At 38.0% G+C, this 105169-nt stretch overlaps 2 protein-coding genes and 1 pseudogene across 2 annotated transcripts; 2 read left to right on the top strand and 1 right to left on the bottom strand.

Annotated features, from left to right (window-relative positions):
- Nucleotides 1-9378: 9378 nt before the first annotated feature.
- On the bottom strand, nucleotides 9379-62030 carry LOC104655201 (transcriptional protein SWT1). Its single transcript, XM_030934962.1, has 14 exons — nucleotides 61983-62030; nucleotides 58403-58495; nucleotides 46520-46600; nucleotides 44770-44828; nucleotides 37891-38632; nucleotides 32155-32214; nucleotides 30556-30667; nucleotides 28242-28343; nucleotides 27649-27837; nucleotides 21924-22017; nucleotides 13502-13647; nucleotides 11434-11597; nucleotides 9549-9687; nucleotides 9379-9416 (listed from the first exon to the last, which is right to left on the bottom strand). Exons 2-14 carry the CDS (start codon nucleotides 58484-58486, stop codon nucleotides 9379-9381), a joined length of 2010 nt encoding a protein of 669 aa, XP_030790822.1. The 5' UTR covers nucleotides 58487-58495; nucleotides 61983-62030.
- On the top strand, nucleotides 41310-41688 carry LOC104655200 (annotated as a pseudogene).
- A 273-nt stretch (nucleotides 62031-62303) lies between the features above and the next one.
- Nucleotides 62304-103590, top strand: TRMT1L (tRNA methyltransferase 1 like). Its single transcript, XM_010368959.2, is given in 16 exon segments — nucleotides 62304-62815; nucleotides 67482-67592; nucleotides 68908-69021; nucleotides 73077-73141; nucleotides 74771-74900; nucleotides 76309-76432; nucleotides 76900-76979; nucleotides 80144-80393; nucleotides 80783-80995; nucleotides 82559-82749; nucleotides 92339-92417; nucleotides 96289-96455; nucleotides 97503-97565; nucleotides 101203-101329; nucleotides 101439-101457; nucleotides 101459-103590. Coding segments are annotated over 16 exon segments (2208 nt in total). The 5' UTR covers nucleotides 62304-62574; the 3' UTR covers nucleotides 101693-103590.
- The last annotated feature ends 1579 nt before the right edge of the window (nucleotides 103591-105169 follow it).

The raw sequence follows: 105169 nt of genomic DNA, 5'->3' as shown, positions 1-105169 counted from the left end.
AATAAACGTAAACTGACAATAGATGCTTTAAAAAAAATTAAAAATAAATATTTTATTCACAAGACTATAACCTCCAACAAAGGTCTAATATCCCAACATATAAGGACTTAATTGAGAAAGCAAAGAACAATAATGCCCATTAAAAAATGGGCCAAATCCTGGATAGACACAACAAAAAAAGAGAATTTTACCATATCCCCTGATGAACATCGAGCAAAAAATTCTCAAAGAAAAATACTGGCAACTGATTCATCAGCCATCAAAAAGCTTTTCCACCATGATCAAGTGGGCTCATCCCTGGGATCAAGGCTGGTTCAACATTGCAATCATAAACTAATCCAGCATTAACAGAACCAAGACAATACCCCATGATTATCCAATAGATGCAGAAAATGCCTTTGACCAAAATTCAGCAGCTCTTCATGCTAAAAAAAAAACGCTCAAATAACTTCAGTATTGATGGAACTTACCCTTTTTTACATCGATGTTCATCAGGGATATTGGTCTAAAATTTTCTTTTTTGCTGTGTCTCTGCCAGGCTTTGGTATCAGGATGATGTTGGCCTCATAAAATGTGTTAGGGAGGATTCCTCTTTTCAATTGATTGGAATAGTTTCAGAAGGAATGGTACCAGTCCTCCTTGTACCTCTGGTAGAATTCAGCTGTGAATCCATCTGGTCCTGGACTTTTTTTGGTTGGTAGGCTATTAATTATTGCCTCAATTTCAGGGCCTGCTATTGGTCTATTCAGGGATTCAATTTCTTCCTGGTTTAGTCCTAGAAGAGTGTAAGTGTCCAGGAAATTATCCATTTCTTCTAGATTTTTTAGTTGATTTGCATAGAGGTGTTTATAGTATTCTCTGATGGTAGTTTGTATTTCTGTGGGGTCGGTGGTGATATCCCCTTTGTCATTTTTTATTGTGTCTATTTGATTCTTCTCTCTTTTCTTCTTTATTAGTCTTGCTAGCAGTCTGTCAATTTTGTTATCTTTCAAAAAACCAACTCCTGGATTCATTGATTTTTTTGGAGGGTTTTTTTGTGTCTCTATCTCCTTCAGTTCTGCTCTGATCTTAGTTATTTCTTGCCTTCTGCTAGCTTTTGAATGTGTTTGCTCTGCTTCTCTAGTTCTTTTAATTGTGATGTTAGAGTGTCCATTTTAGATCTTTCCAGCTTTCTCTTGTGGGCATTTAGTGCTATAAATTTCCCTCTACACACTGCTTTAAATGTGTCCCAGAGATTCTGGTATGTTGTATCTTTGTTCTCATTGGTTTCAAAGAACATCTTTATTTCTGCCTTCATTTCGTTATGTACCCAGTAGTCATTCAGGAGCAGGTTGTTCAGTTTCCATGTAGTTGAGCGGTTTTGATTGAGTTTCTTAGTCCTGAGTTCTAGTTTGATTGCACTGTGGTCTGAGAGACAGTTTGTTATAATTTCTGTTCTTGCACATTGGCTGAGGAGTGCTTTACTTCCAATTATGTGGTCAATTTTGGAATAAGTGTGATGTGGTGCTGAGAAGAATGTATATTCTGTTGATTTGGGGTGGAGAGTTCTATAGATGTCTATTAGGTCCACTTGGTGCAGAGATGAGTTCAATTCCTGGATATCCTTGTTAACTTTCTGTCTCGTTGATCTGTCTAATATTGACAGTGGAGTATTGAAGTCTCCCATTATTATTGTATGGGAGTCTAAGTCTCTTTGTAAGTCTCTAAGGACTTGCTTTATGAATCTGGGTGTTCCTGTATTGGGTGCATATATATTTAGGATAGTTAGCTCTTCCTGTTGAATTGATCCCTTTACCATTATGTAATGGCCTTCTTTGTCTCTTTTGATCTTGATGGTTTAAAGTCTGTTTTTATCAGAGACTAGGATTGCAACCCCTGCTTTTTTTTGTTTCCATTTGCTTGGTAGATCTTCCTCCATCCCTTTATTTGGAGCCTATGTATGTCTCTGCATGTGAGATGGGTCTCCTGAATACAGCAGACTGATGGGTCTTGACTCTTTATCCAGTTTGCCAGTCTGTGTCTTTTAACTGGACCATTAAATCCATTTACATTTAAGGTTAATATTGTTATGTGTGAACTTGATCCTGCCATTATGATAATAACCGGTTATTTTGCTCGTTAGTTGATGCAGTTTCTTCCTAGCCTCGATCGTCCTTACATTTTGGCATGTTTTTGCAATGGCTAGTAGTGGTTGTTCCTTTCCATGTTTAGGGCTTCCTTCAGGGTTTCTTGTAAGGCAGGCCTGGTGGTGACAAAATCTCTAAGCATTTGCTTATCTGTAAAGGATTTTATTTCTCCTTCACTTATGAAACTTAGTTTGGCTGGATATGAAATTCTGGGTTTAAAATTCTTTTCTTTAAAAATGTTGAATATTGGCCCCCACTCTCTTCTGGCTTGGAGAGTTTCTGCCGAGAGATCTGCTGTTAGTCTGTTGGGCTTCCCTTTGTGGGTAACCCGACCTTTCTCTCTGGCTGCCCTTAAGATTTTTTCCTTCATTTCAACTTTGGTGAATCTGGCAATTATGTGTCTTGGAGTTGCTCTTCTCGAGGCGTATCTTTGTGGCGTTCTCTGTATTTCCTGAATTTGAATGTTGGCCTGCCCTACTAGGTTTGGGAAGTTCTCCTGGATGATACCCTGAAGAGTGTTTTCCAACTTGGTTCCATTTTCCCCCTCACTTTCAGGCACCCCAATCAGACGTAGATTTGGTCTTTTTACATAATCCCATACTTCTTGCAGGCTTTGTTCATTTCTTTTTCTTCTTTTTTCTTTTGGTTTCTCTTCTCGCTTCATTTCATTCATTTGATCCTCAATCGCTGATACTCTTTCTTCCAGTGGATCGAGTCGGTTACTGAAGCTTGTGCATTTGTCACGTAATTTCTCATGTCATGGTTTTCATCTCTGTCATTTCGTTTATGACCTTCTCTACCTTAATTATTCTAGCTATCAATTCTTCCACTCTTTTTTCAAGATTTTTAGTTCCTTTGCGCTGAGTACGTAATTCCTCCTTTAGCTCTGAGAAGTTTGATGGACTGAAGCCTTCTTCTCTCATCTCATCAAAGTCATTCTCCATCCAGCTTTGATTCGTTGCTGGCGATGAGCTGCGCTCCTTTGCAGGGGGAGATGCATTCTTATTTTTTGAATTTCCAGCTTTTCTGCCCTGCTTCTTCCCCATCTTTGTGGTTTTATCTGCCTCTGGTCTTTGATGATGGTGACGTACTGATGGGGTTTTGGTGTAGGTTTCCTTCCTGTTTGATAGTTTTCCTTCTAACAGTCAGGACCCTCAGCTGTAGGTGTGTTGGAGATTGCTTGAGGTCCACTCCAGACCCTGTTTGCCTCGGTATCAGCAGCAGATGTTGCAGAAGATAGAATATTGCTGAACAGCGAGTGTACCTGTCTGATTCTTACTTTGGAAGCTTCCTCTCAGGGGTGTACTCCACCCTGTGAGGTGTGGGGTGTCAGTCTGCCCCTAGTGGGGGATGTCTCCCAGTTAGGCTACTCAGGGGTCAGGGACCCACTTGAGCAGGCAGTCTGTCTGTTCTCAGATCTCAACCTCCGTGTTGGGAGATCCACTGCTCTCTTCTAAGCGGTCAGACAGAGTCATTTGCATCTGCAGAGGTTGTTGCTGCTTTTGTTGTTGTTGTTGTTGTTGTTGTTGTTTAGCTGTGCCCTGTCCCCAGAGGTGGAGTCTACAGAGACAGGCAGGCTTCCTTAAGCTGCTGTGAGCTCCAACCAGTTTGAGCTTCCCAGCAGCTTTGTTTACCTACTTAAGCCTCAGCAATGGCGGGCGCCCCTCCCCCAGCCTCGCTGCTGCCTTGCGGTTAGATCGCAGACTGTTATGCTAGCAACGAGGGAGGCTATGTGGGCATGGGACCCTCCCGGCCAGGTGTGGGATATAATCTCCTGGTATGCCCGTTTGCTTAAAGCGCAGTATTGAGGTGGGAGTTACCCAATTTTCCAGGTGTTGTGTGTCTCAGTTCCCCTGGCTAGGAAAAGGGATTCCCTTCCCCCTTGCGCTTCCCAGGTGAGGCGATGCCTTGCCCTGCTTCAGCTCTCGCTGGTCGGGCTGCAGCAGCTGACCAGCACCGATTGTCCGGCACTCCCTAGTGAGATGACCCCAGTACCTCAGTTGAAAATGCAGAAATCACCGGTCTTCTGTGTCGCTCACACTGGGAGTTGGAGACTGGAGCTGTTCCTATTCGGCCATCTTGCTCCGCCCTGGAACTTTTTTTTTTTTGAGACAGAGTTTCACTCTTGTTGCCCAGGGTGGAGTGCAATGGCGTGATCTCGGCTCACTGCAACCTCCATCTTCCGGGTTCAAGTGATTCTCCTCCCTCAGCCTCCTGAATACCTGGGATTATAGGCACCCACCACCACACCCAGCTAATTTTTTTGTATTTTTAGTAAAGATAGGGTTTCACCATGTTGGCCAGGCTGGCAATGAACTCCTGGCAAGAGGTACTTTTATAATCCCATGACATATTCTTAGCTCTTTAAACATTAGGCATCAGATTCTTTGAGATCAAAGACCAACAAACTATGCACATAATGATTGCAAAACTGATTTTTCAGCAGAAGATACAGTAATCACATCTTCACTTCTCTCTTTATTGTCAGTTAGAGCTGCCACCTACCACCTCTCAGCTGCATCTAAGAGCAGATCCCCCTGCCAGGAAAAACAGATGGAAGATGGTAACTAGATGCTTCATTTTTTACACTAAACTAACTTTGAGATTACACATAGTTTACAGACTTTCTCTTTTAAAAGATCGACTAAATTATGACCCTGGTAAAAGATATGAAAAAAGGTTCTACATGCTTTATAAAACTGCTTTGGAGAGATGTCCAATATGTGATTCCATGTCCTTCACATACTCATATCACTAATAAGCAACTTCTACAACTAAAGGCAATGACGGGAAAGTGCCGTTCCTTAAAAAACTAGTAACTTATTAAACATAGATATTCAGATGGTTGTAGATGTGTGGTGTTATTTCTGAGGCCTCTGTTCAGTTCCATTGGTCTATATATACTTGTTTTAGTACCAGTACCATGCTGTTTTTGTTACTGTAGCCTTGTAGTACAGTTTGAAGTCAGGTGGTCTGATGCTTCCAGTTTTGTTCTTCTTGCTTAGGATCGTCTTGGCTATGTGGGCTCTTTTCTGGTTCCATATGAAATTTAAAGTAGTTTTTTCCAATTCTGTGAAGAAAGTCAATGGTAGCTTGATGGGGATATCATTGAATCTATAAATTACTTTGGACAGTATGATTATTTTCACAATATTGATTCTTCCCATCCATGAGCATGGAATGTTTTTCCATTTGTTTGTGTCCTCTCTTACTTCCTTGAGCAGTGGTTTGTAGTTCTTGAAGAGTTCTTTCACATCCCTTGTAAGTTGTATTCTTAGGTATTTTATTGTCTGTTTAGCAATTGTGAATGGGATTTCACTCATGATTTGGCTGTTTGTCTGTTCTTGGTTTATTGGAATGCTTGTGATTTTTGCACATTGATTTTGTATCCTGAAACTTTGCTGAAGTTGCTTATCAGCTTAAGGAGATTTGGGGATGAGATGACACGGTTTTCTAAATATCGATCATGTCATCTGCAAACAGAGACGATTTGACTTCCCCTTTTCCTAATTTAATACCCTTTATTTATTTCTCTTGTCTGACTGCCCTGGCCAGAACTTCCAATACTATGTTCAATAGGAGTGGTGAGAGAGGGCATTCTTGTCCTGTGCTGCTTTTCAAAGGGAATGCTTCCATCTTTTGCCTAGTGTGATATTGGCTTTGGGTTTGTCATACACAGCTTAAGAGCTATTTACTTATTTTGAGATATGTTACATCAATACCTAGTTTCTTGAGAGTTTTTAGCTTGAAGGGCTGTTGAATTTTGTCCAAGTAAATGGTGTTAGGAAAACTGGCTAGCCATATGCAGAAAACCGAAACTGGATCCCTTCCTTACACCTTATACAAAAATTAACTCAAGATGAATTAAAGACTTAAACATAACACCTAAAACTATAAAAACCCTAGAAGAAAACCTAGGCAATACCATTCAGGACAGGCATGGGCAAAGACTTCATGACTAAAACACCAAAAGCAATGGCAGCAAAAGCCAAAATTGACAAATGGGATCTATTAAACTAAAGTGCTTTTGCACAGTAAAAGAAACTATCATCGGAGTGAACAGGCAACCTACAGAATGGGAGAAAATTTTTGCAATCTATCCATCTGACAAATGACTAATATCCAGAATATACAAAGAACTTAAATAGATTTACAAGAAAAAAACAACCCCATCAAAAAGTGCGCAAGGGATATGAACAGACATGTCTCAAAAGAAGACATTTATGCAGCCAACAAACACACGAAAGAAAGCTCATCATCATTGGTCATTAGAGAAATGCAAATCAAAAGCACAATGAGATACCATCTCATGCCAGTTAGAATGGCGATCATTAAAAAGTCAAGAAACAACAGATGCTGGTGAGGATGTGGAGAAATAGGAACACTTTTACACTGCTGGTGGGAGTGTTCATTAGTTCAACCATTGCGGAAGACAGTGTGGTGATTCCTCAAGGATCTAGAACTAGAAATACCATTTGACTCAGCAATCCCATTATTGAGTATACACCCAAAGGATTATAAATCATTGTACTATAAAGACACATGTACATGTATGTTTACTGCGGCACTGTTCACAATAGCAAACAGTTGGAACCAACCCAAATGCCCATCAATGACACAGTGGATAAAGAAAATGTGGCACATAAACACCATGGAATACTATGCAGCCATAAAAAAGGATGAATTCATCTCCTTTACAGGTACATGGATGAAGGTGGAAACCATCATTCTCAGCAAACTAACACAAGAACAGAAAACAAAACACCAGATGTTCTCACTCATAAGTGGGAGGTGAACAATGAGAACACATGGACACAGAGGGGAACATCACACACCAGGGCCTGTCGGGGGGTGGGGGACTAGGGGAGGGATAGCATTAGGAGAAATACCTAATGTAGATGATGGGTTGATGGGTGCAGCAAATCACCATGGCACATGTATACCTATGTAACAAACCTGCATGTTCTGCACATGTACCACAGAGCTTAACATCTAATAATAAATAAATAATTGGAGCCAGGATAGCACGAAGGAGGGGAGCTCAAGCTTGCATTTCTGAGATAACAACTGTCTCAAGGATTTTCTTAAAAAAATCCCACAAGAAATTCCTCCACAACCTTCATGTATCTTATGCTTTTCATGATCCATGTCTTTCATGTATGCACATATTTCTAAACCGGGTTTATCACTAGACATTCTTTAGGACTACAGCAGTTCAGATAAGACTCTCTTGAAAAAACATTTGCCCAGTAACAGTATCTACACCAATGAACTAACGCCAACTCTGGCTTTGAGCCTCAGGAACCAATAAACTCTGTTTTTAAGCAGCTTGTATGAACTTCTTTTTGCCAATAAAAGCTTTCCCTTCATCTCTCCTCTTCAGGGGCACCTGTGGCTTGCCATAGCTATGCATCCTAGATTATAATCCTTTTTCCTTACTCCTGAGTAAATTCATCACGTTAGAAGGTCGGAAAAAAAAAAAAAAGATATTCATCGAACATCTACCATGGATGAGACATAAGGAAATGACTAGGTCCTTTAAATCCCCTAGGGGAAATATTTATTTATTGACTTATTTTATTTATGGTTGACACATAATAATTGTACATATTTATGGAGTATGATGTGATGTTTTGACACATATATAAATTGTGTAACAATTAAATCAGGGTAATTAGCATATCTATGACCTTAAGCATTTATCATTTCTTTGTGATAAGAACATTCTCTTATACCTATTTTGAAATATGCAATATGTAACTGTTAATTCTAGTCATCCTGCAATGCAGCAGAACACCAGAACTTATTCCTCCTATCTAACTGTAGCTTTTTATATTGATCAATCTCTTACCATCCCCTACCACTGCACCTTCACCATCCTCTGGTAATCACTATTCTACTTTTTACTCCTCTGAGAACAACTCATTTTCAAAGAGTTTACACTTCAAGGAAAAGACAGAGAATAAGGTACACTGTCGTAGAATATGCATTTTTTTTCCTTTTTGTCCTAGCTTCTATGACGATTTTAAGGTTAAAATCTGGGTTCAAGTGCTGCAATAATTATTTGCATATGATTCATAATTAATCATCTCCTAGTCTTCATTATCTGGCCTTGGTGCCTTTAATAATTTAATTACTTAACAGCCCTCTTGTACTCAAGTACAAGGGTACTAAGGCATCACAGTTATGTTTCAGAAGTAGGCTGGATATAACTAATATATGAAATAATAAACACATTACTTCATGTGAGGAGTTTGAAGAAAGCAAAGTACCAACTGAACCCTTAATAATAATCACACTTTGCTTTTTTATATGTTTTTTGAGACAGGGTCTCATTCTGTTGCCCAGGCTGGAATGCAGTGGCACCATCTTGGCTCACTGCAACCTCCACCTCTCAGGCTCAGATGATCCTCCCACCTCAGCCTCCCAAGTAGCTGGGTCTACAGGCATGCACCACCACACCTGACTAATTTTTGTATTTTTGGTAGAAAGGGAGTTTTGCCATGTTGCCCAGGCTGGCCTTGAACTCCTGGGGTCAAGCAATTCACCCACCTTGGCCTCCCAAAGTGCTGAGATTACAGGCATGAGCCACCATGCCCAGCCTTTGCCTTTTAAAGGCATAACAAGACAAATCTAGTTATTTGATTTTGAAACAAGTCACCTACTGTTTCAAGACTAGTTTCCTCGATCATAAAATACAGGCTTTAATAACATTAGATCAGTTTTTTTCACATTTTTTTCCTCATAGCAGATAAACTTTTTTCCAAGTCCTATATAGAACCTCCATATATAGACATTTTTAAAAGCTGCTCTGGCTAAAGTTGGGGTTAAGGGCCAAAGGCACCACCTACCGGGCTCCCCTTCAATCTATCCATCACCCATCTGTGGCAGCAGAGGCACTTCAAGAAGTCGAAAGTTCTGTTCAATATAATTTAAAAACCAACTAAGTTGTTCACTGTGGTCTCTTCCAGTTCTAAAATTCACTATACACCAAAGCCAAAGGTTTCTTGTTCCTTATTCATATAGTTTAAATAGAAACCTTGACATACTATTTTGAAAATCAGTAAATGAAATGTGCTCAAAGTTTGTGTTACACACTATGAGAAATGAAAAAAGTCTAATGAATTCTATTGGTGTACCTGAATAGACTATAAAACATGGTTTTAAAAGGTTTCAAAGTAAACATCATCAAAAATTATATATTCACAATATCTTGAAATATCAACAACAATACCATTTACAGTCACAAGCTCTATGAGCTGCATCTATTCATCCAGTTTCCACATATACCTTTAGAAATTAGAAGTATAACTAAGAACTACTTAACAAATTCTTCATTAATTTATCTTCATATTCCATGGAATATATCTGCTAGTCTAACTTAATACCACACTGCTAAAGAGAAAAATAAAAGATTCATACCTTTACAGAGATTTTTATATAGGCTCTCAATAGTTAAAAGCAAGTCCTTTTCCATAACTAATCCAAATACAGCCAACCAGTGTTTTTTAAAGCACTGTAGTAAATGTAGTAGAGTCCATGGAGGTTTCAGGTACAGGATCTAAAGAGCATGTAGAAAAAAATTAACATCTCTAGATTTATTATTCCTATTATTAAAAAGTACCTATTCAGGGATTCCTACATATATTTCTAAGCAAAATATAGTTAGTTGGATTCTTTTCAATCATAACAAAATTAAAATGCTAATTCCACTGCAAATTGCTTTTGTAAAATTCATATTAGTATTAATCTTTATTGTTTCAGAAACTGTGTGTGCAAAAAAGAAAACATAGTTCTAATCAGAGGAAACATAGTTTTATCAGCAAAGGTCCTTCAATCTACATGTCAACACAGTCATCTTTATGAGAAAATCTAATTATTTCATATAACTGGGGGATAATCCATATAGAAAAAAGATGTCCAGTGGCTCATGCCTGTAATCCTAGCACTTTGGGAGACCGATGCGGGTGGACCACAAGTTCAGGAGTTCGAGACCAGCCTGGCCAACATGGTGAAACCCCATATCTACTAAAAATACAAAAATTAGCTGGGCGTGGTGGCAGACACCTGTATTCCCAGCTACTTGAGAGGATGAGGCAGGAGAATTACTTGAAACCAGAAGGAGGAGGCTGCAGTGAGCCAAGATCACGCAACTGCACTCCAGCCAAATTCCATCTCAAAAAAAAAAAGAAAAGAAAAGAAAAAAATGTCAGTTATAATTGTCAGTTGCTACACTCTTGCGAAGACATGCCTATTAAAAACATTGATCATTTAATTCTATAAGATGTCAACACTTCCCTTTCTGAATCATTCACATATATACAATTACTTGCCTTATCTCTACTATGAGATATCAACACTCCTAGTATCTTCTGATAATTCATCATCATTTTGGTTCAACTTTGATAATATAATCAAGTAGCAAATACACCGTTCTGGCAAATATTAGAATCTCACTGAATAGCTGGAATAGATACAAGCTATGATTGATGGGAAATCATGTTTCTTCTATCTATAAATGCTCACGCCTGTAATCCCAGCACTTTGGGAGGCTGAGACAGAAGGATCACTTGAGGACAGCAGTTCAAGACCAGCCTGACCAACATGGTGAAACCTCGTCTCTACTAAAAATACAAAAATTAGCTGGGTGTGGTGTCACATGCCTGTAATCCCAGCTGCTTGTGGGGCTAAGGCAGGAGAATCACTTTAATCTGGGAGGCAGAGGTTGCAGTGAGCCAAGATCATGCCATTGTACTCAGGCCTGGGCAATAAGAGCGAGACACCATCTCAAAACAAAACAAACATTGAACTTCTGAAACCATTATTGTTAAATGTGGAGTTTTACTGATTGTTGAAAAGGTGTGAATCCAAAGAAAATTCAGAATATCTTGCTAATACAATCAACTTATACTCTGATGCTTACATTTACACGGCACAAGCAAAAATATATACTTCTTTTTCTGAATACATATTGCTAGGGAGATTCCTTATATTAGACATTTTGACTCAAATTAAATAGATTTTTTTTTTAAATTCAATTTAAGCACCATGGGACAGTGCATCTGACACACAGCAGCTGGAAAATAAATACCTCTTGACTCAAAAAAAAAACAACATATATTCTTAACATTTAAGAAATGTTCATCGTTTAACTGTCAAAAAACTATTTCAAAAACTTGAAGAAAAATGTCACATGACACAGATTATTCAATGAAGCTTGTGCATTTTACACAAGTAATATTTCTTAAAATAACAAATCTTCAGCAATAAAAAAGAAATTTTCAACTAATAGAGTTCAACTAATCACCTCCATCCAAAGGCTTCCAAAAGCAATTTTCATTTCTGTTTCTAATATTGAAGATAAACCTGTTCCAAGAGATTTTTCAAGATCAGATACAATGCTCTCAAGTAGAATGGCCAGTCCAGAATTTAGAGATTCCTCCTTATAGCTCTCTTTCAAGGGTGCTGTTTCTTTAAAACAAACAGTTACAGACTTTATTTAGAATGCTAACAGTAAATATTATACATATAATTGGTATATTGCCATAAACAGTAAACATTTTATGTATATGATATTTGAATTATATATAAAACAAACCAATACTTTATTTTCAAAACAATATTTAGAAACATGTATTTCTACTATAGCTGCTTTAGATGCAACATGAATATATTACTTTAACAAACGTTTTATCTTTTTAACAGGCAAAATAAAATAATATTTTTATTCAAATAAAAATGTAAGAAATTTATGTGATATTTTAACTACAATTTAATTTTATTATATTCCAAAAAGAGTTACAAGAATGCCTTAGATTTATTCACAACAAAAAACCAAGAACTATGGATCAAAATGGGTTTTTTCCCAAAAATGGAATATTTTTCTTTTTTTTTTTTTTCTTTTGAGACAGTCTCGCTCTGTCGCCCAGGCTGGAATGCAGTGGCACGATCTCGGCTCACTGAAACCTCTGTCTCCTGGGTTCAAGCGATTCTCTTGCCTCAGCATCCCGAGTAGCTGGCAAAAATGGAATATTTTTCTAAACTCAGCCTACATCAATAAATTTCCAGCTTAACTACCTTCATGCCCTCCTCTTTTAAAAAGAACTTTTATTATTTTAAGTGCTATCATTTCAATAACATTACTTTTTAGATACTTGAAAACAACTGTAATTTTCTTATGGCAAAATTAAAAATATTAAGTGGCTTATCTCTACAAAGTGGACAAGCTAAAGGCACACTACCCTTGAAAAACTGTAAACTAGAATATCCTGTTATTCCTTCAAAGGCCATTTTGAATATTATGACAAAAACATTATTTCCAAAAAGGGTAAATAAGTAGTACATATGTATATATGACTATTTACACAACTATATGTAAAATGCACATATATTAGCGACTTCAATAATCATTTTCCCCAAAGAGGGAAAAGGTGGGATGTACCTATAAGTAATGTCAGATTTAATATAATATTTCTTCAAATATCAAGCTACAGAACAGATTATTCTGGTGAAAAAAAATGAAATAATAGTATTGCCCTTCTTTTTTTTTTATTTCTGAGACAGAGTTTTGCTCTTGTTGCCCAGGCTGAAGTACAATGGCACAATCTTGGCTCACTGCAACCTCCACCTCCCGGGTTCAAGTGATTCTCCTGCCTCAGCCTCCCGAATAGCTGGGATTGCAGGTGCCCACCACCACACCCAGCAAATCTTTTTGTATTTTTAGTACAGACAGGGTTTCCCTATGTTGGCCAGGCTGCTCTCGAAATCCTCACGTGATCCACTCGCCTCGGCCTCCCAAAGTGCTGGGATTACAGGCGTGAATCAGCATACCCAGCCTGCTACTTCTTAATTATTAGTTTAAAATTTTAAAAAAGAAAACTATTACCAGATTCCAACAAGTTTCTCTATTGTTAGCTGAGTTTTTACCATATTAATAGAAGGCTATAAATAGAAAGCCAACTTAAAAAAGAAACTAAAAAATTATCTCTATGTCAATTAAATATCTCCTATAACTGCTATTAATTTAAAAGGAACTTTGTTTCATCTGAAGAAAATGAAGGTGAAAAATAAAGGTATACTCTCCAAGGTACAAATTAGCATGTACACAGTGATTATAATGTAAAAACGTATGTGAGCATGCAGACAAAAACATCAAATTAATTTGTAAAAGTACATACGGAAGGTAATAATGTTAATTATGTTTTCTTTTGGATTACCATCATAACTTTCATTTATTCAATGATTTACGTGCCAGTAAGTATTCCAAATGATGTTATTTTAAATGTACAAAATAAAAATTTACTACCGATTCTAATGTTATAAATAATCTTAGTGTATAAAATAAGATATATCTCTATTTACAGTAAAAATACTACCTGCTTTCAACTGTTGCTTAGGAATACAAGGCTGATGACACACATCTGTGTTCAGAGATAAGTGTAGTAACTCTGCACTCAATTCTTCTTTACTGAGTGACTTCACACCACTTATTAGGCCTTTGTTTCTTAAGTTTCTATCATCCCTAAGGTTGGGAGGTTGGGATTAGGAGGAAAAAATATTTTTTTATAAGGTAAACCACATGGCAAATCAAAACACATGAGATCTAGTCAGAGGCAGGTGATTCTCAGCCAATACATTAAGAAAGAATAACAGCTTTTTTAAAAAAAATATGAGCTTTGGGTACTAGGCACCATTCTAAAGTGCTTTATATATATATAAAGCTATTTAATCCTCACAACAAACTTCTGAGGTAGGAGTAGTATTAACTTTACTCCCATTCCACAGATGGGGAACTTGTCCGAAGTTATACCCAGTAAGTAGGAGCTGGATTTGAATACAGGAATGTGACTATCCAAAGAGAAACAGAGAGCTATGTATGAGAAATAATTTACAGTGGGCAGACAAGTACAAATTTACTCAGATTAAGCATAAGACAAATAGCACAAACTTGCTGTTTGCTGAAAGAAATCAATATGATTAGAATATAGTGCATGAGACCAGTTTATGAGGTTACAGAGGAAGACAAGGGCATTAAAAAACAGGAAATTTAAGGGCTTCAGTGGGGAAATGACATGATCTTATCTGTGTTTATTAAATTGTTTTAGAGGCCAGTAGGCTTCCAGCTTCTGTTAATGGCAGAGTAGTTTGGTCACACTAACCCTAATATGAATGAGAATTATAAAATCTAAACCAAAAAAAAAATTAACTATTTGAAGGCAACAGAATGTAGGCAGAAGCTGGAGTGGGATCTACCCTGAAGACACAGAAAATGCATAGTGAGAACTACAAGTCTCTTTTTACCTCAGGGCACTTCCCAATTCATCAAGTGTGACAAGTAGTAGTGACTTGAAACGTCAAAGAACCACGTTCAAGGTTGACCAGGGCAGCTGGAAAGTTAAGGGAGAGAGTGCTCTGGATTGGTGGTTGGTAAGACAGCTGAATAGGAACAGCTCCGGTATGCAGCTTCCAGCAAGATCAACGCAGAAGGCAGGTGATTTCTGCATTTCCAACTGAGGTACCCAACTCATCTCACTGGCACTGGGTAGACAAAGGGTGCAGCCCTCGGAGGGCAAGCTGAAGCAGGGTGGGGCGTCCACTCACCCAGGAAGTGCAAGAGGTCAGGGAACTCCCTCCCCTAGCCAAGGGAAGCTGTGAGGGACTGTGCCCTGAGGAACGGTGCACTCCAGCCCAGATACTACACTTTTCCCATGGTCTTCGCAACCCACAGACCAAGAGATTCCCTTAGGTGCCTACATCTCTAGCACCCTGGGTTTCAAGCACAAAACTGGGCGGCCATTTAGGCAGACATTGAGCTAGCTGCAGGAGATTTTTTTCCATACCCCAGTGGCTCCTGGAACACCAGCAAGACAGAACCATTCACTCCCCTGGAATGGGGGCTGAAGCCAGGGAGCCAAGTGGTCTAGCTCAGTAGATCCCAGCCCCACAAAGCCTAGCAAGCTAAGATCCACTGGCTTGAAATTCTCACTGCCAGCACAGCAGTCTGGAGTCGACCTGGGACGCTCAAGCTCAGTGGGGTAGGGACATCTGCCATTACTGAGGCTTGAGTAGGTGGTTTTACCCTAACAGTGTAAACAAAGCACCCAGGAAGTTTAGACTCGGCAGAGTCCACCACAGCACCCCAAAGCTGCTGTAGCCAGATTGACTCTCTAGATTCCTCCTCTCTGGGCAGGGTATCTCTGAAAGAAACGCAGCAGTCCCAATCAGGAACTTGTAGATAAAACTCTCATCTCCCTGGGGCAGAGAACCCTGGGGAAGCAGTGGCTGTGGACACAGCTTCAGCAGACTTAAGCGTTCCTGCCTGCCGGCTCTGAAGAGAGCAGTGGATCTCCCAGCACAGTGCTTGAGCTCTGCTAAGAGACAGAAGAGACAGACTGCCTCCTCATGTGGGTCCTTGACCCTCGTGCCCCCTAAGAGACACCTCGAACAGGGGTCGACAGATCTCTCATACAGGAGAGCTCCGGCTGGCATCTGGTGGGTGCCCCTCTGGGATGAAGTTTCCAGAAGAAGGAACAGGCAGCAATCTTTGCTGCTCTGCAGCCTCTGCTGGTGATACCCAGGCAAACAAGGTCTGGAGTGGACCTCCAGCAAACTTCAGCAGACCTGCAGCAGAGGGGCCTGACTGCTAGAAGGAAAATCAACAAACAGAAATGAATAGCATCAACAGCAACAAAAAGGGCGTCCACACAGAAACCCTATCCGAAGGTCACCAACATCAAAGAACAAACGTAGATAAATCCATGAAGATGAGGAAAAAACAGCCCAAAAAGGCTGAAAATTCCAAAACCAGAACACCTTTTCTCCTCCAAAGGATCACAACTCCTCACTAGCAAGGGAACAAAACTGGACACAGAATGAATTGACGAACTGACAGAAGTAGGCTTCAGAAGGTGGGTAATAACAAACTCCTCCGAGCTAAAGAAGCATGTTCTAACTCAATGCAAGGAAGCTAAGAACCTTGAAAAAAAAAAAAAGGTTAGATGAACTGCTAACTAGAATAACCAGTTTAGAGAAAAAGATAAATGACCTAACGGAGCTGAAAAACACAGCACGAGAACTTCGTAAAGCATACACAAGTATCAATAGCCAAATCGATCAAGCAAAAGAAAGGATATCATAGACTGAAGATCAACCTAATGAAATAAAGCCTGAAGACAAGATTAGAGAAAAAAGAATGAAAAGGAATGAACAAAGCCTCCAAGAAATATGGAACGATGTGAAAAGACCAAACCTACATTTGATTGGTTTATCTGAAAGTGGCAGGGAGAATGGAACCAAGTTGGAAAACACACTTCAGGATATTATCCAGGAGAACATCCCCAACCTAGCAAGAAAGGTCAACATTCAAATTCAGAAAATACAGAGAACATCACAAAGATACTCCTCAAGAAGAGTAACCCCAAGACATATAATCATCACATTCACCAAGATTGAAATGAAGGAAAAAAATGTTAAGGGCAGGCAGAAAGAAAGGTCGGGTTACCCACAAAGGGAAGCCCATCAAACTAACAGCAGATCTCTCGGCAGAAACCCTACAAGCCAGAAGAGAGTGAGGGGCCAATATTTAACAATTTTAAAGAAAAGAATTTTCAACCCAGACTTTCATATTCAGCCAAACTAAGCTTCATAAGGGAAGGAGAAATAAAATCCTTTACAGACAAGCAAATGCTGTGAGATTCTGTCAAAACTACAATGAGATACCATCTCACGCCAGTTAGAATGGCGATCATTAAAAAGTCAAGAAACAACAGATGCTGGAGAGAATGTGGAGAAATAGGAACACTTTTACACCGTCGGTGGGAGTGTAAATTAGTTCACCACTGTGGAAGACAGTGTGGTGATTCCTCACAGATCTAGAACCAGAAATACCATTTAACCTAGCAATCCCATTACTGGGTATATACCCAAAGTATTATAAGCCATGCTGCTATAAAGACACATGCACACGTATGTTTACTGCAGCACTATCCACCATAGCAAAGACTTGGAACCAACCCAAACGTCAATCAATGATAGACTGGATAAGGAAAATGTGGCACATATACACCATCGAAAACTATCCAGCCATAAAAAAGGATGAGTTCATGTCCTTTGCAGGGACATAGATGACACTGGAAGCCATCATCCTCAGCAAACTAACACAGGAACAGAAAACCACACACTGCATGTCCTCACTCATAAGTGGGAGTTGAACAATGAGAACACATGGACACAGGGAGGGGAATACCACACACCAGGGCCTGTTGGGGGATTGAGGGATAGGGGAGGGATAGCATTAGGAGAAATACCTAATGCAGATGACAGGTTGATGGGTGCAGCAAATCACCATGGCACGTGTATACCAATGTAACAAACCTGCACGTTCTGCATATGTATCCCAGAACTTAAAGTCTAATAAAAATAACAATAAAGTTAAGGAGAAACTGAATAAAAGAAACCACAGAGCAAGTGAGCTCAAAAAATCTACATATAAAGTATGCCCAGAGAAAAACAACATACTGCCAAGAGTCAAAGTAATCAACAGAACTAGACTTGGATACAACACAGATACTGAAGCTATCTGACAGCAAATTTAAACTAATTTTCATTAATATGTTAAAGCCTCTAATGGAAAAGGTGGAAGAAGGGAAAATCAAGCAGTTTTGCAGAGATGAAAACCATAAGAATAAAATGGAAATCCTAGCAATAAAAAACACAGTAACAAAAATGAAGAATGCCTTGAACAGGCTTGTCAATAAGACTTGACAAAGGCAAGGAAAGAATCAACAAACCCGAAGGGAAGTCAAAAGAAATTACCCAAACTTAAACAAAAAGATAATAAAAAGATTTAAAAAAAAAATAGTATCCAAGAGCTACAGGACAATATATACAACAGTAATATCCTTATACTACCTGTGAAGCAGTATAATATTTGAAGGTAGGCTTTGATAAGTAAAGATGTATATTGTAAACACTAAAACAACCATAAGAAGTTTTTTCAAAAAAGTATAAATAAGTAAATAATCGAGACAAAATGGTATCATTAAAAATGAACAATTAATCGAAAAGAGAAAAAGGAAAAACCACACAGATGGAACAAAACAAATAGAAAATAATTTGCAAAATGGTAGATTTTAATCCAACAAATTAAATACGTATGGTCTAAACTTAACAGTTAAAAGACAGAAATTGTCAGACTGTTCAAAAAAGAACCAACTACATGATGTCTACAAGAAACTTACTTTAAATATACAGGCATAGATGGGCTAAAAGTAAAATGATACAAAAAGATATATCACATAAATACTAAGCAAAAGAAAGTTGGAATAGTTGCATTAATACTAGACAAAGAAGGCTTTAGAACCAGGAATAATGTCAGAACCAAAAAGGACATTATATAATTATAAAAGAAGCACTTCTCCAAGAACACAAGCATAAAGAATCTTAGATGTATATGCATCTTACTACAAGTTTCTATCTTTTTGCCTGAGGGAATTCTCCAATTCATCAATGGCTTTACCACAACAGAAAGCCATAGCTTTAGTGGCTTTCACAATACATGAAGCAAAACAAATAGAACTGAAAGGAGAAATAGACAAATCCACAATTATAGTTGGAGACTTCAATACTTCTTTCACAATGATCATAGAAAAAGTAGGCAACCAGCCTGGGCAAGGTGGCTAATGCCTGTAATCCAGCACTTAGAGGCTGAGGTGGGACGATCACGAGGTCAGGAGATCAAGATCATCCTGGCCAACATGGTGAAACTCTGTCTCTACTAAAAATACAAAAATTAGCCAGGAGTGGCAGCATGCAACTGTAGTCCCAGCTACTCGGGAGACTGAGGCAGGAGAACTGCTTGAACCTGGGAGGCAGAGGGTGCAGTGAGCCAAGACTGCACCACCGTACTCCAGCCTGGGCGACAGAGTGAGACTCCATGTCAAAAAAGAAAAGTAAAAATAAAAAACAAAAGAAAAGAAAAAGTAGGCCACTAAGGTTACAGAAGACCTGAAGAACACTATCAACCAAATTGACCTAATTGAAATTTATAGAATACTCCACCCATAAGGGCAGAATACACATTCTGTTCAAATACACAGAAAACACTCACTAAAACAGACCATATTCTTGGCCACAAAACAAACTTTAACAAATTTAAAAGAACAGAAACCATGTAAATTATGTTCTCAATTCATAAAGAAATTAAACTACAATTCAGTAAAAAAAAAAAAAAAGTATCTGAAAATTTTGCAAATACTTACAATCAGGCAACAAACGTCTAAATAACCTATGGGTCAGAGAAAGAGTCACAAGGGAAATTATAAAGTATATTGAATAGAATGAAAATGAAAACACAACATATTAAAATTTGTGGGATACAACTGCAGAAGTGCTTAGAGGACATTCACAGCAGTAACAAATAAGTGATCTAAGTTTCCACCTTAAGAAACAAGAAAAAAAAGAGCAAAAAGGGCAAGAGAGTACTTTCTGGGTCGGGTGCGGTGGCTCACACCTATAATTCCAGCACTTTGGGAGGCCAAGGGGGCCGGATCATCTGAGGTCAGGAGTTCGAGACCAGCCTGACCAATATGGTGAAATCCCATCTCTACTAAAAATACAAAAATTAGTCACGTGTGGTGGCACCTACTTGTAATCCCAGCTTCTTGGGAGGCTGAGACAGAAGAATCACTTGAACCTGAGAGGTGGAGACTGCAGTGAGCCAAGATGGCGCCACTGCACTCCATCGTGGGTGACAGAGTGAGACTCTGTCTCAAAAAAAAAAAAAAAAAACACAGGAGTTACAGACATGTTCTATATATTGACAGGATGTGAGCTACACCAGTGCAACAATATATATTGTCAACATTGTATAGTTAAGATTTGTGCATTTCCTCAGCTACTTGGGGGGCTGAGGAAGGAGGATTGCTTGAGCCCAGGAGTTTGACACCAGCCTGGGCAACATAGCAAGACCCTGTTTCTAAAACATAAAATTAAAGAAGACAACACAGAATTGGCTAATTCACTGTATATAGATCATAAAGAAAAGGCAGGCATCAAAATTTACTCCCTGGTTTCTGGCTTTAGCAAATGGGTGGGAGGTGACCGTTTTTATTCAGGTGTAGAAGAGTTGAAAAGAAAACCTCAAGAGTTCATTTACGGAGATGATAGGTTTCAGACGTCCATGAAACATCCAAGAGATATCAAATAAATAGTTGAATATATTAGCCTGGAGTTTAGAAGAGCAATATGAATTGAAGATATTAATTGTGTTGCTGGCCCAGACTTAGGATTGTAAATGCAAGCACTTAGAATGATGCATAGTATATAAGTGTTACAAGAGTTTTTCTGATTACTATCACTATCAATTGACATTATCATCATCCATTTTAAGTAATATAAATATGTCCTCACAATAGTAGGTATGACTTATACAATACACATGATTATCACTATTTAAAGAAAATGCAAACAAACCAACCAAAAAAAGAGAGAGAGAAAAACAGGCTCACCACTTGGAACTATGCCAGAATTAAAAGCAAGGTTGGACTATAAATTTTCAGTCACTAAAAAGTAATATATCTGTTAATCCCAAAAAAACAGTGCATGTATAAATAATGGAGAATCAATAAAGTTTTGTCAATTTAATTTTCACTCTAAGCTGAACTAAAAAAATAATTACACAACAAAGAATTACTTCTCAAATGTATCTCAAATTCAAAATGATTTATATATTATTAATTCTATTTCAGCCTTCAACAAACTCCAAAGTAATATGTCCTAGATCAAAATATAATTTAAAATCTAAAGATAGAAATCTCTAATATTTCCTTTAATAGCAAAAAGAATCACATTATCTTTGAAGATAGCTAAAATAATAACACCGACCAGAATGTTTGCAAGAAGCATCTTAGGGCTGCTGATTTCTGTAATAGCTCCATTTCACAGAAAGAATTTGAGCATGATCATAAGTGAATAAAATACAGATTAAAACTGCAAATTTCAAAGCATGATGTAGACTGATTAAAAAAAAACCAAAAAACTGCAAATTAAAATTGCTCTTCTGTCCATTCCGAACCTTTTCTCATACATGATGAATAAAATTTTGTTTAGTATTATCTTAGTTTTATCTTTGAACTAAGTTATGGAAATATCAGCAGAGAGGGAAGAAGCAGGGGGAAGGGAGAAGGAGGGAGAAAACTCTTACTGAGATCCTGCTATATATTAGGCACTATTCTACATCCTTTACATATATTAACAGATTAAATACTTACAATAATCTCATGAGGCAGGTAATATTATTCTTCCTGTTTATTTCACATGACGAAACTAAGTTAGGCAACTTGTCCAGGGTCACAACGCTGATAAATGATAGATCCAGGACTCCAAGCCAGGCAGTCTAACTCTGTAACAGGCACCCAGCACACAACTCCAACATAAACCACCCTATCTTCACCTCACCAATAGGTAAGTAAATAAATTTCTTATCTCATCCTGTCAGACATCCTGTCAGATTCTGATTTTTAAACTATTTTGGAGGGATATTAAGTGCCTTTTCCCCTGCTTTTTCCAAGTTTTCTGAATTCCATAAAAATTAAATTGAAATGAAACTTCATCTAGTTGAGATCTCATTCCTCTAGAGCTCATACATTATAAGACTATCAGATATAAGTGGGTATGCTTACTGGCAGATTTGGAAAATTATGTATGTTTTTGATCCTTGGTATGCTGGATACAGTATGATTTTTTTTATTATTTGGTTTATTTTTTAAAAATAAAAAGTAAAATGACTATGAAACTCACGTGCACAGAATAACAAAAGAACAAGGGAATAATTCCTGGTGCTGGAGACAGCATTTTAGTACTCGATCATCATTGTTCTCATCACTCAATCCATCTGCAAATTTAGTAAAGGCAACGGTCAATAAGTACCCTAGAAATGTGGGTGCCACAGAAATAATCTAGGCTGTATTTACAAAATGAAAATATCTACGAGATTTAAGGTAGTTAAGGTATGACACTATGATGGTGGACACACGTCATTACACATTTGTCCAAATCCACAGAGTGTACAAAGCCAAGAGTGAACCTAATGTAAACTATGTACTCAGAGTGATAATGATGTCAATGGAGGTTCATCAACTATAACAAAGGTACCACTCCGGCGAAGGATATTGATAATGGGGAAGCTATGCTTGTGTGGGGCAGGAAGTATGTGGGAAATCTTGTTGTCTTTTGTGCAATTTTCCCGTGAAACTAAAACTACTCTCAAAAACTCTATTAATAAATATATCTCAGCTGGGCATGGTGGCTCACGCCTGTAATCCCAGCACTTTGGGACGCCGAGGTGGGCAGATCACTTGAGGTCAGGAGTTCGAGACCAGCCTGGCCAACAAGGTAAAACCCCATCTCTACTAACAATACAAAACTTAGCCAGGCGTTGTGACAGGTGCCTGTAATCCCAGCTACTTGGAATCTGAGGCAGAAGAATCAGTTGAACCCAGGAGGCAGAGGTTGTAGTGAGCTGAGATCGTGCCACTGCACTCCACGCTGGACAACAGAGTGAGACGCCGTCTCAAAAAAAATTTTTTAAGTATATATACATATATGTATAAATATATACATATATAATAAATATATATAAGAAATACATATTTCATATATTTATTTTATATATGCATACAAAAGAAAGAAAACTTTTTAAATAAAAAGACAAGAAAGTAAAATAATTTTTACAAAACTGAATCTAGAATTTACATAGCATATAGTTGTGGACTTAATGTGGTTAGTTCACTATTAAAATGGTCTAGGATATGGCTATTAGCAAACTCAAAGGAAAGAAATGTGATCAGAAGGCTAAATGTCAGACTAGAAACCAAAAACCATGAATTCTATTATCAATTCAGTCACAGATTATAAGTAACTTAACATTTTCTCAGCTTAAGAAGTCTGTGAACTAATAAGCAACTGTTCTACCAGTAACTAAACTAGTTTCCTGTGTGCGCTCTCCCTTAATCTCTAAAGCAACACAATTAGAGATATACAGGAGAAGGAAATATGGGCCCTAGGAAGGTAACACGAAAAGTAATTCTTAACAACTGTTAATCAGTTGCTGACAGGGTACCCTCTGGCATTCTCTAAGCCTCAAAACATGTAGCAAAAATTCAGTTTTTGTAAAAATAATGCAGGCCAGGTGGTCAGTGCCTGCAATCCCAACATTTTGAGAGGCTGAGGCAGAGGGATCGCTTGAAGTCAGCATTTCAAGATCAGCCTGGGCAACATGGCAAGACTCTGCCTCTACAAAAAAACAAGAAAATTAGCCAGGCTCGGTGGCACACTCCTGTAGTCCTGTAGTTCCAGCTACTCAAGAGGCTGAGGAGGGACAATCGCTTGAGCTTAGGAGTTCAAGTCTACAGTGAGCTATGATCATGTCACTGCACTCCAGTCTGGGTGACAGGATGAGACCTTGTCTCTAAAAAAATTAAGAACAAAATAATAATAATAATAATAATGCAATGTGTAGAAATTGGACTAAAGATAATGTTTCCCACAAGTCCATACACTACCTACCTGAGAACTCCCTAGAGTACTTATTAATAATACAGAATACAGAACCACACCCCAAATATATTTCTGGATAAGAATCTTTGAAGCCTGGACCCAGACACTAATTTAAGCTCTTGGCCTGTCTCTTATACATTAAAATTTAAGACATACCAGCCAATTAGTCTCAACCTTTTTCCCAGTTTATAATCATTTTTCTCTCAACTTCTGGCCTATATTACTTAGTCCTTGAATCCTTCAAATTAGAAAACTCATTCATTCATGCAATAAATATTTACATAGGGCTTAATTTGTGCCAGGTTCCCATGCTAACCAGATGGATATGCAAAGAAAAACTATTTAGGAGTTCATATTGGTGAAATCTAGACAGAGCTCAACTATATCAGGACATGAGTATGAGGAAGATATGATTAAATTTCTTGATGACCAGTGAGCCAGACAGAAATATATCACAGTAGCCAATTTCCCTTAAATTCAGAGGGTAAATGCCATGAATAGTGCAAAATGTGTAACTCAAAATCATTAGTTAACTTTAAACAATTCAATTCAGCAGATAAAAGGAGGCTTAAAAGTAACAGTGCACTGTTCTAAAAGTATCAAATTCAAGATTATCAGTAGTGCCACTTTTTCTAAGATATATGGAGCTGAAAAATAAACTGTAAGACTATTCATGAAATATTTAGTTATTCAACAAATACTTTTGAGCACCTGTACATGTACTGTTCAAAAGTGAACAAAATAAAGACTCTGGAAACAGACCAGTCTGGGTATGAATCCTTGTTTTCCCACTTACTAGATATGTATCCTCGGGCGAAGTTTCTAATCATGAGGAGTAAATGAGAACGTATATAAAGTATTTAGTCCAGTGTATGGCAATAGTGAATGCTTAAAAGTACCATGTATTTATTACTTAAGATTCAGCTTGGCCAGGCGCAGTGGCTCACATCTGTAATTCCAGCACTTTGGGAAGCTGAGGCGGACAGATCACTTGAGGTCAGGAGATCGAGACCAGCCTGACCAACATGGTGAAACCCCATCTCTAAAAAAATTTTTTAAAAATTAGCCAGGCATGGTGGCACATGCTTGTAATCCCAGTTACTCAGGAGGCTGAGGCAGGAGAATCGCTCACTTGAACCCGGGAGGCAGAGATTGCAGTGAGCTGAGATTACACCATTGCATTCCAGCCTGGGCAACAAGAGCAAAACTCCATCTCAAAAAAAAAAAAAAAAAAAAAAATTAAAGAGTCAGCTTAAATGGCACCTCAACATCAATGACCTCTACTCACACACAGAATAAAAAATTCAATACCTAATAGAATTTAACCTCCTCAACAACAGGGTTTCTCTTTCTCATTCACTGTTACAGGCCCAACACTTGGAACAGTGTCTGGTACAAATACTTGGCAAACAAATGAATCAATAAAAATACAATGAAAAATATAAAAATACAGACCAAATGTCTGATTGGGGGAGTGGCAGATAACTATTTGTTGCCTTTAATTATTTTTACCTTATTATAAAAAATATATAATTTTATTGGCCGGGCACAGTGGCTCACGCCTGTGAGCCGAGGGAGGATGAGGCAGGTGGATCACCTGAGGTCAGGAGTTCAAGACCAGCTTGGCCAACATGACAAATGCCATCTCTACTAAAAGTACAAAACTCAGCTGGGCGTGGTGGCTCACACCTGTAATCCTAGCTACTCTAGGAGGCTGAGGCATGAGAAGCGCTTGAAGGTGGAGGTAGGAGATGGAGGTTGCAGTGAGCTGAGATCACACCATTGCACTCCAGCCTGGGTGACAAAGCAAGACTCTGTCTTTTAATAAAAAAAAAAAAAAAGCCAGGCATGGTGGCTCATGCCTGTAATCTTAGCACTTTGGGAGGCCAAGGCGGGTGGATCACCGAAGGTCAGGAGTTAGAGACCAGCCTGGCCAACATGGTGAAACTCTGTCTCTACTGAAAATATAAAAATTAGCCAAGCATGGTGGCGCACGCCTGTAATCCCAGCTACTCAGGAGGCTGAGGAAGAATCGTTTGAACCCAGGAGGTGGAGGTTGCAGTGAGCTGAGATCACGCCATTGCACTCCAACCTGTGTGATGGGAGCGAGACTCCATCTCAAAAAAAAACAAAAGTAATTAAAAATCTGGAAAATTCAGAAAACATAAAGAAAATCAAAATAACTGATAAACCCATCAGGTAAATATCACCTCTATTCATCACTAATAAGTATATATACATAATTAAATAAATTTAGAATTATACTTCACATATTTTTTAATCTTATGTTTGTTTTTATTTAAAATTATGTCATTAATGCTTTTCCAAATATAGTGTCCCCTCATATGGCTATAGGAATGTAACTTCTCCAAATGTTATACAGGTTGATGCTACTTTTTTGTTACATAAATAATGCTATAATGAACACTATTTATATAAATCACTGCCTGCATCTCTCACTTTTTTTAGGATACATTTCTAGAAAGACTGTTATTATCCTTAGGCTTATTCAAGCACATTGCTAAATATTGCTCTTCTAGAAAGTTACCAATTCATAGTCTCACAGCAGTGCAGTGCTGTGAATCTTCCTAGCGAGTTGGGAGAGAGTAACTTTCTAAACCTAGAAGAGATAAAAATAAATCAGATATTTTTAAAAAATGAGAGATGAGTCTTATCAATCTGTATGAGCCTTCCATATAATGAGCACAAGAGAATTATCACCTATTCTGACCATAAGCTATTAGGTAGTTTAACATATTAACCAATCTTCATAACCATTTTATGACATGGAATTTATTTCCTTTCATTTCATTTATTCAGTCTCTTCACCTTTAACTTTCCCCAGGTTATGCTATAAACCCAGGTTGATCATATTTCAAATCCTATGTTCCTCTCACTATAGTAGATAAATACTATATCAAATAAATATAATTTTGGAAATAGTTAAGGACAAGGCTAAAATTATAGTCAACTAAAGCTACTCGACATGGACCATCTTCACTCAAAATTCATAAGCATTATATCTGGAACATATTAAGAGCTAATAAATATTTGTTTAGATAATGAATGAATGGTAGAGACCCTTTTTCTTCAAAATTTTTAAGACTAAACAAAAATTTTAGACTAAAGTAATTCATCTTAAGATGAATCTAATCATGTTTTTTAAAGTCTTCTCATAGTTAATATTGGATTGGATTGGATCCATAATTGGATTGGATTGGATTCCTCTTAAGATGGATTCTTTCAAATCTTACAGTGAATATGGGTACAGTGGACAGTACAAATCCATGGTATTTAAAATAATGTAAGTTTACCTAAATAAATAATTCTGAGCTGGGAAGAAATGAATTCTTAAAGAATGAAATAAATCTTCTAAATATATGTATAAACTCCACTGAAATAAGTGTTCCTTTACATATAGATATTTTTCCAGCAAATTATATAAAACATAAAGAACATACTTAACTTCTAAGACTAAAGCAATTTTTAAATGATCTCATAGAAAAAAATTCAATGAGGGGAAAATCTATAAACCTTTACTGTAAAAACACCTCATTCATTATTACCGATTCTGACAAACCACAGGAAAACATCATCATCTCCATGGTACATTAACTGCATATGGTGATATTAACAGACTAGAAACCTAGATCACTTACAGACTGCATCACTCAGCGATAGTATTTTTTAAAAAGGAGTCCGAGATTCTGTGATGTAGACAAGTATGCATACACAACTATATAGTCACTATCTGTGAAATATAGACATAATGTAAGAACGTCTAGGAGAAGCAGAAAAATAAAAATCAAAGACTCCTAAACTAAGCCACAAACCATCACAATGCCCCTTCCATTTCACATTCCAATGGGTTTAAATGTTTTAAAAGTTTTATACCATTTCCCTCCAATAATGAGTCTGCAGCCAAACAAGTATTAATCAGGAGGCACCCTGAAAGAACAATACTTACAATGTTTTTGGGATGCAAGTTGTATTGATTGACCCCATAGCTTTCTATCTTGATTTCTGAGACTCTCATTGATGAAATGAACTGCAGGTATAGCTTTGTGCTGGGCATGTTTTAGTAGTTTTCCTTCCTTCATACGATCTAGCTCTTGCATAACGACCCAGGGAATTATTAACATAAGTTTTTCAAAACCTAAAAAATAAAAAGATTTCTTAGAATTTAACAAACATTTATTGAGCTACTAAATAGAATTGCTGTCCAAGAGGTGAAAGTTTTAAAGCACACAGTCCTCCCTACCTTTGAGAAATTCAGAATGAATTGAGAGACAATATATTAAAAAACAAAAATTAAAAAGAGAATAATGTGTCAAAAGAATGTTAAAAAAATAAGCACTCTTGGAGATCAAAAAAAGGGTGAGTTCAGATTGCTAGTTTAACCTGTAAAGGCTTTTTTTAAACTTATAACACTGAACATGCTTAATATATAGCATATCCAAATGGAGACATATTCATGAGAAAAAAAAGCCACATCACTGTTAATATAAAATATCAACTCAAGGAAGAAAATCAGAATCTTTAAATATGTTCTGTAAATACCTGGTACATCTGTTGCCTTCAGAATTCTAACAAATTTGAGATGATTCATCAGAATATTTGTGTCAATAACAATTAGAAGTTTTCTGTCTGAAGTATTATTTGCTAGAGAAAAAGAGCAAAGATTTCATGATATTTGATAATAGACTTATATAATGTCTAAAATTTTGATATCATAGAAGCATTGAAAATTCAATTGAATTTAAAACGCCTCTTTGTCTTGTTAACTATATCAGAGATTTACACAGTTGGCTAGACTCTCAAGTTGCTATCTATCTGGTCCGTATCTTTGTTGCCAAGTAAATTTCTCCCCAATCAGTTAAGGGTCCTCTGGATAGGAACTGCAACCACTGTTTGGAGAGGGAGTGGGGTGGAGAATCATCTAAGTCAAAGTGGGCAGAGAAGGCAAGGGTTGGCAAAGCAGAAATACACGGGAAACCTGGGGCCAAGACTGAAAAACCAGTCATGGAGAATGTTTTTGATAGCATTCTTAAGAGAAGTCCTTTAGATAATAAAAACAAAATTGCTTTTACTTCAATTCTTAAGAGAAAGAATAGTAATCAATGTTTAATCACCCACCAGCAGAACAGTATAAATTGCTTGTAGGTGGATTTTAAATTATGAACTGACTAGCTTGGGAAGTAATTATGTTTCTAACTTCTGTCATGGATCACTGGTAGCTGTGCACTTAGTAATTATAAGCTAATTTTAACATATCCTGAGTAATTATAATTGAAAGATAAATATGTGTAAAAGAAAATACATGCCAGGTTTGGTGGCTCACGCCTGTAATCTCAGCACTTTGGGACGCCGAGGCGGGCGGATCACCTGAGGTCAGGAGTTCAAGATCAGCCTGGCCAACATAGTGAAACCCCATCTCTACTGAAAATACAAAAATTAGCTAGGCATGGTGGCACACGCCTGTAGTCCCAGCTACTCGGGAGGCTGAGGCAGGAGAATGGCTTGAATGCAGGAGGCACAGGTTGCAGTAAGCAGAGAGAGCTCCGACGCACTTCAGCCTGGGCGACACAGGGAGACTCCGTCTCAAAAAAAACAAAACAAAAACAAAAACACAAACAAACAAAAAAAGAAAATACATAATAATACTAGCATTGTTATTGCATAGGATCATTTTAAGGTTCAGATAAGTTAACACACAGGAAAACACTTGAAAGATGAAAACTGCAATGTGAATGTAAAGGTAGCATTACTTTTTTTTTTTTTTTTTTGAGATGGAGTTTTGCTGTTGGTGCCCAGGCTGGAGTGCAGTAGCTCAATCTTGGCTCACTGCAACCTCTGCTTCCCGGGGTTCAAGCCATTCTCCTGTCTCAGCCTCCTGAGTAGCTGGGAATACAGGCATGGGTCACCATGCCCAGCTAATTTTTTCATATTTTCAGTAGAGATGGGGTTTCACCATGTTGGCCAGACTGGTCTCGAACTCCTGACCTCAGGTGATCCACTCGCCTCAGCCTCCCAAAGTGCTGGGATTACAGGTGTGAGCCAGTGTGCCTGGTCAGCATTACCATTTTTAAAAACAGAATTTGAAATAGTACACTGACAGATTTTGGATAATCTCTATCATTACCTTCTCCCAGTAGCAAAAAAAAAAAAATCAAATTTTTACAACATGAACAAGAAATCAATAAATATAATACCTTCAAGCAATCTGCATTCTTTCTTTTTTTTTTTTTTTTTTTTTTTTTTGAGAGAGGGTCTTGTTCTGTCACCCAGGCTGGAATGCGGTGGCGCAATCTTGGCACACTGCAGCCTCAACCTCCCAGGCTCAAGCAATCCTCCCACCTCAGCCTCCTGAGTAGCTGAGACTACAGGCACATGCCATCATGCCTAGCTAACTTTAATTTCTGTAGACATGAATGAAGTCTCACTATGTCGCCCAGGCTGGCCTTGAACTCCTGGGTTTGGGCAATCCTCCCATCTCAGCCTTCCAAAATGCTGGAATTACAGGCATGAGCAACTGTACCAGCTATTCTGCATTATTTCTGATCAGTGCTTTACATAGCTGAAACCGTTAAAGTTATAACAGCAAGAAAAAAAGACAACTGATAATCCTAATTACTACCTCTTGACAGAAAAAGAGAAAATACATCTAACTATCTAATAATATGAAATATGTAAAACCAATAAGACAAATATTGGATCTAATTCCTGTAGCTAAAAAAATAAACTATTACTTTATCATTCATTTCAAGTGAGCATATTTTAACATTTTTCATCTAAATATTATAAAAACTGAATATTGGCACATTAATTTTTAGGAAAGCATAGGAGAGCATAAACATCAACATATAGGGTATACCAGAGGAAGAATGTACATCATCTTCTAAGTCAATTTCCATACTCATTAACTCTCCAGGTAAATCCACACTTTTTCCCACACGTGCAGCATGAAGCTCTTCTACTATCTGCATCTAAATTGTAAAAGACCCCAGTGAAATATTTTGAGTTACTTTGCAGATTGACAAGAGAAGAAAGCAATTAATTCTTAATTCACTTGAGATGGTTTATGGAAAGAAAAATTTTATAAAACTCTGAAGGCAGCATAGTAAAACAATAAAGATTAATAAACACACACATGGTTTTCAAAATAGTTTTCTTCTTACCTCCGCAACCTTATGCAAACAAATTATTTAACAACTTTGGATCTCAGTTTGTTAATTCACAAAATAGGAATCTTTAATATCTATTTCCTTTAGGATTTTTGTGAGGAACAAATGAAATAAGCTATGTGAAGCTCCTTGCACAGAGTCAAATACCTAGACATTAAAGTAAGTTCATTCTCATTCCAAGTCTCACTTCATTTTAGGAGTCAAAATTTTTTTATCTTGACAGTGAGCATTCTTCTTGAGATTTCTAAGATTATTTATGAATCATCATAAACTGAAATCTAGATCTTAAAACCATTCTCACTTCACAGAAATACTTCTCTGATGTTATTCTGACACAAAGAAATGAAATACAGTCTAGCTTTAGATCAGAGATGAGACATCTTTCTTCTATCAAGGAGCACCTCAAAACAGAAAAATATAATTGACTGTCACAAATAAAAATCAATTAATATAGTTTGAGAGTTTTTTGTTTTGTTTTGTTTTGAGACAGAGTCTTGCTCTGTCACCCAGGCCGAAGTGCAGAGGCACAATCTTGGCTCACTGCAACCTCCATCTCCCAGGCTCAAGTAAGTCTCCTGCCTCAGCCTCTTGAGTAGCTGGGATTATAGGCGTGCACCACCACGCCCAGCTAATTTTTGCATTTTTAGTAGAGACGCGGTTTCGCCATGTTGGCCAGGCTGGTCTCAAACTCCTGACCTCAGGTGATCCTCCCGCTTTGGCCTCCCAAAGTGCTGGGATTACAGGCTTCAGCCACCGTGCCCAGCCTGAAAGTCTTTAAATAGACAATTACAAAGTGTTCCACGAATCTCATCTTAACTTAGGACAAGTGAACATAAAAAGATCAGTCAGGGGACTCTGGTTGGGAAATGAAGCAACCTTTTTAGGTAAACACTCATGTACTCTCATTTTCATTGAATAATGTTTTCATCTTACGATTTTTAAAATGAAGTAAAAACATGTTAATATCCTACTGCATTTTGGCAACCCTAGGCATAAACAGGGAAAGTGTCATAAAATTAAATCAAAATTCAGATTACTTGTGGGCCACTGGTTTCATGCTCTTTGTTCACAACAGATAACCTTACTAGAAACAAAAGTAAAAAGTACTAAAGTATACTTTTCTGAATAGTTTTGCATGACTTCATAAAACCTTACATATTGATTTAAATAGAGACATCATTGTATTTTCATATTATCAAGGTTTCTACAGTCATTATTTTTTATTAAAAGTAGGAACTGTTCGCCTTAATTTCACTAAAAATTTCAAAGTAAATAAGAATATCAGTAACCTCTTGATCTGTATCCTGGATACTTTCAGATGACACTGAAGAACATGGTGCTTCAAAACTCTGAAATGAAAGTAATTTCATTAGCTAAGAATAAAGCGTAACCTAAATAGTGTTTTTCAACCTTGTCACTATTAACCTTGAGGGTCAGATAATTCACTTTAGGGGTTGCCCTGTGCATTGTAGGATGTTTAGCAGCATCAGTGACCTCTATCCTCCAGAATGTCAGCAGTACTACCCACCTACCCCTACTCCCAAACTTTTTTTTTTTAAAGACAGGGTCTCTGTCACCCAAACTGGAGTTCAATGGCATGATTACGGTTCACTGCAGCCTCAACCTCCTGGACTCAAGTGATCCTCCCACCTCAGCCACCTGAGTAGCTGGGACCACAGGCACACCAACACACCTGGCTAATTTTTGTATATTTTGTAAAGATGGGGTTTTGTCATGTTGCCCAGTCTGGTCTCGAAACTCCTGAGCTCAAGTGATCCACCCGCCTCAGCTTCCCAAAGTGCTGGGATTACAGGCCTGAGCCACAGTGCCATCCCCACCCTCAATCTTGACAATCAAAAATGTCTCCTGGCATTGCCAAATGTCTCCTGAGGGGCAAAACTGCCTCCAGATGAGAAAGTGCCCCTAGAACAGAGAAGCCCCATTCTATCAAGTCATGAAACATGGTAGAATTCTTCATATACAGATTCATAAAAATACTATATCCTAAGAATAAAATTACATGCCACCCTTAAAAAAGGGAAATAATGAATGCAAAAGTAAACAAGTTGGCCTTCAGTGGTGAAAAATTTTCATCCAGGAGTAACTAAGCCAATTCTACAAGTGACATGATAAAACAACAGAAGGAACTTGAGGATTAAAATAAGGCTAAAAGGAAAAAGCTGAAAAATGCACAGTTATATTATATGTAATTAGAGCACCAGGGGTTTGTGTTTTATTTTTTGTCTTCAAACATAGTTTGAAAAATCTCTCTCCAAATTCCAATTTTCCACTGGCATTTCTTCCGAGTGGATGAGACCCACCTGACTCTACATACAGGTGACAGGAAGCTCAGCAAAAGAACAATTGAACTAAATAATCTTCTAAGAATTCTCCAAGATAACGCAAAACTAACATGTATTTTATGGAAAGCTATTTCTGCTATGAACTACAAACACTCTTCTTTTCTTTGTTAGAGACAGAGTCTCATTCTGTTGCCCAGGCTGTAGTGGCATGATCTCAGGTCACTACAACCTCCACCTCCTGGGTTCAAGATTCTTCTGCCTCAGCCTCCCAAGTAGCTGGGACTACAGGTGCCTGCCATCACACCCGGCTAATTTTTGTATTTTTAGTAGAGACAGAGTTTCACCATGTTGGCCAAGCTGGTCTCAAACTCCTGACCCCAAGTGATCTGCCCACCTCAGCCTCCCAAAGTGCTGGGATTATAGGCACAAGCCACTGTGCCCACACAAACATACATCATATGTAGAAATGTACATCATATGAGAAATCTCTGCAGCGTGTCGTATAGTTTCTTTTGGTCTCTATGTAGAATTACTACACAAACCAAAAGAGGTACATAGCAAGAATATTAAGTTGTATCATATGTAGAAATGCTTTACCGAGAATTCAGCTTCCACCCTAACTTTCCAGCTAAATGCTTTACTGGGAATTCAGCTTCCACCCAACATCAAACTTCACATGATATAATAACACACACTTCACAGACATAGGCTTATCATAGTTTTACTATTTCATGACCCTGAGATTCAGAATCCCCTTCTCCATATAACTTTAAATCTTACTGATCTTTAAAATTCTCTTTAAGAAGTGCCAAACAGTGCCAGGCGCGGTGGCTCACGCCTGTAATCCCAGCACTTTGGGAGGCCGAGACGGGCAGATCACTAGGTCAGGAGATCGAGACCATCCTCGCTAACACAGTGAAACCCCGTCTCTACTAAAAAAATACAAAAAACTAGCTGGGCGAGGTGGCGGGCGCCTGTAGTCCCAGCTACTCAGGAGGCTGAGGCAGGAGAATGGCGTGAACCCGGGAGGCGGAGCTTGCAGTGAGCTGAGATCTGGCCACTGCACTCCAGCCTGGGTGACAGAGCCAGACTCCATCTTAAAAAAAAAAAAAAAAAAAAAAAAAAAACAAGAAGTGCCAAACAAGCCAGAGATTATTATCAGAACTTCTTGTGGTTTTTGACATTGTACATCTCTTTACTCTCTTCCTTTGGTTACTCTTACCCTTTGCTTTCTCTGTTCATGGGCCACCTACAGTGACTTCAATGAATTTTCTACCACCAAACAATCCAGAAAAGTTCATGCATTTAACTGTTTGCCTCCCCCACCATGCCTTATTAAATACATAGGTTGGGATAAAGCCTTTCCTGAGGATGACAAAAGGGAAAACGGTAACGAAGATAATAATGGTTCTATCTACCAAAGTGATTAGAAATGGAAAACACAATTATATTATTTCCTTGACTGTGGTTCAGTGGCTGTCTTCCATCTACAAGACATGAGATAAAAACCAATCTTTCCCATGATACAAAATCATCCATTGTCTAGAGACCCTGGCTTTCTCTCCCAACTTGCTTTCCTACAGATTCTCTACCCATCTTGACTCTAGTCATACTAACAACCTATGTGCTCATGTACCTTCCTTCCATGCAATTTTACAACTCCGTGCCATTACACACACTGGCCCTCTACCCTAGCTGGACAGCACTTCTAGTCCTCACCTGACATGTCCTTCGAGACGAGGCTTTAGAACCACCACGTTAGTGAGCCCTTCTTTAATTCACCCGCAGATTTGTACTAACATCACACCCAGCTCTTAGGACTCTGATATTTACTTCACTATAGTACAATCATATTTTTGTACTTACTAGTCTGCCTCCCTGGGAACTTCCTGAGGCTAACAATCATCTTACTCATCTCTAAATCCCTAGTACCTAGAAAAATAATAGGTACCTTTAATAGATGTTTGATAAATGAACTCCTACTTTACAGTCTTGTAAGAATTAAATGTGATGTTTTTAAAAGTAGACCATAAACCATAAATCTCTAGGACATTAATTTTCAATGAGGGGGAGGTTTGCAATTTGAGAGGGGTCTGTATCAAAGAACTATAAAACCTAAGAAACAAAAGAAGTTTTTTTTTTCTTTAGAAAGCATAACAGAATTACTAAATCCAGAAAATACAATTATTTTCCTTGTAAAGTACACTCACTATTTTAGGAAAACAATTATCTATTGAGGAATTAGTGGGTAAAACATAAAAACAAACAGGGTATTAAGATGATTATCTGCTGTCAATAATATGCTGAAGATAATATACACAAGATAAGGATAATATTTACTTGCTGTTTCTGTGTCTAAATGACTTTAAGCCTGATAATACTGCTATCAGAGAACAGTTTTTAAAGAGTCTAAATTCCAATAACTGGAAAGTGGTTATGCAAAAACTGCTTCTTCTGCAACTTAATATTCTTGCTATGTACCTCCTTTGGTTTGTGTAGTAACTCTACATAGAGACCAAAAGAAACTACATGACACACTGCAGAGATTTCTCATACTATTCCTTAGATGCATAGCACAACAGGAAAACCAGACAATGACACAATGATGATCACTGAACATACTGGCAACTTCAAGTTCCTTTCTTTCATTCTACTCTAGAGAAATGGTTATAACACAAGAAGAAAAACTGGAGGTTTTTCCTTTAAGAAAGCAGTGAAAACAAACTCAATTCAAACTCAATTCTTGCCCTCTTGGGGCCCCTTCCAGTTCACTTAACCTAAAAATACTCATCCCCAAGCTCTTCTGGCCTCCTTAGTTATAACTCCTCCATTTTTCATAAGAAATAGCTTACCATTGCAATCCACACTTTTTTATTTTTTTTTTTGAGACGGAGTCTTGCTCTGTCACCCAGGCTGGAGTGCAGTGGCGTAATCTCGGCTCACTGCAAGCGCCACCTCCCAGGTTCACGCCATTCTTCTGCCTCAACCTCCCAAGTAGCTGGGACCACAGGCGCCCGCCACCGCACCTGGCTAATTTTTTGTATTTTTAGTAAAGATGGGTTTCACTGTGTTAGCCAGGATGGTCTCAATCTCCTGACCTTGTAATGTGCCCACCTCGGCCTCCCAAAGTGCTAGGATTACAGGCGTGAGCCACCGGGCCTGGCCACAGTCCACAGTCTTAACACCTAAAAGCAGGTAGGCTTACCCATCCCTGTTTATCAGTGGTCTCTACCTATCAGAATTTCTGAAGTTCTAAAGTTCCAAGGTTCCATAGTTCTAAAAGTTCTCTTGAAGATAAGTAACTTTATTTGCCATAGAAACAAAATTATAGAGATTAGGTTCTCAAAGTAGTCCATAAATGCCAATTACATTACATAATTTTAAAGCAAAATAGATGTGCCAAGCTTTCTAGCCTAGATCCCTGCTCATGTAGCTCCCTCTGCCTAAAACATCCCTGCTTCTCCCATTCTACCTCACTTCACCTTCACCTTCACCTGAGTAACTTCTACTCATTCTTTAGGTCTGTTTAAATGTTACTCCCTCTAGCCTCCAGTAAACCTTTTTTTTTTTTTTTTTTTTGAGACAAGGTCTCTTTCTGTCATCTAGGTTGGAGTGCAGTTGCACGATCGGCTCACCATAATCTTGAACTCCTGGGCTCAAGTGATCCTCCCACCTCAGTCACCTGGATAACTGGGACCACAGACTCACACCACCACACCCAGCTAATTTTTATTTTTTTGTAGAGACCCGACTCGGTATGTTGCCCAGGCTGGTCTTGAATTCCCGGCCTCAGACAATCTGCCTGCCTGGGCCTCCCAAAACACTGGAATTACAGGCGTGAGCCACTGTACCCAGTCCCTTCCAGTACACCTTTCTAAACTAATTCTTTCCTGATGTACTAAAGCTATATTAATCCCCTGCTGTGTATTCTCTTAAGTGATAGGTATTTTACTTATCATATTTAAGGAAATTGCTTGTGTCTCTCTTCACTTGAATCAGTCCCTAGAAACAGACTGTGTTATCTCTTACAAGCTATTTTATTGCAGTACCTGGTACATGGTGACACTGAAAAAAATAATCTGTTTAAAGACTATTCAGGATATTGTCCCCTGAGTGTTCTCCAGCATACAATGTTTTCAAAGGACTATCTGTAACTGCTTCTCACCACATTTTTACACAATCCCTTCTATTATGAATCCTTGATACCTGCCAAAATATCTGTCTAAAAAAGTTGGAATTAAAGAGAGTAAAATAAAGGAACCAACATATATCTTCATGAATAAATTTGAATCAGCCATCTATGATTACCATCAGTAATAGAAACAACTAAAAAGGCCATGTGCAGTGGCTCACGTCTGTAATCCCTGCACTTTGGGAGGCTGACAAGGGGTGAACTGCTTCAGCCCAGGAGTTCAAGACCAGCCTAAGCAACATGGTGAAACCTCATCTCTACAAAAAACACCAAAGTTAGCCCAGTGTGGTGATATGTGCCTATCGTCCCAGCTACTAGGGAGGCTGAGGCAGGAGGATTGCTTGAACCCAGGAGGTCAAGGCTGCAATAAGCCAGGATCGTGCCACGGCACTCCAGCTTGGGCAACAGAGTGAGACCCTGTCTCAAAAACAAAAAACAAAAAAAGAAAAAATATAGAAATATAGAAAAAACTTAACTATATAAATAAACTCTCAGTTAAAACCTATATTCTTCATTTTTTACCACCTTACCTGGGTTAGGTTTTCACTAGAATGTGAATCATTACTTTCTTGATGGTCATAATGATGTTTTCGTTTCCACTCATGAACAGTCCGCTTATATGTGAAATCTGAAAGTAAATGTTCAGTTTTCTGCCTAGTTACATTTAATGAAACCTGGGAGCTTTCCAGGTATTCTTTTTCTTCTTGCTTAGTCTTCAACTTGTTAGAATCTAAATTGAAGACATTTTCCTCTACAAGTTTCTGGAGGGTGTCACGAGATTTTATAGGGATTTTGAAACTGATCTTCTGTCTTCTAGATTCCAAGGGTTCCTTCATTATCTTGTTGGAGTTATAATCCTGAGAAAATTGATTTCTCTTCCATTTCTCTAAGACACATTTTTCAGAATTGTCTCTAAATTTATTGTTTCTTTCTTTCTTGAGTTCTTTCATCTTCTCTCTCTGAACAAGTAAATGAGACCATTTATTTTCACTTGCCTGGCCTTCGGCTTTAAGTTTCACATCACTGGCAATCTTAGGACTACTAAGGCTTCTAATTCCATGGTCAAGCTTGCTCCTAGCATTTGTCAATTTGATATCTTTATGTTTAAAGTCTACACATTTATGTATGTCTTTTTTAGTTCCATTTGAAGAAGGACTCTGTGAAATAATTTGATTATCATTTGAATATGATGCTTCTTGGAGTTTAACAGGTCTTTGGGATGAAGAACTGATTTTTGGTCTCCTTCTGAGAGTGTCAATTTCTACACTCAACCTGTAAAGCAGCACAGAAACCTAGGTTAATTATAATTATACATAATGTTACACACTATCATTTTAGTTAGAATAACAGAATTGGGCTGACATTAAGCTTCATAAAAAGTAAGAAATAGCTACATTAAGAATAAAGTGGAAAGGATTACTCGCTTAATGGTGTTAGAATAATTAGTTTGCTATTTGCAAAAAAAAATTACAACTTTAAATAGTATCAAACAACATAAATTCCAAATGGATTAAATATTTAAGTGTAAAATAATTATTATTATCACAATAATTTTGTACTTCATATTAAACCCTTAAAAATCAGTGAGTTAAAACAGAATGTATGTTTGATTTCTTTTTTTTTTTTTTAGACAGGTTCTCACTCTGCTGCCTAGGCTAGAGTGCAGTGATGCAAACATGGCTCACTGCAGCTTCAACCTCCCAGGCTCAGGCAATCCTCCTACCTCCCAGACTACCACGTAACTGGGACTACAGGAGCATGCCACCATGCCTAGCTAATTTTGTAATTTTTTTGTAGCGACAAAGTTTTGCTATGTTGCCCAGGCTGGTCTCGAACTCCTGGGCCCAAGAGATCCACTTGCCTTGGCCTCCCAAGGCGCTGGGATTACAGGTGTGAGCCACTGTACCCCGGCCTATCCGATTTCTCTTTTTCTTTTTTTGAGACAGCATCTCACTTTGTCACCCAGGCTGGAGTGCAGTGGTGCGATCTCGGCTCACTCCAAACTCAACATACCAGGCTCAAGAGATCCTCCCGCCTCAGCCCCCTGAGTAGCTGGGGCTGTACAGGTGAACACTACCACATCTGGCTAATTTTTGTTTTTTTTTTTAATGTAGAGACAGGGTTTTGCCATGTTGCCCAGGCTGGTCGAACTCCTGGGCTCAAGCGATCTGCCCACCTTAGCCTCCCCAGTGTGCTGAGGCTATAGGCATGAGCCACTACGCCCAGCCTGATTTCTTAATAGAGAACTTCCCAAACTTAAAAACAGTGGGAGAAATAACAAAGGAAAACACTGATAATATGTGACTATTTACTTTAAAACCTTAGCATATTAAAAATTAATAAAAATGTTAAGAACTAGAAAATGGTATTTGTTAGATGTACTAACTTCTAGCAAAATAATATGTTAATAAGCTTACTAGCCTTAGTAAATAAAAAGTTTGTCAAAAACTACTAAGATTCTAGAATAGGGCATAAACAGAAAATTAATAAAAGAAAATGGCTAATAAACATTTTTTAAAAGTTTGACTCCTCTAATAATCACAGACATGCTAATAATAACAATAACATACCATTTTCTCCTTCTTTTTTTTTTTTTTTTTTTTTTTTTTGAGACAGAGTCTCACTTTGTCACTAGGCCGGGTGCAGTGGTGCAATCTTGGCTTACCGCAACCTCTGCCTCCCAGGTTCAAGCGATTCCACTGCCTCAGCCTCCCAAGTAGCTGGGACTACAGGCACACACCAACACGCCAGGCTAGTTTTTTGTATTTTAGTAGAGACGGGGTTTCACCATGTTGGCCAGGATGGTCTCGATCTGACCTCGTGATCTGCCTACCTCGGCCTCCCAAAGTGCTTGGATTGGGTGTGAGCCACCACAGCTGGCCCATACCATTGCCTTCTACCAAATTAGCAAAGATCTTATAATAACATCAAATACTGACAAGGGGTTGTAAAATGGACACTCTCACATGTTGCTGGTAGAAATGTAAAACAACGTAAGAGTCCCACAAAGAAATCTGAATATAAACTAAAAATTCCAAAAATGGTCATTTTTTTACGTCTGAAATTCCCATTTTAGAAACTTATACCAAGGTGAAAAAAATCAGAAATGAAAAAAATATTCAGGATTACTTATAACAGCAAAACAATCAGGTACAAAGTAACTGCTAAAATTTTGGAAATGACTTTAAAAAGTGATATATTCGTATGATGGAATACTATAGTTTTTTTAAAAGGATGTTTATGAAAAGTCTTCTGTGACATAAAACATACTGAAAATCAAAAACAAGCAGGATACAAATCTATACATATAATATGGTCTCAACACCTTAAACAAGCGTAGTAAAAACACCAGAGAGAAAGGTGCTAAAATGTTAGAAACAGCAATAGCTAGAGGTGATAATTATGTTTTCCTGCTTAATAAAAGTAGATATTACTTTGTAGTCAGAAAAAAAGGGGAAAAATATCAAACACAATCTATTAATTTATATCAGTAAATCTGTGCCTTTTCAGTGCCATCACTCTGGCAGGCACCCCAGAGGCAGTAGAGGACACAGCAGATAGAGTCTTTACCCTCAATTAGGTTACAGCCCAGTAAGAGTGATACACTTAACAAGTGACTTCTCAAATAATTAATTATGTAAGAGCAAACCATAAACAGGGTTTTTATAAGAGTTTCACCTGAGTTTCCATCATATATGCACGCATGAATGTAAGTATGTCTTTGCTTGTTTGACAGAGTCTCAATCTATCACCCAGGCTGAAGTTCAGTGGTGGCATGCGACTGGGGTCCCAGTTACTTGGGAGGCTGAGGTGGGAGGATCACTTAAGCCCAGGAGTTGGAGGCTGCAGTGAGCCGAGATTGTGCCACTGCACTCCAGCCTAGGCAACAGAGTGAGACCCTGTCTCAAAAAAAAAAAAAAAAAATGCCCTCTCTGCCTTCACTGCCACCATGGCACCCATGAAAAACCTTGTGGTAAAGGGGCGCCAAAAAAAAAAGAAGCAGGTTCCAAAGTTCCCTCTTGATTGCATCCACCCCATGGAAGATGGAATCATGGATGCTGCCAATTTTGAGCAGTTTTTGCAAGAGAGGATCAAAGTGAACAGAAAAGTTAGGAATGTCGGTGGAGGGGCTGTGATCAAAAGGAGCAAGGGCAAGATCACCATGACTTCCGAGATGCCTCTTCCTAAAAGGTATTTGAAATAAGAAATATTTGAAGAAGAACAATCTACGTGATTAGATGTGCGTAACTGCTAACAGCAAAAAGGGTTATGAATTACGTTACTTCCAAATTAACCAGGACGAACAAGAGGAGGAAGATGAGGATTAAAATTCATTTACGTGGAATATTTTATATGAGTTCTTGAATAAAACTTGGGAACCAAAATGGTGGTTCATCCTTGTATCTCTGCAGTATGGATTGAACAAAAAATTAGAAATCACAGTCAAAGGGCTTCATTTGGGCTGCCACACACTCATTTGTAACTAGATTTTTTTGTTTGTTTGAAAATTTCAATTCTCATGGTAATACCAGAATAGAAGGAGATGGTGACTTCAAGGGAACTGACAACCACTGGGCAGGTAGATAAGGGTGTGGAGACGTAGGCTGCAGGTAGTCACTGTTTTATTTTAAAAAGTGTGACTGTCAATTGTCTCTGGTGCTTTTCTCAAAAAAAATGATTCAGGAATACAAGTGGGCTTCTCTCATTACTTAAAAGAAAACAGGTGACATCTGTCTAAGATTCCCTGTGGAAAATGACGGTGTCAATAAAATGCAGGTTTCTGGGCCCTTCATCTTATTTTCATTTTTTTATTACAAATTTGTCTTGATGTACACAATTATGTATACTAATCCTTTTCTTCCTAAAGAAAGAAACTGTGCTCCTTCAGCACTGCTGCATAGTCCATCACCCACCATAAAAGGTTTGGAGAGAGACTGAAAAGTCCCAGGTTCTAAATTAAGTAAATATGTACAAGAATGAATTTACACATAATCTGTTTCTACAAGTCTTTGCAACCAACTGTCACTTTGGTTTCCAGCAGAGGGAGCCAGAGGAATAGAGCTTCCAGATGTGGCCTCCTGTGTGGGGCCCAGAGTTAGGGGCCCTTCAGGCCGAGAGCTCTGGAGGCTCTCCTGAATGGGGTGGCATGAAGAAGTGACTGGGAAACCTCCCATCCCAAGGAGACAGGAGGTGCCCAGGAAACAGTTGCTTCATGCTACTTAGGCCATGACTAGATTTAATGTCAGAAATCATTGTACAAATAGTGGTGTGCCTCAGTGCATGCAGAGGCTAGAGAACCACCAGAGGGAGCTACCAAAGTTAGGAAGACAGAATTGTTGCAGTGAGTGACTTTGAAAGAGACCCTGATGGCTTGTGGTGCCCTTCAGAAATCTGAACGATAACGCAGAAGTGTCTGCTCTGTTTTAGAATTTACGGTGTATAAAATTCATGTTTTTAAAAGAGCTTGCCTACAGTTAGTTTCCACACCTGAAATTGTTGTGCTCTGAGAGTTGCATAGCTGAAAATTCAATGTTCAAATTCTACCTTGGCTCCAATTTAACATTTGGTGCTTTGTGGATTGAGTTGAACATGCTGAGGCTTTACAATTTCACTTGTGGTAACAGCTCTAGCATTTTCTCTTTCTGTGCAAATTTCTTTGAAGCATAATTGCTTGCATATTTCTTCTCTGCCTTCAGAGAAGGCAATTTCTTTTAAACTTCACTGAGGCATCAATAGCTCTTTGGCAATGTTCCCCACCAAGATCATTAACTATAAGTTTGTGCCTTGAGTTTACAAATTTTACTTGTGTGTTGCACTGACGCTCCCATGTAGTAATTTTTAGTTTAGTTGTAAAAAAAAAATTAATCCTGGGCTGAAAAATAAAAAAAGGAAAAAACAATGTGTGTGTGTAGAGATGGGGTCTCACTACATCGCCCAGGCTGGTCTCAAACTCCTGGCCTCAAGTCTTCCTCCCACCTCGGCCTCCCAAAGAGCTGGGAATACAAGTATGACCCACTGTGCCCAGCTTCTTGCACATATATATATATATATATATATATATATATATATATATATATATTTTTTTTTTTTTTTTTTTTTTTTTTTTTTTTTTGAGACGGAGTCTCGCTGTGTCCCCCAGGCTGGAACGCAGTGGCGCAATCTCCGCTCACTGCAAGCACCGCCTTCTTGCTTTTATTTTTATTGCTAATACATTTCTATGTATTCAAACCACGGAACAGGAATTACAGTAATGGTGTGCTGTAACTGCCTTTCTCAATGATAAAATTATCTCTAATTTTTCATCTGTATTATGGCTTTCACTATTTGCACACCAATTTCAGAAACTTCTCTAGAGTTGAATTAACAGGGAGATTTCTACAAAACATTTTATATTTTACCCTCTTACATATCAATATAATATCAAGGGCCAAAAAATGTGCCCTTAAACAAAAGGTAACTAGTTTGAAGTCAAATAGTGTTTTAGAAATTAAAATTTTTAAAAAAGAAGGATATCAGTGTAAAAGGCCTTAAAATAGTTCAAAAAATGTAGCAGGGGATAGTCAACATAATATGAAATTAGTGCAAGAATATACTTCAACAGAGAATAACACAGAAGCAAAGTATCACCAAAAAACAGGAGATGAGTCAGAAGAAAAACTGAAGAAAATAGAGAGGCGAGTTGAATTTTTTTTGTTTTTGTTTTTTGTTTTTAGCAAACACTAACTGAGACTGTTGGGAGGCAGAACTTTTATTTATAATATTTAATGCTATCTTGTTTTCCCTTAACTTCTTATTTTTGGAGAAACCTTGATCTTACCAAGTTTTATCGCACGTTTATAACTTTGTATACTTATTTACCCCTATTAGCAGCAAGTACTTTCTGCACCAAAATTTCACTGAAATTTTTATCCAAAAAGTGCAGAAATTAAAGAATAATAATTTCCATTATTCTGACCATCATTCCCCAACTTCTCTAGCTATAACCACATACTGGTTAATAAACATGGTTTTAAAGCCATATCAATTCTGTAAGATACATACTCTCTTCATGGGTAATATGTGAAAATAATTTATCCAAAATCTCTAAATTAGCCTCATAACTTACTTCACTATCGTATGCAATGAAGTTATGCATCTTATAATCATGTGCCAAAATCAAATCACTTGAGATAAAAAATGTACATTTGAATGTCATTTACACAATAGTTTTCATAGACTTTTATTTCACCCAACTCTTTCTTAAATTTATAGTAATATTAAGAGAATTCTATAATCATAATCAGTGATATAGCTAGAGATATTTGCATGCAAAACAGTCCTCTTCAAAGTAAATTTAAAAATTTTTTAATCTGAATATTTAGTCTCATAATTCTAAACCAAAAGAGTAAAATTAAAAAGAAGAAATTTACCTTTTCTGTTCTTGTCTTCTTTTTGTATTACAGTACAGAACATCTATATGATCTGATTTCTGAAATTTAAAAAAAAGGTCTATCACTTAGGAAACATAAAATGTGTACTGGTACATATTTTTTCCCCACAGTTTATAATAGTGAATAGGCTGACACAATACTTTTAATTAATCCTTCCAATATTTTGTTGAGACAGATATTATCATCATCCTCGTTTCACAAAACTCAAACAGAGGTAGGTATCTTCCTTAAAGTCACAGAGCAAGTCCACAGCAGAGCAGTTATCTGAAACTAGATCTGTCTGACTCTCTCTGCGCTACCATCCTGTCTCTCTACGTACTCTGAGGAAACAGGGCCAAGCACAAGAAAGATAAGAGAGACACAAAATATAATCCATGTCCTAAAGAGCTTAGAGCTTATGGTTTTACATAAAACAATAAAGACAAGAGAAGTCGAACATGTACAAATAACCTACTACAATGATGTAACTAAGTGTCGAAGCAGAAGAGTCAAAAAGAGCTAAAACAGTTCAAAATATCAACCACCTAAAGAGGAAAGGTACCTAGGAAAACAGGTGGACAAAATAACCATAAATAATAAAGCTTGAGAGATGGGTAAAAGAAGAAGGCATTCTACGACACTGAGGATAACTGGTATAAATTCAGCAGAAAGAAAAAAACAGCCTAGAAAAGAGGGGCTCTTTCAAGGAAGAAGGGAAAACAACGACAAAAAAAACTGGATAGTTAAGGTACGAACAAATTTGAGAGAGCAGATTCGAATAGCAAACAGTGAGTAAAGATTTTCAGCAGAGGAGAAATGGGATGAAATCGGTGTTTTAAGAAGGTTAATGCTGCAAAAATAAATAGAAACCCAGCTTAATTATATGAAAACACGTAAACTCTTAAAACACAACTCTGCATCCCTGGAACTTCCACTACCTTATCTTATACCCACCACAACTACGTAGCTAAGCTGGATACGTACGTAACTTCAACTTGAATGTGGTAAGTACATTACCACTAACCTATGAATTAGTTTATTGTGTTTAACCTGCGTCACTGTTTCTAATTATTTGTATGACAGTGGAAAGAACTCTGGACTTGGTTCTGTTGCTGTACACAATTATGTGGCCTTGAAAAAGTCACTTAACCTTCTAGATTTCAGTTTCTGAATCTGAAAATGCAAACAATGTATCAGCCTCGGCTACCTCAAAAGGAGACAAATATAACCTTTTGGAGGCTGAGGCAGGCGGATCACTCAAGGTCAGGAGTTTGAGACCATCCTGGCCAACAAGGTAAAACCCTGTCTCTACTAAAAATACAAAAATTAGATAGGCGTGGCAGTGCACGCCTATAATCCCAGCTATTAAGGAGCCTGAGGCAGGAGAATCGCTTGAACACGGGTGGTAGAGGTTGCAGTGAGCTGAGGTGGCACCACTGCACTCCAGTCCAGGGCAACACAGCAAGACTCTGTCTCAAAAAAAAAAAAAAAAGACAAATATAACCATATATGTGAGAGGACTTAAAAACTGTCTAAATTGATAGCCATGTTGTCTTATCCCACATGGTAGGGCCTAACAGCACAAGAAATAAAAAACTTGACAAATGGTTTGGTGAGAAGAAAGAAAACAACACTGACTTTCTATTGGCTATGAAAAAGTATAGGAGGAATTTATACCACAAATCCCCAACTGTCAATTAAAACTTCACTATAAATAACTTTTACTTAGTTATGGTATCTAAAAACTCACCCGTTTTCTCTTTTCTGATGAAACTGATCTTATAGAAGATGAACTAGTAGAACTTGCTGAGGTTTTTCTCTCTTTCTTGTCCTAAGAATGCCGTAAAGAAAACAAATTTTAAAAAGCACAAAATAAAGCACAGTATACACAGAACTATTTCATCACTAGTATTACGAATCAACATTGACATTCAATAATGAACTTTGGTGGGGAACAATGTTTACAGATACACAAACTTTGGTAAAAGGAAGGGGGATTCAACTAGAAGTCAGAACCCCTAAATGCTCACAAAATAGAGATGAGATAGGATACAGGTGTCAGAGCAGGAAGCCCGTTGACAGCTCAGATAAGGTTGTTGTGAGGTGGCACTGCTATGGTGAGAGTCAGTCTTCCACAACGCAAAACCACACATCCACTTATTTTTCACTGGATTCTGAATTCAACAGACCTAGGACAAACTTGTTTGAAGTACCTACCACATACCAAAGACATTCTAGACAGTGGAGAGAGATGAATGAAAAAATAGTAACAGTTCTTCATGAAGGTCAAAATCTAGTACAGGAATTTACAAATAAACAAGTAATATATTTAGTGTGTCAGGTGATGCTATGGAAAAAAATAAAGCAGAGAAAGGAAACAGAAAGGGCTGGGAGTCAGTAAAGCAGAGAAAGGAAACAGGCAAGGCTGGGAGTCAGGAGTGGGGAAGATACGCCATTTTAAACAGAGTAGTCAAACCCCACTTACGAGTTGACATATGAATGGAGACCTAAATGAAGTGAAGAAACAAACCATTAGAATATTGAGGGAGATCAAGAATCAAGATGGCCGAATAGGAACAACTCCAGTCTCTAACTCCCAGTGCGAGCGACACAGAAGACTGGTGATTTCTGCATTTTCAACTGAGGTACTGGGGTCATCTCACTAGGGAGTGCCGGACAATCGGTGCTGGTCAGCTGCTGCAGCCCGACCAGCGAGAGCTGAAGAAGGGCGAGGCATTGCCTCACCTGGGAAGCGCAAGGGGGAAGGGGAACCCTTTTCCTAGCCAGGGGAACTGAGACACACAACACCTGGAAAATCAGGTAATTCCCACCCCAATACTGCACTTTAAGCAAACGGGCACACCAGGAGATTATACCCACACCTGGCCGGGAGGGTCCCACGGCCACCGAGCCTCCCTCATTGCTAGCACAGCAGTCTGCGATCTAACCGAAAAGGCAGCAGCGAGGCTGGGGGAGGGGTGCCCGCCATTGCTGAGGCTTAAGTAGGTAAACAAAGCCGCTGGGAAGCTCGAACTGGGTGGAGCTCACAGCAGCTCAAGGAAACCTGCCTGTCTCTGTAGATTCCACCTCTGGGGACAGGGCACAGCTAAACAACAATAGGGGAAGCAGAAGAGGCCTGTGCAGACGCGAATGACTCTGTCTGACAGCTTTGAAGAGAGCAGTGGATCTCCCAACATGGAGGTTGAGATCTGAGAATGGACAGACTGCCTGCTCAAGTGGGTCCCTGACCCCTGAGTAGCCTAACTGGGAGACATCCCCCACTAGGGGCAGTCTGACACCCCACACCTCACAGGGTGGAGTACACCCCTGAGAGGAAGCTCCCAAAGTAAGAATCAGACAGGTACACTCGCTGTTCAGCAATATTCTATCTTCTGCAACCTCTGCTGCTGATACCCAGGCAAACAGGGTCTGGAGTGGACCTCAAGCAATCTCCAACACACCTACAGCTGAGGGTCCTGACTATTACAAGGAAAACTATCAAACAGGAAGAACACCTATACCAAAACCCCATCAGTACGTCACCATCATCAAAGACCAGAGGCAGATAAAACCACAAAGATGGGGAAGAAGCAGGGCAGAAAAGCTGGAAATGCAAAAAATAAGAGTGCATCTCTCCCTGCAAAGGAGCACAGCTCATCGCCAGCAACGGATCAAAGCTGGTCAGAGAATGACTTTGACGAGATGAGAGAAGAAGGCTTCAGTCCATCAAACTTCTCAGAGCTAAAGGAGGAATTACGTACCCAGCGCAAAGAAACTAAAAATCTTGAAAAAAGAGTGGAAGAATTGATAGCTAGAAAAATTAATGCAGAGAAGGTCATAAACGAAATGACAGAGATGAAAACCATGACACGAGAAATACGGGACAAATCCACAAGCTTCACTAATTGACTCTATCAACTGGAAGAAAGACTATCAGTGATTGAGGATCAAATGAATGAAATGAAGCGAGAAGAGAAACCAAAAGAAAAAAGAAGAAAAAGAAATGAACAAAGCCTGCAAGAAGTATGGGATTATGTAAAAAGACCAAATCTACGTCTGATTGGGGTGCCTGAAAGTGAGGGGGAAAATGGAACCAAGTTGGAAAACACTCTTCAGGATATCATCCAGGAGAACTTCCCCAACCTTGTAGGGCAGGCCAACATTCAAATTCAGGAAATACAGAGAACACCACAAAGATACTCCTCGAGAAGAGCAACTCCAAGACACATAATTGCCAGATTCACCAAAGTTGAAATGAAGGAAAAAATCTTAAGGGCAGCCAGAGAGAAAGGTCGGGTTACCCACAAAGGGAAGCCCATCAGACTAACAGCAGATCTCTCGGCAGAAACTCTACAAGCCAGAAGAGAGTGGGGGCCAATACTCAACATTCTTAAAGAAAAGAATTTTAAACCCAGAATTTCATATCCAGCCAAACTAAGTTTCATAAGTGAAGGAGAAATAAAATCCTTTACAGATAAGCAAATGCTTAGAGATTTTGTCACCACCAGGCCTGCCTTACAAGAGACCCTGAAGGAAGCCCTAAACATGGAAAGGAACAACAGCTACCAGCCATTGCAAAAACATGCCAAAATGTAAAGACCATCGAGGCTAGGAAGAAACTGCATCGACTAACGAGCAAAATAACCAGTTAATATCATAATGGCAGGATCAAGTTCACACATAACAATATTAACTTTAAACGTTAATGGACTAAATGCTCCAATTAAAAGACACAGACTGGCAAACTGGATAAAGAGTCAAGACCCATCAGTCTGCTGTATTCAGGAGACCCATCTCACACGCAGAGACATACATAGGCTCAAAATAAAGGGATGGAGGAAGATCTACCAAGCAAATGGAGAACAAAAAAAAGCAGGGGTTGCAATCCTAGTCTCTGATAAAATAGACTTTAAACCATCAAAGATCAAAAGAGACAAAGAAGGCCATTACATAATGGTAAAGGGATCAATTCAACAGGAAGAGCTAACTATCCTAAATATATATGCACCCAATACAGGAGCACCCAGATTCATAAAGCAAGTCCTTAGAGACTTACAAAGAGACTTAGACTCCCATACAATAATAATGGGAGACTTCAACACTCCACTGTCAACATCAGACAGATTGACGAGACAGAAAGTTAACAAGGATATCCAGGAATTGAACTCATCTCTGCACCAAGCGGACCTAACAGACATGTATAGAACTCTCCACCCCAAATCAACAGAATATACATTCTTCTCAGCACCACATCGCACTTATTCCAAAATCAACCACATAATTGGAAGTAAAGCACTCCTTAGCAAATGTGCAAGAACAGAAATTATAACAAACTGTCTCTCAGACCACAGTGCAATCAAACTAGAACTCAGGACTAAGAAACTCAATCAAAACCGCTCAACTACATGGAAACTGAACAACCTGCTCCTGAATGACTACTGGGTACATAGCGAAATGAAGGCAGAAATAAAGATGTTCTTTGAAACCATTGAGAACAAAGATACAACATATCAGAATCTCTGGGACACATTTAAAGCAGTGTGTAGAGGGAAATGTATAGGACTAAATGCCCACAAGAGAAAGCAGGAAAGATCTAAAATTGACACTCTAACATCACAATTATAAAAGAACTGGAGAAGCAGGAGCAAACACATTCAAAAGCTAGCAGAAGGCAAGAAATAACTAAGATCAGAGCAGAACTGAAGGAGATAGAGACACAAAAAACCCTCCAAAAAAATCAATGAATCCAGGAGTTGGTTTCTTGAAAAAATCAACAAAATTGACAGACCGCTAGCAAGACTAATAAAGAAGAAAAGAGAGAAGAATCAAATAGACGCAATAAAAAATGATAAAGGGGATATCACCACCGACCCCACAGAAATACAAACTACCATCAGAGAATACTATAAACACCTCTACGCAAATAAACTAGAAAATCCAGAAGAAATGGATAATTCCCTGGACACTTACACTCTTCCAAGACTAAACCAGGAAGAAGTTGAATCCCTGAATAGACCAATAGCAGGCTCTGAAATTCAGGCAATAATTAATGGCCTACCAACCAAAAAAAGTCCAGGACCAGATGGATTCACAGCTGAATTCTACCAGAGGTACAAGGAGGAGCTGGTACCATTCCTTCTGAACCTATTCCAATCAATTGAAAAAGAGGGAATCCTCCCTAACTCATTTTATGAGGCCAACATCATCCTGATACCAAAGACTGGCAGAGACACAACAAAAAAAAGAGAATTTTAGACCAATATCCCTGATGAACATCGATGCAAAAATCCTCAATAAAGTACGGGCAAACCGGATTCAGCAGCACATCAAAAAGCTTATCCACCATGATCAAGTGGGCTTCATCCCTGGGATGCAAGGCTGGTTCAACATTCGCAAATCAATAAACGTAATCCAGCATATAAACAGAACCAAAAACAAGAACCACATGATTATCTCAATAGATGCAGAAAAGGCCTTTGACAAAATTCAGCAGCCCTTCATGCTAAAAACGCTCAATAAATTCAGTATTGATGGAACGTACCTCAAAATAATAAGAGCTATTTATGACAAACCCACAGCCAATATCATACTGAATGGGCAAAAACTGGAAAAATTCCCTTTGAAAAGTGGCACAAGACATGGATGCCCTCTCTCACCACTCCTATTCAACATAGTGTTGGAAGTTCTGGCTAGGGCAATCAGGCAAGAGAAAGAAATCAAGGGTATCCAGTTAGGAAAAGAAGAAGTCAAATTGTCCCTGTTTGCAGATAACATGATTGTATATTTAGAAAACCCCATTGTCTCAGCCCAAAATCTCCTTAAGCTGATAAGCAACTTCAGCAAAGTCTCAGGATACAAAATTAATGTGCAAAAATCACAAGCATTCTTATACACCAGTAACAGATAAACAGAGAGCCAAATCATGAATGAACTTCCATTCACAATTGCTTCAAAGAGAAGAAAATACCTAGGAATCCAACTTACAAGGGATGTAAAGGACCTCTTCAAGGAGAACTACAAATCACTGCTCAGTGAAATCAAAGAGGACACAAACAAATGGAAGAACATACCATGCTCATGGATAGGAAGAATCAATATCGTGAAAATGGCCATACTGCCCAAGGTTATTTATAGATTCAATGCCATCCCCATCAAGCTACCAATGAGTTTCTTCACAGAATTGGAAAAAACTGCTTTAAAGTTCATATGGAACCAAAAAAGAGCCCGCATTGCCAAGACAATCCTAAGTCAAAAGAACAAAGCTGGAGGCATCATGCTACCTGACTTCAAACTATACTACAAGGCTACAGTAACCAAAACAGCATGGTACTGATACCAAAACAGAGATATAGACCAATGGAACAGAACAGAGTCCTCAGAAATAATACCACACATCTACAGCCATCTGATCTTTGACAAACCTGAGAGAAACAAGAAATGGGGAAAGGATTCCCTATTTAATAAATGGTGCTGGGAAAATTGGCTAGCCATAAGTAGAAAGCTGAAACTGGATCCTTTCCTTACTCCTTATAGGAAAATTAATTCAAGATGGATTAGAGACTTAAATGTTAGACCTAATACCATAAAAACCCTAGAAGAAAACCTAGGTAGTACCATTGAGGACATAGGCATGGGCAAGGACTTCATGTCTAAAACACCAAAAGCAATGGCAGCAAAAGCCAAAATTGAACATGGGATCTAATTAAACTAAAGAGCTTCTGCACAGCAAAAGAAACTACCATCAGAGTGAACAGGCAACCTACAGAATGGGAGAAAATTTTTGCAATCTACTCATCTGACAAAGGGCTAATATCCAGAACCTACAAAGAACTCAAACAAATTTACAAGAAGAAAAGAAACAACCCCATCAAAAAGTGGGCAAAGGATATGAACAGACATTTCTCAAAAGAAGACTTTCATACAGCCAACAGACACATGAAAAAATGCTCATCATCACTCGCCATCAGAGAAATGCAAATCAAAACCACAATGAGATACCATCTCACACCAGTTAGAATGGCAATCATTAAAAAGTCAGGAAACAACAGGTGCTGGAGAGGATGTGGAGAAATAGGAACACTTTTACACTGTTGGTGGGATTGTAAACTAGTTCAACCATTATGGAAAACAGTATGGCGATCCCTCAAGGATCTAGAACTAGATGTACCATATGACCCAGCCATCCCACTACTGGGTATATACCCAAAGGATTATAAATCATGCTGCTATAAAGACACATGCACACGTATGTTTATTGCGGCACTATTCACAATAGCAAAGACTTGGAATCAACCCAAATGTCCATCTGTGACAGACTGGATTAAGAAAATGTGGCACATATACACCATGGAATATTATGCAGCCATAAAAAACGATGAGTTTGCGTCCTTTGTAGGGATATGGTTGCAGCTGGAAACCATCATTCTCAGCAAACTATCACAAGAACAGAAAACCAAACACCGCATGTTCTCACTCATAGGTGGGAACTAAACAATGACATCACTTGGACTCGAGAAGGGGAACATCACACATCGGGGCCTATCATGGGGAGGGGGGAGGGGGGAGGGATTCCATTGGGAGTTATACCTGATATAAATGACGAATTGATGGGTGCTGACGAGTTGATGGGTGCAGCACGCCAACATGGCACAAGTATACATATGTAACAAACCTGCACGTTATGCACATGTACCCTAGAACTTAAAGTATAATAATTAAAAAAAAAAAAAGATTAAAAAAAAAAGAATATTGAGGGAAAGAATTTTGCAACTCAAAGGGAATGCCAGCAAGGGCAAAGTCCCAGAGGCAGAAACATGCCTGCCTTGTTGTAACAGCAGCAAGGAGGCCATGGAGCAGAAAAGCAAATTATGTCAGGAGAGTGTCAGGGGGATCGGATGGGGAGAGGAGGCAGCTTTGTCAACCCTGGTAAGGATTTTGGCTTTTATTCTGGATGAAGTGGAAAAACACTGGAAAGTATTTAGCAGAGGAATAACATGATTGGACTTATATTTTAATAGGACCACATCAGCTAGTGTGTCGAGAAGACTATAAAGAAGCAAATGCAGAAGCAGGGAGGTCATTTTGGAAACTATTATAATAATTTAGGAAAACAAGGTGCTTGGATCATAGACATAACAGTAAAGGAGGCAGTCAGACTCTGAACACCAGTATACTTCGTTTTATTGTGCCTTGCTTTATTGTACTTCATAGAAAATTGCATTATTTACAAATTGAAGGTTTGTGGCAAGTCCATTAGCACCATTTCTCCAACAGTATGTGCTCACTTCATGTCTCTGTGTCACACTTCGGTAATTCTCATAATATTTCAAATGTTTTCATTGTTGTTATATTGCTATGGGACCTGTGTTCAACGATCTTTAATGTTATTATAGTTGCTTTGGGGTGCCACAAACTGCCCATACGAGACGGCAAACTTCACTGATAAATGTTGCGTGTGTTCTGTTTCACCAATCACCCATTTGCCAGTCTCTCTCCCTCTCCTCAGGCCTCCTAGTCCCAGAGACACAAGAATATTGAAATTAAGCCTATTAACGACCCAACAATGACCTCTAAGTGTTCAAGTGAAAGGAAGAAGTATAAGTCTCTCACTTTAAATCAAAAGCTAGAACGGATTATGCTGACTGAGGAAGGTATGTCAAAAGCCAACGCAGGCTGAAGGCTAATCTTGTGCCAAACAATTAGACAAGTTATGAATGCAAAGGGAAAGTTATTGAAGGAAATTAAAAGCACTACTCCAGTGAACAAATAAACGATAAGAAAGCAAAACAGCCCTATTACTGATATTGGGCAAGTTTTGAGTGGTTTGGATAGAAAATCAAACCAGCCACAATGTTCCCTTTAACCAAAGCCTAATCCAGAGCTAGGCCCTAACTCTATTCAACACTATGAAGGCTGACAGATGTGAGGAAGCTTCGGAAGAAAAGTTGAAAGCTAGCAGAGGTTGGTTCCTGAGGTTTAAGGAATGAAGTAATCTCCGTAACATAAAAGTACAAGGTGAAACAGCAAGTGCTAATGTAGAAGCTACAGCAAGTTATCAAGAAAACCTAGTTGAGATCATTGATGAAGGTGGTTGCTACACTAAACAGATTTTCAACATAGACAAACAGTCTTATATTGAAAGATGATGCCATTTAGGACTTTCATAGCTAGAGAGATGTCAATGCCTGGCTTCAACGGACAGGCTGACTCTGGTTAGGGGCTAATGCAATTGGTGACTTTCAGTTGAAGCCAATACTCATCATTCAGAAAATCCTAGGTACCTTAAGAATGATGTTAAATCTGCTCTGCCTGTGTTCTAGAAATGAAACAACAAAGCCTGGATGACAGCACATGTATTTACAGCATGATTTACTGAATACCTTAAGCTCACTGTTGAAATCTACTGTTCAGGAAAAAAAAAAAAAAGATTCCTTTCAAAATATTACTGCTCACTGGTAATGCATCTGGTCACCCAAGAGCTCTGACGGAGATGTACAAAGAGATGAATGTTGTTTTCATGCCTGCTAATGCAACATCTATTCTGCAGTCCATATAGATCAAGGAGTAACTTCAACTTTCACATCTTATTATTTAAAAAATACATTTTGTAAGGCTATATAGCTGCCATAGACAGTGATTCCTCTGATGGATCCAGACAAAGTAAATTGAAAACCTTCCAGAAAGGATTCCCCATTCTAGATGTCATTTAGAACACTCAAGATTCATGGCAGTAGGTCAAAATAGCAACATTAACAGGAGTTTGGAAAAGTCGATTCCAAACCTCATGAATGACTTTGAGCAGATTAAGTCTTCAGCGGAGAAAATAACTGCAAGAGAACTAGAATTTGAAGGAGAGGTTGAAAATGTGCCTGAATTGCTACTATCTCATGATAAAACTTTAATGGGGGCCGGGTGAGGACGCTCACGCCTGTAATCTCAGCACTTTGGGAGGCCGAGTTGGGAGGATCACAAGGTCAGGAGTTCAAGACCAGCCTGGCCAAAACAGTGAAACCCCATCTCTACTAAAAATATAAAAAAGTTAGCCAGGCATGGTGGCGGGTGCCTGTAGTCCCATCTACTTGGGAGGCTGAGGCAGGAGAATCGCCTGAACCCAGGAGGCGGAGGTTGCAGTGGGCCAAGATCGCGACACAGTAAGACTCTGTTTGGAAAAAAAAAAAAAAAAAAGCTTTAATGGATTAGGAGTTGCTTCTTATAAATGAGCAATGAAACTGGTTTCTTGAGATTGATTTCTACTCCTGGTGAAGATGCTGTGCACACTGTTGAAATGAGAACAAATGATTAGAATAATATTACATAAACTTAATTGATAAAGCAGTGGTAGGGTTTGAGAGATTAACTCCAATTTTGAAAGTTCTGCTGTGAGTAAAATGTTGTCAAACCAAATTGCATGCTACAGAGAAATCTTTTATGAAAGGAGAGTCAATGTGGCAAACTTCATCCACAGCACCCCATCCTTCAGTAATCACCACTCTGATCAGTCAGCAGCCATCAACATCAAGGCAAGTCCCTCTAGCAGCAAAGATTATAACTCACTGAAGACTCAAATGATCGTTAGCATTTTTTTAGCAATGAAGTATTTTTTAAATTTATTATTACTACTTTTAGAGATGGGCTCTTGCTCTGTTGCTCAGGGTGATGTGCAGTCGCACGATTCTCAGGTAGGAGGATCCCTTGAGCTTCAAACTCTTGGGCTCAAGGGATCCTCCTGCTTGAGCCTATAGTATTTTTAAATTAACATATGCACTTTTTTTAGACATAATGCCATTGTACACTTAATAGACTACAGTACAGTATAAATGTAATTTTTATATGTACTGGGAAAACAAAAAATTCATGTGACTCACTTTACTGCAATATTTGCTTTACTGCACTGGTCTGGAACTGAACCCAAAATATCTCCAAGGTATGCCTATTATAAAAACAAAGCTCATAGAATTTGCTGATAGGTGCAGGTAGAGCACAATCACAAGGATTTCAGCCTAAGCAACTCAAAGAATGGAATCACAATTTAGTAAACTGGGAAAACAAAGCCTGGGTACCTGAAAGATTACAGTTTAATAAGATGAGGAGGAACTAGCAAAGGACACTGAGAAGCAGTCACCAATAAGGAGGAAAATCAGGAGAATATGGTACCTCTAAAGCCAGGTGAATTCCATAGCAGGCAGACTCAGAGAAAAACAAAAAGCTTCATGAAAGTGTTTCGAGGAGAAGGTGTAATCAGCTACATCAAACACTGCTGATATGCCAAGTCAGATGAGATCTTAGAAATGACCGATGGATTTAGCAATACAGAAACCACTGCTATAGGAGTGATAGAAAAAGTCTGACTAGAGTAGGTTTAAGAGGGAATGAGGGGTTAATTGCAAACAGCATGCCAGTTAATAACGGCAAATGGAGATGGGAAGTATATAAATTACACAGAGTACTGTATGGCCATGCTTCAGGGTTACCTTTCCAACTACTGCTATACCTACGAGACCAAATTAGTAATCAGAAAGTTAGTAAGTAAGCAAGGAACAAACACCAAAAAGTACACCATCTGGAACTTCATCCAGGTCATGAAAAAGTCATATGAACTAACCTGCTACCACAGAAATCACTTTTTTTGTGAATATTCACCTTTGCCAGATTAGTCTCTCATCTTGGATGTAACACAGCATCAACACTCTTTAATACTGATGATCAACTGTCCAGACCATTCAGAGAGTATATAATAAAACCGATTACATGGTTTTTTGTTTGTTTTGCACTTTTGCTTCCTGGAGACAATACCCAGCTCATTTAATGAGATATCCTAAATTTCATCTACCAAAACACTACTACTTTTTTTCTTTCTTGAGACAGGATCTCACTCTGTCAGCCAGACTGGAGTGCAGTGGTACGAACATAGCTCACTTCAGCCTTGGTCTCTGTGGCTCAAGCAATCCTCTTCCCACCTCAGCTTCCTGAGTAGCTGAGAACACAGGTGCACACCATCCCGTCTGATTTTTTTTTTTTTTTTTTTTTGAGAGACAGGGTCTCACCCCGTCGCCTAGGCTGGTCTTAAACTCCTGGGCTCAAGTGGTCCTCCTGCCTCCGCCTCCCAAAATCATACAGGTATGATTCACCACACTCAGCCCCAAAACACTTCTTAAGGTAGTTTCTGAGAGACTAAAGACATGGTAAGTATGTCTTCCCCACTATTAGCCTCAGCCACATAGCGCTGACCGTTCTGACTGATGAGAATGCAATCCTAGCCAACGGTGAGGAAACTGAAAAAGGAGAAAACATGGAAAATGGTTCAATGTTGAGTTATTGCTAAGAATGAGGGGGCTTAGAATTGAAGTCAGGAATACCTAAGCAAATTACTTATCTCTATATAACTACTCTCTAAGCCTCAGTTTCTTCATCTGTGTAATTGGAAATAATAGTACCCACCTCATACAGTTGTGAGGAATAAATAAAACAATGCAAGTAAAAAACAGGAAAAGCAAATGACTTTTCCTGGATCAGCCGGGCAGAACAAAATATTTACATAAATCATTATAGTAGTAAGGCGTATTTTTCTTCATTAAACAAAAATAAATTGTTAAAAAAGAAATGTATCTCTAGGTCAGTAAATCAAAATTCTTACTTTTTCACCAAAATTGGGTGATGAAGTGGTGGTATCCTTCCTCTGAGACGTCTCTTTTTTCCCACAGGATTCTTTGCTGGACATCCTGAAAAGCTAACATAAACATTAAAAATACAGTATTTTTTTTGCAATAAAAAAGAAAATAGAAATTTGTCTTCTTTCCGTTACATAAAGATTGGAGTTTTACAAAATGATCACTTTTTTTTTTTTTGAGATGCAGTCTCGCTCTGTCGCCCAGGCTGAAGTGCAGTGGCATGATCTCGGCTCACTGCAACCTCTGCCTACCGGGTTCAAGCAATTCTCCTGCCTCAGTCTCCTGAGTAGCTGAGATTACAGGCATGTGCCCCATGCCCTGCTAATTTTTGTATTTTTAGTAGAGACGAGGTTTCACCATGTTGGTCAGGCTGGTCTCAACCTCCTGACCTTGTGATCCGCCCACCTCCCAAAGTGCTGGGATTACCGGTGTGAGCCACCACTTCCAGCACTATGATTACTATTTTTTAACCATTCCTAAAATGACAAGATTCTCTCACTGTTCCACTTTTCTTCACTTACATTCTCCTTCAAAATTACCCATTCCTCTCCTTCAGCTTCATCTATCACCTTTCCAGGAAGGAGTCTCAAACCATGCCTTGATCCCTGACTTCTCACATAAGCATCAGATCACCATTTTCAACTGACTCCAGGACCGCTGTATTCTGCACCACCTACATTTCAAAGCCAATTAGTCATACGTTTCATTTTCCTGAAACACCTTCAGTCATTCATTGCACAAGACTTTGGCAAATCACACACTTTTTTGAGCCTTGGTGTCATTACTCATAAAATAGATAACCCATTCTACGGGATTTTTGAGGCACTCAAACAATGGATGTAAAATATATCTTGTGGCCGGGCACCTTGGCTCACTGTAATCCCAACACTTTGGGAGGCCAAGACAGGCAGATCACCTGAGGTCAGGAGTTCAACACCAGCATGGCCAACATCATGAAACCTCGTCTTTACTAAAAATACAAAATTAGCCAGGTGTGGTGGTGCATGCCTATAATCAGAGGCTGAGGGAGGTGAATCGCTTGAACCTGGGAGGTGGAGGTTGTAGTGAGTCGAGATCGCACCACTGCACTCCAGCCTGGGTGACAAGTGCAAAACTCCATCTCAAAATTTAAAAAACATAAATATATATATATACATCTTGTATAAGTTGGTACACAGTAAGGTCTACATATATACTTGCTTGTATGATTGTCTTTCTACTAGACCCTGAGCTCCTTGAGTATGCTGTACCAAAAACTTAGGTGCTCATAAATGCCTACTGAGTGAATAAATGAGTGAATTCTTCTTCCTTGGAATATTAACTCTTTCATTCTGAACCACTTCCAATTCACTCACTGTAGTTCCTCTGTTCACTTCCCATCCCAGTCTCATTTTTCCAGCCCTGCTGTGGACCAAGTAAATACTGTCAGTGGATGACAGTATTGTGGGCTATCCCAGAAAAACACTTATGCTTATTCAGACAAATGTTTTATATTTGTACTAGTGTGAAACTCCTACTGATTTTATGCAAATCAAAACATAAACTAAATGAGGGGAGACTTCCTGTGCTGGCCAGTCTCCTGCTGCATGGCTCCTGATGATTCCTGATGCTTGGTAATCACACACTTACGTAATCCCCTACCACAATGAATAGGGGTGACCTGTGTAACCAATAAGATATTGCTACATAGTAGTATGTGGCTCAATCATATAAGACATCATCACTTCTACCTTGTCCTGTCTTGGACTGCTCACTCTAGGGAAAGCCAGAGTGTCATGAGGACACTCAAACAGCCCATGGAAAGGCTCACAAGGGAAGAACTACTGGCCTCTTGCCAACAACCAGAACCAACTAACGTCCAGGCACATGAGTGCACTACCTATGAAGCTGATGATCCTGCACCCCTAATCAAGTGACATGACAGCAACCCTGGCATACACCTTCACTGCAACCTCATGAGACCTAAAGCCAGATCAACCCAGAAAGTCGTTTCTGAGTTCCTGACCCACAGAAACTGTGGAGTAACAAATGTTTATTGTTGTTTTAAGCTACTATGTTTTGGTATAACTTATGCAGCAGCAATAGATGAATAACATTTTTTTTAAATTCTTCAAACATTGAAGATTCCTTCTTCAGGATGTCTTACAAGCAGAGACCATGCTTAGAAATTCTTAACAAAAAATCCCACAGAATCCACATACCAAAATCTAACCCTTTTAATCTGGTTTCCCGCTGGTATCGAATGACATTAACATACTGAATCCAGCTTTCAGTTAACCATCTAGTCATTTAGAAATAAAAAATCATCATGAACGACAGTAAAAAAAAAAGAAAGAAAGAAATGAGAAAAAGAATTATTAGATGATGCACAGATATAGTTAGCATATCCATAAGTTATAGTCAGTGTTATCCCGTTTTTAATTGACTGTTGAGCCATGAGTCAACTATACATTCAGGAATACTAGATAAAAGCTGTGCGGGAAGATCAGTAAAAGGGATTTAGGCCTATAACTCACAGAAGCTTCAAGGGGATAATCTGTTCCCACTAAACTGGGGAGAGGTTAAACGCACACACACACACCCCTCCATATATATACTTCTTAAACCACAGGGGGAGGAGTTAACTTCCAGTTAGTGCTTCCAAGTGCCAAATAATGATGCTCTCTCTTCCCCGGGGTTCTGAAACAAGTAGGTAACAAATAGACCAAGAAGACTGGCGTTTATCAACTTCATTAACTAAGAAAAGCTAACTGCAAGCGCGCGTCTTGTTCTTGAGACTAAATTAAATTGGGCTTCCCTCTCCTGCCCTGCTGCCTAGAAGGTTCGGACCAAGCCCAAGCAGAGAAGCCAGAAAGTTCACGTTTTTCTCTTTCCTGTCCCAGTGGATTTATCGGGGGGACAGAAGAAAGGAACGAGACACCCTCGAATGTCAAGTAGGCACTAAGAGTGAAGCAGAGAGAAGTATGGGGGACAGGGGACTCACTAGCATATGCTTTGGGGATCTGAGACGCATCAAAATCAAATGCCCCGAAGCTCTACCCACTCAGAGCTCTGATTACTAAAAGCCTGAAAACAAGGCAAAATAGAGCAAAATAACTAATTTCTATCCACTGGCCACACCGCAGAACTGCTGATATTGGCAACAGGAAGACTAAAGCAAAAATAAAAACAAAGGAAAACAGCGTACAGGTCACGGTGTAGATGAGGGTGCGAAATGAAAAACAGACCCTAATTCCAAGTCAGCGGGAAGGACAGGCAAGCTCGTCAGCTGCTAGTAAACCGCCGCGGCCCGCGGGCTCCGCACGAACCGACCAGACCCCAACACCGGGCAAGGGGCAGCCCCGGAGGCAAGCCGGACCAGAACCACACCCTCCACGGAGCTGGCTCGTCCGGATCCGCCCACAGAGTCGCCCCGCCCAGGTCCGGGTGACTTCTGAGTGCCCAGCCCGGCCGGCCGCCCACCGGCCAGGATACTTGGGGCGGGGGACGAGCGGGAACCTGCCCAGCAAAACATCAACGCACCCCCCACCCAGGTTACTACCTTACCAGCGCTGGCTGCGGTGCCGACTCCGAAGCCCCAGGCCAAAGGAGAGGGACCCCCACCCCCCACCCGACACACCCCGCCCCACCAACCGTATGCCCGCTGGGAAACGTAGTTCTGCCCCCGGATCCAGACTGCCTACCCACCGCTCCGCAGCTTTTGCTTAGATTTGCATTTACTTCCTGCAAGGCTTGCTCACCGGCCCCGCCCCCAGGCTGCGCAGTGTAATCTGGGTGCTGTAGTCTTTGTTGGGTCTGGTGGTTGGCCGGTGGGAAGGAGACGCACCGTAGAAACTGAACCCTCTTACCCAATTGGACGCCGTCCCCAGTACGCTTCTGCGCAGTTTGTGGTGGCGTCGTAACGCCTCGGGGAAAGGGAAGCGGACGGCATCTGGAGTCGCTGCCTCTGGCTCTCTATTTTCTGCTAACAGGATTTGGTCACTGGTTCTTCATCTTTTGTCTGTTGCACGCATCCCGCCCTCCCCACTTGCTTCCCTACTCCTTGGATCCAGCCCTGTGGGCATTCACGTCAGTTCTCTGACCCCGCCGTGAGCCCCGCTCCGGGTCCCCGGGCGGGCCTGGCACGGAGGCGGTAACTATGGAGAATATGGCGGAGGAGGAGCTGCTACCCCTGGAGAAGGAGGAGGTGGAGGTGGCCCAGGTCCAGGTCCAGGTCCCGACCCCGGCCCGGGACTCGGCTGGGGTCCCAGCTCCGGCCCCGGATTCGGCTCTGGACTCGGCTCCGACTCCGGCCTCGGCTCCAGCCCCAGCCCCTGCCCTGGCCCAGGCTCCGGCCCTGTCCCCGTCCCTAGCCTCTGCCCCTGAGGAGGCTAAAAGCAGTAAGTGCAGGAGGCCCAGATCTTTCTGCCGCAGAAGAGAGAAAGTGCGCCTTGCTGGGAAGTAGGGGAGACCCTTCACCGGGATGGTTTTTATGGGGCAAGGCAGGTTTAGGAAAATGGAGGGGAGGGAAGAGAGGCCCGTGTAGCGGCTAAAGCAAGGGTACAGAGTGGGAGACGGCATCTTCATAAGCCTTGAGGATGTCACGGTGAGGGATATGCGGAGGGCAGGAATGCTGCAGATAGAAGGAAATAATGAGGTTAAGGGCTTTTTCGTAAAAGGGAATCTTTTTAAGGTACAAAAATAGGAAGTTACACATAATTTGGTAGTTTCCCACAGTCCAGTCTACCGTGGTTAAGTAAGTTCTTTCAAATGTGACATAGTAACCGAGGCAACCTGTTTACGGTAGTAGATCCTAGCTGCCAACATTTATAAACCATTACTGTCAACTAGCTTTTCTGCTTCGACATACACAAGGAGATGAGTTTTTCTCACTTCAGTTTTTTTTCCCCCTATGGGCAGCTTGCTTCCGAAGAGATTTTGAGGCTGAGTAGTAGTTTAGGAAAGAATCGACTAAATTTATGGACGTTTTCACCCATACATAAATACCAATTGAGTTTTGTACTCCATTCCATCAGAAATAGACTGTTGAGAATTAATGGCCCATATTATTGTGCTTCTCAATGTGCCTGCATGTTTTCTAAGTGGTGGTTTATTGGACCATATAGGAATTTAAAAGATTGATGAGTAATACTTTCTTAAGGATCTTCTAACATTTTAAAATGTAAGGTCTAAGAAAGACAATGTAAGTTCTTTTAACATTTAGTTTGTGGTCATAAATTGACCTTTATGTGCTTTCTGAATTGGAATTTAAAATAATCTTTAATTCATTATTTTTCCCACTTCTAGGCCAGTTTTGAGTTTAATATTTATAAAACATTGGATATAGATAGGATTATTTTGCAGTTTTGAAACAACATACAAATTGTTATAGATTTCAGAGTAGAGCTAATCACAGGAAAGACAAAAGCCAGGATGCTCCAGGTAAGCCCCTTCTCATAATATAAGATCAGAGCTTGTAGGTACAAAATAAGGCCAGTTGTTTCTTCAACTACAGTGGGTAGGGATAGGGGAGGTATGGGGAGCTGAGGGGGTTCTAGTCTCTAAAGTAGCCTCCTACCTCACTTCCAGGTTGTATTTGTTTACATTAGTCAGAAGTGGTTCAGCAGCTTTAGGAAATGCATGCATTCTCCACATCCCCACCATCAAAAATATATTAAACATAGTAAAGACTTACCTATGTATTCCAAAATTTACAAATATGTAATTTGAGGAATGCATACCGTATGGGAAACTGAAAATGCATTAGTAGGACAAATATGTAATGATTGAGAAGTCTGAAATGCATTAGAACTAATACATATATTAATCACATTTTAAAAAATTATTTTTAGTTGGTCTAATTAGTCCTTTGAAATCAGTCATAACTAGGTAAGATGAAGGTAACCTATCTGAAATAGAATTGAAAATTGAGGAAAAAGTAATAGAAGAAGTTGTAAAAGACCCTCCTCGCATCTTGGAGACATCTAATTTAACAAGAGGTTTGCCTGTTGGCTTCTGGATTAATAGTGTGTTACAAAAAGCAGATTGAGTATTTTGCATATAGATTGTCTGATACGTATTGTCTTAAACCAGAAGGTGATTTCAGAGATGTTTATAGGCATATCATGAATTTTTAAATCTCCAAGAGTTTCTTTGGTAGTGGACCACAGGATTTTTAGTTTTCTAACTTAAACTCCTTTCTCTTATTTTGTGTTATTTAATAGAATAATTTCAATAGGCACGTCTTTATTGATTGCTGTTTATCTTGTTTCACATACTCAGATCTTTGAACTCTGGAACTGAAAGCCTTTATGGTTACAAGTTAGATAGGTTAGTTTGTACACACGGATTCATTTCTGGAATGTTACTGTCTGACCTAGCAAAAGATTTTTATGAAAGATGAAAAAGTTTTACCCGTTTATAGAAATTATATCTCATTATAACTCATTTGACCAGTATCTAATATAAAAAATTAACCAATATTGTTTGTTGCTGCTTTAAAAATAAAGTGAATAACCAGGCACAAGCCTATACCCCCAGATACTCAGGAGGCTGAGGCAGAAGTATTGCTTGAGCCCAGGAATTTGAGGCTGCACTGAGCTATGATTGAGCCACTACATTCCATGGAGGCTGGGTGACAGAGCAAGACACTATCTCTAAATAATAATCATATGAAAAATTGCCCTTTAATAAATTTGAGCAGGAATGTCTGATAGTGCTGAATTGGATTCCAAAATTATTGACACAGTGTGCTACTACATCCAAAAAGTCTTAACGATTTTTTTAACTTCTTGTTTAACAAACTTTAGTGCTGCCTATCTGCAAATTACTGCATTAGGCACTTGGCCATCAGAAAGATGAGCAAGAAATAAGCCTTGTCTTCCTGTTGCTTATTTGTGGGGAAAGCGAACAAGGACACAAATTATACAAATGGGTAAACAAATGAACTGATAGTGAAGCTCAGAGAGAAGTAGGCAAGATGATGCTAATATCAAGAATTGAATTTTAAAGTCTCAAAGTTTTAAATTGTATAACCTAATAACATAATGTTAGAGGGCCCTGTGGTTTATCCCACCATCTCCTGTCTCCTTGGGCTCTTTACCTATCAGTTTCTCCTAATCTTAATATATATTCAGTCCCCACTTTGTAATTGTTCCTTTCCCTTGGAATGCACATATATTCAGGTTCCCCATACTTTAAAAAAAGCAAGTTACAGTCTCATTCATTTCCTTTTTTATACCATCAAACTTCTCAAAAAAAGAAAAACCTAATTTTCTGTATTTCCTTTCCCCTTCCAATTCTGTTTCTACTCCGAAACACCTCACTGAACCTGCTTTCTTAAAGGTCACCAGACTTGCTTTCTTGATCTCTACAACTGTTTGTGATACTTTGTTGAACATTTTGTGTTTATAGACTCTTCTCCCTTGGCTTCTGCGTTATCTTGACTCTTCTTACCATTTATTCTTTCTGAATCTAATTTCCTCATTCCTTCTACTTAATTTTTCTTATAAATATCTACATCTCTCATACCTCACTACCAGATTTTATTTATCTATAATAATCAGTAGCGGGTTCAGCAACATTGAGAAATGTATCCCCTACCCACCCCAATCAGAACGTGTTAAACATATTTTAGACTTATGCATGTTATTCCCAAATTTACAAGCATTTTAATTTGAAGAGTGTGTAATGCTTGAGAAACCTGAAAATGCATTAGTGGGACAAATATGTAATGATTGAGAAATCTGAAATGCATTAGAATTAAAATATAAATCACGTTTTAAAATTAATTTTATATAGCCTAGTTGTTTGAAATCAGTCATAACTGGATAAGATTGGGTCGTGGCTTTTTCTCCTATTTTTCACACTTTTTTTCTTAGGCTTTCTTATTCTCATAGTTTCACCTAACGTGTTACTTACGATTTGTATCTCCAGAATCCCTCCTGAGCTCCAAAAACAAATCGTCAGCTGCCTATTGTACATTATTACTGGAATACTGTTCCAGTAGTACATCAAACACACTATGTCAAAAACTACATTTTCCTTTCTCTTTTCCTCTTCCTTTCTGCCAAAAGAGTTTCTTCTATCTTGTTTGCTTAATAGCACCATTATTCTCAACCACATAAACTCAAAATCTTAGAATCATCTTTGATTTTATCCTTTACCTTTACTTCTCATATCCCAAGTTCTGTTGCTTTTTTTTTTTTTTTTTTTTTTTTTTTAACCTTTTATTCTGTTTCTTCCCATTGCTAATTTTCTCTGTGACTGATCTTTGGTGTTACTGGTGAGATAACCTCCTGAAATTCATTCAGATTGTATAATTCACTTCCTCAAAAACCTGCAGAGACTTGCAATTACCTGAAGAATAAACTTCAAACTAACTTGCATGGAATTTATGCTTTCCTTGGTCTGTACTGCATCTTTGGCTGCACATATTTCTACTGACTCTATCCCCCCAAATATACCACATTCCAACCAAGGGTGGGGTGGCATGGTTGTATGTTTTATACCACATGCATTTGTTCATGAGGTTACTTCAGTTTATGAGGCCAGTTAGCAAATCTCTACTTACTGAAATTCTATTCATACCTGAAGTCTCAGTCAAGTGGCACTTCAATAAAGACATTCTCAGAGTTACTTGTTAAAATTAATTCTTCCTTCTTCTGTATGCCTGCATCATATGACATCTAGTGTTCATTTCATCCTATCTCATATGATAGAAGTTGACATATTGCCTTTTCCCACCTGATTGAAAGTTCTTTGAAGATAGAAAACATGGCTTACGTTTCCTTCTTCAGTATTTTGTATAGGAGAGAAACATTTTTCATAGAATTATTTTGACTAAGTAGATAAAATTTTCAAACTAAATTTATACAGTGGGGTTTCCCCCCAACTTTTCATTCTGAAGCACACTTGTTATTTTATAAACCAAGTTGTGGCAGTATTCCCCATCTAGGTCCATAACACTGTGTTATAAGAAATAAACTTCTATATGACGTGATCAATAAAAATGGAACTAGAATACAAACTGTTAAAGCATAATCTTCTCTTTTTTTTTTTTTTCAGAGAGACACATCTCAATTCAAAGGCAGCTTCCTGATCTAGAGAAGTTAGCTTTTGTAACTGAAGGAAATTTTGACTCTGCCAGCTCATTGGACTCAGATAATCTTGATGCAGGTATTTCCATGTTTGAGTTTTTTTTTTTTTCTTAATTTCTAATAATTTATCATCTTTGCATTCACGAAAATAAGTGTGGTAAGAGTAGACTTGTTTATTCTTACTGAACTAGGACAATGGTAAAATACAGTTTTTTATTTAGGAAATAGTCAGCCGCTTATGTGCAAAGTTGCTATGGAAATAAGTTATTTTACAACTCCTCAAGACAATTACAGTTTCACAGATGTCTAAGGGCTATCTATTCAGCAAGTTAGGAATTGCGTTTGGCTACAAGTAACAGACGCCCCAAAAAACAGTGTCTTGAAAGGTTAATATCCTGCCAGGTAAATGAAGTCCCAAGATAGGCAATTTAGGGCTCATGTGAGAGTCCCGCGTTATCAGTGCCCCACACTGCTCTCTTTCTGCTCTACTCTCCTCAGTGCTTGGTTTGCATCCTCAAGATCACTGACTACTTGGTTTTTCTGAAGTAGGCAGTGTAAAAATAAAAATTGTACATATACTGTATTACACTATATGTGAAAGATATTTGTTGGGTTAAAAATTATTAATATGAGCTGACAGGTATGATAAGAAAAAGATTACTAAATGTGTTGATATTGATGCTTGCTGTATATTTTATTGTTTTAAACCTTAATTTGAAATTTAATTCTTTCATCTATACTATCAAAGTTTTTATTTGAGATACATTATATTTCTAATTAAGACATTTTGATGATACATAATCATTTTGAAAATATGTTAATAAACAAGGAAGAACTTGTAAATTCAGTAATGGATACAGTGACTAACTATGCGCCCAGTCTCAGAACAGCAGTTATATCAGATCCCATCTATTCCTTCCACTTCCTTCTTCCATTTTTCTAACTCCACATATTAACTGTTTTTGTTGCTGCCAGTTTTGTAGAGGAATACCACAGCAGATACTTTTGCTCTTTGTCCAATTCCTGTCCTTTTGGGAGTATAACTGCCGTCCTTTCAGCTGTCCAAAATACAGAGTGATGCTCTCAGTGGCAGAAAATTTGGCCAGAAGGATATCATACAGTTCATCACTTCTTCAACCTCTTTGTTCCCAGTAACAACAAACACATCAGCTAGCCACAGAGAGGAAAATTTTAGGGTGAAAAAACAACCACTGATCATGTGCTACAACAATTACTGTGAACTGTCTCCTGGGTCAAGAGTAATGACTTCTCCCTAAAGTTAACAAAGACTTTAAGAAGTAAGAGGGGGAGACCCCATTAACCTCTTTGTAGCTGAATCCAGGCATTAATAACTAGAATATTCTGTGGTTTACTGATTCTTTTTTCTTTTTAAGGCAACAGACAGGCTTGTCCATTATGCCCTAAGGAAAAATTCAGAGCTTGTAATAGCCATAAGCTTCGTCGTCACCTCCAGAATTTACACTGGAAAGTCTCAGTTGAATTTGAAGGTTAGTATTTTTGTGCTGGCAAAGAAGTAATATATATGAAATTCAACATTTATTACCAGTGTTGGCATTTTATCATGAATATAATCAAATATTTTCAGTTTAAAATGTGAGGGGTTTAATGCCCTCATTTCTAATGTATTTAATAAAACACCATATAGCTTTATAGGCAGTAGAGATCTATATGACACAGTTTAGTTCAACAAACATTTATTATGCATCTGTTGTATACTGAGTACTCTGGCCCTGGGAGTCTATTTTGCTTCTTGAACGATGTTTTAATAAGTTTTCCTTTTATTTTACACATATTTTGGAAGGTATAGTACATAGTAAAACAAGAAAATAAAATAATTTGTATGAATATTGGAAAATACAAGATAATATCTCTTTTTCTGCCGATGGCTTAGAAAAATCTGAGTTAAGAGAATTCAGAATGGTGGTGGGATACAAGATAATTCAGAAATCATAGCCGTTTTCTACTTCAGATAAATGGAAACAAACAAATATATCAGTTATAATAATGATAAAAATGACACAATTTGAGGGAATAAGTTCAACAAGATGACTCATCATGAAAAGAATAAAATCAAAGGACAGAAAATGAGAACTTTTCAAGTTAAAGGGCTTCCTAAGTGAATTATGTGAATTATTATAGCATTTTTGGGAAAAGATCTGACAACATCTTTTAAAATAAAAAATACACATATCCGTCCACCACTCAGTTCCTCTGCTAGGAGTGCCTTAGAAGTAAAAGAATTGAGGTTGGACACAGTGGCTCATACCTGTAATCTGAGCACTTTGCAAGGCTGAGGCAGGAAGATCACTTGCGGCCACAAGTTCAAGACCAGCCTGAGCAACACAGTAAGACCCTGTCTCTATAAAAAGTAAAAAAATTCACCAGGCGAAGTGGCCTGTGCCTGTAGTCCCAACTGCTAGAGAGGCTCAGGTGATAGGGTTGCTTGAGTCCAGAAACTTGAGTCTGCAGTGCCACAATTGTGCCACTGTACTCCAGCCTGGGCAACAGAGTGAGACTCTGTTTCTTAACAAAAAAAAAAGACGAAGAAGTAAAAGAATCAACAGGCATGGATAAATGTAGAAGGATATTCATTGCAATATTAGTAACAAAAACTTAGAATTAAAAGAGATGATGAATAAATTATGGTACATACCATGAAATATTATGTAACCATTGAAATGAGTATATTAGATATATACCAGGTAACTTAGAAGTATTTCCATGGTCAACTACTAATGAAAACAGCAATATATACGGAAGGTGTTATAATATTCCATTTGGATAAAACAAAAAGTCCCACCCTCAAAAGAAACGTAAGTATCAATCTTAAACATATATACGTTTATATTTGTATATGATTATGTGAGCACAGAAATTGTAAAGTATGGTTGGAGTGTCAACCAGCCTTGATAAAGCAGCTAGTAAGCAACACCCAGAAAAGAAGTCAGAACTATGCTGGAACTATTTTGTTAGTAGTACTGCTAAAAAGATTATCACTAGTTATTTAGGGAAAGGGGAATTAGAGCTAATTTGGGGGCCATCCTGTCTTTTAAGTTTAATTCTATATAAGAATGTATGATAAACCGGCCGGGTGCGGTGGCTCAAGCCTATAATCCCAGCACTTTGGGAGGCCGAGACGGGCAGATCACGAGGTCAGGAGATCGAGACCATCCTGGCTAACGCGGTAAAACCCCATCTCTACTAAAAAATACAAAAAACTAGCCGGGCGAGGTGGTGGGCGCCTGTAGTCCCAGCTACGTGGGAGGCTGAGGCAGGAGAATGGCGTAAACCTGGGAGGCGGGGCTTGCAGTGAGCTGAAATCCAGCCACTGCACTCCAGCCTGGGTGACAGAGCAAGACTGTCTCAAAAAAAAAAAGAAAAAGAATGTATGATAAACCATACTGACTTCTTATGAAAAAAAAAAGCTCTCATTTCAATTAAAAGGATCTCTTTCATATTCTTTACTTAGATTATTGTGTTTTTTGTTTGTTTTTTGTGGGTTTTTTTGAGATGGAGTCTCGCTGTGTTGCCCAGGCTGGAGTGCAGTGGTGCAATCTCGACTCACCGCAACCTCCGCCTCCCGGGTTCAAGCGGTTCTCCTGCCTCAGCCTCCTGAGTAACTGGGATTACGGGCATGTGCCACCACACCCGGCTAATTTTTGTATATTTAGTAGAGACGGGGTTTCACCATGTTGGTCAGGCTGGTCTCAAACTCCTGACCTTGTGATCCGCCCACCCCAGCCCCCGAAAGTGCCGGGTTTACAGGCACAAGCCACCGCCCCCAGCCTCACTTAGGTCATTGTTTAGCCTTTAGGTTTGGTCTCCCTCCTCCAAGTTACTTCTTTTCTTAAATAGTTTCTTGTGGTATTTCTTTACTTACTCGTGGATGTGGGTCTCTCATGTACATTAGACTGTTGGGTTCTTTCACATGGTATTGATCTGGTAGATGGTGAAGATATGATAGTTTTTTTGTCTCGGTGAGCAGGTTTCAAAGTAGTTGACAAATAATTGAAGGTAGAAACAACAAGATCTGCTGAAGGAATGGATGTGAGGTGTGAGAGAACGAGCCAAGAATGCTTGGGTTTGGGACTTGAGCAAGTAGAGAAATGGAGTTAGCCTTTACTGAGCTGCAGAAGAGTGCATTAGGATCAAGTGTGGGAAAGAAGGCCAGAACCAGAAATTTTGGAATTTAAAGGATGGGATGCATCTAAGTGGAGATGTCAGGTAGCCCATAGGTTATATGAATCTGGAGTTCAGGAAGAATATGAGGCAAAAGATATGCATTTGGGAGTTGCCAGAAGGCAGATGGTATTTAAAGCCATAAGATCAGATAAGTAACTAAAAGAGTACATATTGATGGAAAAAAGAAGTCATCCAGAACTAAATCTTGGAGCACTTCAGCATATACAAGTAAGAAATGATCTGATCTGAGGTATAAGAAAAAAAGGCAGGCCGGGCACGGTGGCTCAAGCCTGTAATCCCAGCACTTTGGGAGGCCGAGACGGGCGGATCACGAGGTCAGAAGATCGAGACCATCCTGGCTAACACGGTGAAACCCCGTCTCTACTAAAAAATACAAAAAACTAGCCGGGCGAAGGTGGCGGGCGCCTGTAGTCCCAGCTACTCGGGAGGCTGAGGCAGGAGAATGGCATAAACCCGGGAGGTGGAGCTTGCAGTGAGCTGAGATCCGGCCACTGCGCTCCAGCCCGGGCGACAGAACGAGACTCCATCTCAAAAAAAAAAAAAAAAAAAGAAAGAAAAAAGGCATTAGAGATGACTCACAGGCTTTGAGTTAAGAGCAACTGTAAGGCATTGTCGTTTTAAAAAAGTAAAGAGACCTGATGTAAGATAAATTATCAGTTTAGTCTTGACAAGTAGGTTTTGAGATGCTGACTAGATAACCAGTTACATATCCTTAATAGGCAATTGGAAATAGGGATCTGGCTCTTAGGAGTGAATTAGTAACTAGAGCTATAATTTGGGATTCCTTTAATTGGAATCGTGAAAGGAGCTTAAGTTGCCAAGGAAATGAGAAAAAAGTCCCTTAGCCACCCAAGCCTATGGAATATCTACATTTTAGGGCATGAGAGAAGGAAGAGGACCTGTAAAGAAGATGAAGAAAGGTGGGAAGAAAACCAAGATAGTACCATGTCATAGATGAAGAAGGGTCTGTATAATGGCAAATATATCAATAGCATGAGGCAAAGATGAAGCCTAAGAAAAAGTCAAGGTGGAAGAGAATAGGATAAAGCTGATTCCCAGAGACACTAAACGACTAATCAAGATACAACAGATAGTCATGGTGGAACCAGAATTCAAACCTGGATCCCTCTGTATGTGTGTATATAGATACATATATGTAAGTATGTATACATACACATGTATCTCATGCATAACAATTGTATAAACTAAAGCAATCTCATTTGAATAATGACATTACGAATATAAGGTTAGTTCCAATTCTTATAAAACTTGCTTATAATTTTTGATAATTGAATATTTAATGAATAGTGATATGATAACCAGCTGTTCTTTATTCTAGGTTACAGGATGTGCATCTGTCACTTACCTTGTCGACCAGTGAAACCAAACATTATTGGAGAACAGGTGATCAGATATTAGATTGTTTTATTTTTAAATGTAGGCCTTTTTAAAGAAAGCGTAATTTTTACTTACTATGGAACTAAAATGTGTATGTTCAGCAGTGTAGTTTACTCTAAAATTCTGTGTCTGAGTCCTTTCAGATTATCATAATAGGAAAACTATCATAGTGTGAAACTGTCATAGTATGAAAAAAATTGCTATATTGAAGTTCTCATTTTATAATTTTTAGTTTAAGTCAGATAAATTGCTTCTTTGTGTTCAAAATGAAAATTAACTCATTTACTAATTTTGGAATGGAAAATTTAGAGAGTAGTTTTTTCTCTTAAAATTTTGGTCATGGAATAGAAGCTTCAATTTCTGTGATTTAGTAAATATCTTAGTGTGTTTTGATTTCATTCATCTTCCCCAAATCCTTCCTTTTAAGTTCAATCTTAGAGAATCAAGAAACTTTCTGAAATCTTAGTAACTTTTTAAAAAATACATGTGTTTTATTTTTAGGGTAGATTTGACCTAAGGGAAATACAAACTATAAAATTTTTTAGTGACACTATCCTGAATGCATATTCGCGTAATGAGTTCTCATTATTAAATTTTATTTTGAGTCACTAAAAGCAGTATAGTGTTGACAAAAAGGAAAATATTCTGTAAGTAGTAGTCAAAACAGTTTCTGGTCCATCAACCTAGTCCAAGTCCATATTTGAATATGATAATCACAGTACCACAAGGAACCTTGAGTAATGTGCTTGACGGTTTTCTATTTGCTGTAAGGTCCCAAGTAAAAAGGAGGTAGCAGCACTAAGAGTAAAAGGCATCAAAACTAGGAAAGAGCCATTGAAGCAGTCTTTTTGTTCTCAGCTAAAGGAGAAATTATGAAGTGAGAAATTTTTTACTTAGAAAAGTACGCTTCTAAGTATGTCTCTTAACATTCAATGGGGTACTGGAGCTGGCTCAAATTTTCAGAAATCTTTCAAGCTGGTTGTTTAGTATGGCCACCATTAAAAATTAAGTTATATAAACCTAAAAATGAATGAGTTATATTAAAAAACAAAGATAATGAATATTCACCTTTATCATTGTTCTGCATTTTAATATTATCTGTGCACTTACAGTTATTTACATCTATTATGTCTGCTGGGTGGCAGTGCTCTGTAATGGTATAATAATGCACATCTCTTCCTAAATTCACATTCAGTGATGTTACACTGATAACTTAAAATCTATGAGAGTTGTAGCTTGAAATTGGCTATGGCAGAGTATTTATGCCACAGAAATCTGCAAATACTACAAATCGGGGCTTTATTTTCCTGGAGAGCCAGTTAATAAACATTTACCAGCACACCACTCCTAACATTACGCCATTTTTAAATGCAACTTATAGAAAATACAATTATTTTCTGATTGGAATGAATGGGAAAAGCTAGGAAATTAAATTCCTGGCCTATTGTAAAGTAAGGTTTAAAAGTATATATAAATACAGGTAAGGAAATTAAGATCCTTTCAAAGTCACATGGCAAAATTAAAATTATCTTCTATACCATTAAATCCAAGACACTAATATACTTAAATTTGCAAACTTATACTTCTATTTCGTTGTCTTAGTAACTTATTTAAATTAAATACTCTGTTTGATAGATATCCAGTAAAATGGGAGCCCATTATCATTGTATCATTTGTTCAGCAACAATCACCAGAAGAACTGATATGCTAGGACATGTTAGGCGCCATATGAATAAAGGAGAGACTAAATCTAGTTATATTGCAGGTAAGTTGAGCAATCTCATTAACATATTAATATGTAAATCCTTAAATAATGGTCCAGTTATTATTTTCAGACATCAGGCAGATAAAATAATGCTGATTTAACCAAATGATTTAATTCACTAGTCCATTACATCAGATTTTGGTTTCTTTCTGTAAGGTCTCCAAAAACATTTTAACATTCTCAACATATATATTTAATAAATGGTGTAGAAAAAGTAAGTGACACTCAAGTGACTATAGATATTTTAATGAAAGATTATAGAATTGTCTTCCCAGTGACAGCTTTTATACCCTTAACTGTCATGTATGTATTGTTGGAAAACACTAGAAAAAAAGATACAGTGAAATAAAGACTATTAGTGACATGAAATTATTAATAGCTTGTTACTACTTAGAGAGCCCTTCTCAAGAATTAAATTAAGCACTAATGGCCCAAAGCATGTATTATATGTAATGAATAACTTCTCTATGTCTAGAATGGCACTATGTACCATTCCTTTAAGAACTGCAAAAAAAAATAGTCACTGAATTAATTTCTATAAAGCTTGATTTTCTCACAGCACCTAAATCGAGAAAGGCTGATCTTGTGAGATATGCGACATACCTCCTCACTGGGTAGAAAAGGATATGTAACACAGTGCTAGAGAAAGATACTATTATTTGGCATCTTAGAAAGAAATATATAGTTGCCATTTAGTTAACATTCTGACTGTAATGTTATCAAGAAATCCAAACATAAAGGATCTCAACTCTCTGACACATCACATATCTCATTTCTTAAATATTTAAAACATATACGCATATAAACATCAATATTTCATCAGTTTATAGCAAAACGATTCTAACATATTAAATGTAAAATCATTTTTTCATTATAGCCATTTCAATGTAATTTGTGACTTGAAATCATTATGAGAAAATATTCTGAAGTCTCCCATGTTCAGGAAATAGAGTGATTCTTAGTAAGCCTTGCTAGCTAATGGAATGCAGCCATATGGAGATATTCATTTTCTAACAATTATACCATAGTAAAATATATGTAGCAAACAATGTAGTGTTTGATGAAACACAAAGGTGTTTTAGGATTTTGTGCTTTCCTAGGGTGATTTTTCTTAGGTATCAATACAGATGTATTGATGTGCTAGACAGTCAAGATAGTAAATTAACTTTCATTAATGAGATGTTTAACTGAGTGTTACTCTTTTGCAGAGAGTGCTGACTGAATCAGTTCTTTGGTTTTGGTTTTTTTACATCTGCCCAACCGTTTGCATTAACACAAAATAATATAAAGTTATTTTTCAAAATGTATATTGTTTTAGATGTTTAGAATTATTTTGTGTTTTCTTGGAAATCTTTTGTTTGGAATTATTTTGTGTTGCCCTGGAAATCTTTTCTTTTTTCTGTCTTAGCTTCCACTGCTAAACCACCTAAGGAAATTTTAAAAGAGGCAGACACGGATGTACAAGTTTGTCCCAACTATTCTATACCTCAGAAAACAGATTCCTATTTTAATCCCAAAATGAAACTAAATCGGTAAGCTAAATTGAAAATAGGGTTATGGGATGTTTCAAATTATTGTAAATGTACCTTCTCTTAACCTTTATGTTCTAATATGTTAAAATTTAGAACTAGGTGCAGAATAAAAATCATCTATCTTAACATTTTCCACAGAAGGATTGTTTCTTTTTTTCTACCAAGCCAGTGTCTTTATTAGAGAATAAAATAGGCCTAACTTTATATAATTACTGAACAAGCTGGTACTTTTGTGAGCAAGTTTTGTTTATAAATAAATAAATACTTATTAATAGAATCCAACTGGATTCATAGTTTAATTTCACGTATTTTTAGTTCTTATAGTATTAGGAATATGTTTTTAAGTCTCCTTTTGAAATAGTTTGTAAGTAACTAGGGACTTCAATTCACTATTCTTAAATGAAATAAAATCTATGATGGTGAAGCATGGTAAAGTAAAGTTATTTCAGATTATGATTTCCTTCTAGGCAGCTAATATTCTGTACATTGGCTGCTTTGGCTGAGGAACGAAAACCCTTGGAATGTCTAGATGCTTTTGGAGCCACTGGTAAGTGAGGACACTTTTTTAGAACCACATTTTATTTATTCGATTTTACAATATCTTTTCTTCGAAAATGTATATGGGTAGTGATGTAAAAAATTAAAGATCCAAGGCAAAATTTTTAATTTTTTATTGTGAAAAATTTTAAATATAAAAGAGTATAGTAAGTGAGTCCTGTGTATCCATCGCTTACTTCAAAAATCAGTGGTTCATGCTCAGTCGTTTTATCATTGTCTTCATACCTCATGTCATAGTCTTTTGATATCCATTAATTTGAAACAAATAACAGATACATCGTTTCATCTGTATTTCAGTTGAATCTCTAAAAGGTAAAGATTTTTAAAAAATAAAACCACTATACTATCATACTTTAAAAAATTAAGAATAATTCTTTAATATAAATTGTTTAGATATGCCCAATTATCTCATAATATGTTTTAAAAATCAAATCAGAATGCAGACAAAAACTGTATTTCAATTGTTTGATATGTCCAAGTCTCTTTTAAATCTATGGTTCCTTCTGTCATTTTCTGTGTGTGTGATAATTATTTGTTGACTTAACATGTCTTTTGACCTATAGAGTTTCCCGCAGTCTAGATTTTTCCTGATTGTATTGTTATGGTTCATATAACGTGTTCTTCTATCTCCTGTATTTTTGTAAATTGGCCATTTGATTAGATTCAAATACGGTTTTTTGTTTGTTTGTTTTGTTTTGTTTTGTTTTTTGTTTTGCGGTAATACTTGTTTACTGCAATCAGGCAGCACCTGATGTCTGGTTGTGTCTCTTTTTTGTGTTGTGATGGTCACTGCCTAGCCTTTAGACAGTGGAATAAAGTGAAATTTTAAACATTGAGAATATTTTTCTCAAAAGACTTTATAGTAAACAAAAGAAAATAGAAACAGTAGAAAATTTCTAAAAAGCCTCCGTACCCAATCCGAGTCTTTCTTCATAAAGATTATAGGAATACACTTTTGGGGAGTTTGTGCCAAAACAGTGAAAGCATTAGTTAGCTCTCCTTCCTAAACTCTCCTCAGGGAAAAGTAGTGGTTAAAAGCATGGCCTGCAGAACCAGACTGCCTGATTTCAAATCCCAGCTTTATCACTTGATAATTGTATGACCACAGGAAATTGTGCCTCAGTTTGCTCATCTATTGAAAGAGGAGACTCCTGCCGCCACCGTGATGATCAGCATTAGTACTGTCTCAGTATAAATGTGGTAAAAGTGATGAGGTGATTTTTCTGATTATTTCCCAAGTCACTTGGATTTGAAATTTGAATCATGTTTTTACTCCTTGTTTTCCTGTTACTCTTCCCATATCTACTCAGCCACTAGGTCTGTTCTAATTTTTCTTTTCCAATATAACTCACATTTTCCATTCCATATCCACCAATTTAATGATTTCATAGCAAGCCTATTTCAGTAGCCTCTAAATAGTACCCTTGTTTCCAGTCATTTCTGTCCTCCAATTTGTCTTGCCTGTTACTGCTAAACAGCTATTCCTCTGAAGCACCACATTGTTACTTACCAATCAAAAAAGTCATTCATCTTTATTGCCTAGAGTCCAGAGTTCTCAGACTACATTTAATATCTTCCATATCTGATTCTAACCTGCTTGTCCAAATTTATTTCTCAGTATTTTTCACCATATCCTTTTACTTTACTCTTTTGAGACAAGAGTTTCGCTCTGTCACCCAGGCTGGAGTGCAGTGGTGCCATCTATCTTGGCTCGCTGCAACCTCTGCCTCCCAGGTTCAAGCACTTCTCCTGCCTCAGCTTCCCGAGTAGCTGAGATTACAGGCGCCTACCACCACGCCTGGTTGATTTTTGTATTTTTAGTAGAGACAGGACTTCGCCATGTTGGCCAAGCTGGTCTCAAACTCCTGACCTCAGGTGATCCACCTGCCTCAGCCTCCCAAAGTGCTGGGATTATAGGCGTGAGCCACTGCACCCAGCCTCTTTACTCTTTTATAAATCTGAAGTCATTAAAGCTAATATCTAAGGAATATATTTCCAGCCTCTTCTTTTAATGTGCCTTTGTAAACTTAGATCAGGTCTGGAGCAGTCATTGTGCATGTTTTGCCATTCCTAAAATGAGGATGTGAGAACTTACCTCACAAGCGTGTTGTGAAAATATGAAAAATACATATATATGAAGTCCATAACACATGGTATTTTTCCATTTCTGAGACACGTGTATGGAAAAGATGGTCAGTATTTCCAATACATAAGGGGTTTACTAATCTGTGTTGGCTGGGCTTGTGTTGCCATCTCTCATTTTGTAATGAATGTCCCTTATGACTTTAGTAGATAGGGAAAAACTGAAAAGGGGCACTTTTGGTCTTCCTTTTAGATGATTAGAAATTCTTCCTAATCATTTGCTTGCGAATTTGGTTTTTTGGTTTTGTTTTGTTTTTGAGATAGGGTCTCAGCTTTGAGATAGGGTCTTGGCACCATCTCGGCTCACTGCAGTCTGGACCTCCTAGGCTCGGGTGATCTTCCCACCTCATCCTCCAGAAAGCAGCTGGGACCACAAGCGTGCGCCACCATGCCCAGCTAATTTTTGTGTTTTTCTGTAGAGATAGGGTTTTGCTATGTTGCCCACACTGGTCTCAAAATCCTGGACTCAGGTGATCCACCCGCCTCAGCCTCCCAAAGTGCAGAGATTACATGTGTGAGCCATCACACCCGGCCACAATTTTTTTTTTTTTTTTTTTAATTCACAACAGTGTTACGCAGTGTTTGAAAAGTGTTAGTCTAGAAAAGTTTTTCATATTTTGGTCTATGATGGTAAACTTCAGCAGAAGGAATTCCAACTTCTTATCCTTCCTTCAAGCAGAGTAATCCCATTTGTATCAAGTATTCCATGGTCAGAAAAAAAGCAAAAAAGAAAACATTTTCCACTATTCAACAAAATAAAAAAACATACATATTTTATTATACAAGGATCATAAAAAAGGTTTATAAGAAGTATTAGTGAAAATCTGTTAGACATATTTTTAGTTATAACCTTTCTTGAGAAGCTTTGTAGTAAGAAAGAATAAGATTCATGAAAACATTAAATTTTGAAATAATTTGTTACTTATAAAACTGTGTGTTGTCATTATACTGTTTTTATTCTTTAAAATTATTATTATTATAAAACTCATTTTCTTCCCCATTTTTCCTAAGGGATAATGGGATTACAGTGGGCAAAACATCTTGGAAATGCAGTCAAAGTTACAATCAATGACTTGAATGAAAACTCTGTGACATTGATTCAGGAAAACTGTCATTTAAACAAATTGAAAGTGGTGGTGGACAGTAAGGAAAAGGAAAAGAGTGATGATATTCTTGAAGAAGGAGAGAAAAATATTGGTAATATTAAAGTGACCAAAATGGATGCCAATGTACTGATGCATTTGAGATCTTTTGATTTCATGTAAGTAGAAAAAGACTTGCCATGTCACTTTCTAAACTTATCTGGAATTTTGGGGACGAGTGGTAGTTAAAAATTAAGACAGTTTGTTGTTGTTTGTTTATTTAAATTAATGCCATTTTTTGGCCTAAGGTATGCAGTATGAAAATTTTCTAGTATTTGAAATAAAATGCCTGGGCATGTCACTTTTCCTTAACCCAAATTTATTTTTACATGTCTCATACATCATACTATCATTTTATTACTTAATTTCAAAACAGAATTATGTACTTAAAATAGATTTGCAATGTCCTTTTAAATTCATGGAATTTTATAATTAGAAATAATTACAATGGTATAATTTTTGTTACTAATATGACTTTAAAATATATCTATATGCTTTCTGATTTTAGACATCTAGACCCTTTTGGAACATCGGTGAATTATCTAGATTCTGCATTCAGAAATATAAGAAACCTTGGCATAGTGTCAGTGACTTCTACAGATATCAGTTCTTTATATGCCAAGGCACAGCATGTTGCCCGGCGTCACTACGGATGTAACATTGTCCGAACTGAATATTACAAGGAACTAGCAGCCAGAATTGTTGTAGCTGCAGTGGCAAGGTATCAAATCGTCAACGGTGTACTTAGTGTGTTTTAGTATTTGATAAAAAGAGATAATATTACAAGAAGTACTTATTACTCAAAACATGCACAAAATATAAATCCTGTATTCCTTATCTGTAATACTGGTTTCTAATTTTACATGGTATCTGTTGTAATTTTATTTAAAAGCTTATGCCTGAAATATTCAGTTTACTCTCCAATTAAAATGTTATTGAAATAAAGTAGTAAGAAAGAAAAGATTAAAGTGAAAGTTAATTTCCAGTTTATTTGAACAATGTAGGATAAAGGATAGCAATATGAAAGGAAAAGCAAAAATTGTTTTGTTTTGTTTTTTCACCGTGTTGCCCAGGATGAAACAAGCCTCCTGGCCAACATGGTGAAACCTCGTCTCTACTAAAAATACAAAAATTATCTGGGCATGGTGGTACACACCTGTAATCGCAGCTACGATTACAGGTTGAGGCACTAGAATCACTTGAACCCAGGAGCCAGATGCTGCAGTGAGCCAAGGTTGCTCCACTGCACTGCAGCCTGGGCGACAGAGTGAGACTTTGCCTCAGAAAGAAACAGTCATTTCTTTTATATCCATTCTATCTTCTTTATTTATATAGTTTGAATAAAATGATGGCTTACAAACTTGATTCTCCAAAATCATCTTACAAAATGGGAAGTTCTCTCCATTTCTCACCAGGATTTCCAAACAGAATTTGAAAACAGTTATTTTTGAAAGGGTGACTTTTTTGGAGCACTTACTATATGCAGATTATGCTAGAATAATATAATATAAATGGACATTGTGAATATAGATAATGGATGATCAGCTAGCTCACTTGCCAGCCCTAATACTAGTTTCAGAGCATTTAAGTGGAAATTTGTACCTCAGCATAAATACAGATTATTAGACTTCATAGACCTTCAGGGTTGTTTCTAATTACCTGAAAACTGATGTTTACTTTATGCATGCTAAGGACTTACTGCACATTCTTAAAAATGTTTATAATGTAATATCAGCAAATTCAGAGTAATATATATAAATTAAATTTAGTATGTGACTGCAGAGTACATAAATGGTATATAGTCGAGCTTAATCCAAAAAGTCTATAAAATTAATGGTGGAAAGGACTTTGACTATTCTTTTTTCACTCAATTTTCAGTAGCTAGCATACTCTCCTGCATATAGTCATTACTCAATAAATATATACTGTTTTGAAGAAGATTTTATAGGAAATAAAATAGATAAAAAGGAAGAAATGTGGTGGTGATGATAAGAAACAAAGTGAAAATGACTGAAAATCGAAAAATATTGCCCTATTGAGAGGATATCATAAGGGAAAATATCTAGAAACTGAAGACCCTCCCAAGCATCTTTTATTTCCTGTGTTTCAATTTCTGTAAAAGTTACAGTAATGATCTTTTAAAAGCACTGCTAATGAGAATTGAATTTTTCTTGATGTCCCGTAACTTACCCATAGTCTATTGTCCAGATTTATATTTGTCAGTATAATGCCAAACAAGGGAAAATGATAAGCCCACAAAATAACTTTAAAAAATTTATTATAGAGCTGCAGCCCGATGCAACAAAGGCATAGAAGTACTGTTTGCAGTGGCTCTGGAACATTTTGTGTTGGTAGTTGTGAGAGTTTTGAGGGGACCTACTTCAGCAGATGAAACAGCCAAGAAGATTCAGTACCTGATCCATTGTCAGTGGTGTGAAGAGAGAATTTTTCAGAAGGATGGTAATATGGTAGAAGGTAAATTCAAGTTATATATTATGTTTAATTTATAATCCTCCACTGAATAAGCCTTTATCACATCCCTAATTATATATATTATTGTCCTTTGATTTTAAAGATTACAGTGCTAACTTTGTTATTTCCTATACTGGATTTCCTTTCGTCAACAGACAAGACATTCGTGTGAGTTTATTAAAGTTATTTACTCATGCTGTACAATGTATGCTTTCTAGCTCTGCCTTCTATCGAAACATCTAGAAATAACTTAGTTTCCACTCTCAACTAATTTTAGGAACATAAGTCAGATTACCTTTTTTCCAGACTGTTACAAATCATTAATTTTATAAAAATAATTTTTCGGCCGGGCGCGGCGGCTCAAGCCTGTAATCCCAGCACTTTGGGAGGCCGAGACGGGTGGATCACGAGGTCAGCAGATCCAGAGCATCCTGGGTAACACGGTGAAACCTCGTCTCTGCTAAAAATACAAAAAACTAGCCGGGCGAGGTGGCGGGCGCCTGTAGTCCCAGCTACTCGGGAGGCTGAGCCAGGAGAATGGCGTAAACCCCGGAGGCAGAGCTTGCAGTGAGCTGAGATCTGGCCACTGCACTCCAGCCTGGGCGACAGAGCCAGACTCTGTCTCAAAAAAAAAAAAAAAGAAAAAAAAATAATAATTTTTCATGTTTCTGGCTGTGTATAAAAGCCATCAGTTATAAAATGCATTCAATAAACATTTATTGAGCCTCTACTATATGCCAGGCCTGGGGATGGGAAAACAAGGAAAAAGCTGTAGTTTATGCCTTCGTAAAGCTGTTTCTGTCTGTTTCAGTTCTGAGACATGGAAACAGTTGCTCATTGTTTTGTGTTAGGTTCTTGGTATTTTTTAATACGAATTTTTGAGTTTAGCACTTACTAAGTTGCAGGTTTTTTTCTCATTTTGTCAAATTTTTTTTTTAAATCTGTCTTGCAGAAGTTTTTCATTGCTAATTGAATGTTTATATAGTCTGGATTTCGCCTGTAGTTAGAAAGAGCTTTCCTATTCCTAGACTATTCAAAGTAGATTAGGTTGTATTGAATAGTACACCTTTCCTCCACTGATTTGAGAATACCTTCTTTATGTTATACTAAAATTCCACATGTATTTGAGTTTGTTTCTAGATTTTCTATTCTGTTCCAGTGGTTGGATATTTATTCATACACGTCTATCATACTGTTTTGACTACGGAGGCTTTTCAGTGTTGTTTAATATCTGTGATGGCAATCCCTACTCAGAGCTCTTTGTTTTCAGTGTTCCTGTATTGATCTTTTGTTAACCCCTTAAATATAAAAGTAAATAATAACCCAGTTGGCATATTATTTTGATCACATTAAATTGGGGAGAATAGATACTGTGATTTTTGAAGCTTCCTACAAATATAATATGCTTTTCATTTGTTCAAGTACTTTAGTATAATGTTAACTGGTAGTGGTAATAGAGGGCATTCTGTCATGTTCCTTACTTTTGGTTTCCTCTAGTGCTTTTTATTTTTTTTATTTTTTTTCCGATGGAGTCTTGCTCTGTTAATCAGGCTGGAGTTCAGTTGTGCAATCTCGGCCCACTGCAACCTCTGCCTCCCAGGCTCAAGTAGTTCTCCTGCCTCAGCCTCCCAAGTACCTGGGACTACAGGCGTACACCACCACACCCAGCTACTTTTTGCATTTTTAGTAGAGACAGGGTTTCACCATGTTTGCTGGCTGGTCTGAAACTCCTGACCTCTAGTAATCTGCCCACCTCATCCTCCCAAAGTGCTGGGATTATAGGCATGAGCCTCTGCACCCAACCTCTAGTGCTTTCTGATTCAAGCATAATACTGGCTTTTCATCTGCAATACGTATGATTTATCACATTAAGGAAGAATACTTCATTTCCATTTTTATTGTATTTTGTCAAGATGTTGAATTTTGTCATAATGCATTTTCAGCATCTGTGGAGATGATTATATGGTTTTTCTCTTTAGGCTTACTAATTTGATTAATTGTAATAGAAGATTCCAATATAGAACCAAACTGGATTTTGTAGAATAAACTATTGTCAGGTAGTTTTTTTTAATATGTTGCTATATTTTATTTGCTAATTTTTAAAGGATTTTTTGTTTCAGTATGTATAAATGAGATGGTATATAGTTTTGTAGCATAATTTTAGGTGGGCTTTGATCTATCACTTTACACTCCCTTCAAAAATAATTTGGAATGCTTCCCTTTTTTCAATTACTGGAATTGAAAACTGATTTTTTTTAAAAAACTAGTTCTTAAGAACTAGTTTAACTAGTATTGGAATTATGTGTTCCTTAAAGGTTTAGTAATATTCACCTAGCATTTCTGTTTTATTTACATAGGGTTGAGCTAAGTGTTGTCTAATAATTCGTTTTAATCTCCTTAGTTCCTGTGGTCATAGTCCCCTTATATACTTTCATTTATTTATTCTTTCTTCCATTTTTCTTGACTAGATAAGAGGCTAGTTTATATATTTTATTGTAATTGTTTGTTTTCTTTGTTTTTTTTTTTTGTGACAGAGTCTCGTTCTGTCACCCAGGCTGGAGTGCAGTGGCGCGATCTCGGCTCACTGCAACTTCCGTCTCCCGGGTTCAAGCAGTTTTCCTGCCTCAGCCTCCCAAGTAGCTGTGACTACAGGCGCACGGCACCATGCCCGGCTAATTGTTTCTATTTTAGTAGAGACAAGGTTTCACCATGTTGCCCAGGCGGGTCGCGAACTCCTGAGCTTAGGCAATCCGCCCACCTTGGCCTCCCAAAGCGCTAGGATTACAAGCGTGAGCCATCGCGCCCAGCCTGTTTATTTTTCTTAATGTCTACTTTTAGTAGTAAATATGTATATACTTCTGTAATTTGGATTTATCAGTTCTAAGTAATATCCTTTGGCTCCTTGATATCACAAATGATAATTAGCTTCCTGTTTTCCATTTTTCCCTTCCTAATTTTTGTTTGTTATACCATCTCTATGTTATTAGAATGTGTAACACTTAACATTCTGTTTTGCCAGATTAATCTCTACATATAAAAATATTCTGTGTATGTCATCATTCTTTTTGCCGTAATTTCTATAGTCATCTCTTATTTGGTTAAATTTAACTTTCTCAGTTTACTCAATAGAGCTCATGAGAAAATACTACTTTGTTTCCTTCATGTTCAAAGCTTTTCTTTCCCCAAAGCATGTCCAATAGCCTGTATACTTAAAGAGTCTAAAGAATTTGAGTGCCTTATAGTTCTTACAATTTTTCCTTCTTATATATGTGACATTAATCAAACATTTTAAAGAATATTTGACTTGATAAGTGATAACTATAAAGCAATGATTTATTTTTGCATTTTATTTGGAATCATACAGAACTTAGAATAAACAAGTATGTCCTACAAAGAAGTCATCTCATTCAGAATTTTTATCAATTTGTAATACATAGTTTAAAAATTCAAATAGCTGGGTGCAGTGGCTCACGCCTGTAAATCCCAGCACTTTGGGAGGCTAGGGTGGACGGACCACCTGAGGTCAGGAGTTCGAAACTGACCAACATGGTGAAACCCTGTCTCTACTAAAAGTACAAAAATTAGCTGGGCATGGTGGCAGGCACCTGTAATCCCGGCTACTCAGGAGGCTGAGGCAGGAGAATCACCACTTGAACCCAGGAGGCAGAGGTTGCAGTGAGCTGAGATCATGCCACTGCACTCCAGCCTGGGTGACAGAGCAAGACTCCATCTCAAAAAAAGAAAGAAAAGTCAAATAGTTCCATAAGTCTTATTAATAAAAATAATAATCTCTGCCTGACTCCCTAAACAGTTAAAATCTCACAGCTGTTTCTTCTAATGCTTACATTCATATTTCTAAATAACATGTTTATAATGCATCTAACTTCCTTCCATGGAAAAAGAGTATTTGACTTTTTTTTTTTTTTTTTTTTTTTTTTTTTGAGACAGTCTTGCTCTGTCGCCCAGGCTGGAGTGCAGTGGCCGGATCTCAGCTCACTGCAAGCTCCACCTCCCGGGTTCCCGCTATTCTCCTGCCTCAGCCTCCCGAGTAGCTGGGACTACAGGCGCCCGTCACCACACCCGGCTAGATTTTTGTATTTTTTTTTTTTTAGTAGAGACGAGGTTTCACCGTGTTAGCCAGGATGGTCTCGATCTCCTGACCTCGTGATCCGCCCGTCTCGGCCTCCCAAAGTGCTGGGATTACAGGCTTGAGCCACCGCGCCCGGCCGTATTTGACTTTTTAAACCAATCCAGTCACATGCATGCTTTTCCCCTCTCCACTTTGGACTACATCAATATTTAATGTTTGCGTTTTTATAAATAGATAAATATTGTTTGCAAATTTTATTTGCTATCTATTGCTGTGTAACAAATCACTCCAAAATTATTGGCTTTAAACAACATTTACTATCCCATAGTTTCTATGAGTCAAGAAGCTAGGCATGGCTTAGCTGGGTCCATGAGCTTGGGGTCTCTCACAAGGCCACAGATCAAGGTGTTGGTCAGTGGTGTGTGCCCTTAGTCCCAGCTACTTGGGAGGCTGAGGCAGGAGGATCACTTGAACCCAGTAGTTCAGGCTGCAGTGAGCTGTGGTTATACCACTGCACTCCAGCCTGGGTGACAGACCAAGATGCCATCTCTTAAAAAAAAAAAAAAAAAAAAAAAAAAGCAAGTCAGAAGAACCAGAGAGTGAGTGAGTGCCAGCAAGATAGAAGAGGTCTTTTGTAACCTAAACTCAAAGTAATACTCCATTACTTTTGCCATATTCTAGTTGTTAGAAATTTGTCTCTAAAACCAGTGGGTACTCAGGGGAAGGGTATTACATAAGGGTATGAATACCAAGAGGCAGGGATTATTGCTGATCATTTTGGAAGGCTGCTACAGCACAGTTAAACCATATGAATCTGAGCATGGTGGCTCATACCTGTAATCCCAGCACTTCAGGAGCCAAGGTAGGATTGCCTGAGGTCAGGAGTTCAAGACCAGCCTGAGCAACATATCAAGACCCTGTCTCTACAAAAATAAAAATAAAAGCTGATTCATATAATATGCTATAATAATGTTTCCTTTCTTATACAATTCTTTTGTAACTCTGGAATTCTTACTATGCCTGTTACCTTTTTTAAAAAAATACTTTTTATAATCCATCCCTAAACTCTTTGCTACATTTTCAATGCTTCTTTCAGCATAGTTAATTAAGCACATTAGGTAATCTTTGGCTATAAATTTCACTCCCCTGGAGACAGCCCTCGTGTTGTAGTTTGGATTGTTTGTTTTCTGTATCTGCTGAAATCTGTTGTCCAAGGGCTTCTATTTAACCATCATCCTGGATATTGTCTTTGACTTTGTTTTTGTGATAAATCTCGTATCACAGATCCTTTGTATTTTCCCACTTTCCTTGTTTACTTCATCATTTTGAGTGGACACTTTTTCCTATAGACTGTGGAGAAGTGTTGCATGGCTAAGTACAGAATTCTAGGATGGAAATCATTTTTTCCTCAAAATGTTCAAGTTATTATTCCATTGTCTTCTAGCTTCCAGTGAGAAGTCTGCTGCTGTTTTTGTCTAGTCTGTTATATTATTTTTTCTCCGAATGCTCTTAAAATATCTCTTCTAAGAAAACCCAATATTCCAAAATAATTTTGAGATAATATGTGTATGAATTCATCTTTTTAAATTCATTTTACTGGATAATATCTGAGTTCTATTTATTTATTTATTTATTTATTTATTTATTTATTTATTTATTTATTTATTTGAGGTGGAATCTCAGTCACCCAGGCTGGAGTGCAGTGGCACGATCTCAACTCACTGCAACCTTCACCTCCTAGGTTCAAGCAGTTCTTGTGACTCAGCCTCCTGAGTAGCTGGGATTACAGGCACATGCCACCACGCTCAGCTAACTTTTGTATTTTTTAGTAGAGACAGGCTCTCAACATGTTGGCCAGGCTGGTCTCGAACTCCTGACCTCAAGTGATCCACCCTCCTTGGCCTCCCAAAGTGCTGGGATTACAGGCATGAACCATTGCACCTAGCCTCTGAGTTCTTTTAAGTCAGAAACTTGAGCTCTTCAGCTCTGATAAATTTTGGGGTCAAGGGAGGTAATTTTTTCTTTTTCTGTTTCTTTTTTTTAAGACGGAGTCTCACTCTGTTGTCCAGGCTGGAGTGCAATGGTGCGATCTTGGCTCACTGTAACCTCTGCCTCCCAGGTTCAAGCGATTCTCCTGCCTCAGCTTACTGAGTAGCTGGGACTACAGGCCTGTGCCACCACTCCCAGCTAATTTTTGTATGTTTAGTAGTGACAGGGTTTCAGCATGTTTGTCAGGCTGGTCTCAATCTCCTGACCTCAAGTGATCTTGAGATGAGGCCTACCTCATCTCCCCAAAGTGCTAGGATTAGGCATGAGCCACCACACCTGGCCCTTGAGGGGTGTTATTTCTTTGACAAGTTTTGCCTTTCAAATTGTATCTGTTGTCTCTTTCAGGAACTCTGTTTAGTTTATATTTTGGATCTTCTAAATTAATCCTCTAATTTTTAAAAATACCTATACTGTTCATCTGTTTGACAAAGTTCTAGTTTCTACTTTATACTTTTTCCTTAATTTTTATTTTCCAACTCTTATTTAAATTTCTGTCATATTTTGTTCATTTCTAAGAGTTATTTTATATTTTTTTCACTGTTCCTTTTTTTTTATTTAGGCTAGTCAGGTGTTTATTGTTCCTTTTTTAATAGTGTCATATTATTGTTTCAGGGATACAAAATCTCTTACCTTTCTAAGAATTGATTATATTTGGGTATATTTTATATTTAGGGGAGAATAGGGGTTTTTTGTTTGTTTTATATTGTTGCTGTTGTTGTTCAGTTCGCCTGTTTTTTAACTTTCTTTTTCTGTTTTGTAGTTTTGTTCTCTGTTATGATAGATCTCAAATGTCTTGTGGTCTTCGGTTGTCCACAGTGAAAAATTGTTTTGAAGCACTTGGGGCAGAGCTTATAAACCAACAGATTTGGCCAGGCATAGTGGCTCACGCCTGTAATCCCAGCACTTTGGGAGGCCGAGGCAGGCAGATCGTGAGGTCAGGAGATCGAGACCATCCTGGCTACACAGTGAAACCCCGTCTGTACTAAAAATACAAAAAATTAGCCAGGCATAGTGGCGGGCGCCTGTAGTCCCAGCTACTCAGGAGGCTGAGGCAGGAGACTGGAGTGAACCCGGGAGGGCGGAGCTTGCAGTGAGCCGAGATCGCACCACTCCACTCCAACCTAGGTGACAGAGGGAGACTCCGTCTCAAAATAAAAATAAAAATAAACCAATGGATTTTACTGTGATAAGATACCAGTCTGCTTTTTTTAGTAAAACACCCCCAAATGCCAACAAGTATATATAAATCTTTTCTCTTGGATTGGTAAATTTTTCCAGAGAGGAATCAACCAATCTTTTAGCAGCCCTGGGAGAGCCACACTGGGGACAGAGACTGGAAAGCAGATTTTTACTGAATCCCTCTGTTTTCGGACATCTCACTCTCAACTGTAACTAAAACTAATGGTTTCATATCCTCAGTAGCTTAGACTCACCAAAGATTAACTTCATCTTTTGGAATGTGGAAGACACAGAAGCTTGATTGTATTAAAGAAGATCTGGAGTTTTAACTGAACCCTTAAAAAAGTTGTAACCAGACCTCTTTTTTGCAATACCTCTCTACAGTCATCTTCAGAGACAGTCATTACCCTCCGTTTTCAAACAGTTGCAGGGTCCCACAATACTAAGGAACTTTGTGTTTCGTTGGTTGCCCATCTATCCATTTCAGGCTTACGCTTTAGATTTTTCTGGTCTGATAATCAGTTACCCCATTGTGTATGTGATACCTGCTTCTGAAATTTTATTGGCATCTCTCATCTTTTGTTACCTCCTCTCCCATTTTATTTATTCCTGTAGTTTAATTTTTGTTCCTTGCTGTCATTTAAGCGTTAAGAAACAGCAGAGATAGAGTGCATGTTTAATCTATTGCATTTAAATAAAAGTCTCCGAATACTTTTTAATTCCTCATCTGGTATTGCCATCCTCGCTTATATACCGGTAACATGGAAATACTAGTTTTCTTTCTTCTTTACCGCTTCATTATTTGCTGCTGGTAACTTGAATTGATAGCCTTGGCCCTCAGAGAGGAAATTTGCTGATGCTAATTTAGATCTGAGAAATCCTAGCAAAGAGGCTTGGGAAAAGACAGGTTTGTATGATAAGATTATTTTGCAAAGTGCATGAAGATACAAGCTGATTAATAATTCATTTATGCTGTCTGCCTGCGGTAAGTGAGTGTAGCTGACAACTATAGTATAAATTGGCATCTTGAATTGGATGATGACTGCTTATAAGTATTTGTAGTTTAGTGATATAATGGTTCAAGAGAAGACTTCTTAAGTGTACTCATATTTGAGGACCATAGTTCTCAATAAAACTTAGATCAGTGCTAACCACACCCTTTCATCAAGGCTTAGAGTTAAATAATACTGAAAAGTAGACCTAGGAGCAGTGAAGGACACTTTTAAGTAAATGTAAAATAAGATCTCATAACTATGCATTATACCAATAATTGTATTGAATAGCAGAGTGATATTATCAGTTAGCAAGAGGCTATTGACCTGTGTTCCTGCCACTGTTCTTTGATTCTGAATATATCTGGGACTGATTGATTAGATCAGTTCATTCCAAGAAAGTGCATGATCAACCCAGGAGTGGCCTGGAGTGGAGGAAATTAGTTGGAGAATTTCTGATATAAAATGACTGTGTGAGCCTTGAGTGCATTTAAAAGTTCCATAGTCAAATATTAGCCCATTTTGAAAACTAAGAATAGTGCTAGTATCTCCCCAATTTCCTTGTGATTATATCAGGCCTCTCATTCATTGCTTTTTAAACCAAATTAGATTCTAGCCTACATTTGAAGGCTGAATATGAATCAAGCATAAGGAATAGAGCAATTCATTTTCTTTCCAAATTCAGAAGAGTTAACTTACGAGAAATATCTACATTTTGATTGGGATGTTGGTTATGTGGGTGTATATATTTGTTAAAACTTAGCCATTTTATATAAAATATATATATTTTATTGCACATAAATTATATCTTAGTTAGTTTTGAAATATGAATCTCTTGTAAACTTTGTAAGACTTTCCTTCTTTATATTATTTCATGTAATATAGTAAGTAAATATCAGTTACACCTCTAATAAACCATTTGACATGGATTTCCACAACCTCTCTCAAGCTTTAATCTTCTGATCTGTATAACTGAGATTTTAACATACCTACTTCAGAGAGTTGTAAGGACTTAAATTAAAAAAAAATATGTGTATGTGTGTATATATATGTACATATATATGCATACATAAAATACATAATATATATGTGTGTGCGTGTATATATATGTACACATATATATATGCATACATAAAATACTTAGCATAATACCTGGCACATAGTAGATCCTCAGTATATAGTAGCTGCAAATTATTATTAATATAATATATTAATATAACAATTACTACTATTTGTATTAGTCACTTCTCCTTTGACTTCTCCTTTTATTATCTTTTTACAGAAAACCCGTATAGACAGCTGCCTTGTAACTGTCATGGAAGCATGCCTGGAAAGACAGCAATAGAACTTGGACCTCTGTGGTATGTAACCAGCCATAAGAACATACTAACATTTGATTTATTGATTGATAAATTGCTGATTTATGTGTGGTAAAAAACACATTTAAATTCAATTGTTAAGTCTAGGCAAATAATTATGACTCTTCTCCTCCTATGAACCCGAGGTGTTTAATATTTTGAGATTTTTCTCTACCGTTATTCTCTCTAGTTTGTGACAGAACTAAGAGGCAATGGAGATAAAAGAGAAGCCTGGATGATCTGGAAACTAGATAATTCATTTCTGAATAGTAAGAAAGAAGCTTTTTAAAATTGATCATTGTAGATCTAGCATGTGATTTTTAAATGATCACAATAACTTTTTATAGAAGAGCCAACTCATGTAAAAGGTCCTAGAAGAATTAGTTTTAAGTGAGAAAGGCATATGAAAGTGTCTGCCTTTGTTTTAGGTAAAGTTATTTAGATGGTACACAATTGGAAATATTTAATGTGTATATGCTTTTGCATCATTGGTAACAGGTAATTGTACCTTAAAGTTGAATTGGGTTTTTTTTGTTTGTTTGAGACAGAGTCTCGCTCGTTTCCCAGGCTGGAGTGCAGTGGCACAATCTCGACTCACTGCAACCTCCCCCTCCCAGGTTAAAGCGATTTTCCTGCCTCAGCCTCCTGAGTAGCTGGGATTACAGGCACCCGCCACCACACCTGGCTAATTTTTGTACTTTTATTAGAGACTGGGTTTCTCCATGTTTGCCAGGCTTTTCTCGAACTCCTGATCTCAGGTGGTCTGCCTGCCTTGGCCTCCCAAAGTACTAGGATTACAGGTGTGAGCCACCACGCTCGGCCGAATTATTTTTAATCACAATCCTTACCTTAAGTTTGTTACTAGAGATTCTTTTTTTTTTTTTTTTTTTTTGAGACAGTTTCGCTCTTGTTGCCCAGGCTGGAGTGCAATGGCGCTATCTCGGCTCACCACAACCTCTGCCTCCCAGGTTCAAGCAATTTTCCTACCTCAGCCTCCTGAGTAGCCAGGATTACAGGCATGTGCCACCATGCCCAGCTAATTTTGTATTTTTTTAGTAGAGACCAGGTTTCTCCATGTTGGTCAGGCTGATATCGAACTCCCAACCTCAAGTGATCCACCTGCCTTGGCCTCCCAAAGTGCTGGGATTACAGGCATGAGCTACTGCACCCGGCCAAGATTCTTATAGAAATTCAAGATTCCTAACAACATTGTGACAAGAATTGCAAATTTCTTCTCATTACTTTATAAGATCAAGGCTTAAGCACCTACTAAACCTAGAAATCGACCCAAATGGTAAATGTCTTTGTGCTGATGCTCATTATTTTATCTTCATCTTATTAAATACTCGTAGATTAAGAAAGACCTAGCCAACCCTACCTTCTAGTTCTTCTAAAACTAGTTCTCACCTATAGCATCTGCTACACATTGATCCTACTCACTGATTCAGAACTGAGGAAATTAAAAATAGCAGGTTACTGGATCCAGAAGGAAGATTTCTAGCCTAACTGCCTTATTTTACACATGAGGAAACTATTTTTTAAGTGCTTGCTAAAACTGACCAAAAAAATTCATACCACAGCCAAGGCTAGAACTTAGGTTTTCTGACTCCCAGGACTGAATTCTTTTTTTATTTTTTATTTTTGAGACAGAGTCCCCAGAGCCCCACTTTGTTGCCCAGGCTGAAGTACAATGGCGTGATCTTGGCTCACTGCAACCTCCGCCTTTTGGGTTCAAGCGATTCTCCTGACTCAGCCTCCCAAGTAGCTGGGACTACAGGCGTGTGCCACTGCACCCAGCTAATTTTTGTATTTTTAATAGAGAGGGGGTTTCACTATGTTGGCCAGGCTGGTCTTGAACTCCTGACTCCGCCCACCTCAGCCTCCTGAAGTGCTGGGATTACAGGCGTCAGCCACCACGCCCAGCCTGAATTCTAAATAAAACCTTATGATTTCCACATGAAAGCTATTGCGTTCATGTCTTTACACTCATGAGAATACCTTCCCCCTCCCTACCACCTCCAATTCAAATTGTACTTGCTTTTTGAAGTCTCTCCTTAGTGCTTCAACCCAATATAATCTCTAAATTCCCTTTAGTATATCTTCTATTGATCACATATTTGATAATTTAAGATCATATATTCTTTCATATATATTTGCTAGCCCTAACAATAGTAACTACCATACATTGAGGATATATAGAGAAGTTTTATTTTTGGCCAGGCACAGTGGCTCACGCCTGTAATCTCAGCACTTTGGGAGGCTGAGGCAGGAGAGTGGCGTGAACCCAGGAGGCAGAGTTTGCAGTGGGCCAAGATTGCATCACTGCACTCTAGCCTGGGCAACAGAGCGAGACTCTGTCTCAAAAAAGAAAAAGAAGTTTTATTTTACATTTCATGATGAGGAATATAAGACTCAAAAGTAGTAATTACTCAAGATTATATAGCTAGCCCAGCACAGTTGCACACATCTATAGTCCCACCTACTCAGGAGGCTGAGGCAGGAGGATCCCTTGAGCCCAGGAATTCAAGTTCAGCCTGGGCAGCATAGTGAGACCCTGTCTCTTACTAAAAAGATTACATAACTAGTAAGTAGTGGAGCCAGGATTGGAATCCAGTTTATCTTATTCAGAATTTCATATTTTGTCCATTATACCTGTGATTCTCAAATTAAATGGGAAGCATATCAGATTCACCCCAGACCATTTTTGAACCATACCATCACCACATATAATTCTCATATATGTGCTCCCCTGCCCTGTCCTGCCCCACCCTGCCACCATAAACACACCAGAATTAAGATTTTGTATTAGTGACTAGAATGTGCATTGTGAAAACCTGTTCATTGGTCTATTTTCCTGTCTAGATTTATAGGCTTTTGTAAGGTCAACATTGTATATTTTATTTTGGTATATCCTCCACACACCCTTTATGTACCACAGTACTATATACCTTATGAGAGCTCAATAAATTATTTTTTTTTATTAAGGTAACATACACATATAACATTTTCCTTCTTTACCTTTTTTTTTTTTTTTTTTTTTTTTTTTTTTTTTTTGAGAAGGAGTCTCGCTCTGTCACCCAGGCTGGAGTGCAGCGGCCAGATCTCAGCTCACTGCAAACTCCGCCTCCCGGGTTTACGCCATTCTCCTGCCTCAGCCTCCCGAGTAGCTGGGACTACAGGCGCCCGCCACCTCGCCCGGCTAGTTTTTGTATTTTTTTAGTAGAGACGGGGTTTCACCGTGTTAGCCAGGATGGTCTCGATCTCCTGACCTCGTGATCCGCCCGCCTCGGCCTCCCAAAGTGCTGGGATTACAGGCTTGAGCCACCGCGCCCGGCCTCTTTACCATTTTTAACTATATACTTCAATGATAATAAATACATTTATATTCTTTTACCCCTCTTCATCACCCTTTCCCTTCTCCCCTTCCCAGCCTCAATAGATTCTTACTGACTTAAGTTTCCTTGACTAATGCTACTAGTTTAGAGAACTGATATGATAAAATGAGTGGCAAATAGAAAATAAAAAGTTTTAGGCCAGGCATGTGGTATCTCACACCTATAATCCCAGCACTTTGGGAAGCCAAGGTAGGAGGATCCCTTGAGCTCAGTAGTTTGAGATCAGCCTGGGCAACATGATGAGACCCCATCTCTATTAAAAAATAAAAAAATACTCCAGCCTAGGCAACAGGAGGGGACTCTCAAAAATAATAATAATAATAATAATAATAAACAGTTTTAAATTAAATCATAAATTTTTTTTAAGTATTACTCTGTCATATAATTAATTATATGTCTTACTTAAATTGTGAAGACTTTTTTTTTTTAAAGAGAAATATTTCTCAAACCCAGTTTTCTGTATGTTCTTTTCTTTTCAGGTCAAGTTCCCTTTTCAATACTGGATTCCTCAAAAGAATGCTATTTGAATCTCTTCACCATGGTTTGGATGACATTCAGACCCTAATAAAGACATTAATCTTTGAATCAGAGTGTACGCCTCAAAGTCAGTTTTCAATTCATACACCTTCAAATCTCAACAAGCAAGGTGACTAATTGAATACTAGCTTACTAGCTTTAATTTACTTACCAAAAATACTGTATCTTTTTCAATTGTATTTGATGTTATAATAAAAGCAATATAATTATAGTGTGTTTTTAGTAAATCCTCTCTAATGAGTCTAATCATAATCTGGTTAAGGTTTTTTTAAATTAGATAGTTTTCTTCAGGCTTATAATCAGGCCTGAGATGAATAGATGAATGATGAATAGTGTTGTTGGTTTTGTTGTGTTTTTTTGGATACTGGGTCTCACTTTTTCACCCAAGCTGGAATGCAAGTGGCACAAACATGGCTCACTGCAGTCTCAACCTCCTGGACTCAGGCAATCCTCTTGCCTCAGCCTCAACCTCCTGTGTAGCTGGAACCACAAGCATGCACCACCACACCTGGCTAATAATTTTGTAGAGATGGGGTCTCACCGTATTGTCCAGGCTGATCTCAAACTCCTGGGCTCAAGCAATCCTCCCACCTTGGCCTCCCAAAGTGGCTGGGATTACAGGCATGAACCACCATGCGCTGACAATTTTTTTTAAGATAACCTCACTTTTTTGTGTATTTTTAATTTTACTAGATTTTTAAAAAAGAATTAAGAAAAAAAAAAAACCTAAAGTTCCTTGGATTTTTATTACCCTAGATCTGCTTTCTAGAAAAAGAAACTTTAGGTAATTCTAGAAGTGATGTGGCCAAAAATTATAATATCTATGGAGACACAGAAACTAGATTTATACTTCTCATTCAGTAAAGCTATGTGTTTTTTTCTCTTTAGTACAAACAGCCAGTTTTGTAGTTGTATCTTGACTATTGATATAAAGGTGAGCCTATTGAATATCCTAGTGTTCTCATAAATAATTAGAAGCTGCTATTATAGAGGGTTAAATAATGTAATTTTTGCAGTTCAGTTTGGCCACAGAATCTCTTGCATATTCATGAAAACAATGTGGATGGAATTTCATAAAGTTTTATTTAAACTTTGAGTTGAGTTGCTTTATGTCATTCTATAAAATATTTTCTTTTCCCATTTGCTTTTTTTTTAGAAGAAAATGGTGTATTTATTAAAACTACAGATGACACCGCAACAGATAATTACATTGCACAAGGTATGTATGCATATATGTGTGTACATTTGTACATATCAGGTCAAAACGGCATATAGCAAAAGGGTAGGAGGAAAAGAGATTGCCATGGTAGCCTACTTAAAAATACATTTCATATTATATGACAACAAAACTGTAGTAAAACTTGTTTATCAACATTCACACATTGGAAATTTCTGTTAACATATGCTTTGTTCACATCTGTAATATATGGTTATCCCTTTGCACGAACTGTATGATCTTGAACCATGTGAATAAAATAAGATCAAATTAGATATGATAAAGTTATATATAATTTTATAGTTAAAATTTTATTCTAATTCTTTTTAAAATTGCTCATTAACATATGATTTATAGCAATTCCATTTAACCAGAAGACCTCATTCTCCAGCCAAAAGAATTTATTATATGGCCTTTCATATAATTTCAGATATGTGTATACTTTAAATATAACTGTGTTAGGCACTGTAAATTCATATTAAAAGGACGTTAAGATTTAAAATATCAGTGCCTTAATGTCTAAGGTTTTGTTTTGCTTTTTAAAAAACTTTAGATTCCAGATGTGTTTTTGAATACAGATGAAAAGAAGACTGTAGAGTGTTAAGTTTGAAAGAGCGATGGCCTTTAGTTATAAGCTGTAATTTTTTATTAGTTGCTCAACAGTTTAGTGTTGACCTTCAAAGAAAGGAAACTTAAATTCCTTTTAATAGTGTATAGTTTAAATAACTACTGCATACTCTTCCCAACAGCCATGTTCATTTGGCATCTTCAACTAATTTGATAACTTAAATTGATATATTCTACCTAATAATTTCTCTGGTGGAGGGAAGACAAAGAAGCATTATGATACACTGTAAAGAATATTAGATTTGCTTAGTATAGTGGCTCATGCCTGTAATCCCAGCACTTTGGGAGGTCGAGATGGGCAGATCACTTGAGGTCAGAGTTCAAGACCAGCCTTGCCAACATGGTGAAACCCCGTCTCTACTAAAAACACAAAAATTAGCCAGGTGTGTCGGTGCAAGCCTGTAATCCAAGCTACTTGAGAGGCTGAGGTGGGAAAATTGCTTGAACTTGGGAGGCAGAGGCTGCAGTGAGCCAAGATTGCACCACTGCACTCTAGCCTGGGTGACAGATCAAGACTATCTGAAAAAAAAAAAAAAAAAATGAGATTTTAAGATCATTATCCTACTGCAGGCGCTGTTATATAAACTCAGCCAGGTCCCTCCCCTTCAGCAAAATTGTCTTAAATCCTTTTTAGGATAAAGTAAAACAAATAAGCTTTAAAAATATTTTCAAAAGCCAAGAGCACAGTAGCACACACCTGTAATCTCAGCTACTCAGGAGGCTGAAGTGGGAGGATAGTGTGAGGATTGTGTGAGCCTGGGCAACATAGCCAGACTCCATCTTTAAAAAATATATATATATTTTTTTAATCTGTGAGCCTTTCTCGTATATAAATTAAGGAAATTAGACTAATTTTTGTGGGCTCTTCTATAACTCTTTAATTATATGGGTATTCTAAGGCCACTGGTCAACACATAAAATCTTAAAATGATAGTACTATGCAAACTCAAAGGAAAATAATTCATTCTGTCAAAGATACGTTATATGTTGATTGCAGTGCTATTCGCAATAGCAAAGACATAGAATCAACCTAAGTGCCCATCATCAATGGACTGGATAAAGAAAATGTACATATGTACTATGGAATACTATGCAGCCATAAAAAAGAACAAAATCATGCTCTTTGCAGCAACATGGATGGAGCTCTAGGCCATTATCTTAATAAAACTAATGCAAGAACAGAAAACCAAAGCCCCATGCTCTCACTTATAAGTGGGAGCTAAACTTTGGGTACTCATGGACATCAGATGGGAATAATAGACACTGGGGACTACTAGATGGAGGAGGGATGGGTTGGGGCCTGGACTGAAGAACCACCTGCTGGGTATTATGCCCACTGCCTGGGTGCTGGTGTTGGGACTCCAAGCCCCAGTGTTACACAGTTTACCCATGTAACAAACCTACAGATATACCCTTTAATTGATAAGGAAAGTTGAAATTATTTTTTAAAAAGGAAGAAATTACTGGGACCAAAAAAAAATAATCTGTATACTGCTGATGATAGTCACTATTAAGGTATTACATCAGATTTTTTGCCTCAGATGCTCCTAAAACTTGTACTAAATCTGGGTATCTATCCTTTGACTAGGTGCCTCATTAGATTTCATGCAATTTCAAATTTTAGATTTCAAATTATAGTTCTGATTTGATGGATGGATCCCAGGTTGTCCTTTTTGCTTTATGTTTTTATGTAAAAAGGCAACAATTCAGTAATAATTTATATTTATTTTGAATGTAATTTATCATTTTATGTATCAACTTTGCCTTTTTAATACTTTTTTTTTTTTTAAGAGACAGGGTCTTGCTATGTTGCCCAGGCTAGACTCAAACTCCTGGGCTCAAGCGATCCTGCCACATCAGCCTCCCAAGTAGCTGGGACTACAGGTGTAGGTCAATGCCCCTGGCACCTTCTGAATATTTTCCTTAAGCAGATGTTAATTACTTTCCCTGAGGAGCTACGGTTTGACGGTAACATTCATATATAAATAATCAAGGATTGAACACCAGGCAAAATCTCATTATAATATTGGATATCTATCTCAGTTGTTTTCATGTTGTGATTTTTGGAAGGATACAGTTCTAAAATCTTACTTGCTGGCTTCCTTTCACTCAAAATGAAAAAACTAAGTGCTGTGATGAGAAATAGGCAATGAGATAATAACATTGACCTTTTATCAGTTTCTGTGTCCAAGCTTTGAAGACTTTGTGTTGTTTTTCTTTGTTTTGTGATTACTGAAGACCCACTATGTATCCAATACTGAGCACTCAGTAGAAATACAGGTATAAAAATGAAAGACATTGTCCTTAAGAACTTAGAATATAACTTGGGGAGAAAGGACTTTTACACATATTAAGGAACTATAAGAAAAGAAAAAAATGACAGAACTTAATCAAACTTGGAGTAGTGTAGTGTAGTATAACCAACAATGAAATCTGTGAAGGGACTGGCCCCAAATTCACAGATGGCTTCCTACAGGAAACAAAATAGAGTGTGACTTGAAGTTGAAGAAGATAGAGAGGAAGTTCTGATTCAGCAGACAGTTAAATATGAAAATTACGCCGGGTGTGGTGGCTCACGCCTGTAATCCCAGCACTTTGGGAGGACCGAGGTGGGCGGATCACGAGATCAGGAGATCGAGACCACAGTGAAACCCCGTCTCTACTAAAAAAATACAAAAAATTGGCCGGGCACAGTGGCAGGCGCCTGTAGTCCCAGCTACTCAGGAGGCTGAGGCAGGAGAATGGCGTGAACCTGGGAGGTGGAGTTTGCAGTGAGCCGAGATCGCGCCGCTGCACTCCAGCCTGGGCGACAGAGCGAGACTCCGTCTCAAAAAAAAAAAAAAAAAGAAAATTACGTAAGTGAAGGACAGTGAAAGTAGAATATAAGAATTAAGATTGGAGAGACAGGTTGAAATAATGTGTCAGGATTTAGACTTGAGACAAATATATAGTTATAAAAGTATTTGGCTTGTAATTTTTAAGAGCATGCTAACTTTGTACGTGTATGTTGCAGGAAAGAGAAAAAGTAATGAAATGATCACAAATTTAGGCAAGAAGCAAAAGACTGATGTCAGTACTGAACATCCTCCCTTTTATTACAACATTCACAGACACAGCATTAAAGGAATGAATATGCCAAAGTAAGACACCCAGTGAATGACCAAGTATATATTTTATATTTTAATAATATTGTGATTTAAATAAAAATACAAAAAAGTGATTATTTTTTCTTTTCTTTGCTTGTTGCAGGTTAAAGAAGTTTTTGTGCTAGTTTATCTCAAGCAGGCTTTCGAGTAAGCCGAACTCATTTTGACCCAATGGGTGTACGCACAGATGCACCTCTGATGCAGTTTAAATCTATCCTTTTAAAGTACAGCACCCCCACCTACACTGGAGGACAGTCAGAAAGCCTTGTCCAGTCAGCATCTGAAGATACAGTAACTGAAAGAGTTGAAATGTCAGTGAATGACAAAGCAGAAGCAAGTGGCTGCAGAAGATGGTAAACGTAGAGAAGAGTTGGTTCTCAGGTGTCTGTATAGATGGCCTAATAGTTCTCTATACCAACTGTAGTTCTTTTTCTATTCTTTCAATTCAGTAGAGTAAAAATTAAACAGTTCATTCAGAAACTGAGCAGTTTCTAACTTAGCTGGTTTGGGAGCTTTGCTTTCCAAGTTCTTTTTGTTTTAAGGCAAACTTAAAATTTTAATGGAAACATTTCATATGAAGCCAAGTCTCACTGAGATCACCCTACTGCTTAATAATTCGGAAAATCTTCACATGCAAAGTGTTTGGAATTTTATGTATGTATGAAAGCCATCTTTTACAATTCTTACTCACATCTCTGCTTAAACTGATTCATGATGTTTATGTTTTCCTGTTTGTAGTGTACAAAATGAAGGTGAAGGCTCACATATTAAAATGACCCTGAATAGAATAGGAGGAACAATGTTGTTACAGGTCATAAATGTTTTTCACAATTAGAAAACTAAAATGTGTACCCATTTTTAAGAAATCATACTTCTTCCCACATTGATCTTTTCATTTCTTACTAGCTTTTGAGAAATACTTGCCTGACATAGAAATACTTTATTTTTATAACTTTAGGGTCTAAATGAATAAACTTCAAAGTAAGATTTTGTCAAAATAAATTGAGACCATTGTTCTAATACTTGTTCATGAGCACTGAAATCCTGAAGAGGGGAGATTTGATTATAAATTAAACAGGTTGGGTGATCTTAAGTGCCTCAGTTAATGCACGTACAGTATTCATTTGGTTGGTTGTACTACCTCTCAGAAGTAAAATTTGTCACCTTATGGAGTGAGAGTTTTTGGGTTTGGGGATTGTTTTTTTGTTGTTGTTTGGTTTGGTATTTTTGGTTTTGTATTTGTATAAATTTTTTGTATAATTAGCCCAGGCTGATGTAACTATAAAAATTAGTTGAAAAAAATATATTGTTTCCTTAATGGAATTCTCACTTCATTTGAATATAAGATTTTGGATGAAAGGATTTCGTTTAAAGTTTGGGTTTTTGTCTCGGGATTTAATCCATATTTATCCATAAATATTTCTTAAGGGACGTAACTTTTTACAAACATTAAGTCAGGGGTGGGGGGAGGAGGGGATGGTAATTATTATAACTGAAAGGTTTAAATATACTACCTAAGAAAAAAGTACTTCTGTGACATATACAAAAAAATCTGGTGGATGGGCATTAGATGAATATAGAATATTAATTTTGCAGAAATGAAGGAAAATCTCTTTGTGCTATTACAGCATATTCCCAAGACAGTTTATTTTCCTTTCTCCAATTAATGTGGTCATAAATTTCAGTAAAATCAAGAAATAGGTGAAGTGCAAGCTAGTTTCTATAATGACCATTAAAAACATTCTGCTCTGTAATTCTTGCCAGTTAAAATTATAACCTACAAATGAGCAGAATGAGTTTTTTGTTCATATTATTAAAAATAAAAATTAGTATAAATCCAGGAGGCAAACTATCCTAGCACTCAGATTATCTGATTTAATACATATTATTGAATATCAGTCCCAAATTTTGCTAAATGCTTATCAGCATGATATATGTTGATCAATGATGAGTAGGGCTTAATGCAAAGATCCTAATTTTAAAAACCTGTAAATTACTGTTATCTAAAATATGTGTATATTAATTTCACATATAAAGGCAGATTTTTCAAAGAAAAATTTGATAGGAGGTAGTTTAGAACTCTGTGAGCGGGTACTACATCAACCAAAAGAGGAAATACTTCAAAAATTCCATTTAGCAACCTGAGCAATCTTATTCTCATAACAATAGTAGTAATTTGGGACACTGCAAATGTTTATCACGTTGTAAAGTTACATCAGTTGTGTCCTTTCATTAAAACTTGATAAACAAAAGAACCAGTTAAGGAAACCAGTGTGTTGACTCTGCTAGTTGCTAATGTTAATACTCTAGCCATACACTCAGGAAATGGGAGAGGTAACCAAGGGATGGGTTTGGGGGTCACTGTGGTGGACTTGGGGCAAAACTCCACTTATACTGACTTCCACAAGACTCCACTCTGAATAAATGGGTGATATTCTGGTTGCCCAAAATTAGAACTAATTCAACACATTTGGTGTGCCCAAAAGGTCTAGGAATTTCTTTCTGCACTGTATAACTGCTCTGGTAAATGGCCCCAGATTACTCTGGAGAATGCTGAGATACATAATACATACTTGTGATATATCAGAGTCCTTTCTCCAAGGCCTCTATAAATTGAATTAAATCAGACCTGAAAATTAGATAAGGGCTCATGATTACTATAGTGGCTCAAGTCAGACAGTTTTTAGTAACATAAACCAAATAGGACTATCCATTTTCGTTCTTTAGATTACATGATCCTTCAGCCAAAGCCAGACCTCATGTTAGACTATACTGATCATCCTGTGGTTCCTGCAATTACAGTAACCATGCCCACCTTTCTAGTCTAGCAATTAAATGCACTACTTTTTCTCTGACACAAGACAGTCTTGAAAATGCGCATTGAATCATGGAGTGCATTTCCACTGAAGCATCTCCCACTGGCCTCTCTGGCCTACAGACAGACTATACAGCTTTTCAGGAGTGCTGGTGATCTGCTCACCAAGTGTTTTTCTCAATGCCTTGGTAAAGAGAGTTGACTAGACTCTTATGAGGGATACAGTTAGAGGATCACTCATATGAAATCCTCCCCAACATGGCCCCTCTTCTTTGATTTCTTTTCTCTACATCATATCAAGGAGTTTCTGGCATATCATCTCTAATTTAGATGAGCCACTGCTGAGTCAAAATATCTTTCCACCAAGTAAAAAGGACTACTTCAAGCTGTTCAGTCTAATAGACTGAGCCAAAATCTCTGCTATAGGTTTACCCATAATAATCATTTGACCCAACTTATGTCCTTTCTTTCAAGGTCCTACATACTCAGAATCTATTTCCACAGATATTCTCCACCTATCAATATTAAGATCCAAAACAAGACTCTTTCAGACCACACTCAGTATTTGTCTCCCTGGGACATGCTGGGATCTGACTCAAACTGTGTCCTGGAAACAATGAGGGGTTGTAGGGATAGGGCATATGGGCTTCTTTGTGCAAGGTAACTAACTACTTTAAGTGAGGTTATTAAGGGATTGGTCAGCCAAGGTAACAAGCATATCTAAGGGGTTCCTTCACCTTCAAGTGGGGAGTTTGGGATTTAGGATACTCAACTCATCGAAGTCTTCCCAAAACTCTTATTCTCAGAATACAACTTTTTCCTGACCAGTTTCCCTACTCTTGTAAGACCCAACAAGATAGGGATTCTGCCAGCTTGCAGAATCCTAGGAAAAACATTCCCTAGGAAGTGGAATAGTAATTGTAATAGCTTATATTTATATGAGACTTAGTACTACACAGTGCTGTCTTTACATAGACTATAAAATCCATAGCAGTAGTTAGGATCATCCCCACTTCATA

Source organism: Rhinopithecus roxellana, chromosome 8, assembly GCF_007565055.1.
Source record: "Rhinopithecus roxellana isolate Shanxi Qingling chromosome 8, ASM756505v1, whole genome shotgun sequence".
Lineage (NCBI taxonomy): Eukaryota > Metazoa > Chordata > Mammalia > Primates > Cercopithecidae > Rhinopithecus > Rhinopithecus roxellana.
Note: the sequence above shows the minus strand (reverse complement) of the source record. Positions and strands in the feature narration are given on the sequence as shown.

Bases quoted from the DNA above. Each gene is read 5' to 3' on its own strand.
- LOC104655201 (XM_030934962.1), bottom strand. From the start codon at position 58,486: ATGTCCAGCAAAGAATCCTGTGGGAAAAAAGAGACGTCTCAGAGGAAG. The intron at 32,215-37,890 runs GTAAGGTGGTAA...CTTTCATTTCAG, and splicing joins CTAGTGAAAACCTAACCCAG to AGTTTTGAAGCACCATGTTC. The intron at 28,344-30,555 runs GTATACCCTATA...CTTTTTCTCTAG, and splicing joins TGATGTACATTCTTCCTCTG to CAAATAATACTTCAGACAGA.